The sequence below is a fragment of the Glycine max genome, chromosome 16 (assembly GCF_000004515.6).
Source record: "Glycine max cultivar Williams 82 chromosome 16, Glycine_max_v4.0, whole genome shotgun sequence".
In the NCBI taxonomy this organism is placed as follows: Eukaryota; Viridiplantae; Streptophyta; class Magnoliopsida; order Fabales; family Fabaceae; genus Glycine; species Glycine max.
The window spans coordinates 34,122,499-34,262,007 of record NC_038252.2 but is presented as its reverse complement, the minus strand read 5'-3'; the positions used below and the strand labels follow the sequence as shown (position 1 = coordinate 34,262,007).

The 139,509-nt window shown below is 31.8% G+C and overlaps 19 protein-coding genes across 30 annotated transcripts in view; 14 read left to right on the top strand and 5 right to left on the bottom strand.

Annotated features, from left to right (window-relative positions):
• Positions 1–5,410: 5,410 nt before the first annotated feature.
• Positions 5,411–7,691, top strand: LOC100788551 (scarecrow-like protein 8). Its single transcript, XM_003548116.5, has one exon. It carries the CDS (start codon positions 5,599–5,601, stop codon positions 7,570–7,572), a length of 1,974 nt encoding a protein of 657 aa, XP_003548164.1. The 5' UTR covers positions 5,411–5,598; the 3' UTR covers positions 7,573–7,691.
• A 10,366-nt stretch (positions 7,692–18,057) lies between these two features.
• LOC100788013 (proline--tRNA ligase, chloroplastic/mitochondrial) lies at positions 18,058–22,585 on the top strand. The gene is made up of 11 exons (XM_003548115.4): positions 18,058–18,469; positions 18,550–18,606; positions 19,446–19,556; positions 19,724–19,810; positions 19,890–20,003; positions 20,086–20,292; positions 20,410–20,547; positions 20,823–20,984; positions 21,106–21,305; positions 21,994–22,077; positions 22,213–22,585. The coding sequence occupies exons 1-11, from the start codon at positions 18,131–18,133 to the stop codon at positions 22,352–22,354; spliced, it is 1,641 nt and encodes a 546-aa protein (XP_003548163.1). The 5' UTR covers positions 18,058–18,130; the 3' UTR covers positions 22,355–22,585.
• Positions 22,586–25,414: 2,829 nt separating this feature from the next.
• Positions 25,415–28,546, bottom strand: LOC100804800 (probable RNA-binding protein 18). Its single transcript, XM_006599491.4, has 5 exons — positions 28,431–28,546; positions 27,553–27,616; positions 26,064–26,128; positions 25,837–25,963; positions 25,415–25,762 (listed from the first exon to the last, which is right to left on the bottom strand). Exons 2-5 carry the CDS (start codon positions 27,553–27,555, stop codon positions 25,487–25,489), a joined length of 471 nt encoding a protein of 156 aa, XP_006599554.1. The 5' UTR covers positions 27,556–27,616; positions 28,431–28,546; the 3' UTR covers positions 25,415–25,486.
• Positions 28,547–31,420: 2,874 nt separating this feature from the next.
• On the top strand, positions 31,421–34,370 carry LOC100787484 (probable receptor-like protein kinase At5g24010). Its single transcript, XM_041010572.1, has one exon. The coding sequence runs from the start codon at positions 31,672–31,674 to the stop codon at positions 34,168–34,170; it is 2,499 nt and encodes an 832-aa protein (XP_040866506.1). The 5' UTR covers positions 31,421–31,671; the 3' UTR covers positions 34,171–34,370.
• A 5,260-nt stretch (positions 34,371–39,630) lies between these two features.
• Positions 39,631–43,671, top strand: LOC100786944 (deSI-like protein At4g17486). 2 transcript variants are annotated; one of them, XM_014769088.3, is made up of 4 exons: positions 39,631–40,118; positions 41,762–42,023; positions 43,008–43,075; positions 43,221–43,671. In XM_014769088.3, exons 1-4 carry the CDS (start codon positions 39,984–39,986, stop codon positions 43,491–43,493), a joined length of 738 nt encoding a protein of 245 aa, XP_014624574.1. In that variant the 5' UTR covers positions 39,631–39,983; the 3' UTR covers positions 43,494–43,671. The 2 variants fall into 2 exon arrangements, with proteins under 2 accessions (XP_014624574.1, XP_040866511.1); XM_041010577.1 differs by having other exon boundaries at positions 39,633–41,148.
• Positions 43,672–45,439: 1,768 nt separating this feature from the next.
• Positions 45,440–47,691, bottom strand: LOC100804272 (pentatricopeptide repeat-containing protein At5g42450, mitochondrial). The gene has a single exon (XM_003548981.5). It carries the CDS (start codon positions 47,456–47,458, stop codon positions 45,854–45,856), a length of 1,605 nt encoding a protein of 534 aa, XP_003549029.2. The 5' UTR covers positions 47,459–47,691; the 3' UTR covers positions 45,440–45,853.
• Positions 47,692–49,702: 2,011 nt separating this feature from the next.
• LOC102660562 (uncharacterized) lies at positions 49,703–52,231 on the bottom strand. 4 transcript variants are annotated; one of them, XM_041010579.1, is made up of 2 exons: positions 52,001–52,231; positions 49,703–50,984 (listed from the first exon to the last, which is right to left on the bottom strand). In XM_041010579.1, exon 2 carries the CDS (start codon positions 50,517–50,519, stop codon positions 49,902–49,904), a length of 618 nt encoding a protein of 205 aa, XP_040866513.1. In that variant the 5' UTR covers positions 50,520–50,984; positions 52,001–52,231; the 3' UTR covers positions 49,703–49,901. The 4 variants fall into 4 exon arrangements, with proteins under 4 accessions (XP_040866513.1, XP_040866512.1, XP_040866514.1 ...); XM_041010578.1 differs by having other exon boundaries at positions 49,703–50,956; XM_041010580.1 differs by having other exon boundaries at positions 49,703–50,862; positions 52,001–52,219.
• A 5,647-nt stretch (positions 52,232–57,878) lies between these two features.
• On the top strand, positions 57,879–59,241 carry LOC100803741 (putative septum site-determining protein minD homolog, chloroplastic). The gene has a single exon (XM_003548980.5). It carries the CDS (start codon positions 58,053–58,055, stop codon positions 59,025–59,027), a length of 975 nt encoding a protein of 324 aa, XP_003549028.1. The 5' UTR covers positions 57,879–58,052; the 3' UTR covers positions 59,028–59,241.
• A 13,389-nt stretch (positions 59,242–72,630) lies between these two features.
• BCH2 (beta-carotene hydroxylase BCH2) lies at positions 72,631–75,343 on the top strand. The gene is made up of 7 exons (NM_001255480.2): positions 72,631–73,158; positions 73,497–73,556; positions 73,688–73,759; positions 74,202–74,336; positions 74,574–74,699; positions 74,952–75,008; positions 75,175–75,343. Exons 1-7 carry the CDS (start codon positions 72,754–72,756, stop codon positions 75,262–75,264), a joined length of 945 nt encoding a protein of 314 aa, NP_001242409.2. The 5' UTR covers positions 72,631–72,753; the 3' UTR covers positions 75,265–75,343.
• A 3,664-nt stretch (positions 75,344–79,007) lies between these two features.
• Positions 79,008–82,208, top strand: LOC100785005 (probable polygalacturonase-like). The gene is given in 6 exon segments (NM_001253286.2): positions 79,008–79,068; positions 79,427–79,759; positions 80,174–80,294; positions 80,395–80,569; positions 80,655–80,725; positions 81,379–82,208. Coding segments are annotated over 6 exon segments (1,434 nt in total). The 5' UTR covers positions 79,008–79,035; the 3' UTR covers positions 82,080–82,208.
• A 2,433-nt stretch (positions 82,209–84,641) lies between these two features.
• LOC100803206 (glutaminyl-peptide cyclotransferase) lies at positions 84,642–90,556 on the bottom strand. Of its 4 annotated transcripts, none has more exons than XM_003548979.5 (11): positions 90,111–90,556; positions 89,239–89,295; positions 88,618–88,653; positions 88,364–88,428; positions 87,504–87,567; positions 87,301–87,418; positions 87,049–87,146; positions 86,819–86,889; positions 86,560–86,587; positions 86,239–86,293; positions 84,642–85,348 (listed from the first exon to the last, which is right to left on the bottom strand). In XM_003548979.5, exons 1-11 carry the CDS (start codon positions 90,360–90,362, stop codon positions 85,233–85,235), a joined length of 960 nt encoding a protein of 319 aa, XP_003549027.1. In that variant the 5' UTR covers positions 90,363–90,556; the 3' UTR covers positions 84,642–85,232. The 4 variants fall into 4 exon arrangements, with proteins under 4 accessions (XP_003549027.1, XP_006599550.1, XP_006599551.1 ...); XM_006599487.4 differs by having other exon boundaries at positions 86,239–86,268; positions 90,111–90,513; XM_006599488.4 differs by lacking the exon at positions 86,239–86,293 and having other exon boundaries at positions 90,111–90,513.
• Positions 90,557–90,973: 417 nt separating this feature from the next.
• Positions 90,974–94,842, top strand: HSP90A2 (heat shock protein 90-A2). Its single transcript, XM_006599486.4, has 4 exons — positions 90,974–91,459; positions 92,111–92,252; positions 92,368–92,648; positions 93,062–94,842. The coding sequence occupies exons 1-4, from the start codon at positions 91,337–91,339 to the stop codon at positions 94,613–94,615; spliced, it is 2,100 nt and encodes a 699-aa protein (XP_006599549.1). The 5' UTR covers positions 90,974–91,336; the 3' UTR covers positions 94,616–94,842.
• Positions 94,843–96,262: 1,420 nt separating this feature from the next.
• Positions 96,263–103,287, bottom strand: LOC100783949 (transcription factor ASG4-like). The gene is given in 8 exon segments (NM_001253119.2): positions 96,263–96,731; positions 97,579–97,638; positions 97,829–97,938; positions 98,632–98,733; positions 98,897–99,064; positions 99,143–99,266; positions 100,917–100,974; positions 103,022–103,287. Coding segments are annotated over 8 exon segments (906 nt in total). The 5' UTR covers positions 103,243–103,287; the 3' UTR covers positions 96,263–96,668.
• A 3,429-nt stretch (positions 103,288–106,716) lies between these two features.
• LOC100802687 (glycoprotein-N-acetylgalactosamine 3-beta-galactosyltransferase 1) lies at positions 106,717–108,606 on the top strand. Its single transcript, XM_014768831.2, has 3 exons — positions 106,717–107,565; positions 107,790–108,335; positions 108,499–108,606. Exons 1-3 carry the CDS (start codon positions 106,717–106,719, stop codon positions 108,604–108,606), a joined length of 1,503 nt encoding a protein of 500 aa, XP_014624317.2.
• Positions 108,607–114,353: 5,747 nt separating this feature from the next.
• On the top strand, positions 114,354–115,385 carry LOC100783411 (heavy metal-associated isoprenylated plant protein 39). Its single transcript, XM_003548107.4, has 3 exons — positions 114,354–114,502; positions 114,665–114,740; positions 114,865–115,385. Exons 1-3 carry the CDS (start codon positions 114,497–114,499, stop codon positions 115,107–115,109), a joined length of 327 nt encoding a protein of 108 aa, XP_003548155.1. The 5' UTR covers positions 114,354–114,496; the 3' UTR covers positions 115,110–115,385.
• A 2,657-nt stretch (positions 115,386–118,042) lies between these two features.
• On the top strand, positions 118,043–119,067 carry LOC100802154 (heavy metal-associated isoprenylated plant protein 39). The gene is made up of 3 exons (XM_014768532.2): positions 118,043–118,128; positions 118,373–118,448; positions 118,582–119,067. The coding sequence occupies exons 1-3, from the start codon at positions 118,123–118,125 to the stop codon at positions 118,803–118,805; spliced, it is 306 nt and encodes a 101-aa protein (XP_014624018.2). The 5' UTR covers positions 118,043–118,122; the 3' UTR covers positions 118,806–119,067.
• Positions 119,068–121,618: 2,551 nt separating this feature from the next.
• Positions 121,619–124,173, top strand: LOC100801079 (heavy metal-associated isoprenylated plant protein 39). Of its 5 annotated transcripts, none has more exons than XM_041010568.1 (4): positions 122,050–122,483; positions 122,692–122,770; positions 122,898–123,173; positions 123,567–124,173. In XM_041010568.1, the coding sequence occupies exons 1-4, from the start codon at positions 122,478–122,480 to the stop codon at positions 123,569–123,571; spliced, it is 366 nt and encodes a 121-aa protein (XP_040866502.1). In that variant the 5' UTR covers positions 122,050–122,477; the 3' UTR covers positions 123,572–124,173. The 5 variants fall into 5 exon arrangements, with proteins under 5 accessions (XP_040866500.1, XP_040866502.1, XP_040866501.1 ...); XM_041010567.1 differs by having other exon boundaries at positions 123,564–124,173; XM_041010566.1 differs by lacking the exon at positions 122,050–122,483 and adding an exon at positions 121,619–121,672 and having other exon boundaries at positions 122,695–122,770; positions 122,898–124,172.
• Positions 124,174–136,084: 11,911 nt separating this feature from the next.
• Positions 136,085–137,283, top strand: LOC100800537 (heavy metal-associated isoprenylated plant protein 39). Its single transcript, XM_003548975.4, has 3 exons — positions 136,085–136,158; positions 136,320–136,395; positions 136,526–137,283. The coding sequence occupies exons 1-3, from the start codon at positions 136,153–136,155 to the stop codon at positions 136,813–136,815; spliced, it is 372 nt and encodes a 123-aa protein (XP_003549023.1). The 5' UTR covers positions 136,085–136,152; the 3' UTR covers positions 136,816–137,283.
• A 1,568-nt stretch (positions 137,284–138,851) lies between these two features.
• Positions 138,852–139,509, top strand: part of LOC100800008 (heavy metal-associated isoprenylated plant protein 39) — a 1,061-nt gene continuing 403 nt past the window's right edge. The window contains exons 1-3 of the mRNA XM_003548974.5: positions 138,852–139,010; positions 139,206–139,281; positions 139,416–139,509. The exon at positions 139,416–139,509 is cut by the window's right edge and continues 403 nt beyond it. Coding sequence (XP_003549022.1) covers positions 139,005–139,010; positions 139,206–139,281; positions 139,416–139,509 — 176 coding nt within the window. The 5' untranslated portion in view covers positions 138,852–139,004. The remainder of the gene's footprint in view (positions 139,011–139,205; positions 139,282–139,415) is intronic.

The following is a 139,509-nucleotide window of genomic DNA, read 5'->3' as shown; positions in this document are numbered from 1 at the left end:
GAAAAACGGCGTTAACTGTATACCGTTTTATGTTTTTTAAATCTGCAGAAGTTTGTGCGTAATTTAAGATGATTTGTTTTGTCTTGTGGGTTAGTTGCATGGATTAAAAAAAAAAGTCAAAAAATGACCTGGTAAATAGTTTTTATATTTTTATGAAATATTTTTTTTTATGATTTTTACATTTATGAATAACCTTTTTACATGAAACCCAACTAATATACAAATAAAAAAAGGGCTGAACATGGTTAAATTAAGTAAAAAACTGAGTTTCATGAATTTTTTTTTTAAAAATCACTTTTTCATTGTTGATTGGATTAGCTTTTTATTCAATCTTTATAGTTTATATTTTTTTCATTCAAACATTAGTTGGTTTATATATTTTTTTATTTAAGTAAATTTAATGAAATAATTTTTGCATCTTGAATTAGTAAAAACAAAAAAGTTCAAAATCACGTCCCAAAATTAATAAAAAAATACTCTTGTTTCAAAAAGATCATTTTAACTCATTTTAAAAACAAAATAAAACAGTAGCTTTTAAAATATAAAGGATTAAACTGAACAAAAATTAAAACATAAAGGACCAAACATGTTATTTAGTCTTGTTTATTTTTTTAAAATTTAAGCATGTTGGCCAACACAAAGAGTCAGACATATAGCTTATTGAGTGATAAGTTTATGTTTTATTCATGTAACCAAGTCTTACCTAGGGTTTACAAGACCTAACTCATAAGTATTCAAGTGAGACAAATGTAATTTGCTTTCTCCAAGTCATTGTTGATCTTTTTTTACTCATTCCACTTAATTTTGCAATGATAATTTTGAGATTAATTGCTCCATCAATAACCATCATTGACATCTTGAGATTTCTGAGTGTCCGTAACAATTATGCCTATCGTCGATCAATTACTATGGATGCATAAGGGCTTGATCCACATATGATTGGATGATTTGATACAGAAAACATTCGACAATCAATCGATAAGGTACACAAATCCTCATCCTCAAGTGTGTAGCATGAAGAGGTTTAAGTCACAGTAGAGAGACAATCAATCAATAAGGTACATAATATCTTAATTTTGAGTGTGTAATAGAAAAAGTCTTAAATCACAATAGAAAATCGGTCGATAATCAACCAATTAGGTACATGCTTTATTTAGAAGGCTTATTACAAAATAGGTTTTTTAACTAAATAATCATGAAGGTAATAAATTTATATCATGTTAACTTACATTAGCTTCAATGATACAAGGGAGTTATTTTTCTGTTGATTGTCTTGAAATATGCAAGCTTTCATTTAGAGACTTTCAAATGACAATCCATCCACAAAGTAACATGTTTGGATCCATGTGGTTTTTTCTTACCATATTCTCAAGTGTAGTGGAAGCAATTTCTTGTAGCTTTATGTCCGTATATAGAATGGATGTAGTTCTAAGTCTTATTAACATAAGCTCAAATACACAATATATGTTTTTAAGGTTAATTTTTTTCTCATTTTTTATGTAAAATAACTATTTTCAAGCTACTACTTACGTGGTTAATAATTTATATCTTTTTACTTGATTCAATTTTAAGTAAAAATGGTAGAAGTTTTTTTAATTATAATAAATGCAATCAAAATAAGATTTTTTTACCGTGTTATTAAAATAAGATTAGTAATTGATTGTATTGTTGGTACTTACTATATGTTTTAAAATCACCGGATGAACATGAAGAAAGTTATGTTTGTTTTTCATTTTTAAAGGGAAGTTAATTTAAACTTTTGCTCTAAGAGTTAAAGAGATTATACTAAGATGGTGTGATATGAATAAGAAATAACATTGAATCTTAAGTATATGATAAGAGATTTGAATTTATGCTTATTATAAAAAATATACAGAAAAAATTATTTGATTATTGGAAGAAAAAAAACTAATATACTTTTAATATTAAATCGGATCAACAAGGACAAAAATAAAATATCGGGTCAAATTGCGTAAAAGTAATAACTATGGATATGATCATTACTCTTCAACTGATTTATTTTATAACTAAATTATTCTATTTCACCTCTTAAAAAGAAAAAAAAAACTTAAATCAAAATATTTAATAGCATTAAAAGAAGTTAATCCCTCAAATCGATCTAAATACCTTGAAGCATTATTCATAGACTTCCCGTCAGAGAATATCCTAAATTCACCCTAAAAGAATTTAAAAGTTTACGAGGAGTTGATTTTTAAACTTATAAAACAATTTATAATTCTATAAGTTAGTTTTAACATATTTTAATATTTTTTTAATTTATCAAAATAAACTTTTTAACCTATTATTCTAATAAGTTTCGTACTCAAATTTATAATATAAATTCCCATATAATAAATTTTTATTAAATAAAAATTTAATTAATCTATTCACTAAATATAATCATTTTATTTGGTTAAAGATGGATGCAAACGATGTATTGTGAAAGGTATGGAATTTTTCTTTCATTAAATTTGTCTCGGAAAGGCAATTTAGTTGACTTTGGGGGTGAGAAAATGACAAAACATGCCAAAAGTAAATAGGATCAATACAGTGTTAATTCTAGTCCATATTTCGAACTAGGTGGAGTTTGAAAAGTTGATTTCACATAAACTTACTTTTGTAAAATTGATCTGTGTAAAAGGTTACAGTAAAAATCATTATGATTGTTCCAAAAAAAAAACAAACATTATGATAACTAGCATTGATAAAAAAACATTTTTGTATATAACTATATATGAATATGAATATATATTAAAGTGCTATTAAAGTAGTAAAAATCCATTTAGATTATAAAACTATTTTTATTAATATACATTTAATTGGAGTTTTATTACAAAATCAACAAATTATTGCATTTTATATTTGGGCAATTAAACTAGTTTTAATGTAAGGATTTCGCTATCACGTGTAATTTTGCTCATGTTAATTTTCATTAATAGTTTCAATTAAATAATCAAAATATTAATTTATTATTTTAGTATAACAATAACTATTTTTATTATCTTTTTTCTTTTTCCATTTTCCTATAATTTTTCACATCTTATATATTTTTATTAAGAGACCACTTTTATTTTTTACAAGAGACAACTCTGTTCACCTCAAATAAAATTAATTCTAAACATTTAAAGGTAGAAAAATTGAAGTGGAGGAAAATAAAAAAAAAACAATGGGAGTAAATTAATGTTTTTTTTAGTTTAGAGTAAATTAATGTCATTCAAAGGAAAAAGATAAATTATTTAACTTACTATTATGGGATTAGTTAACATGTGCATGCAACATGCACATGAGTTTTATTACACTCATAAGTTTAGAAATTTTATTATTTTTGTGTTAATTTTAATTTGATCTTTTTAATTTTAAAAAAATCTCATTTCATCATTTTTTCTATTGTCTTCTATTTTATTTTCATTTAAATCTTTTGTTATTATTACCGTCTTCATTATTGTTATCTCCCCTCCACCATCACTATTATTGTTGTGTTCGATACAATTAAAAAAAATTTCATCACCAACATCTCTTCTACTTCAATTATATTTACCTATTATTTTTTTTCTTAAAAAAAACTAATATCCTTTGTCACAACTATTTTCATTCTCTCTCTAATTATTGTTGTATCCTTCCCTCGGTGACAATAGTAATGATGAAGTTGACAATAATAATGATGATAGACAATAATGACGTGAGAATAAAGGTTCTAATGATGATGATGGTAGAATCGATGATAATAGTGGTGGTATCTACATTAATGATGATTTTTTTTATCAACAAATATTAATTCATTATTTATGTTAGAAATGTAAATATTATGTCAAACTTATATATATGCAACAATGATGATATATATATATATATATATATATATATATATATATATATATATATATATATATATATATATATATGCAACAATGATGATGGTGATAATGGTAGTAACAATGATATTTTTTAAATTGAAAAATGTTAATTATTTATTTTTGTTGGCATGAAGAATCAAATCTGTAATATTTTTCTCTTTCTTAACCCCCAAACTTATTTTATATTATAATGATAATAATAATAACAATGCTAACAACAATAAAGCTAGCAACAATAATATGTTAACGGATGACTTTTTTAAAATAGAAAATAATAAAGAGATATGATTGGAAATAAAAAATGATAAAAGAGATGATTTATTTATTTTTAAATTAAAAAGATTAAATTATTTTTTAAAATTAAAACAAAAATAATAAAATTCTTAAACTAACGAGTGTAATAAACGTATAAAGTTTATAATACATGCATTCATACCGATTATTTTATTTACACAAGATTTAATTCAATAGATTCATAATTTATTTTATTTTTGCAATATTTACAATTCATAAATTAATTAAAAGTTATTACGAACTTTTACAATAACAATATTAAAAACATCATCTATGTTAAAGCAATATCTAATATCACGTTTCAAAGCAAAACCAAATCAAATAATGTATAAATCCAACGGCACTTACAAATTGTTGTGATTTTAATATGTATTTCAAAATATTTTTTTAAAAGATTTAGTTAAAGAATATTATAAATTATTTATAATTTTATATGTTTTTATGTCAGGCTTTCTTTATATTGGTTTAATGCTCATCTGACTCATTCAAATTTTTAGTTAAAACGATGATCATGTACAATTTTGATGACTAACATAATATCATTTAGAATGTTAGGAATTTTGTTCTTCAACTTTGGAAAAAAGAATATTATTGATTATCTTTATTCTTGGGTTGTTTATTTTTGTCTGATCCCCTTGTATCGCTACGAGATTTCGCCTAGACATTCATATTGTATATTAGGAGATTTGTGTGAAACATTATCAATAAATCTTTTAGGTAAATAATTATCATACCTCAACAAGTTTAATGGCGTTGGTATTTTCAACTTCAGCTACAAAACAAATATCGAATATAAAAAATTAAAAAATAAAAAAGAGTGATTGATTAACGCAATCTCCATCTTAAAAAACACAACTAACGCTTTATCAGATGTTTCAATTTACATTGATTTTTTAGAAGTTTCACAACAACAACAATAACGCCACAATTCCAAATCCGCACTTTATCCGTTCTCACACGCGCCCCATAGGTAGCGTGTTCGCTAGTCTCACGCGCCGTGGATTGCCAACAATTCAAGTTCGTTATTAATTATAATAACAACACCACACACACCCTCTCTCTAATAACCGTCCATTCTTGCTGAATCTCGGAATTCAAACCAAATCAACGGCCCGATCTCAATGCGTACAGACTCTGATGCGAAACATTCCACACTCGTATTTTAAACCCCCAAAAGTAGGACTATTATTATAATAATAATTATAATAAAAAAAACCCTTTGCCATGCCATTCCCCGTTATATTCATAGGAATCATTTCAACCCCATAAGAACCACCACATCGCATAACCAAAACAAAACACTCTCTCTCTCTCTCTCTCTCTCTCTCTCTCTTTCTCTCTTTCTTTCTTTCTTTTTTTTCTCTGATGCGTTTCTACAAAAACACAACCTTTTAACTGTTTTTTCTTCTTCTTTGCTTGCTCCTTATTTCTTCCTTCGCCGAATCCTAGAATGTCCTCGTCGGGGTTCCCTGGCGGCGGTGGTGCGTCGGAGTTTTTCGCCGGGGTAGGTGGTTTCGGCGGCAGATCCATTCCGGCGACCAGCATGAACAACCCCAACGCCGCCGCCTCCGCCACCAACAACAACCTCCACCCTCTCTACCGAACCCAACAACAACAACAACAACAACAACAACAGAACCTCCCCGCAATGTTTCTAGATCCTTCCTCGCAGATCGCCCAACGGCAAACACCAACCCTAATCGGTAAACGTACCCTAACCGAATTCCAAGCCTACAACCAAACCAACAACAACCCAAACCACGTCCTCTCCAACCTCCTGCTTCGTACCGTTAAGCCCCGAACCACTTTCTCCCATAACCATATGGACTTTCCCGTTCCTGAATTGCAAAGCCAAAACCTTTATGCCAACCAAACGCAGCGTTTTGGTGTTCCGTTACTTCACCAGCTCCGCCCTCAGCCCATTAATCTCCCCAACAACGGGCCCGTGCCCATGACAGGCCCAAATTTTGGCTACCGGAACTCGAATTTGGGTTTTCCACCAAACCAGAACCGGGTTCGTGTTTCTCCTCCTGTTTCTGTTCCGGTTCAGGTTCAGTCATCTGAACCGGAAAAGAAGATCATGGACCACAGGCTTCTTGAATTGGAGAAGCAGCTTCTGGAAGATAACGACGAAGAAGGAGAAGCAGATGCTGCGTCTGTGATAACCACGAGCGAGTGGTCCGAGACTTATCAGAATTTAATCAGTCCCGGTCCGGTTCAGAAACCGGTTTTGACGACCACGTCGCCGACTTCGTCGACGACGTCATCCACGTCATCTTCTTCCTCCGTGGCTTCGCCTGCTTCCGGATGCTCCAAGCAAACTCTCATGGAAGCCGCATCTGCAATTGTTGAAGGAAAACATGATGTTGCAGCGGAGATCCTCAACCGGTTGAACGGTGTGAACCGGAGTGATAGGTTAACGGATTGCATGGTTTCGGCGTTGAAATCGAGGATGAATCCGGGGGAGCATCCTCCGCCGGTGGCGGAGCTTTTCAGAAAGGAGCACGCCGAGTCGTCTCAGCTGCTTTTGGATAACTCAGTGTGCTTCAAGGTAGGGTTCATGGCGGCGAATTACGCGATTCTGGAAGCCGCATTTGAGGAGAAAACGGAGAATAACAGGTTCTGCGTGGTGGATTTTGAGATTGGAAAGGGAAAGCAGTATTTGCACCTCCTCAACGCGCTCTCGGCGCGTGACCAGAACGCGGTGGTGAAGATCGCGGCTGTGGCGGAGAACGGCGGCGAGGAGAGAGTGCGCGCCGTGGGAGACATGCTGAGTCTACTCGCAGAGAAGCTGAGGATCAGGTTCGAGTTCAAGATCGTCGCGACTCAGAAAATCACCGAGTTGACTCGCGAGTCGCTGGGATGCGAAGTGGACGAGGTTCTCATGGTGAACTTCGCGTTCAACCTGAACAAGATTCCCGACGAGAGCGTCTCCACGGAGAATCCTCGGGACGAGCTCCTGCGGCGCGTGAAGCGTCTGGCGCCGCGCGTGGTGACAATTGTGGAGCAGGAGATAAACGCAAACACGGCGCCGTTTTTGGCGCGCGTGGCGGAGACGCTGTCGTATTACAGCGCGTTGTTGGAGTCCATTGAGGCCACCACTGCAGGGAGAGAAAATAACAATAACAACCTAGACCGAGTCAGACTCGAGGAGGGACTGAGTCGAAAATTGCATAACTCGGTGGCGTGCGAAGGAAGAGATCGCGTGGAACGGTGTGAAGTGTTTGGAAAATGGCGCGCGCGTATGAGCATGGCGGGGTTCGAGTTAAAACCACTGAGTCAAAGCATGGCCGAGTCAATAAAATCGCGACTCACCACGGCCAACAACCGAGTCAACTCGGGACTGACTGTAAAAGAAGAGAACGGAGGGATTTGCTTTGGTTGGATGGGAAGAACACTCACGGTCGCATCTGCTTGGCGTTAACTCGGCTCGCTTTTTTTCCTTTTTTTTTTTTAATTTGGTTCGGAATATTATTATATATCACATTGTTACTATATTTTAACGTCATCTAGAGATAATGGAAAGGCCATAGATTTGGAAAATGATTATTATTATTACTATTATTATTATTATTATTATAATTATATGATAAGAGGATGAAAAGAAAATCTCAAGGAAAGTCCCTTCTCTTGGTTCTACCAAACTAAAACCAATAAAGAAGTGTTTGGATTCCGAGAAGACTTATGTTACATTTATTGATGATTCGTCTATGTACTAGCTAATATGCTTCTTCTTTTTTATCATTATTTTTTTTTTGGTTTATCATCTTCACTTGGGTGTGTGAAATGAGTTGGTTTGTGTTTGGTAGATAGCTGACTTGTGTGTGATACAATGGATTGGTTTGCCCTCGCATTACCGACAAATGAGGGCTCCACTTCTAGGCTGCAGTTTTGGGGGTTTAGTTGGACTTGGAACTTCCCTGTTATCCAATTCTGCTTCTAAATATGTAAGGTGTTCTAAAATATTAAAGATGTTATTTGCAACAAGTGTTTTCTGTAAGCGATTTTCAGTGACGCGATTCTTCCTTCTACAATTCTTTGTTTCGTTTTGGAGTTCACGCTACAGATCTTGTGAGTCCCAAACTTGAAAAGGGAAAAAAAATGGATTCATATATAACGCGAAACGTTACGTTTTGTACCATGTATTAAAGATTTTGTTTCTACCGGAAAAAGCACCGAGATTATGATGGATACCGAAAAACATAAAGACTATGATGGATGCCCAATGAGCTATTAGGGTATTGGTTTGATCAATTGAGCTTTTTAAATTTTAATCATGTTACTGTTACTGTAATTAAGTGTCATGCTTTCTAAGTTTAATATGAGTTATATAATAATTTTGTATTTGAATTGAATTTTTTAGCATTTGAGTCAATAAACTTTAGACCCATCAATCCAATAAGAATCGAAAGAGTAAAGATCACCTATTTCATATTTGCCTGATGTACTTCAGGTTTTTATTATTATACATTTTAGTGTTACATATAGCGTTCTTGCAATGTTTGACTAAGCATAACTGTAAAAATGGATTGATGTGTATAAAAGGATGTTTTTTTTCCTTTCTTTCTAAGTATAAGATAGTTGGAAAGTGTATTTTATGGTTGGATATGTAGAGAGGGATTCGAAATTGAGATATCTCTTATGGTGTGTTTGATTTTATCTTGAGTAGAACTAAAATTATGTTAAATATAGACATGCAAAAATTTCTTGTGGTAACGTTTTATTTTCACGTTTATTACGCACGTCATTAAATTGCAAGTTGTAGATGATTTATTCCTCGTAAAATCACGCGTCATACATATGAGAGATTGTATGTTCGAATAATCGTAGTGAAAATATTATTACATGGACATATTTAACATCACTTTTAATATGCTATTAATCTTAAAAAGATTGGTCAAATAGAATAAGATAAAGTCTTTTATACATTAGAGATTGCATGTTGAAATAATCACTTCTCTACAAGTCTTATTTAAACTTAGCAGCTTTTCCTACCTTATACTAGCTAGGGAGTCTTCTTCTGTCCCTGAAATTTTGATTATGAAAAAAAATTGAGATATCACTTTATAAAAACGTCACTTTATAAAAACACCTGTGGGACTGGTTGTCCACATCTCGAGTATGTTTAAATAAATGTCTTTGAGATTTTATACTACTGTAAAAGAAAACTTTTATATATGAAAAAAACTAATCATTATCTGCCTTTTATGATTGGTTAAAAATTTCAGAAAAATGCGTAACAAATGAAAAAGGTGAATTACTATTTATAGAAATCGTTTATTGCACTTGGTGGTGAACTGAACAATGTCTCAGCTACTTTGTGTTCGATCAGTGTTCTTCACTAGTCATGTTGGTTCTACCTTTTTGTCGTATTAGTGAGCTAGCCCTAAGTCCTCACCTTATATTCTCACAATTGCTTTATGTAATTCACAATTTGTTTGTAGTATAAAAAGATAAACTTAATCAAAGGGAAAAAGAAAGGGAATTTTTTTTAGAAAGATAAAAAATGCAGAGTAAGAAAGGTATTACGCTGCATTAGATAAGATGGAATGTCACGAGCATAGGTTTGCTGATTCTGTAACAGTGCAACGTTAAATTTGTTTCCATTGATTTCGCTAGGTAAAATCACCACAAAATTTCGAGTTGCTGGTTCTTGCAATTTGTCAATGCATGATAGAGGGAGACTTACCAAAATAATAGTACTCTTTTAAAAACAAGTTAATAATAATAATAATAATAATAATAATAATAATAATAATAATAATAATAATAATGATGATGATGTTTTGAAATTTTTGTATCACATATGGATCGGATAGAAGGAATACCTATCATTGTGTCGTTGAAGGGTTTTTTATCGCGACAAAGGATTTTCTTTTCTTCCGTATCGAAGGATCTTCTTTCCATAGTTCCTTGTTTAAATCTTGGGTGCCTGATTGTCTGGAAAAATGATAAAGATACCTGTAAAAGATATTTCAATGCTTAAGTGAAAGTTCAACTTAGAGTTATTAAATGTATATAATGAGTATTTTAGAATGGATAAAAGACTTTATCTAGGATTTCACCCCTTTTTATACTGATCTTATTGGGCTTGGAGCCTATGGGCCTACACGTTTTGATTATCAATTGTGTAATATACTTCCTAATCATGTTTAGGTACTTCTAATTCAGTAATTACCCTTTAATAGGTTTATGGATGATAATCATGATTGAATGGTATCCGTTAGTCGCATCTATTACTATCAAGACATATTGTACCACATATGTGCATAATGGCCAAAGGGGGTATTCGGCGTGGGTGCATAGGGAGTATTCAATTTGGGTGTGTCAGGTATATCTCATCGACTTGACTAGATACCAGTATAGAAATATGTTACTAAAGTAGATTTGTGTTTTTGCAAAAAACATGCATTTTTGTTGTCCTTAACCCCTAGAAGTATATATAGCAGTTAAAATGATTTTCTGACCATTTACAAACATCAAAATAATTTGTAGCAGCTTGCAAAAATTGTTTTTGTCCCAAGTTCAATAGTATTTGTTTTATTTTATTTTGCTACAAGAGATAATCATATTGGAGATGCTATCACATAGTATTAAATATGATGTTCCTCTTAGAAAAAATTTAAATTTAAATTTATCTTATTATGGGATACTAGTTTCATTAGTACCTAATTTAACAGTGCATGTTTTAGAACAACATTATTTTAGTAATTTGATTTTAAAAATATATTATTTTAATAAATCTCCCGCATGATGATACCTTATTTATTTCTTTTAAATTTTTAATAAATCAATTTGTCACTCTTTTAAATGAAATAAATGTTATAGCATGATTTCTTACCTTATAACTATATCCTTATCATTTGACTGGAAATAACGAATGCACAACACCATATTTTTTTTGTTACGAACAGAGAATTTTATTTATTACTAATTATTGGTATCAAAATTTTATTTACCTTTAATCTAAATAGGAGAACACCTTTTTTCTCCCACTGGGATAGGAGAACACTTAAATGTAAAGAAATTTTGGCTTATCATTTTTCGATTGTTGTGAGTACGGTTTACTTTTGAAGTGGAAATACTCCAAAAGGGGTTCTGTTGAAAGTTGAAGCTTCAAAGTTCAAAGTCTTTCTTTAAAAAAAAATAAAAATGCATGGGTTCACCATTCAGACACATGAAAATTTATTAATTTTTTAATGTTGTAAAAGGGGAAAAATTTGTTGATCTTTCTAATCGTTTTTCAGGAATCAATTTTTTCTTAGACGTATCTTTTCAAAGGATTTTCAACCACGCATTATTACTGTGGGTCTAAAGTTTAAACTTTGTTGAAATTCGAAAAACATATTTCTTCTGGATAGGGGCTCAACTCTTTTAATTAACTGTTTAAACATTAAATAATTAACATCATATTAATATTAAATATCTTTTCTTTCACTTTGTACTTCATATATATGCATTTTATTTTATTTTTCAAAAAATTACAAAGAAAAAAAATTGATTTACTTTTATTTATAAAAAAACATTTCCCTTTAATATATAGTCTTTCTTCTCACACTGGCTATTGAATCCGTTATTATATTAGTGGAATTATGGTAATAAAACTCCAAGATTTCCAAATAAATGGTAGTATATTGAATATCATTTGTGAAAGACAATTCATTCATACAATTATTCTGAGAAGGACAATTTGGTTAAAGTGTAAATTAAATTTCCACTGCCATTGTATCTTTATACAACATGGCTATAAATGCAAAACGATACCGAGGAAGTAATAGTGGGCATAAACAATAATAGCTAAAGGTAAACAATAAATATCAAAAAACCTAAAATTTCAAGAGGGGGGGCAAATACCACACAATAATAAAAGCTGGCAAAGAAGTGGCGAAGGAGTATAAATATGACATTAATAACACTAGTTAAATGCATTTGATATGGTGGAGGAGAAAAATTGGGTACACTGTGGTGAAGAATAAGATTCGTTTTGATTGAGGTAATCACAAATTAATTAGCTAAAATTATGATGGTACTAGTAAGGTAGGAGCAATGATGGGAAAAAAAATGAGAAAAAAAAAATCAATGATGACCAAAGAATGTTGGATTTGATGGTCTGAAATGATAATGAGCAACATGTCACCCAAAAGCGGGGGAAGAAGCCTACCTGACTACCTCTGTCACTGAAAAAGGGAGGGGACTTCGAAGTTCGATGAGGCAGAAAAGTCAAAACCTTATAAAGATGATGAAATATTAGTATTAACCTACCTTCAACTTCTTTAATGATAATAAAGCTGCAAAGAGTTTTACTTCTCTCCACATAACTTTGTCGGTTTTTAAATGTGAATTTTCTACACATATATTATTATTTCTTACTTATATAATTTATTTGAGTATAATTTTTATTTGATGTGAAATTTTAATATATTCTATTTTTTTCTCATGACTCTTTTATAATTTGGAATTGATGTGAGATTTTAATATGTTCTATTTCTTTTTTTATGACTCTTTCATCATGTCATATGAGACTTTCACTACAATTTTTTTTATTTTATAGTTTATTTTTCATGAGAGATAATTGTATTTAAACTAAACAAATTTATTATAAATAATAATTACAAATTTAACACAATTTTATTAATAATTAATTTGGAGAGATTTGATTGATTAATTACGATTTATTTTTATGTTAAAAGTAAATTAAAGGTATTTTAAAATAGTTGTTGCACTTTACTCGGTGAACAAATTTTATATAGTTTTGACTATGAACCGTAGAAATTGTTTCGAAAAGCTGTTAACCTTACATGATCAACTTTCCGTCAGAAGAGTCATATTGTTGGGTCACTTCTAAAGACTTTTGATTCTTAGAAGGATTAATTCTAATTTTTATCAAACATCTGTCATATGTTGTTGTTCAGGACAAATTTATGGCTGGAACAACGGAATCTTCTTTTTTTTTAAAAAAAATCTTTACCAAACAAACAGTGGATAGTAAAACATAAAAGCATGGGAGAATAGGTGATGCTGATCAATAATAGAATTTTGGAAGAAAAAAAAACATAAAAAATGGCCATATTAGTCACTACCATGTTGCAACGAATAAAAAATATTATTTAAAGTCTGTGTTATACTCCATGTTTGTCTTGTGTTGTTTAAATTATTGATGGTGGCAACAAATAAAAAATATACCCTACACATGAAAGTGGTATAAAATATATTGAGCATATGAATAATTGGTAAACGTTATTCTAATTTAATAGTCTTAGAGTTTGAATTTTAAATATAATTAAAACTATATTAAATATTTAAGTAAAAAAATAAGATTATCTTTAATAAATAATACATGTGATGTGTAAAAAAAAATATTACATTTTTCTGATTTGTGTAGAGACACTGTCTGTTTATATACAATAGAGCAACATTTAACAAGAGTGATTTAACTGAAAATATAATTGTTTAAATTAAGATATAAGAATCTGCTATGAATAAATTTGTAGTTGGAACAATAAATGCCAACTTGTTTGCGTAAGAAATCTTGGAAGCGCAGAAGAGCGTGTGGTGGTGAAGATATCAACACTTTTCTTTTTATTATCATTGAAGATATTAACACTTTAGTCAGTAGAACACAGAGGAGATAGCTAGGGAACCCAAACATGGTGCCATCAGCAACATCATAAGTTGATAACGTACAAAGCCATAGTTAATCTATATGTGTTTTCTACAACCTTAAAAGGTATCATTATGAGAAATTTTTATTACCGTGTGTGTTTTAGAGTGGTTAATGCTTAAGAATAACATTAAAAATTATTTAATTGTGGCATAATTATTAAAGAATTCATGTATATTTTTTAATCTATTAAGAAATTAACAGTTTTATTACTGTTCTTGAGGTATGCTTTAATCCTGATAAATTTTTAAGCTGACTCAATTCATTTATTTATTTTTAGTTAAAAATATGAACATTCATAGTAAATATTTCTTATTTTGCATTCGTAATTTGACCTTATAGGAGGTTTATAATTGCCACCATAACTAATATATATCAAAATAATACAACCAGATGTGTTTATTGTTTTGGGGAAAAATACATCTATCATAAAATTAGAATATATTAAGTGCATGCATGTTTGGTTGCGATTGTCTAACATGTGTATACATACTTTTTCTGCATTCTGCAGAATAAACAAATTGCAATTTTTATTTAAATAAATTCATTTGATATGATTTTAAAGAGAGAGATGCGTAATACACGCACCGAAGCTGTAAGTTTTATTATTATTTTTCCCCACTATTGATATGATGTAAAGTGGTGTTGTTTAGGCTAGAAAGACATTTCATCTCCTGGGAAAGACAACCCATCTAAAGCTAAAGTAATAAACATGGATAAAATTTTATTATATATCAAATCTAAGCTAATTAATTTTACATAGACTTATGATTTTTTTATGATTAGAGTTTCTGAAACTCATATAAACAAGAAAAACTCTTTGATTTGACATCAATATAGAAGTAAAATTTAATATAATACGTGAGGATAAAATTTATAACATGTTTCAAAATATCTTAATGTTTGTAATTCAAAAATTAGAATTAGGTTTTTTTACAAGATTCTCCTACACATTTGAAATGTAAAGATTAATCTACATATGATTTATTTAGTTGCTGTGTTTTCCCTCAAACTCTGGCTACTTGTATAATAATATCCTAACTATAAATTTTAGTTTTAATATAATTATTTTAAAACAAAATAGTAGTGTTTTCTCTCAATCCATATTTTTATCTTTTTTTAACTTATTTTATTTTATTTGCAACCTCACATCTTTCAGGTGTAAGATTAATTCTTATATGGGATATGTCCTCCCAACAAAGAACTTTTTATTATCTTGATATTGACATATAGTTTGAAACACTTACGGTAAGATGACATATAGCCTAGATGTGGTACAGGACAACAAGAGAATTCACAGCTAGAGCAATTGTTTTTTCACACCCCTTTTTCAGTCATTTTTGTAGCTTTTTCATGATATGTTCATGAAACAAATTCTTAAATATATCAAAATAATTTACACTAGGTACTTAGTTAGTACGTAAAATCTACAATATAGTTCAATACACTACAATATATAGTCCATCTACATATTGTCACTTTGTATTATTATTATTATTATTATTATTATTATTCAATATATGCCCTCTCTTTTTCTGGTTCATAGGATTGGCCATGAACTACAGTTGATTAGCAGGACATGCAAGGGTATGAAGTTGATAGCTGCAAAAAGAATACTGTGAGCCTTTTCTCCTCAACTTAAGTTGGCTGGTTACTAACTACCAATTTATTTGAGGTAGAGTATGGTAATTAATCAAATCAATTAGAAATGTATTAGGCATATTCATTACGATCGACCATCTAATTATTTAAGCTTTTTTTCTTTTATAAAGAAAAATGAGGGAAAAAGTGATATATATTACAGTAACATCAGCCACATAGCTGGCACTGAGTTTTTTTTTTTTTTTTTTATTTCACCGTTAATTAGCCTGTCTCATAATGATCAATTTTCCATACAAAAGTATATGCATCTAATTAATCAAGTATGGCATATATAGTTAGACAGATAATTTTGTACTTTAAATAAAAGATCAGAAATTTAATTCTCAGCTTCATATATATGAATAAAACAAAAAATCAATCTCTTTAAGAGATATTCGAAGTTTACATAATAATAGTTGATTACATCATTTTTTTTTCAGATTTTTATTGAATTAAATTAATTTTATATGATTATATCACTTCTAAATTCTAATCTTAACCTTGGTTAGCATCTAACTTATTTTTTATATATATAAAAAAATACTTGGCCAACGTGGTCATGTAGGCTTTCAGCTACATAACCTTTCAAACTTTTGGGCTTTTCAACTATATGGGCCTTTACTCTAGATATTGGTCCCACTAAACCACAACCTAAACTCACAAGTGTGTTTTGAAAAGAAAAAACAAAACAGAACCTTTTATTGTTTTGTCCTCTCATTTGTGTGGCCATGTGGGATTTTGCTCTCTGCCCCTTTAATTTTTTTTTTCAAATTAATTCGTATTCTCATTTTTCTTGGATAATTTGTTTTTTTTTAAGTTTTTTATATTTACCGAAACTTATGACTTTCTACTAGTGATGTTTTATGTGTCATAACGGAATATCTTGTGTTCAGATATTTGTGATAAGGAGATATTGAAATAAGTTACATAATTTCTACTGAGTTAATTTTAATTTTTTTTGGTCTGTCACGTAATATAATATACGGTGATGCATTATTATAATTTATATGACACTTTTCTGTATGTGAATATTTGTAAAAAGATTTACTAAAAAGTGAATCCTTATATATAAAAGGAAGGAAGTGTTGCATAATCATTTTCCCGCCTAAAATGAGGATATGACAGAAAATTTATTATAATGGCTGATAATAAAAAAAATATTTTTTTAATGAAATCATTTAAGGTGCAAACATGTATTGAAATCAAGTACATTTATCTTCTCAATAACTTTGTGACTCTTCATTCTCCATGTTGCATTAATGATGATTGTTAATAACACCCCTAGGGAATGAAAGAAGGAAATAATATCTTTTTAATTCTCTTCTTTATATATATATATATATATATATATATATATATATATATATATATATATATATATATATATATATATATGGTGTAGGTATTGTTATTCATTGAGTATGTATTGGTAACCTTCATTCTGCTATGATTGTTTGCGTTCTACTTTTTTAAAAAATGTGTTCAATGGTAGGCATGAAAAATGTTATATATGTGACTTTTAATACACTTTGGAAAAGTGTCAAATGTTATAATTACATAAAGGAACCAGAAAGACTAATGAGTTGGGTAATAACGAAGAAAAAACAAAATTTTAATATACAATGGAATTTTAATTAAAAAAGTAAAATATATTATTAAAGGAGAAGGAAAAATTCTTGAATTTTAATGAGTAAATTTTATTATTAAATATATAAATATTATTATGTCTATTTATGTAACACATTAGTATGCATTTTCAAATATTTAAACTAAAATCACTATTTGATTAATTATTTTAAAATTATTAATTTATTAATTTATTAATGTGAGAAGTTAGTAATTCGTAATTATCCACATCAAAAAAGTAGTTCGTGAATTATAGAATTTTCTATTTTTTTTTCATCTCACAATAAATGTGTAACCTATTTAGAGATTAAGAGATAAGTAAATGTATAATTGATAAATGAGTAATTAATATAATATGGACTTTGTGAATAATAAATAAATATTTTTTTTTCAAAAATTCGACATTTATTTTATATTTTGGGATCTAGAGTAAGATGTAATCCTCTTAGACACTGCTTGATTCATTTCATGTTTGACTAAATTTGAGTGAAAATTTTTAAAATTTAGTGTGCATCACACACTTCTATATTTTATTTTAATTCAAATATTTTATTGTTTTTAATATCATTTCTTATCATTTCACCTCTACCAAAATCACCCTTAATATCTTATATTGAAAAAAAAATGATCAATTTAATATCACAATTTATGAATAACTAAACTAATTTATTCGTGTTATTATAATAAGAATAGGATAACCAGTACTTTATGGGAATAATTTATCGAGGAAATATGCATATTAAGATGATAGTCATTTTCAAGTTATTTTACATATAAATTAAAATATTAAATAGTCTTAAAGCAAGTGAAGCCCCTCTTATTTATTTATTTATGAGGTTTGCTAGCTTTTTCCTCTTATTTATCTATTTATGAGGTTTGTCAACATGCATTTTTTTTAGAAGTTAAGAATATGTATTTTAAGGAAATTTAGTTAGCAAATCCCTTTATTTATTTATTTATTTATTTTAATAATAATATTGTAAATAAAACCTCATGAAACCAAAACCTCATCTTGAGTCTCTCTTCTCTTTCGCACTCTGCTTCAAAGCCGCAAATGTTGTCTCTCAGGCTGACCTCTTTCACCCACCTCTTCTCCCCGCCCTCTTCCGCCGTCATCGCTCGCCGCTCCCCGGCGATTCTGAGGCGGCGCCACCACCCCCGTCCATGGCCACTCGCGGCGTCGTTCTCGGCCCAGAGCTCGGCGGCGGAGACCCAGGACCGAGTTGAGAACTCGAAGAACCGAGTCACCGAGCGAGTCATAACGCCAAGGTCACAGGACTTTAATGCGTGGTACCTCGATATCATAGCCAATGCTGAGTTGGCAGATTACGGTCCGGTTCGCGGTACCATGGTTATTCGTCCCTACGGTTACGCCATTTGGGAAGCCATTCAGGTTCCTTCTCAAATTCTCGCCACGTGTCCCTTTTCTGTTCAATTTGTGTAATTTTCATTTATTTGTTTCTGTGTGCGCAGGAGTATTTGAATGTGAAGTTCAAGGAGACCGGACATAGTAACATGTATTTTCCGCAGGTAAAAGTTAACAACCATAATTAATTAATGATTATTTATTGGATTAGGGTGTCTTTGGTTAAACAGTTTAATTAAGGACTTATTGATATAAGCTTATACAAGCTTCACTGCGTGAAGCTTATTGATACGAGCTTATGGAAAATGCGTATTTTTTAAAGAGCTGATGTGAACTTTTTGAAGTGGTTTATGACTTTCCTTAAAGCCCTTTTAAGCGTGAAAGGAGAAGGGAAGGGAGGGAGAGGTCATGGGTTCGAATTCCCCACCTACATCTAACAAACTAACATTTTCGGATAATTTTTTTTTCCAGAAAGAGTTATAAGAAAAGGTAAAATTAAGCTTTTTCCGTAAGTTAAAATTAACTTATGCATAATTTAAAACCAGCTTTTGGAGAACCTAAAGTGAGCGATTTTCTATAGAAGTATATAAGTTGATTTAAGACTTAGTTCATTTTACTTTCATATTTTCTTCTTCTATAAGTGCTTACTGAAAAATTTATCCTAACACTGCCTAAATTAAATTGTTTACCCCAACGTTTCCCCGTCCTATGCCACTTTCACGAGTCAAAATAAACTCAGTATAAGCTCTTTTAAATGTTTCCTTAGTGATATATTTGTCTAAAATTTATGCAAGTATTTCTATGGTATCATTAATAGTTGAGAGAATGATTGTGAAGGGGTTGGAGTTGGAATGTTTATTACCAGTGTGCCGATATTAAATTTGATGTCAAAAACTAATGGCTCTGCAAAGTGAAATCTTGATAATGGGGCATATAAGAATGTGTCCACAATATGAAATTATTGTACTATCATTTTGATGCTTTTTTTAAATCTGTTCTGCAGTTTATCCCATACTCATTTATAGAGAAAGAAGCAAGTCATGTTGAGGGTTTTAGTCCTGAGTTAGCACTAGTTACAATTGGGGGTGGAAAGGAACTTGAAGAGAAACTCGTGGTATGTATGCTCTTCAGTTGTTTGTTACAACTGCTTTCATGTGTGTTTTTCGGTGTTTGTTGTGATATATGAGATGAATTGAAGTGATTAATCATCTGTAATATTGATTGAAAAGCTGTGACCTAAGGTTTTGTCTTTGAATTTTGCACTTGTTGAGGCTGTGGCAGGTTCGGCCTACAAGTGAAACCATTGTGAATCATATGTTTACTCAATGGATCCATAGCTACCGTGATCTTCCTCTCATGATTAATCAGGTAATGCTGTTGAGAGTTTATTTGTGAGCAAGAACTTGCTTTGTTGAATGATGGGACAATTTTTCTAACTTGCTTTCAGTGGGCAAACGTGACAAGATGGGAGATGCGCACTAAACCATTTGTGAGAACTCTTGAATTTCTTTGGCAAGAAGGACATACTGCTCATGCAACTCCAGAAGAGGCAGAAAAAGAGGTCCACTTCTTTTCTGTCAAGATGATAAATCTTTACTAGTATAATTGCATAATCTTAGTGACGACATTCTGTTCAACTGCAGGCTATACAGATGATTGACATCTATACCAGATTTGCGTATGAGCAAGCTGCAATACCAGTTATTACAGGTCGAAAATCTAAAGTGGAAACATTTGCCGGTGCTTGCAAGACCTATACGATTGAGGCTATGATGGGTGATAAGAAAGCATTACAAGCAGGAACCAGTCATAACCTTGGGCAAAACTTTGCCCGTGCCTTTGGAACACAGGTCTGATGTACTTATATATATATATATATATATATATATATTTTTTTTTTTTTCTTTTAAATATTAATATAATCCTTTTAATGAGGATGCAGTTGATCAAAATGTGTTCTTGTGCAGTTCACAGATGAAAATGGGTTAAGGGAATATGTTTGGCAGACATCATGGGCAATTAGTACACGTTTTGTTGGTGGTATCATCATGACACATGGAGATGACGCAGGCCTAATGCTTCCCCCAAAGATTGCACCAATACAGGTACATTTGGATGCTATTGATGTCTTAACCTTGATGTGTAGACACCATTAGTTAAATTTTGCTGTTGAAAGTTGGAATACTTTGCTCCTTGGTCAGGCAAATATGAAAATAAAGGGAATGCTTACTTAAAATGAAAAAGACTCTTCTACTCCGAAGTCCAAACTCCTACATGCAGATACAGGATTATGTTCCATGCCTGTACTTTTATATTGTAATTTAAATAAATTATAAGTTTTTCATTTTTGACAAAATCATGGTGTGTGTTGCCTGGTTAGGTGGTAATTGTACCCATTTGGAAGAAGGATGATGAAAAAGAGGCAGTTCTAAATGCAGCATCATCTGTAAAAGATGTTCTTCAAAGATCTGGGATTAAAGTTAAACTTGACGACTCAGATCAAAGAACTCCTGGATGGAAATTCAATTTCTGGGAAATGAAGGTTTGTTTTTAAACTTGAATGGAAATTCAATTTCTGGGACCAAATAATGCGCATTGCTTTGGCTCATGCTGCAGGATCTTTGAGTGTTTGATTATATTTATATCATTTACTTCATATTTAGGGAGTTCCTCTTAGAATTGAAATTGGTCCTCGTGATGTGGCTAGTGGAAGTGTGGTGATATCCAGGAGAGATATCCCTGGGAAGCAAGGGAAAGTGTTTGGAATCTCTATGGAGCCTTTAAATTTGGAGGCTTATGTTAAAGACAAGTTGGATGAAATACAGTCATCTCTTTTGGAAAGGGCAATTGCATTTCGAGACAGGTTCATTCCTTTAATGCTACTTTTAGCCTGGAACTCCTTAACATAACCTTGTCTAACATGCGTTGAATTGATTTTTTCAAAATAATCTCATTTATTTATTGATAATAGTCACATTAATCATCTTTCCTGAATTGAAGAATGTTAATGGTAGCAAAATGCATAATCTTGGGTTCTGTCAAAACAATGTTGTACTTTGCTTGGATAATTTCCACTGGTATACTTTTGCCTTGATTTTGGCTTCAGTAACAAATATATGGTTTGAGTTTGGTATGGTTCTAGGCTTCTAGCCAAAGTTCAGATCTTACCTCTAAATAAGATATCTGCACCTTGTATTACTGTACTGACCAAACCAAGTCCCTCTACTAGAACTTCATCAAGAGCTGTTTCTAATGCTTTGGTGTTGACAATAACTATTCTAATCTCTTCTAAATCGGCTACCAATTGGAATGAGGGTTTCCTATATTTATTAAAATGTTCCACTTCCTACAAATGGTTTCCATAAAATCATAAATTATAGACTAATAAAAGGTTAATGCAGTCAAACTCAATGGCTTCTTGCCTTTCCTTAAGTTATTAAGGTTCATTTTTTTAAATTTTTTGTTTTCATGTTATGCTGATTCAATTGCACACATGTTCTTGGCTTCACTGGCAAACAGTCAAATTGACATGCATGGTTTTTCTCTTGCAGTAATATTGTAGATGTGAGCACATATGATGATCTTAAAGCAGCAATATCACAAGGCAAATGGGCAAGGGGCCCTTGGTCTGCAAGGTTGTCCCCCCCCCCCCCCTCTTAATTTTTTGCTATTAATATGTTTTGATGTTGAAAATGTACCTTCCAAGATGTTTAGACAAGGAACATAATTAATTCACAGCTCTGATATCAAAACTTTACACAATTTTACAGTGATGAAGATGAGTTAACAGTAAAAGAGGAGACTGGAGCAACAATTAGGTGTTTTCCTTTTGAACAGCCACAAGGGGTTAAAAGGTGCTTGATGACCGGCAATCCTGCTGAAGAAGTGGCTATTTTTGCCAAATCTTACTAAATCTGCAAGGTTTCTTATTCTTTGAAGTCCCGAATAATATGATCTGCAAAGCGGGTACTTGTACTTAATTTTTGTTTAAATTTTTACTTTTTTGAATAGTTAATTTCTTGTACTAACTTAGGCAAGTTAGTACAAAAAACACGTAATATATTGATTCAGAACTTCAATTTATCATTGTTTAGAAAAACAATTGAGATGATAAATGTTGAAGGATTTCTATTGCTGTAGTTTGATGAAATCTCTGTAATCTATGAATGCTTTGTTATAATTTATCTTATTTACTAGTAACTTTCTGCCTCCGTGAAAGAGTATCATCCGCTTATGTTCTTTCAATAAAACTTTAGCTTAATACCTTGACTTTTTGTTTTTAAATAATATCTATATTTTTTGTTGCTTTGTTAAAGGAAATCCACTAAAATGTTGCAAATGGATGGATATAGGCAACTCAGACTTTTCACTTTTGTATCATCCTCACCCTTGTAGCACTTGCATAGGCGTACTTGTTTGATGCAGATATTTTATTCTTGCTGTGATTATCGGGGCAGTCTTCATAACCTTTCATATACTTCCACTGGGTCCAATCACAACAAAATTATCTGGGAAACACATCTCATGTTAAATATAATAGGTCACATGATATTGAAATTTTCATAGTACCAATTTGAAAGTGGAAGTGTAGAACCATAGGTCATTTAAAATTATTTCAGAACGTAATATTTGGCCTATAGAAACTGCTTTCTAATACTATAATGTGATATGGACGAAAAGTAGGAAAGCATCCTCTACAAACATTGAACCAAAGAAATCAAGCTTTATTTAATAAATCAAGTGTTTCTTTAGAACAATGATCAGCCATTATGTAGATTCCATATTTTTTTGATTCAAAATTGTGCTGCAAGCATATTTCATGATAGCTACAGTCCTCATTTTACGCCATGCTGGAAAACAGGAAAGATATATTACTAAAATAGGGATGTGCTTGGAACCCATACTAAAAAAAATGTATTTCTTGATTTCAAAAGAATAGAACAAAGGAAATAGATCTCTCCTTCGAGGTTTTCCCTTATCAAAGTGTTTTTTTTTTATAATCATCATAGTTAAGATTTTTGACTTTCTGATGGAAAGGATTTTTTTTTTTCTAGTTTCTACAACTAGGTCACTGCAATTATCAAATGGTCCAAACCTCACCAACATAGAACCACTTGCTTTTCTTTTTCCTATCGGCACCTAAAGATTCCAGCTAAATTTTCTGCTTAATCACATTTAGTAGTTCACATTTTTTCCTCACATCATATTTATTAATTGAAGATAAATAAGCATTTTGTTTTTCCTTATAAAAAGCCATCACTCAACCACCAAATAATGGACAAGTAAACGACTTAGTTTTGTTTTTCATAAATGAAAAAATAAAACTTGAAATTTGTAATCGTATCTTTTTTCTTTTCCTTTTCAAACTATTCAAATCGTTGATAACTATTTTCACTCTGAAAACACATTTGGTTAAGCAACTTACTCAATAAGGTTTCACTAATTAGAACTTATGGATAAACTTTACAAAATGTTTTGAAATAATTTGAAAAACAAAAATAATAAGTTTCCTCGTGAAGCATATTAATATAAGTTTTTAAAAAGCTTACATAAAGGTTATAAGCTATTTTTATAAATTCAAATAAACTCTTCTAAATGCTTTCCTTGTCAAAGAAAACATATTCTATAAGGATATGCTATAAGACGCAATAAAATGTATGTACTCAACAGTTTTTATCTTAAGCCTCTAATATAAATTTTATTGAGACCTGGATTTTGTTTTTGACAGAGACCTATGTTTTCGTTTAGAGAACAAATAAATAAATAATAAGAGTGCATACAACTAAACACTACTATCACGTCCCTGATCTACCTTCATACTTAAGAATAAAATTTTATCAGGAGAATTCACTATAAAATTAATTAACTTACTCATAAAATGAAATTTCGTTGAAAAGAAACATTTTTAAAATAACTATACAGATGGATTTTATAATTAAACTTATAATTTAGTGTCTATGCAATGATAGTATTAAATAATTTTACACTATTATTCAATCACAAATTACCGTTTGAATAACTTTAAGTTAATTATTTTAAAAAATCAATAAACTTATCTTACATAATAAAGTATTATTAAATAACCGTGTAAAAAAATTATACGGCAGATTGTTACTTTAAACTTAAACGGCTAAAAGATATCCTAAAGAAAATACTAAAAGCTAACTCAATTGGCAATAGCAATGTTCAAGGGAGAAAGGCAACAAACTAACGTTTGCCAATTAAATTGCAATTGAGTTATCCCTTCTCACTTCAACATAAATTTATGAGTTTAATGTAGATGCATACAGACACTATAAAATAGATTTATATTATCATCCCGTCAATCATATTTTACATTTTAAATTATTTTAAGATAATTATTTTAAAAATTAATAAATTTATTATTCATATTGATTTGTAATTAGATAATTATATAAAACTTTTTATTATGTCAACATAACCTTTTTTCTCTAAATTTATTGTCCTGATCTTTTTTCTTTTTTTTAAACTTAATTTAAAAATGAAAAAAATATAGCCTTTCTCTCCTTTAAGACCTCATTCTTAAATATATCTTATTTTTTATTTGCAATTGACATTATTATTAATTATATAAATATTTTCTTTTTTAATGTGAGTTCTTATTTAAAGGGCTTTTAAAGAAAAAAATATCATTTTTTTCTTATTTTCATATTCGTCACAAAACATAAAAGAAAATATTCCAAAATTATTAATAAAAACATCAATTTAAAACGATCTCACACTCAGAATTTTTGAACTCACATAAAATGTTCTGATTCCATTCCATTTAAAATTAATATTCCATCTTAAGGATAAAAAACATACAGAATGTCAAATTAAATTTCAATTTGGAAAATTTCATATGGATAGTATGCCTCCGCAGTAACAATGGCTAATGGCCTAAATTATAAAATAAAATAAAATAAAGGGCTTAACTAAATATGTGAATTCCAATTTAATGGGGACAAACAATTGCAACACATTCAATTTATACGCCATTGAATTATCACTTGATTCTGCATATTATATACTTACAAAATTGACTCAAGAAATATTGTCACTTCGCTTTTGTTTCTTGGACCTAGAACTCTCCTCCTCTAAGGATTTCAATTTGTTTTTTATAGCAGCTATTTTGGCATGTCGACTTGTTTGTCCCATGGCACCACCACCACCAGTGAGATGCATCTTGTGCCCTTCACCAGCTGCTTTTGTAGAGTTATCAGCTGTTTCCAACATGAACTTTTCACCAGCAAGACGAACAAACAATGGCCGGCCGCAAGCTAACCTCCCATGCATCTTCTCCTTGGCTAATTCTGCTTCCTGCATTCTCACTTTAACTATGGAAATCAGAAATTGCTAGAAAGTGATGTAACTAATGTATGCAATCAACTTACCTCTTTTGTGCTGTACTGGATAAAAGCAAAACCACGTGGCTCCCCGCGTTTTGGGCCTCGTGTGTGCCATAAGAAGTCCTCGGAAATTATCTTTCCATAAGGAGAAAACATTTTAAGCAGAGCAGCTCTGGAAATTATTGAAAAGAAAAGAGTAAGTATGTCAGTATGTGCATGAAGCACAAAACAAAAATGAAGTTAACTCTTGGTGAGTAGTTAGCAAGTCTCACTCTGTAATTCTAAGATCAAGGTTACCAATATAGAGTCTACTTTCACCCCTATCATCATTGGGATCCTGCATTCAGCCATACATAAAATAAGTGCTAGAAAACAATGACAAGCAAAACATCAAAATCCAAACGACCAATTTTAGGAACTATCATATAAATATTAATTAAGTGGATTCTAAGGGGGGTGTATTCAATTAAGATATCGATGAATTTTAAAAGACTCTTTTATGATGAAAAAGTTAAGTGATATTCAATTAAGATTTTTAAATAATAAAAATAAGTCTTTTGGTATTTAATCAAGATTATTATGATTTTTTAAAGAGTACAATAAAATCGGTTGGTATTAAATTAAGATTTTTTACAACTCATAAAAAGTCTTTTAGTATTCAAAAGTATATAAATTTTAATGAATTGTTTTTTATAATAGATTTTGATGGATTTTAATTGACTTTTGAATACAAAATACTCATCAAACAATCTCATCTAAACTCTTGAAATTTTGTTAGACTCTTTCTTTCTTTTGATATCAAACTTTACTTTCTTATATTAATATAAAATTACTCGAGACATAGCCAAAATATGTCCTCACAATTCAATCTGTAGATGCATGTGCTCATGGTTTGGGAATTCAAGTCTTCCCATGCAAAACATTAACATCAATGGCTTTTTTTGGTAGGCAATATCAGATACCAATACCATTTTTTTACACCATGACAAAGAGGCCCTGAGTTATAGAAAGGAAAATAACCCGAGGGAATTCGTTTTCCAGCATAACTCAAGCCTATCCCATAATGAAAACCTTTGGCCACCAAAACTTCAAATGAAACAACTAGCCCATATATTTAAATCTTTCTACACAGCATCTTTAACAAGCTCACAACAACACAAGACCAGACAATATATAATCAAAGTTTCTTTCCACTGTAATTTTGAATATTTTCTAAAAATTGATGGAATTCTTTAAAATCTTGAAAATTCATAAAATTCTTTCAAATCTTATGAATTCATGTTATAAATCCATTAAAATCCAAACTATAAAATCTCAATCACAAAAGTCTTTTAAAAAAAATCTTAAAAGTCATTACGTTTCTATAAAGTCTTTAAAATCCACAAGATTTTTTTATTCTAAAAAAGTCTTTTAAAATCCTAATTCAATAAACCGCCCTAAGAATTCAATATTTGAATTTATTCCTGAATGTGGGATGGGATGTGCTCTTTTGCTGCTGTATTTTAAGGAGGATATCTTTAGTCCCTTTTGTAATACTTTTTTCCAGTTAAATAGATTTTCTTCTTTTATCTACATACTTACATCTTATTTAATTTCCCTTGCACACACACAAAAAAAAAATACATGTGATGCTTCGACAAGGAAAATCATATTGACAAATCGAGAACAATGCAAAACCTTGCCCCCTCAGACAAGCAATTATAACATGAGACATTTCTCCCTCAGACAGAATATAATTAAGTGATTAGACATTGAACATACCATGACAGCAAAGAATACAAGTGAAGGTTCAACCAAAACTCTGAATCATAGAATGTACATCACCCTGCACATGAACAATCCACCATAACATTAAGTTTAAACATTGTACTCAAAACAGCATGTTCTGACATATCATTGACATTATCAACTAATATGGGGTTACTTAGATCTAGTTCACTGAATGCAATTCCATGCTGTACAATCATGAATCATCACTTAGTCAACATAAGAGGCAATACTTTGCAGTGCAGTTACAAATTTGAAATTGAGTTTTAATTTTTATATATTGTCTGTGTAAAGATTTTTTACCCAAATTATCTCATAATATTTGACCAATTTACCACATCATCTTATTTATTAATATGACCCAGTGATAAGATATATTTCTATTAGATGCCAGTAGTGTATATAAATTAAACTCTTTGAAATAACAAGACTGAAAGAGGCAATAAGATAAACAACTCCCAAGTTTTATTAAATAACAACTTGCCACACCCTACACTTTTGAAATTACCCAGGTGCACATAATTTCAGTGGCATTTTCATCTAGCCAAAGGCGAAAAATGAATAATTTTTAACGGAATTCATCCATGCTACAAAAGCAAATTTGCAATTTTGCCAAATGGTTTCAAGAGCAAAATTATAGTCTAAATAAAAAAATTAAAAAAAAGGAAAAAGCAAAACCTTGAAAAATCCTCATTTGAATTACACAGGATGACTAACTACCCGATAAATCCACCAATTAATTTCTGTATCCAGCAATTAACAATCCATTTCATTATCCCCAAATTACACATCTAATGTACCTTTTTCCCCCTAACTTGTAGGTGCTAAAGGAATATTATGAAAGTAAAATACGAAGAAAGGGAGAGAGTTACCGTTTTATAAAAAATGGGGGTTTCGATTGTGGTAAATAGAATGAAAGCAACGAATTAGGGTTTTACTCTCTCTCTCTCTCTCTCTCTCTAAGGTGAAGAAGAAGAAACGAACAAGGTCGTGTTGCTTCACCATTCCACAGAACTGGGCTTGATGAAATGGGCTCAGGCCCATAATCCAATGTCCATTTCGTATTGTGCTTCACAATTTATTTATTTATTTCTACATGATTTTGTCTTAAAATTGATTATTAAGTTGAAAATTCCTATTTAAAATTAATTACAATTTACAAGATCACCATACCAATGTTTATCTAAATATAATGAAGTTTAAGATAAGTCATTTCTTAAATAATTTATGAAAATAGTTATAAGTTGATTTTTTTTAAAGCTAGTTATGATTTAATTTCAAATTATATTTTGAGTATTTTGGAATTAAAAATTACTTATTCAACTATTCAAAAAAAATTCTATTTAACCAAAATAGTTATAAGTTGATTTTTTTTAAAGCTAGTTATGATTTAATTTCAAATTATATTTTGAGTATTTTGGAATTAAAAATTACTTATTCAACTATTCAAAAAAAAAAATTCTATTTAACCATTATGTAATAAAGTTAGGTCACTTAATCTCTCTTGACATACTAATGATTTATTGATCTTAGGTGAATTCGAAAAAATTACGAGATTTTGGAACATTGTTAATTTGATTTAATGGATCATTTAGATTGGATAAAACAATAAAATTAATATTTTCAATATGAAAGCAAGAAAATAGAAGTTTTTGCCTCTTAAGATCCTATATAACACTATAGCTTACAATTAAATTCTTAGATATTTATCAATTATTATATACGGCTTCAAAAAATCAATTATTCTGTACAATATAAATGAATGTACCATTGCACATTTAATGAGTGTACATTTGCACATGCATGTTTTTATGCACATAAGGAGTAATTCTTAGCTGTGCTTTCGTCATGCATATGTCATTATACTCAAGTAGAAGCTACATAAGTTTATAATTGGGGATTGCTTTAAGCTTACTTTCCTAATTCAATAAAATTCTTGACTTCTATTTTCAAAATTTTGTTATATTATTTGGTTTAATATAATATATATTTATTTTTATTTAAAATGACACGGCCTCTACATCGCTATAGAAATACATTTTATGAATTAAGAGTACTAATAAATATTATATTAAGATTTAATTTCATTAAACATGTTATTAACTAACTTGTATGTTAATGTAATAGTGAAACGTCACACTAGCACACGTAGAAAAATATTTTATTTAATAAGAGCATTTATGTTTTATTTTTTTATGTATAAAATTTTCTTATATCAGTAAAATTAGTTATTGATTTAGTGATTGATTGAAAACACTCACAATCGCTAACTCAAGATAAAAGAAAATCATGTTATCAATTTTTATTATTATTTAATTAATCTTAAATTTTTTGGTGAATAAAAAAATTATGATAAAATATTTTAGATTATCTTATATAATCTCATGGATTTAAGAATAAAATAGCATGGATAAACATATTTAATGAAATTAAATCTTGATTGAATGCTTCATAATATCTATTTCTATGGTGATGGATATATGTTATGAAAAGGTAGATTGTATCATATTAAATAATAGACAGATATACGTCACACTAAATGAACTAAAATAACAAATTTATGAAAAGAATAGTTGGGAATTTTATTGAATTAGAAAAAGTAATATTAACTTATGCAGTGTGATGCATTTTTCCCCCCACTAAAATTTGTGAACAGTAGTGGAAGGAAGCCAAACCCCCATTACTTGAAATCAAAATTTCTATTAACTTTCTTTTCAACCAATTAAAGATGCCAACCAAACAAGACTCTGGGCCATTAATGATTGCTAAATAGACTAGAAGCAAATAAGCCCACCATACAACTTTCTGTCAATAAAGGTAATTGAATGAACATTCAGTACTATTACAGTGTGCTATTTATCCTTCTTGTAAAGCACTTTTAGCTTTCTAATTGATCGTTCACACTCAAATTGTTCCTACAATATGCCATCTGGAAGGTGATTACTATCCACACCGTCTGTTTGGAAATTAATAGTATTTACTTCCCATAAAATGTAATTAAACTCAAGAAGCAGCACATATTTTTTTTCCCATCTAAATTGTTTACATTTTAGCATATGGTAGCATGTCATCTGATAAAAAAATGGTAGCACGTCAGCGAAATTACACTTTAGAACTTCATGATTGTGTTATAAAAGTATTAAGTTTTATATTTGATTTACTTTATTTTCATTTCTCTTCTTAAAAACGTCAATTTTAAAAAAATAACATTTTTTAATAAACAAAAGCTTGAAAACAGAGTCTTTATAATTTTTTTTTTACTTTAATATAAAAGAAAGGGTTGAAAAATTAACAAAACATCGTTAACTACAAGTTTGTTTATATATATATATATAATATAATATAATATGGTGCAAAAGAGGATAAACTTATGATCTTATCAATCTACTAAATTTTTTACCACTAAACCAACCTATATAGGATTACCATTAACTTCAAGTGTATGCGTCTAATATATACTTTTTTGGCTTAAATATACATTTTTAAATCACACGTACCATTTATTTACTAACATTTCACTTATCTTTCTCCCAATTACTAAATTTTCCGGACTCTCATTTAAGACAAGATAATTACTACTTTACTATCCAATTTTTTTTATTAAACTATTAAAATCCTTCCCCTCCCCAAACAATTGAACAATATTTTAAGTATAACCATCCTTCCAATTCCAAAGGCGCACAAGTATCCAAATAAAAATTGGATTTTAGTTTGACAAAAACAAATGATCTCAGCATTTTTAATTACAAATAAACTATGTAATCGTTTCTTTGTTTCACACTTTCTCTTATATTTTATTACTTCATAAAGGACCTGCTAAATCTAAGGACCAGAAACCGAACCAAACAGAATCTAGTACAGTTGGTTTAGTCCAGCATCCAGTAAGAGAAGATACATTTTGTGTGAAGCATCCAAAAATGTTGCTTTTTAAACATAACCATTAAGAAAATGAATAGTTGTGGCAACCCTTTGACTTGATGAGTGACCAAAATTGATGTACATTAATTATCTGTCTCTTCTTTCTTTTTAAAGTCTTCACTGCAAATTTTTTCCCAGCTTCCAGTTCTTCCATGTGAGCTTCAAACTCCTCAAAGACCATATATTCCATCTTCCATGGAGACTCAAAAGCTAATTATACATTTCATTCTTCTTCTTCTTTTCATTTCTTGTTCATCCTCTTTCACTCCCATAGATAACTACCTTCTTAGCTGTGGATCACAGAACAATGCTTCCCTCTTCAACCGCATCTTCGTCAGTGATTCCACCAGCCATGGCTCAATTTTTCTCTCTGCTGACAAATCCATTTCCCTCACCTACCAAGACCCTCCTCCAAATTTGCCTACTTTGTACCACACTGCAAGAGTTTTCCCCATCACTGGGAGCTACAGGTTCAACATGAGGATAAATGGTACCCACTTGGTTCGTTTTCATTTTTCACCTTTTAAGGCTCAAGGATTTGATCTAAAATCTGCCAACTTTAGTGTCTTGGTTGATGGTAATTTGGTGCTGAGAAATTTCAAGCCAATTAATGGTGCACTGCTTAAGGAGTTTATTTTGAAGATAGAGTCAAATTTGCTTGAAATTTTATTTAGACCTGAAGGTAATTCAGGTTTTGGCTTTGTGAATGCTGTAGAGGTGTTTACTGCTCCTGCTGATTTTGTCATAGATTATGGAGCTAGGTTGGTTGGTCCTTCTGGTGTGGTAGAGTACAAGAACCTTTCATCTCAGGTTTTGGAAACTGTGCATAGGATTAATGTTGGGGGTGTGAAAGTAACTCCTTTTAATGACACCCTTTGGAGGACTTGGATTCCTGATGAGGAATTTCTGGTTCTTAAGGATGCTGCTAAGCGTGTGGGGAGCACTCACACACTAAATTACCAGAAGGGAGGCGCGACTCGAGAGATCGCTCCGGATAATGTTTATATGACTGCTCAGGAAATGAATAAGGATCACTCCATTATTGCTTCACAGTTCAACATAACCTGGGATTTTCCAGTGGCTCCAGGTGGTGTTCGGCACTTGGTTCGGCTGCATTTCTGTGATATTGTTAGTCCTGCTCTTAATTTGCTCTACTTTGATGTGTATATCAATGGGTATTATGCTTACAAGGATCTTGATTTGTCATCCCTTACTGTCCATGTGCTTGCATCTCCGTTCTATGTGGATTTTGTTGTAGATTCCAATGAATTGGGTGTTATTCAAATAAGTGTTGGCCCTTCTGAACTGAGTAGTTCTGCAAGGATGAATGCCATTTTGAATGGTGTAGAGATAATGAAGCTAGTGAATGTTGTGGACTCACATGTTGTTCCAAGGAAGAAGAGGTTGTGGGTGTTGGTGAGTTCAATTGTTGGAGGAATTGTTGTTTTGCTTTTTGTTATAGCTGCTTTGCTGCTTTCTCTCAAATGCAGGAAGAAGAAGAAAACGCCAAGACAAAGAACAATGGAAAGTGTAGGATGGACGCCTTTACGCGTGTACGGAGGGAGTTCACTTAGTAGAATGTCTGAAGGGACAGCTTTTCCCTCTCCTGGTTCTTATGGTTATTTTGGCTTGACAATCCCTTTTGCCGATATACAATCAGCAACAAACAATTTTGATAGAAGTCTAATTATAGGGTCTGGTGGGTTTGGTATGGTTTACAAAGGGGTGCTCAAAGACAACGTGAAGGTTGCAGTCAAGAGAGGCATGCCTGGATCCAGACAAGGGCTTCCAGAATTCCAGACCGAAATAACAATCTTTTCCAAAATTCGCCATCGCCATCTTGTTTCACTAGTTGGATATTGTGAAGAAAACTCAGAAATGATACTTGTCTATGAGTATGTGGAAAAAGGTCCACTCAAAAAGCATCTATATGGCTCAGCAGGACATGCACCTTTGTCTTGGAAGCAGCGGCTTGAGATATGCATTGGTGCAGCTAGAGGTCTCCACTATCTACACACTGGTTTCGTGCAAGGAATCATCCACCGTGACATTAAATCAACCAATATTTTGCTTGATGAAAACTATGTGGCCAAGGTTGCAGATTTTGGTCTTTCAAGATCTGGACCTTGTCTCAATGAAACCCATGTGAGCACTGGTGTGAAAGGTAGTTTTGGTTATCTTGATCCGGAGTATTTTCGAAGGCAGCAGCTTACAGATAAGTCAGATGTTTACTCATTTGGGGTGGTGCTTTTTGAGGTTCTTTGTGCCAGACCTGCTGTTGATCCACAACTTGATAGGGAACAGGTGAACTTAGCCGAATGGGGGCTTGAATGGCAGAAAAAGGGCATGCTGGAGCATATTATTGATCCCTATCTTGTTGGGAAGATAAAGCAAAGCTCTTTGAAGAAGTTTGGTGAAACAGCAGAAAAATGTCTGGCTGAATATGGTGTTGATAGGCCAACAATGGGTGCTGTATTGTGGAATTTGGAATATGCACTTCAGCTCCAAGAAAGTGAACAAGAAGGGGAGTCATATGATGATAGCAGTGCTCGGGAAACAGTGAATGTGACAACTACAATAATTCCTGGGAGTCCTTCTAGTAACGTAATAAGAGAGGGAGATAATGGTAATGGTTATTCAGACATAAGTGCTACCGAAGTTTTTTCTCAACTAATGAACAGTGAAGGCAGATAGAGATAGAAATATCCTGCAAATAGAGGCTATTCTTGCTGATGTATAAAAAGTTTCACATGGAAATAAAGGTATCAATCTTTACCTGTGCTTTGATAGTTATTTTCTTTATAATTTTTCTTTTGTTAAAGAAAATTGAACCAAAACCAATATTAACATTTACATATGGAAGGCAGTAATAGGCAAGGCTCATTTATAGTTTCTTACGGATGTTTGTATAATCTTTATTTTCATGATGTCTGACATTGGAGAGATGCAAATATTTATCATAGTATAACCTTATCCGTTTATGCTATGTTACCGCTCTGTATTTATCGAGAGAAGAATTGGTATAAGTTGCAAACTTTATAAGTTTGGTTCTATCATTAATTTCTATTTCTTACGTTTCTGCTTCAGTTGAAAGACCAAGTCTGTCTTCATGATATTGCATGAAGTAAAATAGTTCTCATAATAAATTTTTTTAAATTTTCTGTTATTTACTTGTTTTGGCCTGTTATGAATTCATTTGAGAAAATAATATGAACCATGATCTTCATCTATGGCTTTCACCATTGTGAGGTATGGGAAGGGATAGGTAGGCAATCTTGTCCCCATGAATGACAATGACAGCTTCCACAAGTAAAACCACAGATTGCCACGTCACAAGGCTGCAACTCTTTACCAAAGTCGCAGCTCATTGATAAACTAATGTCATATAACAATATGTAATACTATAATAGCTTTTTTTTAAATGTTTTCATGAGCAGCAAAGATGACTACTGTAGAAGATAGGTTAAATACTAGATACTAAATTTCTTTATTTACCTAATTCTCAAACCTATAATTTTCTACCATATAGGACATGCTAAATTCTTGAACTATTGCTATGGATAAACTCTTATTAACTGGTCCTTTTTAGTTAAAATGCATGCATTTGTATTAAGAGATTGTGATAAGCAAGAAAAAGACTCCCAAGTTGCAAATAATGCATTGGAGGATGATCAATAAATATACATTTCCAAGATCCAAGTTTGATGGATGACCTGAACTTGGTTCAAAGGAATCACTGGCCTGCATTACTTGCATTTTTTTAAGCTGATACCTGCCATAAATAATGAGAAATACTGTACCATTAGCCTAGGCACCATGGTTAGCTATCTCACCGTCCAACTTGCTTGATCAAATAGAAGCTTCTCCAGTGAAGATTTTTTTATCCTCTGATCAGGAGAATGCAAGAACATGAATGGTTTTTATATCTAACACACTCCCTCATGCGGTAGGACTTTGAGCTTGAAGCAGATACAATGCACAGATCCACCTAGTGTTGAAATTTAATTTTTATTTAGAAAAATGAGGGTAGCAAAGATCAATCTCTAAACCACCTGATCATATGCAGACTCTGAAATCATGTTATGAACTAATAACCCCAAAAGTTTAAGCTATTGAGTAGAAGCACTGAAATAGTTTTAAGAGTTTACTTTGCACTTTTACACAGACATTCAATAGGAATTCACTCATGTCCTATTAATTATAGGATAATGCGGCAATAGGGTGAATTCCTATTAGATATCTGTGTAAGGAAATTTTATTTCGGAAGTACGAATAAACTTATCTAATATAGAAACCCAATCTTGTGTTTTCGGATGAGTTATATCATAACTCAAGTAAGTTATTTGCTAAGAGATTTTGTAGGTTCTTCGGATCCGTCTCTTTCAAGACTATGCCAGGAATTTACACTTTGAAGCAGCTAACTGCATATACATTTCACGTGCTTTTGTGTCATTTCTTATTATTTTTTCCAAATATTTCTGAAGCAAGAACATATGAGAAGATCATTTACCATCTGTGAGCATGTTCACGTTTGTCTTGTCAATCGAACTCATTCAACAACCGCCTATAATATTTCTTTAGAAGAATATGTAAAAATTCCTTTTCAGCTGGTAAAAGGGTCAAAGAATACTTATTCAATTCTAGATTTTCTTGAAGTGATTGGCCTGCCCCATTTTTGCTCACTCCACTACTTAACAGAAAGAGAAGGCTCCTTTCAGATAAGATTGGAATTGAATAATGCATAGCAGAATTTACATAAACACGCACACAAATTACTATTACCCCGCAATCATAGGTCCAAGACCAACCTCTTAAAATATAAGATTCCTAATCAAGTAGGACCACATACATGAACAAAATGGGGATACTTAGGTAAGGTTGGTTTCCACCATTTTGCCTTTGCAACCCCTTTAAGAGGTTATTCTATGCATGGATTTCTAAGCTCTCAGTCAAAAAGGCTAATAAACTGCGCACAATCCTGCTAATTTTCGCATTGTGTGGGGGCAATAATAGTTTGTCCTCCGCTCCTCTTTCTGAGCTTCACAATATCAAACAAAAAACTTGTGAATGCTGTGGTCCACTTGTCTATTGAGACACTCTTCTCTATGCTCCCTACTGCTTCTTAGAGCAATAAATTTATTTGTCTGGTGGAACTCGTGTTTTTCTAAACATGCAAGTTAGACATTGTGGCTATGATAAAAAGACATAATCGCAGGCGGGCACATCACTGGAAGTCGTTGAAGAAAAAGTCATTTGTGTGATGTCTAAGCATGAGTTTGGTTACATTAGCCTGTTTGGTTTCACGTTTTGGATGTGATTTTTTTTTATATATTTCAAAATAGTGATTTTCAGTAGCTTTAACATTTTATGACATGTTTATATTTACCTTGCATTTATGTTGAGTGTAAAAGCTTGAGCACACACCTAAACGTGTTTTCTCTATTCGCAACATCTTTCCAAACATGGTAATAGGTTTGGGTGCACATCCAACCCATTATAGATGTGTATGCTACATGACTTCCCGAAGCTATTTGGGAAAAAAGATAATTCATTTATAAAGTTTAATTAAAATAAGTGGTTAAATCATATGTATCAACTACTAATACTTCAATAAAATTTGATGTTCTTGTTGGACAATATTGCTAAATGGGTCTTAGAAAACACATGAAATGTGTTAGACACATTGGTTCCAAAGATAAAAATCTTCAATTGAGAAAATGAGCTAAAAAGTAAGATGATCAAATTGAGATTATGAGAATGCTGACAGATTTCTCTAACACAATTGTATATTTTAGTTCCAGAAGAGCTAAGGTATTTGGAATTAGTGAAAATAAAGAGATCTCATATTTTGTTGTGAATGTAATATGATGAAACCGAAAAAGTCAATGTTGACAATGTATTTACATATAATATAGCGTTAAATGTAATAAATGATAATGATGACGAGGATCAAGAGTAAGTCTATAAAGGATTATAGACAAAGAAATGATTGACCAAAATAGAAAGACTCAAATGAGAAAATATTAGACTCACTTCCCAAAGCGAATAATTTTTGAACCTGTAGTCTATACACCTGAAGATGTAAAACACAACTATGTTTTTGGACATGAAGTCTATTCACCTGAAAATGAAAAACTAGTTCTTTGGACATGTAGTCTATATACTTGAAGACATAAAACTAGTTAGGTTTTTGGACTTGCAATCCATATATTTGAAGATGTAAAATATATTACATTTTTTGGATTCCTGGTTATTCACTTGAAGATGCTAAACCGGTTGGATTCAATAAATTTTTGTGCAAAAAGAAATGAGAACGGTGAAATTGAGAACATGACTTTGACATTAATTTTGAAGATACATATGCACCTGTAATGGATGTGAGTACTTTTCATACTTAATCACTCTAGTAGTACATGAATAACTTAATTTACATATAATGGATGTTGTTACAACTTACTTATATTGGTTATATGACTCTTTTGATAATGACATTTGCATGAAATTCTGTGAAGGATATAATTTGCCTAATAATGCATATTCTCTAGAAGAATACTCTCTATGGACTAAAGCAATCAAGTCGTATGAGGTATAATTGACTTAGTGAGTACTTGCTATGTATTTTTATGAAAATAACTTTTTCATAATTGTTATTTATGTAGGGCACATAAATATTATTGAAAATCTTGAAGAGCTTCCAAAAACTAAAGATTGATTAAAGAAATAATTTGAGATGAATGACCTAGGAAACACAAAATTCTGTTTGGGAAATTGAATATTTAAAGAATATAATTTTCATGTCCTAAAAAGCTTATACAACAAAGGTTCTTAAAAGGTTTTATATGAGAAATCACATTTGTTGTACATTCCAATGATTGAAGGTCTCTAAATGTGAACTGAGATTCTTCTAGATTTTAAGAAAATGATGAAGAAGTATTTGGTCTTGAAGTATCATGTTTTATTGTTGTTGAAATACTAATGTATCTTATTATGCATACACGACCTGATATATCATTTCTCATTAATTTGCTAGCAAAATATAATTCTTCACCAATACAAAGACATTTAAGCATGTAGATTGCTATTTTAGAGGTTATGTATTAGATCCTTATAATGATACATCATAAGTTTACATGAAGTGATACAACAATTCCATGACAATATGTGAAATAAGCCAAAATAGACACATAAGTTAATTATGCATAAATTTTAGCTCAACATGAGAAAAAATGATATCGATGATCACATATAAAGATAATGTTACATGTACTGTTCAATTGAAATAAGGATACATCAAAGGAGATACAACAAAATATATTTTACCAAAGTTCTTCTACATCCATGGTTTCTAAAAAAATGATGATATAAACGTTCAACAAATTTGTTAACGTGAGAATCTAGAAGATTTATTTACAAAGTCATTACTAAGGAAGACTTTTGAGTAACTACCTCACTAGATTGAAATTCGTTGTCTTAAAGATGATTGTTTACATTAGGGGAAGAAATAAATATAGCCTACACTTTTTTTTTCTTTCACCCTGGTTTTATCTCATTGAATTTTTCTAACAAGAATTTTAATGAGACAAAAGATTACGTATTCAAGAATGATATATTCTTTTTCCTTCACTATATTTTTATCTCATAGAATTTTTTTTAGTAAGATTTTAAGAAGGCACATTCTTAAATAATAAACATTTAAAAAGAAAATTATAAATAATTTATTTATGATTGTCCATGTCTTTTATTATCTTTTATAATCTTTTCTTATTTATATTTACTTTTTTACCTATAAATAAAGTACCCCTATTAAAAAAACATATACATAAATTTCTAAACTCTTATATCCTCTTCTTATTTGTTTTTCTTTTTCAAGTTATATCTTATTTAACAATTCAAAATTTATAATCAGAAAAAACAGAGGACTATCCTGTCATTGCAACTGGATAGCAGCCTGTCTTGTGACCGTTAATAATGAGCATGCGGAGCCCACATTTTCTAACTCCCACTTATCATTAGCCTAACAGGGTCTGAATAGTGGCAACCAGCTGTAAAGACAAGCATTTCTTGTAGTTTTCACAACTTGTGAGGGGCAAAAAAGTCTTTTGATAATCCATTTTTTCTTTTCTTTTCCGTTCTTTTCAATTTTTTCTTTTCTCAGCTTTGGTCTCTTTCTTACATACGCACATGACACAACACTCTCTCTCTCCTTGTTATGTTCCCTCCTCCTAGAATATAAATTCACGAGAGAAACACGAAAATCTTTCGATTCCGGCGAGAAAAAAACTTGGACGGTGAAATTGGAAGGTTTTCCGGGATCCCAAGGCCGAATCTTGGTTCAATTTACGAAAAGAGAAGAGAGAGGAACAACAACACCCGTTGTTGAATCTTCAAGCTGAATCAAATCATATAGAGAGAGAAAGAGAGAGACCCGGATAGGAAAATAGCGTTTAGAGAGAGAAAGGTGAAGTGAGGTTGTTTAAAGTTTGGGTCTTGGTGGGTGAAAGGGAAAGATGACGGATGTGGTACTGCATATATACGATGTGACGAATAGTGGATCCGAGAAAACCAACAACACCATTGTTCAGATCAACAAGATCTTCAAGGATGGGATTGGTCTTGGTGGCATTTTCCACAGCGCCGTGCAGGTCTTGTTCCTCTCTTAAAACTTTGTAGAAATCAATGTTTCTTGTTTGTTGTTGTTTGAGGATTGACACGGTTTATTGGATCTGGTTTTTCTTCCTGTTTTGTGGGGCACTTGATTGGGGGAGTGTAATTGTCCAATGTGTGACTCTACTGTTATATTTAGAGTTTCATTTATTTTACCTTGGTAATTTAGGGTTTTGATCTTTGTTTGGGTGTTGTTTGCATGAAGCGGTGTAATTGATTTTTACCTTGGTGTCTAAGTGATTGTTAGTTATGATGTGAGTTTCAGTTTTTCTGGTATATGTGTAGCTATAAATGTTCATTCATTATTTAGCATGTATGAATTACATGTATGCTGTTGGATTGGGAAGATGGTGAATTGTATGTCAGAGATTTACTAGATGCTGCTTCTAGTTGTTTCTATCTTTATTGAATGAAGTGGGGGTACCTTGGGTAATTATGCAAGAGAAGTGTTTGGGGTGGTTTTTAGGTCCTGTGGAGTGTGTGGTTGTAACTGGCCAACTGCTGTGGTGTGAAAAGTGATCATACTGAAATGAAGAGAGAAATTTGAGATATGGGCACTGGCTAGTAGAGTTTATTTATGATATGGCTGCAACTGACATGATTGGGTATGTGTTTCTGGGAAAAATTAGAATGGAAATCTTTAGTATCATTTGTTGACAATGAATTGACAGGCCTATCTACACCCAGAAAATTTAGGATTTGGCCTATCTACACCCAGAAAATTTAGGATTTGTTCCAGCGTTGAATTACGCTATTCTTCTCTGACTCGGTATGTGCTAGTCATTTGTTATGGCTGGCTTGATCCGGTCATGTGAAATCTTAATTCAGTTATTATGTAGTTTAATAGAAGTCAAATTGCATTACTCTCTGTCTTGCTTGTAAAGATGAATTGTTTGACCTAGAATACTCAAGAGGAATTTAGGACTTCGGAGGAGGTATGAACACATTTATTAGGCATGATTAATGCTCAAAGCAAGGGGACATGTGACAGGAGTAGTTACATATCAGGTTAGTATGCCTTGAAACGATAAATACTGTCTGACATTTTTCTATGAGCATAATTTTGTAAAATAAAACTCGAAGTTATTCTTAGACTTTTAATCTTCTTTATTCTGAGAAGCACAATAAACTAAGAGTGGTGTGAACCTTTGTTTCTGTGACTTGTACCCTTCTTAATTTGGGAATTTTGAATGGCAATTTTAACTCATTTACTTGAAGTACTAAGTGTAGGAAACTTTAAAAATGTGACTCTTTTCATTGTTTATCTGATTATATGTTAATTTGCCACTCCCAGACTCAGATGGCAGAAGGAACTTATCTTTTATTTTTACTGACTTCTGCTTGGTAAATATGCTGATGAAGTCCGTTTGTTTATTTATTTTTTCTCAAACGAAGGAAAAGTGAAGTATCAACATTTGCAGCTTCATTGATATTGTGGTCCTGCTTAAATAGAAACTGTTGCCTTCATAATATTACTTGTTTGTTGTTTATCTGGTCATATTGTATGCTTGCATATTTTGGGTCATTTTTTTTTCTATGACCCACTTCTGCTTCCTTGACATATGGTAGGCCTTCTGTTTTTTCTCGTGCTGACATATTCAAGATTGTTCTGCTGTGACAGGTTTTTGGAGATGATGAATGGTCATTTGGGTTCTGTGAGCAAGGTACTGGGGTTTTTAGTTGCCCTTCTGGAAAGAATCCAATGTATACATATCGTGAATCCATTGTTTTAGGGAAAACAAACTGTTCCATTTTCAAGGTAAATCAAATACTAAGAGAACTCAGTAGAGAGTGGCCAGGGAGTTCATATGATCTGCTGTCCAAAAACTGCAATCACTTTTGTGATGAATTCTGTGAAAGGCTTGGTGTACCAAAACTTCCAGGTAAACATGTAACTATGTTACTATAATGTTGCTTTTATGATGTTCATTGTTATTTTTTTGCTCGATGATGGCCTAGCGGTATATAGGGATGTATCATGTAAATTCTATGGTATGGGTAAGGCCCCAGGAGTTGGTTAGTCTTAGTCCAATCAAACTCAGTCATGTCATGGGCCTTTGGTTTGTAAGTCATATAGCAGAAGAAATAGAAGGGGGCAGGGGCAGGGGAGTGAAATGGGATGTAGAAGTGGAAATTAGAGATCCCATATGTATCTCTATAATATGAATTAGGAAGACAGGTAGTGGAGAGATGGGAGTTAGTTCTTGTGCTTTTCTATAAGTAGTGTGGAGTTGGACTTAGCTCTGTGGGTATTGCGGAATTCACCTCTGTAATACATAGTTCTTTCTGAATACAGTTTTTTCCATCTTTTACTGATTTCGGACAGCATGCTAGATTTTACCTGTAAAGTTTCTCTGTTTGAGATGTTGTTTCTCCCAGTCAACTAGATACTTATCTTTGACGAAACCCAATTCCAGTTAGATAGTTATATGTTCATTATCATACTGTAACCCAAGTTCCATTCTATTGGTTTTCTTACTAATTTTATATGGTAGAAAAAGAACGTATCTATTTAGATCAATATGCATTTTATTTTAAGAAAAAGAAATATTGTTGGCTTGGACTGCAAGTGTCATTTGAATATAGGGAGAGGAAGTTGTGAAATGATATAGTCAAGGCAATTAATGTTATAGGGCAGGGGGATAGATATGCTTATACACGAAGAATGAACTTGGTAGTTTCAGTAGTACTTGCACTCAATGTAATTGGGCTTTAGGGTAGATAAGATAATTTGCCTCTTCTCATTTTAAATTTATATGCTAACTTGCTTAGTGAAGGAGGTTAAAGCATTGATCCATCTTGTAAATTATTGTTTCTGTACAGTACTTTTTTGCTTCCACTGTATATTCTTACGGCTTCCATGACAGGCTGGGTGAATAGGTTTGCCAATGCTGGTGATACTGCCATGGAAGTGGCTGGAAATACAGCATTACGGGTAAGAATCAATTATAGAATTATCTCACCACAACCTGGCCGTTCTTGTACTTTTGGCTTGAACGCTTAAATTATGTAGTTATTAGTATTGCCATATTTTGAGAAACTCTATGATTGCACTGATGATCATACCCTGGTCACTGCAGTTCCGGCAAGCTAAAACTGAGATTGTATCAGCAAGCAAAGTAGCATACCGGTTCCTCTTAGGAGTTACCAATAATGTTACTAATAATGTTAAAAATGGTCCAGAGTCCCCTGACAATTCAAACAGAGGAGGGTCCCCTAGACTTCAAGCATCTTGGTTGAAAAATATTGTTACTAATGGTGCAAAACCGTCTACTAGTTCAGAAGCTGAGAATCAGAACGGAGTTATGCCTCTACCGCCAACACGAGATGACAAGGCATTGCTACATAGTTAATCTTCACATGATAGTTGAGGGATCTTTGTCAAATCTTAGTCATGCTGTGTATTGTAATTTTAAGTCACAAAAAGTATAACGGAATTTTACATGCTATTCATTTGTGTATCAAATGTATAATTTTTCGTTTGTTCAACTCAAATCTTATTGGTGCCTCGTGAGACTATGTTCTTTGAAAGGTAATTGTACTGTTTTTCTCTTTTCTTGTCTGAATCTGACTTGATCAAACTAGATTCACCCAATGGTTCGAGTAGGAGTATGATTTGTCTCAGTCCACTAACCTGTCACAATTCCACATTTTGATGAGTTTCAATTTTTAAAGTGGATTTGATGTATTTTGAAGAGCAGATTGTGTTATACTTCATATCATTCTAGTATGGTTTGAAGGAACAGAATTTCATCAAAACAATATTCACAAATAATATGCTTGTTTTTCAGCAAAATTAAGGCTTATGGTATTGCGATCAAACATACAAATGGCACAAATTGTAATGCGGCATATTTTTAAGATGATGTAGACAACCCTTGAGGTAGTGCTCACTGCTGAGTAATGTATGTTCATTTTTAGTTGTCCTTACTGTGATGCTGGTTTCATTTTTTACGATCTTGCTAACTTTTTTTTTATTCTCAGCAGTCTTAGAATTATTATTTCGCATAATAATAATAATAATAATAAATTCAATTGGGTCGAGTTTAATATGTAAATTTTATTATAATAAATAATTATTAAAAATTATAAAAATATTTATATTATATAATTAAAGTAAATATATATCAAATGACCTCAATAAATTTTAATAACTTTATCTGTCAAAGAACATTAAATATGAGCTCCAGTATAAGGTTTTAAATTTGGTGGCTGGTCCGGTGGACTAAAATTGAATTAGAAAATTTTCAGGGAGCTATGGAGAAAATTCCCTGTAAAATAAAGGTGCATATCAATGAGAAAAGGTTCATTTCTTTGAAGTTGATGATATTTTTTATATTGGAAATCAGAAGAAAAAAAAAATCCATTAACAGTGCACCCCTTCCCATTAAGAGCAGCAAAATGAGCCACTTAAGTAAAACTGCATAAATTAAGCAAAATCTTACCAGGTAAAAATTGCTACGCATATCTTGGGTTCACATAGATGAAACTACATTCAGCATGACCATTCCATATAATCCGTTATCAACAAAATTTTCAGCTACACAATACACAACCAGTGGTGAAACTGTAAAAGTCACCTGAGTAAGAGTTTTACCATGATAGCTGGATGCCAAATAAGATTTCAGAAGGCAGTTATGAGAAGCAACTTCTAGCATTGACATAAAATACTGAGAATTTCCAAATCTAAAATCTCAGTGCAGATTTTACAGCTAAACCCTGAGGAATTAAATGATGGTAAATATTTTTACTTAATAATTTAAAATTTGATTAAAATGTCTTATTTTCTCAGTCGGTTATCTAAAGATAAAAACTGGTACTACCCATTATCTTTTCTAATCCTTCTAATTCCTAATTTATTAGGAATGCTTTTTAACTTAGTCTTTGTTTTATTTATGTTAACAGCTATTTTGCATATTGAAGATTTTTTTGTTGCTTGCACGTTTTTGGCTTTGGTGTCCTTTATATATTTTGCTTCTTGCTGATAAACAAACGAGATACAGCACACAAAGTGAAACACATAAAGAAAATAATTTTTATTGCTACTATTAAAAACATTTTGGAGCATTGGTATTCATTTGTTCCGGAATCCTTCACTATATAGTATTGATCTAATGGGTTGATCTATCTTAAGAGAGCAGTGCATAATATCCTATTCTACCAGTGTGGTGAGTGTTTTCTCTCTAAGGATAGCACATTGCGTGTTTTAAGGTAGGCTATTCTAAACTTCTCCTATATTTGTCTTTTGTACTTGTTGATTATGATAAGTATGCATTGTTTGTAATTTCTTTCCTAGAAGAACTGTTGCTATTTTTCTTTATTTTTCTTCTACATTACTTTTTTATTCTATGTGAAACTATTGTATGTGTTTGTTGATACGGTTTTTCTAGTTTTTATCTAACAATAAAGAGCCAGGAAGCATGGCCTTAAATCACGTAAGTCAGCATGAGAGGTTGAAAATGAGCTTTTATGTACCAAGAAAGCCGTCATAAATCTCTGCCATCAGCCCAGCACTTAGCATTGGCTTCAGTTTTTGTTACTAACCTCTGAATTACTCAGCTAAAGTTTCTGTATTTCACAATTCACGGCAAGTAATGGCCAATCTCATCTTGGTCAAGAAATAGAATACTCTAGTCTAAAAGCAAATGATATTCAACCCTTTTTAAAATTCAGAAGGGCATATCCCTATATCAAACAGAACTGTTCCCATTAGTTATGAACTGAAATACCAATAAATGTTGAGCAAATCGGAATCCTCATTTTCCCTTAAATGCTCAAAGAAAAAATTTAAAAGCAAATAAATTTCATCCTTTTTATCATGATTCTGGTCTCCAGTAAGAAAGGCATGAACTTCACCTCTTACTTCAATCCAACTGCTACCTGGAATCCTCTTCATCCCTTTTTCCTTCATTTCTGTCCTTACGGTTGCCACATCTGACCACTTACCTGCTGCAGAATGAGCATTTGACAACATCACATATGACGATACATCATCAGGATCCAAATCCAAAATCTTTCTTGCTGCAAGCTCTCCCAACCTCATGTTAGAGTGGATTTGACACCCCGCAAGCAATGCCTTCCAAAATCCAAGTCCAGGGTCAAAAGGCACACTCTGAAGAAAATCCTCAGCTTCTGCAAACCGTCCAGAGCGAGCGAGCAAGTTAACCATACAAGCATAATGCTCAGACTTCAGCAAACCGGGGCTCTCAAGCCTGGCCCGATTGAAATATGAGTAGCCCTCATCAACAAGACCAGCATGATTACAAGCCCAGAGTAACCCAAGAAGGGTAACATAATTGGGTTTATAGCCTTCTGAACACATTCTTTCGAAAAAGCTTATTGCTTCAGCACCTCTTCCATTCTGTGCATAACCACATATCATCGCGTTCCATGAAACTATGTTCCTTTTAAAAAGCTTGTCAAACATTAGCAGGCTGTCTTCCATGCTTCCACATTTTGCATAAAAGCTAATAAGTGAATTACCAACAAACTGATCAACCTTGCCCAGAAACTTGATAGCACATGCATGAAAACTTTTCCCAATTCCAAGGGAAGCTATATTTGCAGCTGCACAAATCACACAAGGAAATGTAGATTCATTTGGTATAAATCCTTCTCTAAGCATGCCAATAAAAAAATTCACAGCTTCTTCATTATGGCCTGTTTGGCTGCACCCACCAACCATCGCATTCCATGAGACAACATTCCTCTCAGGCATCTCATGGAAAACCCGCAAAGCATCTTCAAATCTCCCTCTCTTCAAATACCCACAAATTAGAGTTGTATAAGACACCACATTAGGATGTTGAGTATCTCCGAAAGCCTTCTGGGCATCTTCTATAGTACTCTGCTTGAAATACAAATCAAGAAGGGAACTACCAACAAATACATGACAACTAAGGCCAATCTTCATTGCACAAGCATGAAGCTGCTTCCCAACAACAACATTTCCAAGTGCAGCGGAGGAGTTAATCAGAGTTCCAAATGTGAACTCATTGGGTCTAATTTTTGAGGCCAACATCTTGGAGAAAAGGTAGATAGCATCTTCATGGCAGTGCCGCTTAACAAAGCCCTGAATCATGGTCGTTGCCGATGCAACAGTTAGGTCAGACATTTCCTCAAAAAGTTGGCAAGCAACATGGAAAGTGGTTGAATCCAAATTATATGGGTTAATGTCTGAGTGTGCAACTGAGGCTTCATGCTTAGTGGCATTGGCATGATGGGTTTTAGTCATATAGCTAAAAGAAACAACCGGGGGTGTAATCCACGTGTGAGCAATGGAGAGTCTAGAAACTATGTTTCTCATGTGAATCTTCATTCGATGCTGGATTGAAGTTTTCACATTAATGTTGTTCTCTCACAAGTCACAACCTTATGTTGTACCCCAGGAAATGTGCTTTATTTTTCTCAAATCATCATTGTCTTTTCGTATATCTACGTGTTTTGCCATACACATGTAACCACGGTTGATGAATTTGACAAGGAGAAATAGTAACAAGCAAACAAACTCTTTTCCCCATGCACCTTACTATTTGACTGATTTATTAAAAGTTACAAAATTTATGTAGATCAATGAATCTCATTCATTCCTCTAAAAAAATGAATCTCATTCATTATTTCTTAAATTTCAATAAACGTTAATGGAATAATTATGTTTTTTTTTCTTAAACTTTTTACAACTTTCACTTCCAGTTTATAAACAATTTTTTAACGTTTTTATCGATTTACTTATTTTCTTCTGTTAACAACTTTAATCACGTTTTTAAATCTACAACGTTAACTAATCACGCTGACAAACCAACATATGATTTTTTTGATAAACTAACCTGAATTAACTAGTCTGATCTAAACAAATGATGAATTAAAAACATAATTTACTAAAAGTAATTGTACATGATTGTTCCTGTCAAATTATATAGTGATGAGTTACTGAATTTTAAATGTGATTATTATGTAATCAATTAACACTCTTACTTAACAATAGAGATTAAAACTATTTTTAAAAAAATATTTCCTGAAATTTTTGTTTAAGAACTAAAAGTTAAATTTGTAAAAAAAAAAACATAATTTACTCACTTTTAATTAATTTATTAAAAACGTGTTAAAGAATATGTTTTGTTAACCATCCTCATTTAATGAAATAGAAATTATGTCGTTTAAAAATTAAAAAGAAATAATGATAAACCCTCTTATAGAAAAAGGTTTTAAAGACTCAAATTGTTGAATAGTATTAAAAGAACGTTTCAATTCTGTTCTGTCATTTCCCTATAAATAATTTAGAAGATTGAAGATATAATATTCTAGTAATTTAAATAGAGTAATTTTATTTTCAGCTATTTTATTTCGAATAAAATATATTTAGATTTCCTAAGGTTTAACAAAATTATATTTGATATTTAATTTTTTATTCACGTGACTACATAAAAAACTAGAAGAAATCAATGCTATCAAAAAGATTTATAGTGCTGTTATAAATTGAGAGAATTTTATGCAAGGTTTAAAAATATATACATCAGGTATAGTTTTATCATATCTTAATGAATTATGACATAATTTGCCTTTTAATTAACTTACATTAGTGAGACTTTAAATTTTATTGTCGTACAACAAAGTTAAAGATACAAGCTGAAAAAAATAAAATTAAAATATTTATTTAAGTAATTGAAAATATCTAAGAGGATGCATTAAATGCTCTTTAGTTCTATAAGTATTTTAGGTTCTTTAAGTATTTTCCTGTGAAGGCAAAATCCTATACTTAAATGGAAATTAATTCTACAATTAAAAAGTATAAAGATATCTGATGAATGATGAAAGGACAAGCACTCATTTAAAAACTGCTCACTTGTCTGAAACCATGGGGCACTTACTAAGAAATTTCCTAAGAGAGGAATGACCACTAAACGAAACTACCAATGAATAGGGATTCCAATTCGAACAATAGTAAAAGTGACCCTAAAAAGACAAAAGAATGCATGCAATAGGAACAAACTACTTTATTTACACTTTAACGTGTCAATCTCTCCACAGTCCACTCATTAGCTTAGAGTTTCTTTGTAATTGAAAATAGAATTCAAAGGGTGACCCTTCACCAAACAACCCATGAATTATCCGATAATAACTAGTAATTAACAAATGTATTCTATTATTTTATAAACATGTTTTAATTCTTTCAAAAAAATTTTTTTTATCAAAACTAGCCTTAGCTTATATTGGCAAATTTCATCCCTCTTTATAAAACTTAAAATGCTAAAATAAGTGATGAAATAGACCAATTAAAAAAAATGAGAACCAAAATCATCTATTTTAACATATAAAGACTAAATTCAATTTTAACCAAAAAAAAATTAAGAAACACAGAACACATTTTGATGGACTTTCAGGGGGGGTCCATTATCAAATTGCCAATCCTCAAAGTGATGACATAATCCATGAGGCAACCATGATAGTAGTACAAAAATTCTGGGGGGTCCATTAGCTTTATATTATTGGAAATTAGCTGAAAAAGTCACTCAGCACAAGAAATTAGAAGCCTCACATTAACACACAGTTAAAAGATGATCAATAATAAAACATGGTCACACTATGTTACACGTTCAATCACAACTGGAGCAGAAAGTGTTTGACATGGACAAGACTCATAATTATAATTATAATATATATACACGCATATAAATCTTCAATAAAAATAGCAAAAGACTTCATCCAGTCACCACCACAAACAGTTATTCTTCTATCACCTCAGCATGCCCTTAATCAAAAACTTAAAAGAGAATCCTATCTTCATCTGCCTCCTCAGCAATCTGCAGTGATGAAACTGCTTGAGCTGCAATGAGATCAGCAGAGAAATTTGCAGGTCCCCATCCTGCACCTTCATATAATGGTCCATGCACATTCTTTTCAAAAGGCTCTGATGAGAATGACCATTCACCATTTTCAGCAGCACCCCACTTGCAACCATATCTGTATGCATCAGAGACCCAACCCACTCTTTCAAAAGACCATCTGCCACCATCTAGATGAGGGAAGCAAGCACTTTCTCCACCCAAGGAGATGCCGAGAGTTCGGTTGCAGTTCCAGGTCTTGCACCCACCGTCATCGATCACAACCTTACACGACTCGTCCGAGTCTTCCCCAAGTAGCACATGCAGAGCAACAGCCTCAGCAATAGCAGCGCCCTCTTCGTCGAGCCTCTGCTGCTCTTCTTTCTTTTTCTGTTTCTTTTTCTCCAGTTCAGAAATAATGGCGGCAGAAGTAGCCAGTGCTTTTTCCAAGCGCCTCTTTTTCTTCTCAGCCTGTTTAAGACGATCCAACTCGTCTTTCACCTGCTTCTTCTTCGCCTTTCTCACGGTTTGCCCTTTATTACATGCCATGGTATCCATAGAATTTACTACACCTAAATAGTAAATACTAAAGTGACGTCTTTGAGAATTCCTTCAAGTGAATTTCTTTAGAGTTGTATACATTTTTTTTTTCTGTAATTCTTTTCCTCTCTTTCCCTAATTGTAATGCTAAATATATTCTAATTAGTTGAAGTATCAAGACTAATACTACTGATATGTTCTGAACCACTACACCCACTCAGGTCTGTAGGAGTACCTCATTTTGCGAACTATGCAATCCCAAACAGAAACAACAGGAGCCAGCATCAGAGAAAATTCATACGCGCTCATATGACTTGGCCTCATTCTTCCTAACTTTCCACAACCCTTGCACTTGCCCATCCTGAAAAAGCCAACAGATCTACAAGACTATTAATAAATCTGTGCGCTGCAATTACACTCTTGTTCAAGTACACCCTTCCCAACTGCAGAGTAAGCTACATAGAGCATGCGAATCATCAAAATCTGAAAGTGCTCACGAAAACAAAAGAGACACGACTCATTTACAAATAGAGAATGACAACCAGGCCCAAACAAATAAATGAAAGAAACCAGAAGACCATAAAGAAACATGCAAATCATCAATTACATGAAAGTACACGTCTCGAGTACAAATCAAATTTTATAAACTTGACATCTGAAAACTAAGATTCACAGAAAGATAAGAACACATAATCATGAGCTCAGAAGATATGGAGAAATTTATATGTTCGTATCAAAATTGGAACAAATAATTTTGTATTTTGTCATATTAAACATGGCTGGACTAGAATATTCAGAAACAATGCATTTATATACAGTTTAAGACTAACAAACATCTAAATGTGTCGGTCTTGAATAAACAATAAACAAATTATTCAAAAGCCGGTAAACAGTAAACACACTGTCCTTATCACATAAATAAAAAATCAAACAGACATCCAGTGTCCACAGTGCTTTAGCCAAACATGCACTTAAGATATTGGCCAATTCTTTTAAATTTCATTTTCACCATCCTCCAATACCATACCCACCTAACAACCTAAATCCAACATTAAATAAGAATCACTAGAACTAATACATATATAATCTGGCTTGATCCGAACAAAAACATTCACCAAACTTGAACCAATATCTTCACTAGAACTAATACCCTATTTTAAATTTCCCTCAATTCTATTTGCAACCAACCCAAAACTAACAAATCCATTATCCCTCTATCGACCAGATCCACCCAATTAAGAAGCAACACATCAATGAACTAAATTCAAGTAGAATCCACAAACACTCCATCAACAAATACCACAAGATCTGCCCAAAACACCCTACTACAAAATCAACCACTCCACCAAAGAATTCAGACCCACATCCAAAATCCCTAAAAATTCTCAATACACACAATTCATCCAAAAAAAGAGAAGAAGAAGAAAACCCCCCACAATCAAAATTACAAGAACAACAATAAAAACGCAAACTTTGAGTCAGAAAACGAAGAATCAAACCTGCGGGAATGGCATAGAGAGCAAAGGAAGGGCTGAACCTTATCAGAGACACAGTTGAAGAGTGAGATAAAGCTGAATAGGCAAAAGGGGTGTTCCTGGTGACGATGGAATTGGTTGGATCTGAAGGAAACGTAGGGTAAGGAAAGAAAGTGAAAAGAAGTTTTGTGCTTTAAGAAAGAGAAAACGGAGGAAAAAGAGAGGAGAAACAGAGAGAGAAACAATAAAATAACCGATTACACGAGAAAGGAAAGGAGGCGGTCATGTGAAGGACGAATGAGAAAGCGACACGTGGCACATAATGCCCGAAAGGGAGCTCTAGATTATCTGACTTTTCTCATGGTGACACGTCAGGCTTGGGGAGGAGTCGTGTACATGGACTTTGGATCACGTGGCGCTATCATGTATGTCGTAGTCAAGTGTAGGTCCCTTGTAGTGGACAACTTGTAAAACTTTTGTTTTCTTTTTCTAGTAACTAGTACTAATAAATCATAATAAATATTATTAATGATGAATGTTTAATTTAATATTCATTAAATAATATTTTTTTAAAATTAAATCTATTTTAAGTTCTTATAAATATTAGCTTTTAGTTTTTACAAAAATAATAATTTTTTTTATTATGTTGACATAAAATATTTAATATTTACTAATTGAATCAATGATTAATTTCAGTTTGAGAACTGAACTTGTATTTTTATCTAAAAATTTATATCACATTTAATAATAATAATAATAATAATAATAATAATAATAATAATAATAATAATAATAATAATAATAATAATAATAATAATAATAATACATGTGATATATAGGTATTTTATTACTATATGTAGTATCTTGCTAAAACTTCAATTCCAATATTGAAAGCTTTTATAATTATATAACTATTTTTTTAGTTCACAATTATTATGTCTATTATTTTTCATACAAGGGGTGAATTGTAAATATTTTAAGTTACTTAAGAGCCCAACATTTATTATACAATCTAATAGGCCCGTTTTTGTTACTCATTAGTAATCTTAATTTCTTATCTTGTATTATATTTACACATAACATAGATACAGTTATCACACATTCTTATGATGTCCATCAATTTTTTCTTTTTTATCCAAAGTTCATTTTTTTTTGTTCATGTGTTCCTATCACATGTAAAATGTTTGATGCTACAAATTTCTTCTTCTTTTTTCTCTCTTTTTTTTTTGAGAGAATTTTTCTTCTCTTAGAAACTCTTATTTCTTCTTTCTTATTTTTTGTGTTACTTTTAAATTTGGTCACCAGGGTCATACCAATCTAATTCAACTTCTGTTTGATCTAATAACATCATCATCAATTTATGAGAATATCTTATTTGAATACTTGCCTTGATCGGTCCAAGGTCTAGTTCCCAATCAAATTGTTTGGATTGACCAGTCCGATATGAGTTTTAAATATTATTTCTCTTTTTTTTCTTCGGCATTGCATCATTTTTAACCTTTCTATCCTACATTATCTTCCTTATTTTGAAAGCAAAATCACAATGAGTTGTGATTAGATTCAATTAATGTAGCCATGACATATTTTTGTTGTGTAAAACAAACATTTTCTTTTTAAACAAAATCTTACAAAAAAAAATGAAAGTGATATAATTCATTTTCTTTTTAAAGAAAATGAAAAACATAAACATATAAGAGAAGAGATGAATTGACACACCACAAAAAAATGATTGGAAAGTCGATGAGGACTCACCACAATAATCCTAAGATCTTTGACAAGAATATGAAGTTCTATCTCATGAAGTAAAGGATCACAAACTTTCTCAAATTATGTAAAGCTTATAATTCATAATCATTCAAAAGTTTTTTTTCAAAGAGGCAGAACCAATTTATTTATAGTCTTAACTCTAATTAAAGGTCCTAAATATGTTTTTGAGTGTTTGAGTCTCTCTAAAATACAAAATAGGCCCTTTATTGGCTTTATTAAATTCAAAATATGAAAATTCGACTCAAAATGTGTAAATTCAACTTTGGTGTCAAGGACACTAGAGTTAAGCACATGTTAAGTCAAAAGACATTTGTACCTTAAGATGAATCAGAATCCTTAATTATTTTTATTAGAAGTAAACAAATACAAAGGTTAAAAGTTGAGTTTTGTGCACTATCAGAACATGCCTTGCAAAATTTACGTTTGATGTTTCAGACGATAGCCAAATAAAAGCATGATCAGATACAACATTAAAAGTGAAAGTTTAAACTTCATTTAATATTCTATGTCAGATATTTGTTTTGTAAAAACATTCTCCTAGGATCTGTCGAATCTTAGTCCTATGAAGAATAAATGAAATCAAGATTTGAAAGTTCTCAATCACCATCAAGAGAAGAGCTTTGTTGCACATACTTGCTCCAACGAAAAAGTTTCTTGTTGTAGTGTTCGATACGACAACGACAATGAGTGAACTCTCTACATGAAGAAAGGATGTGCATTTAATACAAGTAATAAATGTTTCAACAACCACATTCATCAAATGAAGAACAAGTGAAAAATTCTACTTGTTGTGACACTTGAAAATGAAGCCTATATATACCAAGACCTTTGAAAATATGAACAAAAACTTTTGCATGAAAACATTCATTATTCTTTTTGTAAAAAAAACATTTTTGTGTATTCTTGCAAAGTTAGAAAAAAAACTCTCAAAACACTTTGAACATATTGAGAGAAAATACTAAGTACTGATTGTAAATCCGTCTTTAAGACTATCATTGATTTAGACATTGTGCAACAACTAATAAATCTCCTCTGATTTGTTTAGAGCCAACAATGGTTTGGTACAAACAAAGAATATTTGGTGTTGATCAAGTTTGGGGTAAAGCTTGTTTTGTATAGCTAAAAGTAGTTATGACATAATACTTGTAACTTGTGAAGTTAGTGAAACTTGATCATTTGTCAAGAACTGGATGCTGACTCAGTGGTAGAGATAAACCAGCATAACTCCCTATGTCTGATCTTTATTTGTTTTCTTTTTGCTTTAACTGACCTAGGGTTTGAATTTTCTTTTAGACATTTGAAAATATCTTTTGCTTGGCAAAATTGTTTTTCATTGTTTGACCATGTTTTTGAAAATCTATTATCTATTTACAAAGCTTTTATTTCAAATAAAAACTTTGTTTGATTGCGAAAAGACTTTAAAAAATTTATAAAATCACAATTCAACCATCCTTTTTGTGATATTTGTCTTTATAGCACGAGACATCATTAGTTGAGTGTAAGAGCCCAAATCATGCATTGAGCGTGAATTCTCAAACAAAAATTGATGTTCATTGTAGTGAAAACATTGAGTTCCCAAAAGACTACACTAAGGGCCAACTTCTGGTTGTCTTAACTTCAATTTGGCTCAAATTGTGGCCTGTTTTGTTTTTCCTTCAACCTTGGTAAACATGAATAACCCCTATATTATCCTTTTTGTTCAATTCTTCTTTGATGCTTGCTTTATGCTCTAGTCATAGAGCCTTCCCATCCATGCAAGCTCTCCTTAATTCCCCAATCCATGGTCTCTTTAGATTGGTATTTATCAATTTGTGAAACATAAAAGGAAGAATGTGTCTAAAAAGTAAGAATATCTACAACAAAATACATAAAAGGAAGAATGATTATTCTTGAAATATGTTTCATGAAAATAGTATAGTGGGTGGGTGTGTAAGGACTGAACATGAGCACTAAGGCAAGCAAAAAAAAAGTGAAAGAGTTGAATGTAAGGTTGGTCCAAAGATTTCATGGGCCCTAAGTGAAACACTAAATAAAAGAAATATTATACTCTTAACATAAGCAAGGCCTACAATTCACAATGATTTATAAGTTCCTTAGGAAGAGGGAGTGTAATACCCCATGTGAATTACACCGAAATGTGAGGAATCCATATGCTATGTAGATATGAGACTGTATAATTGAGGATGCATTAAAAGAATTAATTTTTGTACTACCTATACCAGCAAGAGATATCTACTTTTCGATAATTCATCATTTAAGAATTTCATAGTTAAACGTTCTTAGCTTGGAGCAATTATAAGATGACTGACATTTTGGGAAGCTTCCTAGGAAGTGTGTAAGTAAAAACAAAACACATTGAAAAGTCTTATATTGTTTGTAGGGACATCCATTGATTCTGGAAGCAGTCTGCGAAAATTGTGGAGGTCTAGAAAAAGACTACTTATAAAGAATTCTGACCAACAAGGATGTTGAGTGAAATGTCATTGTATGAAACATCATAGAGTGTGAGTAATTGAGATGTCAATACTCAGGGGCATTACAAATAGTATCAGAACAAATCTTTCTCCTAATATGTTGTGGTTCGAGGAAAAATCGGGTGGCAAATGGTGGGCTTGTAACACCCCGTGTAAATCACATCAGAATGAGATGGTTCCAGAGGTTGTGTAGGTATGAGACTATACAATTGATGATGACTCAAAGGAATTAATTTGTACTACCTATACTAATAAGATGCATCTATTTCGGTAGCTCATTACTTAAGAACTCCAAGTTAAACGTGTTTAACTTGGAGCAATTATGAAATGAGTAATCTTTTGGAAAGTTTCCCAAGAAGTGTGTGAGTGAGGACAAAACATACTGAAAAGTCCCATGTTGATTTGTAGGGACAACCATTGGTCCTAGAAGTAGCTTGAGCAAATTGTTGAGGTCTTAGAAAGATTTCCTACGGAGGGTTCTGACCAACAAGGAAGTTGAGTGAAGTATCATCATATGAAGTGTTATAGAGTGCGAGATGTCAATACTCAAGGGCGTTACACCAAAAACCATGTTATTTATAGTCTTGACTCTAATTAAATGTCTTAAACATGTTTATGAGTGTTCGAGCCTCACTAAAACACAAATTTGGCCCATCATTAACTTTAATATATTCCAAACATGAAATCCTACTTCAAATGTGTAAATTCAACTTTATTGTTGGGGACATTGAAACTAAGAGTGAGAAATCTTGAGTTAAGCGCAAGAGTTGTGTTGAGCGTCGCTCATTCTGGATTGACCATAAATTCTTAAACATGATGCTTTTTGTAGTCTTAATGTTGAACACCTAAAAAATTGGGTTGAGTGCTAATTTTTAGCTATATCCTCTTTAATTTGGCTCATATTGACCTCTTTTGGTATACCTTTAATATTGATAAACATGAACTACTCCTAAATGATAATTTGTGTTCAATTTTTGTTTTTTTTTAAACACTTGCTCCTTGTTGTAGTCATAGAGCTTCCCATCCAATGCAAGCTCTTCTCAAGTCCCCGATGCATGATCTTTCTAGATAGATTTATATCAATTTGTGAAACATAAGAAAAATTGAATAATGTATCTAAATGTAAGAATATTTGCAGTAAAGTACATAAAAGGAAGAATGGTTGCTTTTGAAGTAAGTTTCACGAAAAATTAAAATTTATATCCTTAGTAAGTATATAAAGTATGAACAAGAACACTACAACATACAAGGAGGGACAAAGAGATAAAGTTAAAGTTGAATTATTCAAATAATATTTACGGAAATAATTCTTAGTTAAATATTACTTATTTTTTAATTAAATTTCAAATTAATTAGAGTCCACTTTCTTTAATAAATCAGATAATTAAGAGAAAAAAATATTCTTTTAACATTAGGTAAGTACATTGATTCTTAAAATCTATTAAAGATATGTAATAGAATATAAAACTAATAAAGAACCAAAATTACACAATCATTCAACTATAAAAAACAAAAATAAATTTAAGTCAAATTCTTAAATAGTTATTTTGGGTAAAGAAATTCCTAAATAATTTGGGAATTGTTTTGTTTTTTAAGGGATTATTTTGGGAATCGTTGATATATTAAACTTTGTAGCTCTTTTAAGGTACTTCCTACATTATTAAAAATGTTTATAAACTTGAAAGAAAAAAAAGAAAAAGCTACCCTCAAGCGGAAAGAATCAACCTTCTTCCCTTTCATTTCTCACTTTCAGTGTTCACTCACTCATCTCCACTGTGCTTCTTCTTCATCATCATTCATCTTCTTCTTCTCCCTCTCCCTCTCTTCCCTTCCCAATGTCCTCTCTCCACCTTCTTCCCGGCGCCACCACCGCCCCCAACTCCGCATTCCTCCTCCGCCCCCATTCTCCCCTCTTCCCCTCCAAAACCCTAACCCCCAAAAAACCCAAACCTCCCTCCGCCCTCCTCCAGTGGAATCGCAAGCCCGAGCTCTCCGGCTCCACCCCCCGCGTCGCCGTCATCACCTCCGGCAAGGGTGGCGTGGGCAAGACCACCACCACCGCCAACATCGGCCTCTCCCTCGCCCGTCTCGGCTTCTCCGTGGTCGCCATCGACGCCGACGTCGGCCTCCGCAACCTCGACCTCCTCCTCGGCCTCGAGAACCGCGTCAACTACACCGTGATCGAGGTCCTGAATGGCGAATGCCGCCTCGACCAAGCCCTCGTCCGCGACAAGCGCTGGTCCAACTTCGAACTCCTCTGCATCTCCAAACCCCGATCCAAACTCCCCCTCGGATTCGGCGGCAAGGCCCTCACCTGGCTCGTGGACGCGCTGAAAGCACGTTCACAGGGCTGCCCCGACTTCATCCTCATCGACTGCCCCGCCGGCATTGACGCCGGCTTCATCACCGCCATCACGCCCGCCAACGAGGCCGTCCTCATCACTACCCCCGACATCACCAGCCTCCGCGACGCCGACCGCGTCACCGGCCTCCTCGAATGCGACGGAATTCGGGACATCAAGATGATCGTCAACCGGGTTCGGACCGACATGATCAAAGGGGAGGACATGATGTCGGTGTTGGACGTGCAAGAGATGTTAGGGTTGCCTTTGCTCGGGGTTATTCCTGAGGATAGTGAGGTTATTAGAAGCACCAATAGAGGTTTCCCTCTTGTGCTCAACAAGCCTCCCACTTTGGCCGGATTGGCGTTCGAACAAGCCGCGTGGAGGCTCGTGGAGCAAGATAGCATGCAGGCCGTGGTGGTGGAAGAACAACCCAAACGTGGGTTTTTCTCCTTTTTTGGTGGGTAGGATTTAAACAAGGTTATGCGTAATGGTGTGTATAGTTAGTTGGTTGGGTTAGAGCATGTTTGGATGAGTGTTGACAAAATTGATTTTGAATTGAATTGATTTGATTTATGTTTGAATGGTTTTTATTATAAAATTAAGTTAGTGGAAAAACTTTGTATAAAATTTTGGATCTTGACGCAAAAGCTCCTTACTCAATCAAATTTGTTACAACCCAGAATCAATTCAGAATTATCCTCTAATGTGAAATCAAACATGTGAAAATTTATCCAAAATTAATTTTAGACTCAAAATCAATTCTCCACCGTAGAACCAAACACGCACTTAATTAGTTACGGTTGTTTGTTTTTGTTTAATTGATTGGTTGAGTAGTGACTAGTGAGTATATTTGTTTTGTTAGTGCCTATAATGGACGGTGTTTGAGTATTTTTTTTAATGCTGTTGATGGTTTTATGAGAATTGAGAGAGTTCTGACTAGTTTGTAGAGCCTGCTGTGGTTTTTGGAGGTGTTGGGATGTTGGAGCTCTGCTGGAATCAACGATTCTTTTGCTTTGTTGATGAGTGAAGTTATGATATGATAGTCGATGAATGAAAATGAACTTTGTTAAGTTATTTATAATAGAGGATATGTTGTGTGCTTCATGTGTTCCCTTTGGTTGTTGTTCTTGCATTTGTACACTCGATGATGATGATGATGATCCTTCTGTTTTGGGTTGGGTTCTGGGAACAAAATTTATATGCTGTTTCTTGAGTGTTTTCAGTTCTATTCTCTTATTAGAATTGAAGTTTCACCTTGCTAATCTTTGTTAATCTTCAGTGTCATCCTTTATTGGGATGATTATTGAGACAAAAATTGATTTCTGATTGAAAAATAACGCCAAAAACATCTGAAGGACAGAACTTAAGTTTTGTCTCCATTATAATTGGCAGGATAAAATCTGCTGCAATGAACAGTTTTTTTGCTAAGTTGAAGTTATACTATAGTAATATGCGAATGAAAATCAACTTTGTTAATTTGTTTATAGAGGATATACTGTGTTCTTGATGTTTGTTTTGGTTGTTGTTACTGTGGCTGTTCACCGAATGATCTTTTTGGGTTGGGTTAACTGCAACAAAACTTAGGTTGTATTGGTTATGTTTTGTAATCAGAATTTAAGCCTTATTTTTGTACCCTATGTTGACCTTTAATGCATAATTTTATTAAGGTGATTACCATATCAAAACTCCTATTCTCATTGTTCTTCCATTTAGATATTTCATGGCATGCCCTTGTATTTGTTTCACCGAATGATTATCTTTTTTTGGAATTGTTAACGGTAACAAAATTTAGATACAATTTCTTAGGTTCTTTTGTTGTTGTTCTTAATTAAAATTAGAGTTTTACCTCAGTGAGTTATGTTGATGTTTAATATAAACTTTTATTAGGATGATTGCCGAGATAAAACTCTAATTCTAATTGGAAAATAACTCTAAAAGCCTTTAGAGAACTACATCTATATTTTTGTTTTAATTATAAATATAGGATAAACTTGCAATAGTGTCTTGGGTTGTGGAAGTATTTCAGTTGCAAGTGCTTATTCTAGACGGAGGAGGAGGAAACTGTGTACAGTATGATTTTTAAGTTTCTTTTGCTATTTCCATTCATCATTGCTAGTAATTTTTTGAGATTAGATTAATGTCTGTACTCTGTATCGTTTGGTTGACACCAGTCAAAGTGAATTGCAGCCATCTAGGTTCATTTTTGTTGCAAATACAGCATTTAGTGATTGCATAGTTTTTCACCCTGCCTTGATTTTATAGTAAAAAGTAAAAGGTTGGACCTTTGTAGATCTTATGAAATTTACTGCTTCGAGTAAAGCTACACCATAAATTGACGGTAAGCTTTCATAAACGCAATTAGATTTTAGCTAGTTTTTGCTGACTTTGATTACTTCCCAAGGTTCCTTGTGAGATGGTGTGATTGGCAGGTCGATTTGAAGCATGCTGGACCTGTAACTTGGAGAGTTGGGGCTGCCCAATGGCCTAATCCGTAACAGATTTATTTGTTTCTCAAACTTGACTTAATCCAACCTAAAACCTGATTGTTGGGATCAATGCAGTTGAATTGGAAGCTAGTTTTGCAACTGTTGAGTTATTTCCAAATTTTAGTGTGTTTGGTTTCACTTTCACTTAAGAGAAGTATTAGAACTGATTTTGCCTTTTATCAAACGTTATTTTTTGAAGATACAAATGTATGGTCATTGTCAGGTAAGATTAATTTTGTCGCAAAACCCTGATTTAACTAAAAGTGATCAAAATATTTATTATTCTAGATTGCAATATACACTAAATTTTACAACCCAAAGGATATGAGTAATGATGTAAGGTCTTGATGTATAAATATGTTGGGAAACGATTTATGTTGTTGTAGATTGTGTTTAATTTTCTAAAATTTTCTCGAGAGTCAGTGACAATTATGTATCAGTGATATTAGTTTTTGATTGGATGGATTGGAAAATACTTAATTTCTGATTCTGGATTAAAAAAATATTATAAATTTTAAATCAAATTTGCTTTTAAGGTAAAAATATCTCACTTTTAAATTTTTTTTTTAATGAAATCAATTTTCATTCATGACTAAATTCAGAAATAATTTTACAAATTTGATAAGTATGTCCCTCCTCCAATTGACTATTGAGATTGTTTTGGTACCACTTTTTGAGAGGGATATCAAGGCTGGTATGAGAACAATTGAAGTTGGAACTATGGCACTGTCAAGCAACTAAAAAAGGAAACACGTACACCAAACAGTACAGTTTAATAAAAATGCAGAATGCAAAGACAAAATCTATTTGAATGGGAAGAAGGAAAAGACAATGATTGACATTTAATAAGTAGGAGTTTTGTTATATTTTTCAACTTTCATCTCCATTTTATTTTCATTAGAGTCATTTGGTTGAAGAGAAAAAATATTATTCAAAAAGAAATTTTTTAAAAAATAGTATGAGTCTCACATTTTTTTTTCTTTATTTTCATTAAAATATTTTTTCTCTAATTCTTTTTTATTTTTTTCTCTTTCACATAATTAATCAACCTCTTAATAAATTTGGATTGGTTTTGCACGTGAGACTTTTAGGGAGTTAGATGTCAACATACTTGACAGTTGACATGCATATGTAACCATATAACCACCATTCTTCTCTAAACACCACCTCCAACCTCCTAAAAGTATCCTTTAAGCTATCACCCTTCATCTACTTATCCATCCAAAATGCAAATTTTCGCCCATCCCCTACCTTTTTATATACTGAATTGTTAAATCAATCACTCACACAACCCTTTTCATCATCATCCACCCCCCATATTTGCTTCCACCAGCAAGATCCCCCTACTAGAATCACACAACTCACCCCTTTAAACACATTACAACCCCACCAAAACCTTACACCATAAACTTTCTTTCTCCACCAACATTCCTCACCTCCACTTGCCCAAAAGAGCTAGATTAAAGGCTCTCAAGTCTATAATACCTAAACCACCCTCTTCTTTTCTCCTACACACTTTTTTCCACTTCACCCAATTTACTTTCCTCCTCAGTCCCTCCCATCCCCATAAAAAGTTTTAAATAAAGATTCTACTGAAGAAATAATACATGCAGGAGCTTTGAAGAAAGAAATGTTGAATTCACATTTTATTATACTGTCATATAAATGATAAGGATGACAAAAAAAAGATATATGGGCGGGCTTATTTGCTAGTGTTTCAGTTATAAATCATAAAGCAAAGATAAGTCTAATATTTAAAATTTTTAACATATAAGAATTTAAAATTTTTGAATAAGGAATTATACTCAAAATAATAATTTTTTTTGTTGTAGATATCATTAATGTATCATAAAGTATAATAATTTTTAAGTTATTAATTACTATTTTGTAATATATATAGTTAGTTGAAGATCCAAATAATTATATTTAAAATAAAATATGTTGAAAATAAAATAAAAGAATTAAATTTTGATTTAATATTGCATATGTATAAAATTTTATATTAAAAAGTTAAATTTCGTTTCATACTATGTGTAATAAATGAACAATTTAATCTGAAAATAATTTAAAGGGAAATTTCATATTTAGGTCAAAATAAAAGGTCTATTTTAAACTAATATTTTTTAGAAAAGTTATCATAAAAATGCTATTAAATTATTTTCAATTTGGCAACATGTGTAATTATTAAATAAATAGAATGACAATAAATAAAATATTTAATATGAAAATAACTTTCAATATAAAATGGAGTAGGATTTTAAATGCTATTTTTATTATTTCCATAAACAAATAAGCATTCCATATTTGATTGATTTATTTCATATTTAATATCATTATGATTATTTCCATTTTAAAATGAATTATTAGTAAAAGTAAATTCCACATTCAAATATTTATATTTCAATGTATTTCCATGATGTTTATATAAATGCATTAATTATAAAAAATCATTAAAATAAATTGAAACTAAACATTTTTTTATATTTTTAATATTATAATATAAAATCTTGAATATATAAAAAATTATTAATTGATTTAATATAATAATTAACATGGGTAAATATTTACGGTCAATCATGTTTACGTGGATCAAATATTTTATTTGAGGTAATGAAAATTTCTCAATAATGGATCAAGAAAAAATGATGAAGATTGAAATATTACACGCGGGCCTGTGTACATATTTAGGTGTTAAATAAGGTAATTTATTTATTGATGTGATTAAAATTTTAACAATATTAAATTGTTTTTTTAATTTCAATTGTAATTTTCATTTCGATCAAGAGTTTGGCGCTAAGTTAATCTTTATGTGCAAAACCTTTTTTTAATGTACATTAATTAACGCAGAAGTTGTAATCAATAAGAATTCTTTTAGAATTTGCATGCAAAGTTTTCTAAACAAGGTAATTAAACGTGTAAATAGAAAAATATTATTGGAATGTATGTCATAATTTCATTCTTTTATAATAATCAAAATTTTAGAATTAATTACATTACAATATGTGTCATAATTACAAATTTTTAAAAGAATCTTGTTAACGAGTATTTTTAGAGCATTGAATAAGAAATTAAAAGGAAAAATTTATAATATAAAACATATGAGAATGTAAAAAAATTATGAAAATTATAATTTTATATGTTTCAATAATTTTTCTTTTAGTTTTTTAATCAATATCTAAAAGCATCAATTAACATTTACCTTTTTAAAATTAGTTACATTCAAATGTGTGTCATAATTACAAATTCCATAACATGTGTTATCATGTGGTGCTTAAATTCATAGTAATCATTGAAATGTGTATTATAATGACAAATTAAATTGATTTTTTTAAAAAAATCTTGTTAACCAACTAAAATTAAAAAGTATTTATTATGTACTCCTTCCTATTCATACCCACGCTTTATACAGTTACTTATATTTGGTTGTTATAGTAGAGATCGATGTGCTATCAGGTTTAGTTATATCTATTGGTGGGTTACAAGATTCTTTGAAGATGGTATCACTCTCGGCACCGTTAGAGTATCTAGAAGGGGTTGAATATGAACACCCTAATACAAGAACATCTATGGTATACATGTTATCTACTGACATCTTGTGGGATCTCCAACAATACTACAAGAAATCTCACAGGATTATCCTACCCACTTTAAAGACCATTGAGGTTCTGTTCAGCAAAAGATATTCCTTAATATGGAGACTCACACTCTAGCTTTTTGTGGTGCTGTTTTGGATTCTGTCATTTGAATTGATGGGATCAAAAATTTTATTGAGTTTTAACTTCCAATTTCCCCTTCTCTTCTTATTTCTTTTGGAGTTTTCCCTAACTCAAAAAAGACTTTTATCACAAATCATCATATCATCCCATTACTCTTGGATTTGACTTATCCCATTACTTTTGGATTTGACTTTTCTACTTTGGATTTGACTTATCCCATTACTTTTGGATTTGACTTTTCTACTGTCTTTTTCCATAGTGTCCATGTATTATTCCTTTAAAATCATACAATTTTCATGATTTTTAACATTGAATGTCATCATTAAATATTAACATAATTATTATACAGTGTTATTTTGATGAGACAACCCATAAATTAAATCCATTAATCCTAATAACTAAAGAGAAGTCAATCACTCTTAAATATGATGGTTTACGTGTTAATTAATCATGATCAATATCCCTAATTAATGTGTAAGTAGTAGTGACCTCACACATAATAAATAATTCTCACATATAAATATCAATTTTTTGTTTTCCGGTATCCTTTTCTTACCATATATAAAATTGTCCAATCCAAATGTGTTTTGACTTCAGCATTATAGTCTTTACAAATATAATCGTATAATTAGTTTTGGTTCATTGCACTTCATCAAAGTCGGTGCAGTAGAACTTCTGATGAACCTTCTATTTTGCGTGCGAGTCAAAATTTGTCAAATAAATATTATAAGAATAGGAATTAAAGAATTAAAAATAAATATATAATGACATAATTTAAGATATTATGTAAGCAATGGAGTGGCCACTTCCCATGTGTTTCTCAAAATTTGACAGGTGTGAATTACAAGGGGAACACCGCCAAACAATTTTAGGAAAAATTGTAATCTCAATCCATTTGAAACAATTGTCTTTTTCTTTCTTTGTCATTCCATTTGTAACAATTTTTCTTTAACTTTCTCGATCCATTTGTAACAATAGACCATTGAGAATGGTAAAGCGTATATGTTCCACTAATGTTGCTTTTCTTTATTGGAACAGAAAAAGCAACTGGAGAAACCAAATGAGTAACGCTATATATAGCTTGCACGTTTCTTGATTGAATAATCATACATAAATTATTTTTTATTTTAAACATTTTATTAATATCTCTTCCTTTTTATTTCTTTTTTTTATTATGTTATAAACTCTATTATATTTATATTTTTCTCTCTCTACCTATTAGATAACATTCGGGTGTTTGTCAAACTTTTTTCTTCTTAATTTGTGTGAAAGGGACCAAAAACAAAAATAAAAATTAGTGTCACTCTACTCTAACGCCCTAGCCCCTAGGAAACTTGGAATGACTTTGCTTGCTTGTGATTGAGTTTGACAGGCTTACAATATTTTGTTTTGATTCTAGCCTTCAAGGTGTATGAGATGCACCCCCTCCTCAATTACTAGATTTGTTTAGTTTTGAAAAATTATAAAACACATTTCAATACAAGGGTGATTTCAAGCTTGTTATATTTATCACGTATTATAATTTGGCAAATTTTTATAAAAGGGTTCAAATTTAATAGGTCGGTTATCAAGTTATCAACTAAAGGAATGGAACACACAAATTTATGCATATCGATTTCAATTAATTTGTTTCAATTTAACCCAATTATATCTGGGATACGTTAAGAGAGCTTTTCTCTTGAAAAAAAGATTAGAGAGCTTTTATAGTATCATTTATGTTATTTATCGATCAAAATTTCGGTAACTTATACTAATGCTTAATATTAACTTTTATTATACAAATTATTAAAATACAACTTCAATTTCTATCATAGAGCATCACTAAAACTAAATTAAAAAGCTACATCAAAATTTTATTTAATTACTCAGTTCGTCTTTTCGGAGTTCATTAATTCAGTCCAAACCAATAAAGTTTCCAAATTGATAGTATGAAACGGGCTAATCCATTAGTTTTGGGTGTTGACTTTCGAGCCCAGCTTAACTTTACGGAAAGTAAAAGAAAAACAAAATGATTAGTGTGCTGAAATATTATCAAATGAATATACACTTAAATTACTTTTTTTTTAAAATAATCAGAGATACCTTGATTCCTAAAAAGAAGGAGTTTAAAACCCAAAATTAGATTAATTTCAGATACCTAAGTTTGATTCCGGATAAATCAAGTTACCAATTTAATTGGTACACCTTAGTTAGCAATGATGCTAAAAGATTAGTGGGTGCAAAACCTTTATAGCGATTATGACGTTTTAAAGTGTAAACTGGAGGACCCATTTTTTCTAATTTCTTGCAGGTTAAACGGGGGAGTGTGACACATGGCTAGAATCGTTTGAGTGAAAGTGTGACCTAATTACTCAGTGCTTCCCCGTATATTAAAAAAGATTAAAAATACGAAAAAGGTGGGAGACACTAGTAGCACTAGCTAATGGCGTAGGGTCAAAGGCCAAGTGTCACATGCACACGTACGAATGTGGCACACGTGTCAGCTTGTAGGGTTCCCCAAGTGTTGGACCTATCACCTATTTTGTGTGAGGGACAAAGAAGGACATGGAAAAAGTGAAGTAGGGGATGTTGTTGGGAACTATTGAGGTAGGCATCGTGGATGCCTACGACATCGTTATTATCTAATAGTGGAATCCAAACCGCGTTGAATCATGTTCATGTCCATCACAACTACTATTAAATAAGGACACCCAATGAAGAGTGTCAATTATGCAAATTTATTATTATTACTATATTGTTTAGGTAACATTCACAAAATAATTGAATTCAAATATGTTTCACTTTTTAAAAAAATCTAGAAAACTATTTATCTGTGTAAACTATGAATTTAGGGATATTATTATTCATAGTCCAAAACTCTAATATACAGGAGTGAACTAGGTTGTAAAACGAAATGAAACATTATATCATAATTTTGAACCTGATTTTCGCCCTATTTTGTTTTTGCCAATGATTTATTAAAAATTTAGATAGTAATTATTTTTTAGTGGTTTGTGAAAGTCAAATGGTTAGATCTAAAACTTATTTTTGGACATACTACTTACAATTTATGTGAGTTCAATTTTTCTTTATTTCGTCCATGAAATTCAAAATTGATCGAGGACTCTCTCTTTTACATATGATGTACCTCTAACTCTAGAAAATCAGAGCAAAACATTTTCTTGGATTGAAAAATTCTTTTGGGGCGGTTTTCATTATAGGTTATAAAATGGCTTTTCGAAAGTATGAGATTTCTGTCCATAAACAACTGACATACCTATTTTGTCCATAAAACGTAGTATTGAGCGGATCTAATTTGGTTGAACAGTGTGTATAAATTATTATAATTTTTTTTATATTTGTATTCAATTTCTGTAGATGAGAAAAATATCATACACATTATGAAATGTTTTATGACAATTAATCCGAAAATGAATTGTATTTTTAATAATATACTTTGGATTTTGAGTTTGAAACTTTGTATGGACATTCCTTGATTTGTTGGAATGCCTTGTTGTATTTACTTTTTTTCTTCTTTTTATCTATAGGAACAGAAGACAAATATTAAGAGATTGATAATACTCATATCATCATGCTTAATCAACTCAATTAGATTTTTATTAAGGTTTAAATTCTTTTTAAGGTTTGAACTTTTGATGGAGACTAAACATATATATGTTGAATAGTCACTTTAATTTTGAAGGACATTAGTGATATTTCAAGTTTTCTTAGACATCTAGGTTTATTATAGGTCATGCGACATTCTTAGACTCATAAAGAAATATATTGAAAAGGTTCTCAAATAATTTAATACACATTCTCATTCTCTATGTCATGCCTGCTTATAAAGGTGGAAAACTCTTTAAATCTCAATGTCCTCAAATTGATTTAAAAAAAGAAGGTAATTGAAAGGTATGATGTCCCAAAAGCCCATGTTATCAATAATTTGATGCGTTAGGAAGTAACTTAATTTTTGGTCTTGAGAAAGCCATGAAATAATTGCAGGGTAGTAAGAATTATATGTTAACCTATACGAAGTTTGATCAACTTAAGGAATATTTGATACCGGAGAAATTTTCATTTTTCTAGCAATTCTAATTTGGAAAATTTAGTTTTCCAGGTTTAGTACTATTTTTAAATAATATATTTTTAAGAAATTATGATTTTTGGAATCGTTTTTAACTCACATTCTTACAAAATAATATTCTGGTGGTGGGAGATGAGAATTCTACTTTCCTAATAAGTTTAAATTTTGTTTTATAAAAACGTTATGTTACTTTTCTTAAATTATTTAATATGTGATAAATAGTTAAAATTATGGGTAAAAATATAACATAACTCTTTTTTTTCTTTCTAAAAAAGTCATCTAAAAATTTTCAATAGAGAACTAAACAACTTTTTTTCATTATCAGGAAACATGATTCTTAATATTTATGATTCTCAAACATGAATTTCTTTTCCATACCAAACGTCATTGGTCTTAAGAATTAAGATGACCTTTTATAGAGGAATGGAATTTTTTTTAGATAATATATAAGGACTAAACATTATGCATTTTAAAAAATTAAAAGGATAAAAAATGAACAATTTTTTTAAAAAACGACTAAGGGTGTGTTTGGAACATATGAAATTTAAGGGGTGAAAGTGAAAATGCAATCAAATGAGATAAAAGTTGCAATGAAATGAGATGAAAGTTTTTGATTATATGTGGGCTCCACCTGTAATATTTTTACCTTAAAATGAGATGAAAGTGATCGATGATGTAAGAGCACCCGCATCGGCACCCAAAAAAGCAATTTTGGAGGAAGAAGCACGTTGCTTCTGAAGTAACCCCCAGTGCAACCTAGCCAAAATTATTGCTTCCAAGGCAACAGTTGCCTTCTAAAGTAACGTTCCTAGGCAATAAAAAAGTAAAGAAAAAAGAGTGCAATGTAACAAAAAAAAAAAAAAACTAAAGAAAAAAGAGTGCAGTGTAATTTTAGCTATTAGAAAAAGTTCTAGAGAACTCAAAATATATGTTACCCAATTCCTAATTACTAGACAAATTAAAGAATAGTTTTTTTCTCACTCCTTACAACTTTGAATGAAAAACGCAGACACACAAACAGATATGATTAAAATTTCTCACTTGACACACGCATTTTGAAACAATTTTTCAATTAAGTTATGTGACAAGAACGTATTAATTAGACCCTTATATCACTACGTGACCAAACTTTACAGTATGATGTTAAAAAGTGTATGCGGTAGGGTTGATATGCAGTTAATGAATTGAATGGTCGACAATTTGGTATTCAACGTCATATTCGTATACTTTGGCGGAATTTTAGTTATGAACCACTTGATTTTCCATCCTTCGCACGAGCATGTTACGAAATGCAGCCACATCTCAGCTTTCAATCCTTTAATTCTTCACTCTTTCTTGAAACAAAAGACAAAAAAAAAATGGTACCCAAAAGCCAGCCAGATACCTGTTGTTTTCCTTTGGATCTTCTATACCCTTTTAGATCTGCATGGGGTGGTAAAGTTGTGTGGCCTTCACTGTTCTGACTTCTGCACCTCTTGAATTGGGACTGCATTCCTAGCTAGTGGAAGCTAGGTTCGATGAATATTTACTTGACTTATATAGCATGTTTGTATTTTGGATGTATATCCTTTAAATTTATGGAAACTATTTCAAAATTACAGTGTTATCATGATTTTTTTAAAGTAACTATACCTTGTTTTATATTCATCTTGATTTCACAATTAATTTTGGTTCACCTCTTAGTCATTCCAAACATGTATGCTATTAGTTAACAAGGATAATGTATAAATTAAAGTCTATTTTTAATTCAGCCAACAAAATGTGAAAAATATATGGGGGGAGATGTTATAGTTTTTTTTTCTCTCTTTCTTTTATGGTATCATTGATTTAAAGTATGTATTGACTTTGTTAATAATTAATTTTATTAGAAAACTTAATTAAACATCTTAAGTGGAATTTTTCTTTTTATTTTATGGATTTTATTTTATTATTTACAAGATTCTAATATGAGTTTCATTTATGAGATATTAGTTAAATTCACTTGAACCAATAATGCTGCTAGAAATGTCAGTTTTTTAAATGAACTACTGTACAAGGGCCATTATGTTACAGAAGAGAATTCTTTAAGTTTAATCGAATAAAATAAACATTTATCCAATACATTACATATACTAACGATATTATATCACGATGTTGCCCCGTCCATCCAAATTTTTTAGATTTACAGGTTATTTTGTGAAGAAGGCTTTCATGCAGATTCAATTTCTGCATAATAGCAACGTCTAAAGATGAAACTCTCTAAAAATGCAACATGCATGGTGGCGTTGAAAGTACTCATTTTCCTCACCTCGTTTCTTGGATTGCTATACTCTCGTTGATTAATTTAATTTATTTGGCTTACGAAAGCGAGTCATGAAGTTATAAAATAGTCAACTTACAAATATGATTACATTACAAATTTGACTACATCCACTGATAAAGATGGCACACGGATCATTTTAATATATTATCGTTAACTGAAATTTATTAATATATTAAATGAAATATCATCTCTATATAAATATCAAATTTAGTAAATAAAAATTCACACTCGTTTTATTTAGTAAAATTTGTATAATTTTTTTTATCAATTATATATATATATATATATATATATATATATATTAATAACATTCTTCTTAAATTAAATGAACAAAATAAGTCGACAGAATATTTTAATGTGACTCATTAATGTATGACCTACAAATAGATGATTAATGTGAATTAAGTTTGAGTATTGTAAATAAAAAATGATTAAGGGAGAATATTTTACTAATAATAGTTAGTCAGATTTTTTTAATAAAGATTAATTACCAATAAAAATTATAAATATTTTACATCAATGTTATAGTGAAAAAAATATTATTAAATATTTTTTAATATATATATATATATATATATTGATATTTATATATTATTAATAAAATAAATTATATATTGTACAATTTTCCTTCATATATCAAATGAACACTTTGACTTGGTGATATGGTAGTGTAGTTTGGGTGAACTGGTGGGGTGTTTATCCCTCATCATCAATCCCAACATCATTTGTGAGCGTTACATTGGTAGAATTTGTTAAATATACAATGGTACTTAGAAAAATCGAAGCAAAATTAACCATACATTTTACATATTTTAAATTAGTCACACCAATGTATATTATTTGTTTTCATTTTTTATAACTTAAACAACTATACTCTCTAATATAGTATATCATTTCTTACTTTTAACATAAATGGAAGAATATTGAGCCATATTTAGATTTGTAAAATTTTGAAAAAGTAAACACATAAATTCTCTTGTAGAAAAAAAAACAATTTTTTCACAGAAATGAAAGAATATCAAACCATATTAATATGTGTGTAATTTTTAAAAGAGAAGTCTTAGACTCTTCACTTAACACACCTTATGCCATTAAAATTTATAGAAAATTTAACTAATTTTATTATTATTATTTAATGATATTGTTATAAAATATCATTTATTTATTTTTAATAACTCTATTTTATTTATGATATTAAATTTAAATAAAAACCATTTTAAAAATAACTTTATTTTATTTAAAATTAATAAAATTTAATAATTTCAACTATATTTTTTAATAAGTGTTAAAGTGATTATTTTTGCATTTTTCATTTCTCTGTTATAGCTGAAAATGACTCCTATAGTGTGGTAATGTTCCACGAGGTTTTTCATTTTGTGTTCACAGTGGCCCCACATAAAAAAACCACCGAAAGAAACAAATTCCACACATAACAAAAAAGTTGTGGTCTCTGTTCATCTCCCTTTTTAAACCTCCACACTTCAAACCTTTCCTCTTCACACAAACATCTCTCTCTCTCTCTCTCTCTCTCATCTCTCTCTCTCTCTCTCTCTAAGACACACAAACACTACACATCACAATCTCACATTGTTCTCAAGTTTCAACACTTTCTAGTTCTACCATGGCGGTAGGACTCTCCGCCGCCATAACCATGAAGTCCCTCCTCCGTTTCCACCAACCTCACCTGAACCTCCCCAAATCAATCCCAACAACACTCCCTTTCTCCCCCATGAGAATTTTCCACCACACAGCATCACCAAGAACCCAAAAAGTTTCAACTTTCACCGTTTGTGTCCTCATGCAGGACCCAAAACAAGGCACCCACATGGAAATTGAGCCACAAGAACAACCTCCTCCTCCTCCTCCTCCTCCCGCTCAACAAGTTCTGTCACCAAAGTTGGCTGAGAAATTGGCCAGAAAAGAGTCTGAGAGGTTCACTTACCTTGTTGCTGCTGTCATGTCTAGCTTCGGCATCACATCCATGGCAGTGTTCGCTGTTTATTGCAGATTCTCGTGGCAAATGGAGGTAGGTGGTGCCTTAAAATTGATTCTTTCTTTTTTCTTCTTATTTTTATGCAAGTTTTTTAAAAAAACGGCTCTGGTCGTGGTTTTGTCGCGGTTATAAACAAATGCTGCTGATACGACCACAGTTGTGATCTTGGATATCATAGAAAATTATAAACAAACGCTGGTGATGCGGCCACAATTGGAATGACAGACACCACAAAGACTTGACTTTTATTTTGCGGATCGTTTTTTAAAACCTTATTTTTTATGTCCTGACATTGGTGTCATGCATGATTGATTGATGATGATTTGCATATGAAGATAATTTTATAATGAAATTGGGTTTGGTTGGTGTAGGGTGGAGAAGTGCCTTGGTCTGAAATGTTTGGCACATTTGCTCTATCAGTGGGAGCTGCTGTGAGTTATCCTTTAAACTAATTATGATTCCAATTGGGTTTTGAATGGTTTTTGAGTTCAGAATTGGGTGAGTTGTTTGTGAATTTTGAGTGTTAGATTCAAGTATTCAACTGGGTATGTCTGATTTTCAGGTGGGTATGGAATTTTGGGCTAGATGGGCTCATAGGGCTCTCTGGCATGCTTCGCTGTGGCACATGCATGAGGTATGCTTTCAGTTGGTTCATCTTTCCTCTGAATCCTGTCTCTTAACCGCTGTTTATGTCAATTTTGTTTTAGATTGTTTTTTTTTTCTCTTGTTAAAATGTGTTATGGTCCCCAATTTTTGGTGGAAAATTTTCTTAGTCTGTAGTATATTTTAAAACTAATAATTGTAGTATGCCTAGTTTTTTTTTTATTTAAAACAATAGGAGACTTTCATAGGCCATCTTTTTTAAGGTATAAAGACTAAGATCAATTTTAATGGAAAACGAACAATCTAAAACACATTTATTTTAATTGTCTAAAGCCACAGTGTCAGAGTCCAAGACCCACTAGAAAAAACTGTTTGGTTTTGGTTAATCCTTGTGATGTCTCAGCAACCAATCACCAGAAACTATTGGATCCTTGCAACACCACAAACTAACAAATTTTTAACTTCAATTGCAGTCCCACCATCGACCAAGAGAAGGACCCTTCGAGCTTAACGATGTATTTGCAATAATCAACGCTGTCCCTGCCATCGCTCTCCTTTCCTATGGTTTCTTTAACAAGGGACTGGTCCCTGGCCTTTGCTTTGGTGCGGTGCGTGTATTCTCAAAAATCCTAATTACAATTAATCTTTTTGTTATTCTATCTCTCTCTCTCTTAATTAAGAGTTTGATTGGGGTGAGATTCTTAATTACCAGTTTCATTGGCAACTCTCACGGTAGAGGGTTACCAAATACCAATAAAAATAATAATTATTACTTAGACTTTAATGACATTGATCTTGATTGAACACTTTTACTAAGATAGATAGATACCTTCAACTATGAACAGGGTCTTGGAATTACGGTCTTTGGGATGGCCTACATGTTTGTACACGATGGATTGGTTCATAAGAGATTCCCGGTGGGCCCCATTGCAAACGTGCCCTATCTCAGAAGGGTGGCCTCTGCTCACCAAGTAATTTTCATTATTATCATCATTGGGAATTTAGGATAACATTATGCAACAAAATTAAATTTTTTTATTGGAAAATGTTCTCACTTTCTAATGTATGTTTAACGTGACACTAATCAGCAATACTCATTACATTATTATTCATTTTCATTTTCTAGAAGAAGCCAAAAAAAGGGAAATTTATTTCTGTTCATTTTATTTTAATTTATTTTCATTGTTCTGATACCCGTGATACTGGTGTTGTCTTTATGTCAGCTTCACCATTCGGAAAAATTCAATGGAGTGCCATATGGGCTGTTTTTGGGACCCAAGGTCAGTTGCATTTTCGTTTCTGTATCTTGTTATTATTTAATTGAATATTTTTTTAGGTATTGTTTTTCTTCTTCTTGGATACTTATTAATATTTAGTTGATTGGCTCAAGCTTTTATACATAATTTTTTGTTTGTCACTATAAATAATTAAATATATGGCTTGCAGGAAATTGAAGAGGTGGGAGGGCTAGAAGAGCTGGAGAAAGAGATAAGTAGGAGAGCAAGATCATACAAAATAGCTAATGAGAACAACTAATACAAATCAAGAATGTTTCGAAGAATTATCAGTGTAAATCAGAAATATGAAATAAAATGATCCAAAAATTTTGCTTGCATATATAATAATTATTTACAGCGATATATCATATAAAATATGGATATGAAATAAGACAAATGATAGTTAGATGACGGTTAAGAAAGTAAAAAAGAACAATATTTTGTAAAAATGTGCAAAAATACGCTTACTTAGGACTTTTAAATGTACACACATAATTTTTTTATAATTTCTTAGTTGTGTTATGAAACAAAAGTAAAAAATAGAAGGGGGTGGTGTAACAAATTATTGATGCCTAAAATTTTGATTTTGGCTTGGGAGAGAGAGATAGAGGAAATGAACAATTTTGTTTCCTCCCAGCCCCTAGTGGGATGGGGGTTGTCAGCTACATTCCATTTAGTAATAAGTTGGTTGGTTCCCTTATGTGGGGCATTGAGCTTTGTATGCCACTCAAATGGGGTTTGGCACCATTAGTTAAAGATACCTGAAAGGGTAGGGTGAGGTTTACTAGACTCAAAGATGGCACACAATCTCACTGTGGATAACATTATCAGATTTTTTTTAATGCATAAATCGTAAACATAATCAGATTTGAGGTTTAGTAGACTCAAAGTTGGCACACAATCTCAAGGATTGGCAGAGTGTGTCTAAGCAAGTATTCTCAGATGCCTTGGTTATCTGGGATAAAAACTATATTGTCTAGGTAAACTACTTTATATATTTTTATAAATGCGACAAGTTAAAAGGGAAAACAATCTTTTTTTTTTTGTTTAAAAAAGGAATTAACATTCGCTTTTTGTGATGTCTCATTAATTGACATATACACCTTCACTTTTTTAAATGAATATTGACCTACTAATATATTTGCTTTTGGACTCATACAAGAAGTAAAAAATATTACATACATAAGTAAAAAAAATAATTTTATATCTTCGACTTAAATATAATTAAATTTAATTAATTTTTATCTTATTTAGTGTTATTATTTTTAAAATATTTTTTATTTAATTTTAATTTTATTTGATTGACTCTTTTTTATTCATGATAATAAGTTTCAATGAAAAATATTTTAGAAATAAGTTTTTTTTTTTTTTACTTCATGGGACAATTAAATGATGTCAATTAATTTTCTTAATTAGTGTGAAATTAGTTATTTTTGTTTGGACATGAGTCTAGAGGGAATACATATCATTAATTCAAGTGAAATTAAGTTTAAATTTTGTGGATGAAAAAAATATAATTAAAAAGAAGATTTTATTAAAAGTGATCAATCGAAATTTTTAGTAAAAATTAATCATTAACAAAACACTAATATCATCATGATAATCCAAACATAAAGACTAATATCATAATGATCCAAACCTAAACACTGATATTTGTTTGTTTCTTTTAAGTGACACAATTTTAATAAGATAACATCCTTTTTCTTTTGCTACGAGAAATGTATTTGTTGACCTAGCTAGGAGTGGTATTATAAAACATAAAGGTTAGTGGACCCTTAATTCTTTGGCCTAGTATAACAATTTCTAAACCTTCTTGCGAATTTACCTAAGACACCATTTGCACTAATTCCTGAAAGAAAAGGGAGAATATTTAACGGACAAAACACTTGTTAAATAGGCTTGATTGGCTCATAGACACCAATTTGACTATTACTAAAGTTCACTTGGATTAGATAATTAAAGAAGAACAGAAGAGGAAAAAAAATATTTTAATTTCTTCTATTAATAAAAAATAACATTCTAACAAACTAACATATTGATAAAAATAAATAAAAAACTAAAGCTCACTAAACTACTTTGAGCTATGCTAATCTTCAATACCATGTTCTCTAGCATGAACCTATAAGAAAAAAAAATCAACAACAAACACAGATGGCTATCACACTAAAAACAAAATACCCAAATATTATAGCTAACACACATTTTTCTTTCTTTCTAATCATATATATATATATATATATATATATATATATATATATATATATATATAATAAATTAAACTATATCGATATATACATTATTCTATAACTTTTAACCGTATAATATTTTTTTAAAATTCATCGTTGGATCAAAAGTTCCTTTCACATATGAAAAGTTTCATGTTAATTCAAAATCATTTATTATCTTATTCATATAAATTAAAATCGATGCAATAGAAACATTTTTAAATATAAATTATTTGATTACTTTTTTATTGTTCTTTAATTTTACCAAAATTTGACACAAACAATATTAATAACACGTAGATGTAATTCAACAGTTAGATCAATAAAAAATCATATCTTATATTAAGTTATATAAATGAAATAATAATTGTCAATAATATAATTTGATTTTTTCTCATATATATATATATATACCATACTTACACCAAATCTCAACAGTTGATCAACTAAAAAAATCTAAAGGATTGATTCAGTTAATTTTTTTTTTCTAAAATGTTAATTGATACTTGGTATATCATGTGATAAGATTTTGCTATATCTCATTAAGAGAGTTCCTCCAATAATTTTAAGGGTTGTGATACTTTTACGTTTTTAACCAATCAAATTACATGTCATATTTTTATTAATTTTTTTTTAAAATTAGTCCTTGATTATTATTTTTTTAAATTGTAACTTTTTTAAATTAGAAAATATGATTAAAGATAACTTTAGAAGTCTGAATCTTAAAATCTTTTTAATTAATTTGAACGCTTTTTATAATAGATCTATGCTTAAAAAGCGATCATAAGAAATATTTAAACCCTAAACCCCAAAAGTTTTTTTTTGTAAAAAGTGCTGAAAATAACTAAATTTTTTTAAGGTTCAGACTTCTAAAGTTATCTTTAATCATATTTTTAAATTTATAAAGTTATAATTTTAAAAAGTAATAATCAAGGATTAATTTGAAAAAATAAAAAATAATTAAAATATAAAAAAAATTACATATAATTTGATTAGTTAATAAACTAACACTGTCAAAATCCCCCAACTTATTGGAAGCATTGCAGAACTCTCATCTCATAAATTGAGTAACTGAGATTTGGTGTAAGTCTCAATAATTTTTTTTTATAAATCGCAAACATTTTCTAATTGAACTGGATAAGATTATTAGGAATAACAAGACTCTCCCTTAGCGTATTAATGTTCATTAATCAACGCATAAGTTCTTTTGTATAATTCCTTTCATGACTCTTATTCTGTTATAGACACAATTAAGAGTACGTTGAGTAACGCTACCCAAAAATTAACCTTTCTGAATAATATACTAACTTACAAATTATAATTATGCTATGTCATGATATGAGTTATGTTCTTATTAGAGTCGTGCAGTACTCTTAACACTAATAGTAGATAACGTACGCCTTCTTGAAAAAAAGTGTTAACAATCAAGCAAAATTTCTATTACTATTATTATTAATTGTTTCACGAAAAACTGTTCAAATAGTCCAAGAAAGGAAAAAAAATCTTTTTAAAAATGGCAAGACGTCATGGCACATTCTCATGCACGTAACATTTTTTCCTGTTACTGCCATCCCATGTACCATACTGTGGTTTCCTAACACGTAACTGCATACTTAATATTCCATAATATAGCATTGAAAATCATCACGATCGTGAAATTCTCCGATAATCTCTCCCTAGATTATATATAATCTCCTACAAACTCTTTAGTCTACCATATACTATGCATTAGTAATAATTCTCTTTAAATATATGACTCCTTTGTCTTCTGTGACAGAAACAAACCTCACAGTCACACTTAAACTATGAAGCCGTGTCCAAAACTCAGTAACTCCTGTGTAATGTATTTTTTCTTTTCTTTGTGTGTGTTCATTGAGCTTTTTAAACATGCAAACAATGTTCTGTTCTATTTTTCTTAGTATGTTTCAATGTTTTTATCATTTTGGTTTTTGTGCTTGTTCATAGACCCCTCTTTTGCTTTATTCATTTGTATAAATTGATTACCTACCAAGGTTTTAAAATAGCTAGCGGTTAACGTTCTCTAGTAAATCGCATAAAATGTTGGTAATGTGATCGATGCAGCTGCAGTTGCAGTATTGGAAACCTACAAAAATGCAATAATTTGAGTTTTAGGACAGGGAAACTTGTCCTTTGTTGTGTTTTGGTGTTCGATATAAACTATGATTTCTTCTACAGGTTGTGGGGGTTATCTACACAGTTTTGTTATTGGGATTACAAGGAGTGAGGGTTGTTGAATGCAGAGTGGCCAATGGATTGGACTGTTTTGAGTACCCTGCTATCAGCTGCAGAAAACACAGTGCAGTTTTGACTGATTTTGGTGGTGTTGGTGATGGAAAAACATCTAACACAAAGGCCTTTCAATATGCAATTAGCAATCTCAGCCATTATGCATCTGATGGTGGAGCTCTCCTTGTTGTGCCACCAGGGAAATGGTTAACAGGAAGTTTCAATCTCACCAGCCATTTCACACTTTTTCTCCAAAAGGAAGCTACCATTCTTGGATCTCAGGTATTTTAGTCCCTCACCCCTCCTCATTTTTTTAGATTATCAGACTACTTTCATGGTTTCACGTTGTAGCACGTGGTCAATTATGTTATGTTTATGTGAGATGTGACACAATCTTAGAAAATTGGATTCATGTATAAGGAAATATATAATAAGATATCTTTTAGGCATGACACATGTGCACTCTATTATAGTGTAAAAATATATTAATCAAAGATACGTAGGAGTTATTTCTTGTTACAGTACATTATTAGAATTTGGTCACCTAACATCAAGTCACTAGCCTTTCTTTTCGCCTTTTTGCCTAACTGTGATTTCTTGGCAGTTAGTTCAGCTGCATTTGACATCATAATCTATAGTTTTTCATTTTAATTTATTTTATGTTGATGTTTTTTGACCATGGACCCACATAAACAGGATGAATCAGAGTGGCCCACACTTCCTGTGCTACCATCATATGGCAGAGGAAGGGATGCTCCTGATGGAAGGTTTAGTAGTCTCATTTTTGGAACTAACCTCACTGATGTAATAATCACTGGTAACTACTAGACCCATCACTAAACATCTATTAGAGGTTGTTAAGGTCATGTCTCATTGGAAATAATTTTTAATGTCTCTTTTTATTTTTATTTCATTAGGTTACAATGGGACAATTGATGGACAAGGGTGTTATTGGTGGGACAAGTTCCACAAGGGTGAATTGAAACTCACCAGGCCTTACATGATTGAGATTATGTTCTCTGATCACATCCAGATATCTAATCTCACTTTGATCAATTCTCCATCTTGGTTTGTCCATCCAATTTACACAAGGTTTGACAAGAATTTTCATTTGCCTTGATGATTAATCTTAATGCCCAGTATTTTCTTTTATTCTCATTATCCCCTATCTCTGCAGTGACATTATAATTCAAGGGCTGACCATTCTTGCTCCAGTTGACTCTCCAAACACTGATGGAATAGATCCAGGTAAATTATTATTATTATTATTATTTCCACTGGCTTTCAGAGGAAAACATTAGATAAAAAGAAAAAAGGGAAAGAGACCGGTTTGAGAGAAAACGAATGATATTCTGCACTTGTCTGTAATAAGAAATAAAAGTTAGTTCGAATACGTACACCAATAATGTAAATGCTATTTGGATTCGGCACCTCTAAAAGTTAGGGGTACACTTTGGAGGGTAAAATACAACAAAAACCATCAATTCGAAAAATAATGGTGAGATTTGTGATAAAATCTAAAATTACTTATAATATCAACAATTGATTTTTGAATTAACGATTATTGTTCCACTTCTCTAAACTGCTCACAATTAATTGATTTTTGAATTAGTTATAATAACCATTAATTTGAGTTGGATTTATATCGTCACAATCATTACTTCAGAAGTCATTCTAAAGTGATTTCCACATAATCTGTATACAATCTATCAAAATTAAACTCCAAAAAATGTGTTTATTTTCCCCATATTTTGAACTTCTCATCTTAATAATGTGTTTTCAATGAGAAGTAACGGACAAGCTTTATTACAAATTTTCAATTATTAATAAATAATAATACATAGTAAACTAAATTGGTCCAAAATTTAGCCACTGTCTAATTGTTTCCTCCCTTTTTACAGATTCTTGTTCCAACATTAGGATTGAAGATTGCTACATAGTCTCCGGTGATGATTGTGTAGCAATAAAAAGTGGTTGGGATGAGTATGGAATCAAATTTGGAATGCCAAGCCAACACATAATCATTAGAAGGCTTGAATGTGTATCCCCAGATAGTGCTATGATTGCTTTAGGCAGTGAAATGTCTGGTGGAATCCAAGATGTTAGAGCTGAAGACCTCACAGCCATCAACACTCAATCAGCAGTTAGAATCAAAACTGCAGTTGGCAGAGGAGCATATGTGAGAGACATATTTATCAAAGGAATGAACTTAAACACCATGAAGTATGTGTTTTGGATGACAGGTTCTTATAGCTCACACCCTGACAATGGCTTTGATCCAAAAACACTTCCCAACATTACTGGAATAAACTATAGAGATGTCATTGCAGAGAATGTCACATATTCAGCAAGACTTGAAGGAATTGCTAATGATCCTTTTACAGGAATCTGTATTTCTAATGTGACTATCCATAGTGGAAAAAAGAAATTGCAATGGAATTGCACTGACATTGAGGGGGTTACAAGCAATGTCTATCCTAAGCCTTGTGAGTTGCTGCCTTTGAAGCAAGAGAAAATTGAGTGTCCTTATCCAGATGACAAAGTTTCCATTGAAAGTGTGCAGCTGAAGACTTGTTCCTTTAAAAGTGTCTCATTCTTCTGAGAGAATGAGTGTATACGAAATGAAATCAAATCGAAACTATATAATAAATGGTCTGTTTTTCTTAATACCAAAATGATTTTAGTATTCAATAATAGGTATCAAAGCATGTTTTCATTAGCCCACATTGAACCTATTTGTTTCGATCAACATTGTTTTTTGTGAAAAATACATTTGGACTCAAACCAAAAAATCCAAATTTTTGTTAAATTGATTATGGAGTTGCATTAGTCACTGCGATGTTGATGTCAATTCAACCAAAAAAACCCCAAATTTTTGTTAAGTAGATTATTGAATTGCATTGGTCACTCCGAAGTTGATGTCAATTCAATGCATGATTCTGTTACACGGTTACTGAACAATTGTTATACTTTAATTAATAAGGTTATGTTGGATAAAATATTTTAATTAATTTTTAATTTTTTTATTAGTTGAAAAATTTATTTGATGGTTCAATAAATATTTTTTTAGTAGCTTTTAGTGTTTTTTAAATGTTACTTAAAAACAATAATTTTTAATTTTTTTATACTTTTTAACATTTACTTTTACCAAAAACTTACAATTTAATATGATAATCTTTCAACCAGCTAATTTTATTAAAGATAGCCAAAATCATACAATTAAGGAGAATAGGCATGGAATGTATGACTACTTAACCACCATTTAATTTATGTTTAAGGAACAAAAAGTAGTAGTACAGTCTGGTCGTACTTTAAATTTACGGTTTCCTACAAATATATTATTAATGTGTGGTTTAGTATAAATACACATGATTAGGAGCAAAAAATGGTTGATATATCTGTAATTTAATTTCTCACTCGCACATGTCTTCATCAGAGGATGAATAGTCGCTTTGCTTAAATCTGTGGTTAGGAAGAATTTTTTTTCAGATCTTATTACAACAACATTTGACTCTTATGGATAAAGCAAATACTAAAAAATTCTGTCAATTTGGTGTGCCAATAGACTTTAGGAACTATTTTGTTATTTTTTTGCCACTTTCTGATAGCATTTGCTGCTGCTTATTCTTGTATTCCTCTTGGTATCAACTAATTTTGCTGATTTTGTGGAGAGTGATTGTGTTCATAAGTCTCCATGCCAATTTGACGTTCCTTCAGTAAATGAGGAAGAGGGAATTAAAAACAGGTCCAAAGTAGGATTATTTCAAAACAAAATAAATATGCTTTTCATCCCTAAATATATTTTGCTTTAGTCCCAATAATTTTGTTAAGGACTATAAAAGAATGAAACTACGAATTAAAACAAAAAAAATCATCATCTTAATGTTTTCATGACTAAAAACATATTTTACCCAAGAAGGGAGAAATAGTTGTTATTACCTCAAAAAGAAGTAGGTTAGTCTCAAGCATGTAAACCACATCTCTCCCATTATGAGTCTAGGATTCACATCAGGATCTACACATCGTAAAGCAACCCGTTTAAGTACCTTGGAAGCAGGCATTTCAAGCAATTTTGGATCCACCACATTCTCAATTTTTCCATTGGAAATCATTGATTTGAACCAGTCCACTATATAAATGACCCTGCAATTTGGAGTCATGTTAAATTCATTATCTGAAAGACAATAAAGCAGGAATGAAAACCAACAACTGATGAATCCAACATTGGTAGTGTTACCTGTGGCTGACTCTGATATGAAGGAATCCTTCCTGATACAATCTCCATGATAAGTAATCCAAAATCATAAATGTCATTACCCTCAGTTAAGGTACTGCTGGAATGACAATCTGGAGCTTCATAACTGTAGCATGTGAAAATAAAAATTAATTTGAAAATTGATTATTAGTTGTATCAAATAAAAATTTAATTTTGAATGTACTAATACTATAAATATTTTACAAGATCATCCAATCATAATTTGTCCAATCATAAATTGTAAATAATTAATAAAAAAATATTTTAAATACTTTTATAGTACATTGAAAATTTATTTTTATTTGATGATAATTTTCCTTTTGGTTAGCCACAAGTTTTTTCTTTCAGTTTTGGTTAAAAATGGATATTAATGTTATTAATACAATTTTTCACTCTCTGAGATGTGGAAACCTATTGACACCATGTATACTATGACACGAGATATAACTTTCCTGTATTGTGTTGGAGACAAGTTGGGTCATTTTTTTCATATTGAAAACAAAGATAATTCCACAACAAGAAACTATGAGACTTCAAAGAAGTAAAAATATGTTAAGAGACAACTTTTCTTCCCACAAATGTTACTTTATTTGAATAATTAAGAATTGAAATCTTTTAAAAAGTTCAAGATACTAGCCACCGGTGTCACACCATTACACATATTGGGCCACTTTGAAACCAATTTGTTAAATAGTGTTTTACTTGTATTTTTCTTTCATCATCATTAATATTAAAACATGGTCAAGAATAAACAACTATCTTTATATTACGTATGCAGGCAATTTTATAAATTAAGACGAAAAGATATTGACATAATTTTTTCTTGGAGCTGCTAAATTGATTGTTAATATTATTAAAAACGACTATGAGAATAAATCAAGCATATGAGAATAAAAAGAAATGACCGTCTTCTGAAAAGAATCTTAAGCGGGAAAATATTTATATTCAATACACATTAAACAGCCGAAAAAGGTGAAGAACATCTCTAGAAAACACTTAATCAATCTATTAAACTTTGAATGTTTATATCCTTTCCTAACTACGCCACCATCTTAAATACATAATACAGTGTACTCAATATAGTATCTACAAATCTCTGTCTGGTGAACCAATTCTTAACTTGTGATGACACCTCAAATTGAACCACTAAAGCCATCCATACTTTCTTTTTGTTTTGCTTGTATTTCCATTCTTTTGCAACACATAACATCTCAAATTGCCTTTTCCATTGCACTTTCCAGTTACTTACAAAATCAACCCTATCATACTGAAAGATTATTGACCTCTCCCTTACTTTAATTAAAAATCTTGACCTGCTACGGAAGAATGATACTATAATGGGTAGGGCATAATAGATGCCCAAACAATGAAAGAGGCAGCATTCTCCCAACAGAATATCTCTTCAAAATGACCATGTCATAATACTATTCCCAAAACTCAGTTCAGCTCGCATTCTCCCAAGTGGGTTTCAAAAATTAGAGCAGAAACAGAAAAAATCAATCATGTAAATTTGAAAGGGCTACGCAAGCAAAGCTTCTCAATGATCCCTTCTTCAATTGGTTTGTTTACAGGAGAAACCTTGATTTCATATAGCTCTGGCCACAGTTTTCCAGTCACTGAAAGCAAAACATATTTTTTTGATCATTAAGCAAAACATATGTTGCATAAACTTATTTGAAATGTAAAAGGAAAAGGGGACAAAGCAAGAACGTTAACTTTATTTGTTGATGCACACTAGGGAATTCCTAGATGGAAAGAAGCAGAACATTTAGCCTATTAACTAGAATATCACTTTTGCATTGCATGGTAAAATTAAATTAAAAATAACTAAAAATATTAAATGTCTAATTATTTATTTTAATTTAAAGGAAAATTCTTATAAAAAACATGAAACACAAAATATAAACAATCGTATAATGAAATAATAATTTGTCTACAAATAGATATAAAATGTTAAGATAAAGTGTAAGGGTATTAATAATTAATAATTATAACACAATTAATAAAAAATTATAATTATTAATTTTGAATGAATATTTTATACCATCTTTGTACATGAAAATTTATAACATGATCTTTTAAACTCTTGTCCTAAATAAAAAACTATAGAGACAATTTATTGACAACTTTTTTATCTTATACATAAAATGTATAGGACAAGTAATAAATGAAAATATATTATTTTGAAAAGTTAAATATTTATTATTTACTATTTAATTAATTAAAATATTTATATTTTATAATGTATTTAATGCCCTTTAATTTATGCACTAAATACATGGGTTAAAAAAGTGTTTGGAACGTTTTTCAACTGAAATGCAAACACACTAATAGTTGGATTTTGCAGTAAAATCACTTCCATTTTGACCCCTATTATCAGCAGATGTCATGCCTAATAGAAACCTAAAAGGGGAAAGGAAAATCACGAACGGGTGGAATGGAAATAATATGCTTAAATAACAAAATTCAAGTTAATAATTTAATAAATTAGAAGCCTGAATCTTACCAAATATCCGCTTTTGCTCACCATCCCATGCTATCCCATTCAAAACATTAATATTCTAAAATATAAAAGATTTAAACATAAGTGCAACAACTACTGATAATGACTAATTGATGTCGAAACAGGAATTAAAGATGATTCACAGTTTAAAGCAGCTTGTTTTTATCCTGTTTTTAAATTACAGCTTCGCTATAAAAATGCAACATATATATATATATATATATATATATATATATATATATATATATATATATATATATATATATATATATATATAAAGACAAAAATCTTATCTCTAGATATCAAAAAGTTTAGGCTCCTTACATTATTCCCAGCTTCGATAAGTTCTTTCCTGCACATGATAGATAAAATGCAACTTTAAGCAAAAAATGAACTAAGATGCTTATTAGAGTAAACCCCTGATTTGCTCCTCAAAATTTTATTAATCAACGTGTTCCTCGAATGATAACTTTTTTCATTTACTAGCATCATCAAATTGATGCCATGCAATGAACGAAAATCATCAAGGATCAATTTGATGTCTACTAATGTTTTCATATGGAGATGGAAAAAAAAGTCAGACCTTAAATTTTGGAGGAGAATCCATCCTAGAACATTGCCATCATGGGGAGAGATTCTTACAATGCAGTCAGTCTACACAAAGAAATATCAAGTTATCAACCTCAAACAAAATCCAGCCTAACAGAGAACCTTGGGCCATAGTCATCATGCATACATGGCTAAAATTAGAATTTTAGGGAAGAAAAGATGCTTTCTCGAACTAAAATCATAATTGATCACAAAAAGACATACCATAAAAACATTTGCCCAGACTTCACCATTTATGTATTCCAATTCATTGAGATTGTGTACTTGATGACCCTTATAGTAGACAACTTGTTTTGATACAACTACAGGAAAGAGGGCAATGTTAAGTTCCATGAAAATGCAAAGCAAACACTAAGTATTGTCAAGTTTGAAAGCTGGACACAAAAAGGTTTAGGAATGAGGTTTTGCACATAAATGGTGAAAGGAAAGGAATAGAACTTCATTGGACAGACAAACCTTTAAACGTTTGAGGATCAATTTGATACAATGTTGAACTGCCATCACTTCCAAACAACAATGTTCCATCAGTTGCCAGACCCCAACCATCTTTCATATCATGATTAAATGTCCCAATCTACAGAAATTGTAAAAGTAAGCTTTTGAGATCTGGCTAGCTATGTTAACAGGCACTTTGGGGCATAGGAGGGTAAAGCAAAAACCTTTCTTAAATTTTTCGGGTTGTATATGAAACCAGCTTTCTGCAACCAAGTTACTTGGAACAGCCTACAAAAAGTGCAATGGATAAATGTATTAGACTAAATCCAAACACCAAATGTCAGAGTGAAAATAACTCAATCAATAATGTCTCAATCACAAGTGATTGGAGCCAAAAGGAATACATTATATATGGATAGAATTAAATTAAACATCCCCTACAACATCCAAAAGAAATGACAAAAAATTGCTACACTGCAGAAATGAGAAAACGAGGTAGTCACTTTGCAGGTTTCATGTCTAACTCAAAATACATGGTGGTTTAGAAGTATTACTGATTACTTTCAAAATCAATAGAAACTAAAAGATAGAAAGTCACTTGTTCAGTAATTCATTTATTATCACAAAAAACAACATGAAAGCTCAGCACAGCCACATTCTCTTCTACTCCTGCAGGGGCCCAATACTAATGAGAATGCCATCAGCATTTCACATTTAGTAGCAAGCAATATGAAACTGTATTTTTCAGCCCTTAATTTCAACATAATTTAATATGTGGCTCCAAAAAATTGTAAATTCCGAAGTGGTCTATAGAAATTGTACAATCCTTTTATTCTATGTTTCTATTGATGCAGTAGAAGCTATTTAGAAGGTAGAAGGAATGTCAAAATATTAAAGACAGTCCTGTCTTTCTAAAGGAAACAAAAGATTATATTCACATGGAAACAATTCTTAAGATATGTGGGCATTTTCCCCCTCTTTTCCATCCCCTAATTAATTGGCAACAGGACCATCGTTTATGTTTAGTAATCTACATAAAAAAATTAAAAAAATAAAATATAATGCAACATAATTTGCCTCACACCTATTATTGAGGAGAGTTAAACCTTCCCCAAATAATGAACTATCCATCTTCTGCACATCCTCAAGCTGCATGTAGCACAAATAACAAATATATAAAATTTACAATTATTTCCAATACTATAAGAAACATAATGAACATGCTACATTGATATGGACAAAAACATATATATTTATAATGTAGAGTAATTAGAGATCCAAATAAACTAAGTACTACAACAGTTCTTGGAACAGTTGAAGAAACAGGTCTATATGTACCTTCCCAGTATGAAGAGCAACTTTACGGACAGAGGACTGAAACAACAAATAACTAAAAGGTTAAATGCAATACTTCACATTAAAACAATATTAGTTAAAATAAATCATGATTTATACAAATTTTATAATAAACAAAACTTGAAAGTTGAAAACACTTTGGTCTTATCCATTAGATGACAACTATACTGTACTGGTCTTATCCCAATGAAAACTCACTGCAAGAAGAGATAGCCATGGTTTCTAATGTAAAACATCACATTTTACAAATAATGGGAGACCACTGTTAGGGATGTGGATGGGTGTCTCTTAGGATCAGATGTGCAAAGCCTTCTCCCGGCAGCAAGAAGTTTATTTCTTCTGTGGAAACCCGTGATTACCGGGTCACAATGGAGCAAACTATAGCAGTGCATCAAGATTAACCCTCAAGTAAATTTTATAATTATTTTTTTAACAAATTGAGGTAAATGATAGCAGGTGACTGATGATTTACAATTCAAAAATGCACAAAATTTCTCATCCAACTCCAACTGTGTAATGGAAAAATGGAATGCACAAAGCTAATGAAAATCATTTAAAATAACAGAAAAAAAAGGCAATGGAGGAAAAGATGAGTAATATTACCTTCCCATAAAGACCAGTTGACTCAAATAAGGTGTCATTTCCATTGTAAACAAGGCCCTGAAATCAAAACAAGAGACAGAGCCATTTTTCTTCTCCATAAGCGACAAATCAAATAATACCCAAATCAACATCTTGCATTTCATCAATAAAGCAGTGCACACTTCAATAATTTCACAATCTCTCTCTCTCTCTCTCTTAGCATAAAGCTCAATATTCACAATATCCAGGAAGACTATGTGCTACTTGTTCTTGATCATCCAAGAAAGTTCTTGAATCCAACACTGAATTTAGTCTTGCTTTTATATCATTTCTTATCTTCGTTTTGTGCAGAAGCCAACAACTTCTGTCAAATTCAACTGAAAATCCACTAGACTTACAAGTAGCCCATTAATTTCTAATAAAATCTTACAACTTACTATTTTATAAAATCTTACAATTTACTATTTTCCGTATCCTTACGGCTTTTTTCAAGAGGTCTCATATACAATTCGATCCTAGTGTGTTGCTTTTGTAACTAAAAGTGGGGCATCTATGCAGATCAGTTTCATTAGAATTTAGTTCGAATACACAGTGTACACTGTAATCCAATCATAGATTGTCATGTATAATAAAATCATGGAATTTCTTAACAATTGCTTCAAAAGTAATATCTAGACTATAGATTGATTTCTAATTGACCAACAGTATAACAATTTTCACACAATCAGTGTATCAAAATTAAACTCATCGGTTTAAATTATCAAGTTCATCTCTCAAAGAACTAATTTGCATAGACAAAATCGATCAGGTACTAAAGCTACACAAACAAAAGTCAACACTTTCACGGATTAAACTGTAAATTAACTCAAACAACGAAGAAAAAAAAGGTTGACCTGGGTGAAGGCTTCTGGGTCGTGAGGGAACACGTTGACGACGGTGATCGTCTCGTACGAAACACGGCGTTGGAACGCGCGAAACTTGTTCGAAGAAAGGACCAAGGGAGCGATGACGGAGACAACGAGAAAAGCGGAGAGAACTACGGATGCCTTGGCGTAAGAGAGAGGCTTGCGCCGCGGAGGATCCGCGGCGGCCATGGGAGGGTTCTGGGACTCACGAGCTCTCCGTTTCAGTGATTTGGTTCCCATGGAAGCAATGGTTCTTCATGGTCGTGGCAGGTCAGCGATGGTGCTAGCATGCGCCAGAAGCGTGCTTGTCTCTTTCACATGACAGTGACAGACTGACAAGTTACTTGGGTGAATAGGGTGCCATTTGTCGCACAAAATTTTATGTTTCCATCTTTTAAAGGATCTAAATATTAACACCTTATAAATTCAAGAATAAAATCGGATATTTTATCCTAATATTTAACTTACAAATACTACATTTTATTGTATTTTTTACTAAAAAAATATTTACTCATTAATTAATTAGCCAATATATATATATTGGTATTTACATCAGCTGTTACAATACCAGATATGAAATCCGAGCAGCCATAAAAAATTATAGTCTCTCTTGAGAGGGATAAACCAAACTTAGCCATCCAAAATTTCTAATATAATTTATATATTATATGTATAATAATTCTTACAATAATTCATATAATATTATTTTTGTGTTTATTTTATTTGTTGTATTATTTATTACATTTACAAATTTTTTCTTTTTCTCTTATTTTTTTTTCCGTTTTTTATTTTTTTTAAGATTTGTTGTATAACTTGTTAAACAAGTATGATTTCTCTGTGTGAAATTGAACCGTTGTTGTTGGTGTGCGTTATTCTCGTCAGTGGGAGAGAGAGAAGGAACATTCTAGAGCGCAAAACCCACAACCGTCTTCATGGAAAGTTCGCGATACTCCGCCGCGAAACTAAAAAAGCAAAACGACGCCGTTTGTTCCCAAGTCACGCGCTTCATTCAAAAAAAGAAAACATAATGCAGAGAGAGGTAGAAGAATCCAGAACCCGTTGTTTGTCTCCCATTCCCGTTCCTATATAAAGCTCCTTCTTTCACAACCTTCACCAACTTCAACTCTCTACAATTCGCTCTGTGCAGTTTCCTCGCTCTCTTTTCTGCAATTTTCTTTTTTGTTCCTTCTCTGCGGTTATCTTTTTGAGCTTCAATGGCGGACGCTGAAACCTTCGCTTTCCAGGCTGAGATCAACCAGCTTCTCAGCCTCATCATCAACACCTTCTACAGCAACAAGGAGATTTTCTTGCGTGAACTCATCAGCAACGCTTCTGATGTAAGCCTCTTTTATTATCCCTCACTCACTCTTCCTAGTCTCTGTTTTTTTTTTATGATTCGAATTAAAAAGAAATCACCAGTTTTATAGCACATGAAATCATTCAATCAATCACGTGTTTTTTTAATGAATGTGACACTGGTTGTACTGTGTTGTTTTTGTTCGAGCATTATTGCTTTGGTCTATTAGATTCTCGAACCATGAATTGATTTGATTGATGGAGTACACGATTAACAAAAATTGAAGTTTCTTTCTCATATTATATGTGACCATTAGAATAAGCTTTTATCAGGTGATAGTTGAATTTTGATTAGAGAACAACACAAAAAAACTAATTCTTTAAAATTGTGCCTTTCAAGGTTTAATACTAGATAGTACATTATTTAATATCGTCTCTTGAAATAATTGTACCAATATTGCTTAAAATAAGGGTCTTCTTAACTAGAATTCTTAAGACGTTAGTTAAAGGAATTACATTGATAGAATTTACTATATAAATTATAGGAGAGCATAAAAAATTTCTGCATTTTTATTTCTAAGTTTCTTAACCAATGTCTTTTGGGCATGTTTAACATTTGTCTTTCAAATAATTCAACGTGTTCTTTATTTTTCTAACAGTGTTTGGAATTGTTTTTATTTGGCTTCATGTAGGCTTTGGATAAGATTCGATTTGAGAGTTTAACCGACAAGAGCAAGCTCGATGCTCAGCCAGAGCTCTTCATTCGTCTTGTGCCCGACAAGGCCAACAAGACTCTTTCCGTTATTGACAGCGGCATTGGAATGACCAAAGCAGGTAATTCTTCGTTACATTATACGAGCATGTGTTCGGAATTTCGAATGATGATTTGGATTGAATGTGTTTTATTATGTTATGTTTCTGTGACTGAATATTGTGTGTTGTGTTGTAGATTTGGTGAACAACTTGGGTACCATTGCGAGGTCCGGGACCAAGGAGTTCATGGAGGCATTGCAGGCTGGTGCTGATGTAAGCATGATTGGGCAGTTCGGTGTGGGGTTCTACTCTGCTTACCTCGTTGCAGAGAAGGTCATTGTTACCACCAAGCACAATGATGATGAACAGTACATTTGGGAGTCTCAGGCCGGTGGCTCTTTCACTGTTACTAGGGACACCGATGGCGAGCAACTCGGAAGGGGAACCAAGATGACCCTCTTCCTCAAGGAAGATCAGGTAGTCTTGAATGATAAACTGAAACCCCAATTTGTTGTTTTGTGATTAATTGAATACGTTGTTGTTGTTTTGTTGAGAAATTGGATTTTTTTTATTTGTCCACCCATGTTTTGTTGAAAAATTAGCTTTTAATGCAAGTCGCTAATGTTGGTTGTTGGAAATTTTGGTTAGTTGAAAAAATTGTGTTTTTTTTTTTTTTTTTACTTGACCTTTTTGGGGGGAAATTGGATTTATTAACCTGGCCTGTTTTGTTAGTTATATACTTATATTGAACCTTAGTTTGCTTTTTTATTTTTTTTATCGAAAAAACGTGATTCATTATCGTATTTTGTTGAAGTAATTGATTTTTTTTTACTTAACCATGTTTTGTTGTTTTTAAATTTACTAATGTCCATGTCTTGGATTGTGAACAGTTGGAGTACTTGGAGGAGAGAAGGATCAAAGATCTGGTGAAGAAGCACTCTGAATTCATTAGCTATCCTATTTACCTATGGACTGAGAAGACCACCGAGAAAGAAATCAGCGATGATGAAGATGATGAGCCAAAGAAGGAGGAAGAAGGGGACGTTGAGGATGTTGACGAGGACAAGGAGAAGGATTCCAAGAAAAAGAAGAAGATCAAGGAGGTGTCTCATGAGTGGCAACTCATCAACAAGCAGAAACCAATTTGGCTGCGAAAGCCAGAAGAGATCACCAAGGATGAATACGCTTCTTTCTACAAGAGCCTCACCAATGACTGGGAAGAACACTTGGCTGTGAAACATTTCTCTGTTGAGGGCCAGCTTGAGTTCAAGGCCATTCTCTTTGTGCCAAAGAGGGCACCCTTTGATTTGTTTGACACCAGGAAGAAGATGAACAACATCAAACTTTATGTCAGGAGGGTGTTCATCATGGACAACTGTGAGGAGCTCATTCCCGAGTACCTCGGATTTGTGAAGGGTGTTGTCGACTCCGATGACTTGCCCCTCAACATTTCTCGTGAGCTGCTGCAGCAGAACAAGATCCTGAAGGTGATCAGGAAGAATCTTGTGAAGAAGTGCATTGAGATGTTCAATGAAATTGCGGAGAACAAGGAAGACTACAACAAGTTCTATGATGCTTTTTCGAAGAATTTGAAGTTGGGTATCCACGAGGATAGCCAGAACAGGTCCAAGTTGGCTGATTTGCTCAGATACCACTCAACAAAGAGTGGAGACGAATTGACAAGCTTGAAGGACTATGTTACACGAATGAAGGAGGGCCAGAAGGACATTTACTACATTACAGGAGAGAGCAAGAAGGCAGTGGAGAACTCTCCTTTCTTGGAGAGACTCAAGAAGAAGGGCTATGAAGTTCTCTTCATGGTGGATGCAATTGATGAGTATGCAGTTGGGCAACTCAAGGAATACGATGGCAAGAAATTGGTTTCAGCCACAAAGGAAGGGTTGAAGCTGGATGATGAGACTGAGGAGGAGAAAAAGAAGAAAGAGGATAAGAAGAAGTCATTTGATGAGCTCTGCAAGGTCATCAAGGAAATTCTGGGAGACAAAGTGGAGAAGGTTGTTGTCTCTGACAGAATTGTTGACTCTCCTTGCTGTTTGGTGACTGGTGAATACGGATGGAGTGCAAACATGGAGAGGATCATGAAGGCTCAGGCTCTGAGAGACAGCAGCATGAGTGGCTACATGTCTAGCAAGAAGACAATGGAGATCAACCCTGACAATGGTATCATGGAGGAGTTGAGGAAGAGGGCTGAAGCTGACAAGAATGATAAGTCTGTGAAGGATCTTGTGTTGCTTCTCTTTGAGACTGCCCTTTTGACTTCAGGTTTCAGCCTTGATGATCCCAACACATTTGCTTCGAGGATTCACAGGATGTTGAAGTTGGGTCTTAGCATTGATGAGGATGACAATGGTGGAGACGATGTTGATATGCCCCCATTGGAAGAGGACGGTGCTGAGGAGAGCAAGATGGAGGAAGTGGACTAAATGCCAAAGGTCTCGTGTTAAATGAATTGTGGTTCGTGTCTGTTAAATGGTGGTGGATGCAGAAGTCTTTTAGTTTTATCTTTCTTTTTGTTTTGTTTTTTTGAGATATATAGGGTTTTTACTTTTTAAGTTTTTGTGATGTGAAAAAAATGTGTCTGTCAGTCTGTGTGTTGCATCTACCTACTTTTGTCAGTAATTGTTCTGGATATAACATCTTTTGTCAGTAATTGTTCTGGATATAACATCAATGAAGGAGAACAAGTATTACTTCCTCTGACTTTGCCTCTTATACCTTCCTTCTAATGTACCATTGAAAATATGGTTCAAATACATTATGGTTCACCTAAGTGTTTTTTTTTTTGCCTTTGTCTAAGATGTGTTTATTTTATTTTTTTTATATTTTTATTTTTTGTATTTAATATGTAGATAATATTTTGAATAATAAAAAATATTATTTAACACATTTTAAAAATAAGAAAAAATATATTTTACAAGAATTAAAACAAAAAATAAAATTGTAAGAATAAAATTTAAAAAAATTCTAAATTATAGGAATAATTTTTTTATTTAAAATAAATATAAATTTATTTCCTTTGCATGCACCGAAATTATGCAATGATACCATGTCAAAGCCAAAATCCATATTCGACTGAGTAAAACAGAGTGGAGTATTGTTCCCTGCTGCAATTAATTGAGTTGAACCTACTACACGATGCTGCAATAGTTAGATACGTGTAAAAAGAACATAAAAGCAAGAGTTGCTTCAAATGTAGTTTTACAACTCCCTAACCAAACATTTTCTAAAGAATCCAAGACAATCTTTTGGAAAACATAGTTTACCAGAATCACGGTTAGAAAGTCACTCTTCGATTTTTAGGTACTCTTTACCAACTTTTAGTTACTGAATCAATCAAGCCGTTGTTGGATTTCAATTCTGAAGCTTGTTTACCCTCTTTGATTAAGACCCCGTTCAGTTGACAGATGCATTTGTTGCGTTCTGCTACGCTTCCTTGCTAGTATTTAGTTTTGATCATTTTGCAATGCCACGTGATTTTTGTCTTTCTTTGATTTGGATTTCTCACTTTTTTGTGATTATTCCCTTCCGAGCTGTGCGTGTTAATTAACAATTACAAGGCTAGCGTGACATCTCCAAGGATTGCTTAATTTTAATTCCCATTGGTAATCATCGGATTCAATAAAAAAAACTTACCTAACCGCTACATTACCACCAAACCTCTGGTTGGATAGAGCCATTTAAAGATTTCGAGAAATTTGAAAAGCAACGAAATTTAATTCTTCAAGTGAGTTCCACTTGGGAAAACTTCTCAAATACAAATATGCTCAAGACTCCCTCTTTTTTACCAGCTTAAGAGAGCCTAAGCTAATTTCACGTTTCTTTTTTTGGCAAATCACCGGTTGATTAAATCAGAACTCTTGACTAAAAGGAAAAGTGCTCCAATTGTTCCTCAAGTTTAGTAGTTTATGTTCTTAACTCGTTATGATTCATTTCCATATCCAGTGCCCACCCAAAACATTTAAACTGGGTAAATTCAATAAGATGTCTACAGACTAGGAATATAGCATTCTTGCTTCAACTATTTGATGCTTGGTTGAATTTAACACACAAATCTAGGTGCTGTACAGACCTACACAAATCTAGAATATATTCCGTTCAAATATTTGTGTTTGCTGAATTTAGTACACAATTATGAGGTTCTGTGCAGACCTACAAAGAACTAGGAAAATAACTATACAATCTCAGATTATTATTTTCTTTTTAATAGGCTGATTCATATATACATGACATAATAATGAATGATGACAATTATGATTTGCATAGCTAAGATGACGAGCAACAGCAATAAAAATCTAGAGCAGAATAAAAATTAGCTGTGACTCAAACGTCTTCAGTTTGTTGCCTTGCCATGACCATCAGTATCTTTATCACATCATGGAAAATAATAGCACCCTGACTGCATCCAATCGGTGGAAAATGAAGCCATTTTCTGCCTCCATCCCATTAGCACTCTTCAACTGCTCATCGTGCATGGGTCTATCCGCGTTGATAGTTATCATCTCTCTCTGGTTCAACTTCATATGATGAAAGCAGCTTTCTCTGCATAAATTATGATGCATGTACATCAGAAAAGAGGATGATCATCATATTATATCAAGTCCCTTATTATTTTTTCTTTCCTCTTAGAGATTTAATTGGGGTGTCTTTTCAGCCAATTAACTCCACAACACAAGTCATACTAGTCACAAATTTTTTAAACACCAAAATAAATTAATATACGATCTGAACATAGATTTTGTGAAATGCGTCTGTTTTAAACAGTAATGATAGCAAACAAATGCATCCATCAAACAAAAAAACCTTGAAGTCAAAACCTTCAGATGTAATAGCAAATATAAGATTCAGTTGAAGTATGGAGGGAAAAAATATGCTGAGTATGAGTCAAATAATAATTAATAGTAGCCTCTGAATTTGATGTTTCTTGATGGATCCCAGCTCAAGGGCAAAATGAATAAGAGTACTATAGGACATTGGTAGTAGGATGAGAAATGAAATGCTATATAACAGGCACTCGACATGCCTTGTATTTCACAAGTACAATGTTGACAGCAACAAAACATTGGAGTTAACCAGTAACTGCTACTGATAATTGTTTTTTTTTTTGTTTTTGCTGATGATAATTGCTTCTAAATACTCTTTTGTTTCCTTTGCTGAGATGATAAAGGAAATTCAATAATAGGAGAGAAGAAAAAAAAATATAGGATAGAAGAAAAGATGTCTTGCAACAGCAACCATGAAAATCTTACTCCAAATGATATGGGCACTAAAAAATGAAATAAAAAGATAGGCACTTTACCAAAATGAACTCTTATGGTGCTTATACAGCATGACAATATGACATGCTAGACATTTATAGCAATCTAAAGATCAGTGCATTAATACTTACATGATCCTCAAAATCTGGGCTAGTTAAATTGATGGACAGGTTTCTCATTAACAGTAGCACCTAAAAACAGCCAAGGACATTTTGTAAGTACTTTTGAACAAGCATAAAGTCATTTATACAATTGTAGTAGACACTAGTCAATAAGTCAGGTTCAAATAAAGCTTTAATGTCAACTTAAGGAGTATCTATAACAGAATCCAATCTAGCTGAGCAGAATAGCAAATATTGGAGTGGAGGAACATAGACATACCGTCTCAACATCTATGCGGTCCATCTTTTTTAGTTTCTGCAGATGCTCAGTTGCATTTGGGTCAAATACACTGCCAATGAAGCCATATACCTGAGTAAAATCTGGAAGAACTGCATTAAGAAAAAAACATTTAACTATTAATTAAAAAATCAAGACAATAATTAATATAAAAGAATCAATAATACTAATATACTATAAAAAGGAAACTTGGATGACAAGAAAAAAATGATTTTTTATAAGGAGTTTTGCAAGTCTGTCTGTAAGTGGGTCAAAGTGGGAGTTTGTAGAAAGCTACTCAAACAACTTTCAAGACATGATGAATATTTAGATGAAATGAGTCACAAAAAAATTACACTCAGCTTTTCATCCATGAAGCACATAAATTTTAAAATGATATGTCTTGGACACAGGATTCCATCAAATGTAATAATAAATAAATTGAAGATACCAAATGAGAAAATATCAGCAATATACAATTTTTCAGCATTATTTAGAGTACCGTTGAATTCAAATAAAAGCTGGCAGCTTATAATTTTGAGCATTTCAGTTATATCATAATTCAAGTGAAAATTTTGGTGCATAAGACAATCATCCATGTCCAAGATTGAAAATTAAGTTAATTCAACCCCACATAGTGTAGGGTTTATTATACAACTGTCATAAAGTACACACTGAGTATACATTATATGCCACATTCAGCACAACCTATATTTATAACAACACTCCATAAAAATGCCATGCATGCATGTAATCAACAAAGAAAATCAATTTGAAACTACTAAGGAAAACCACTAAAACCTTGCCTCTCAATGGATGGATTTTATTCCCTTGACAATTAGATTCACCAACTGGCCACACTTTAGGAGTGCTTTCACCGCTACTGCAAGGATTATTCACTTTTGTCACTGGAATAAACATTTAATGTTGCAAACACAAGAAAGTAGTTAGTATCTTTTAATTTTTTTTGGCAACAAGTATATTCAATAACCCATGTTTACTTTTCATGAACAAAATTACAGGATCAATATAAGCAAAATTTAAGGTAAAGAAAACTGTAGCATTTAATACCAGGAGATAAATTGGCAGTTTGCAAGGTGTTGTTCGACCAGGACGACGCAACAGTGTTCATAATAGGAGTTTTAAGCATTGGTGGGGCATCATTCTTCAAGATATATCCAGGTTCAAGCAAAGCAGATGAAGACTGAAAACGTCCGGATACTTGTGAGAGTACTGGAGCTGCCAGATGTCAATTATAAATAATTAGATATAAATGCACTTAAGTTGTCTAAAAAATAAATGGTGAAAGATTATGACCATTTTTGGAAGCTTTTTGAGGATATGGATGGGCAGCTTTTCTTTTAGGCCGGGGTGGTGGAAGATGTTCACTTGTCCCACTCTTCTGAACTTTTAGAAAGTATTTCTGTGCATGGCTACGTATCTACAAAGTCAGTAGAAATTATCATTAGTCCTTAAACTAAATTACAGTGTGTTTGGGTGAGGAATTCAAAGAGGCATTCAATTATTAAGCAGATTTAAAATTCCACATATCAATATGACTTATTTGGATATCAAATGCAGAGAATGTTAATGATGGAAATTTTAAAGGGGATTTTTTTGAAGTAAAGTGAAGGGATTTCTACTAACACCTAAAATAAAAGAATTTGGAAATTTCTCTTCTCTGCCATAGTGTCACTGTAAACTCTCTCACCTCCGAATTTTAGTGCATGCTCTGTCTGTGATGCACCTGTCTCACCCTTCTCTTTCTCTTTTGCACCTCTCTTCCTCTCTATCCCTTTTTTAAGCCTCCCTCTATTCCACACCTCTTTTCTCACCTCTCTCCCTCACTCCCCCCTCTCTCTCTTCCACACCTCTGTATATCCAAAGCCATTAGCAAATATGTATTGCTATAGTAATATAAGATACAAATTCACACTTTTATTGTTATTAAATGGTTATCAATATTGACTTTTTTTTCTTCTGGTTAAACAATATTTTCATAATTACAAATTATGTTGAAATCAGAATACCAAGTACTTAATATTTGATTTTGAAGTTATTATGTATGAAAAAAATAGTATAGTTAACCATTTAAAATTTTGCAAATTTTCTAATTTATAAACTATTTAAATTTTTTATTATTTAAAAATTGGCTAATGTTTCTACCTTAAGGCATGGACATTATATCGAAACTTCAACCATTAAAACAACTCATATATTCAGATTTTCAAGCCAGCTCAGCTCCAGACACTTGTCTCAATCAAAACAAACAACCAAGCATTTTCCCACTAAATGGGATTGGAGGCATGGATCAAATTACATTATAATATTCTTTCATAAATAATGTCTAACATAAAATACAGCTCCCTGTTAACACTTTTTCGGTTAATCAAAAGGATCAGCATGTCATCAAAAGCATTTTGCATTATTTTCTTGCCAGAAGCAAAACCATTCCTTACTCTGTACCTAAAAGTATAAAATTTTAGTGCAGTAGATTCTTTATAAAACTTTTATCATGCTTTGCCCATTTTCTGCTCTCACATGCAGAGGCATGTTAAAGATTACAAAAACCATTCCTGGATCTGCATTTAACAGCTACACTTTTAGTATAGTTGGTTGGGTCACATTTTTTCCAAGAATAACAAAGTATGATATAAACAATGGTTATAAACATCTAATAATAGTTTAATAATAAAAGATTAAGTGTCAAATGGTGGGCTAAAATGGGCATTAGCCTATTAGGTTTATTTTTTCTCATAAAAGATACAACCTTTTTATTAATGGACCAGGAAATCGACAAATCACAAATCATCCCTACCAGAAGACCCATCTTTTGACATTTCATTTCCAGCAAGATATAGTGGCAAAATTTGAAAACAGCATAACCAATTAACCACATTTAATTAGTGAATACCCCTTTTCTTGCCATGGCTCTGTTGACTTCCCTCCCAAAACATTGAGAATAAAAACAATTTTAACAAGAAAATGAGAATGGATACTTTCTAGGTGCAGATCTAGACTCAAATTGAGAAAGATTAAAGATAATTCTACACTTCAGGCAAAGAAAGTTTTTTTGTTCAATGAGAATTACCTGTATAACACTCTTTGATCCAACAAATGCTTCAATCTTTTTCCAATCACGATCAAACCTGAAAACAGAAATGAAGGGGAAAAAAAGTGAGGATAGTGGCAAATGGCGACCCCAAGATAAAGAAAGGGGAGAAACAAACACTAGCTTTAATTTGAAACACCAAATTCCTTGTAAGGGATAGGAATTAAGTCTTGACCTTTCAATGGAGCTCTCCACCATAATAATGCGATGATTTACAGCATTCTCAAGTTATTACCAAAATTTTATATAAAAAGCATGATGATTTGAAGAGTATTTTGGCTAAAGAAAACTGCCCAAATTTCCAAGGGTGTCTCTCAACCTTTAAATTTTGTTGTAAATTTTGTTTATGATTTCTCTCTGGTGACCTAATAGATGTTTCAAGGGAAGTTCCATTATGAAAGGCAAAAAGCTTACATAGCTTTGCATTTTTAGTCACTTTGGCTCACTAGCTCCTTCTCCTTTTTTTAAGAAAAAAAAGTGGAGCTCTTGTCTTTCACCTAGATATATTTCCTATTTCTACTTACTATAATATTTTCTTCTACAAAGAGAGGTAATAACTTTCCTAATATGATCATATCAAATAAAACTAAGAGGAATCTACACTAACCTGGCTTTAGGTCATTTTGTGTCATATCATGACTATGTTACTACAATCCCAAGGAGAGAAACATATTGTCAAAATACAGGCATTATTGGTGTAGGAAATCTTATTAACATACTAAATGCTCTTTAGATTAATTAGTCCAATAATTGTTTTCTTTTTTCAGGTCTATTTTTTTTTCCAGTTGTGATTGCCAATGTCTTTGGGCCTATATGCACCTATTCTTCCCAATTTATTTATTATTGTAAGGAAAAAGAAGTTTTAAATTGTGGAAGGATCAGAATGAAAATAGTAAATAGTTCAAACAGCTTAATCCAATTAGTCCGGCTGGTCATATTTGGGAGCCAGGCCTGGTCAGAAGGGAAGCAGAAAGCCATCTTCAACTGCTTAAACCGACAACCACAATTGTATTTGAAGAAATCAAAGGATTAAAATTTATGTGGAATAGAATTTCCCAGTTGAACCAACTTAGTTTTTAGTGCAATTCTGGTTCTGCTGTTCTAGTATTGAAATTATTGAGCATTGTCCTAATGTCCCCAATCCCCATTCTCTCTCCTCAATAATGGACATTCCAACCATGTTTAAGAATTAAGATTCTCACTCTACTATCACTTATCCAATTGATACCTCAAACTCAACTCCTTCAACGTGGCTTGTAAGCCATGCAGGGTTTGAACCAATAGTCCAATAGTGATAATTTGACACCATAAAGAAGAAATAAATAATATCAATTCCAGCTTCTAACAAAAACAATCTAAAATGAATAAGAAACTAGCTCTCAAGATCATTTCTGATATTCTCTCTATCAAAGCATCTCATCACAATCTTTCATACTTTCTAAATTCTAACAAGAAAGCATGCTAAAATAAGCAAAGGGACACTTATGGGCCAGTTCAATTTTTTTAAAAAAATGTTTTCTTTTAATTTCATGTTTTTAACTAATAACTACCATTGGTAAAAAAAAAAAAAAAAACTAACTATCGAAGTACCACTTGTTTTCACTTTGTTTTCTATTTTTCTCCTATTTTCATTAACAATTACACTTTATTTTCACTTGATTTATATTTATTTATTTATTTATTTTCTAGCATTTGTATTTCGTACATAAATGGAAAAGAAAAAAAAGAAAACATTGAAAATGGAAAGCAAAAAGACAAAACATTTTATCACACCAAACACGCCCTCAATTCACCATTGCATTTACTGTGTTAACTCGGCATATAAAATCAAGCTTTACCCTATCCATTAACCATTTCCATTCTAACACATTGACCCTAATAAAAAAACAAATCCCAATTCATCCCCAAAACCCTAAATCTCGCACCCTCACACACAATTCAGCTCGTGCAACTCAGAGAACCGCCACCGAGCACTAAAATTCAACTAACCAAAGCTTCAATCGAACTCTTAACCTCAACCACTGAATTCTCAGAAGCAAACCAAAATTAAAAAGAAAAATAAAAAAAGGAGCGAACATGATTACAGTTGAATTGCTTCGAGGAACTTGTCGTGTTCGGGTTCGGTCCAGTTCTCCCGCGACTTGGTGATGGTGTAGGGCTTGCGGATCTTCTTGGCGGCGTCCTCCGGCGAGTTCGCAGCGGTTGCGGCGGAGACGGAGGCGAAGGGAGGCATCCCAGGAAGAGGCATGCCACCACTGGGATCCAAGTAGAATCCCTCGGGCGGGTTCGGGTTTTTGGATACCATTTTCAAAGATTTTAGAGAGAAAGAGAAAGGGAGAGAGTTAAATGCGGGATTTGTGGCGAAACGTATACCAAATTTATGTGACAACAAATGTTAGGTGCATTGTGCGGAACTGACGCTAAATATAGAGAAATATTCAAATTTAAAAATATAGTACATTTTAATACAGCACTTCAAAATAAATATATATATAAAAAGCAGAATAAAAAAGGTTATAATTTGTATTTTTCGTCAATTTAAAAATCAGTAGTTAACTGTCATATCTGACGGAAGAGATTAAAAACGTTGATGATATAAAAGTTTAAGGACCGATTAAATTTCTGTTTAAAGACTAAAAATATAATTTTTTTTATTACATTAAAGAGACTTTTATTAATCATCAAAATACCGATAGTCAACTATTAAAATAACCCAGTCAATATATGCTAAAAATCAAAATTATCAATTTTTAAAAATTTAGGAACTAAAGTTGTAGAAAAAAATGGGAGAACAAAATTACGAATTATTAATTATTGGAAATTAATATGACAATTTATCCGATATATGTTTGGTTTCAGTTGAAAAACAATGATTTAGAATTTAAATTTGATTTTAAATATATTTTTACACATTTGGTTTTATGTTAGAGAAAAATTTATAATTAATTAAGGAATGAAGTAATTTAGTAATTTCCGTTGAATATAAAATTTTGTACTCAATTATATCCATAACTTGATTTTATAATTAAAACATTCAAATATAAATACATTACTTCAATATCAATTTTACAAAATCAATTTTATTAACGTTCTTTCAAACACACTTAAAAAAAATATGTGGTCCTTATATACAAGTGTGAAAAGCCAATTTGATAAAAAAAAACGAACTGAATCAGTTCTAAATTGTTTTAACTAGTTTAATTTTAAATTCAAATAATAAAACTATTTTTAAAAAAAATCAGCTTTTAACTAAATTAGTTTTAAAATGATTTTAAGAATGAAACTGATTTCAAACTAAATTTTGAATTTTTTTTTATAAAAATATCGGATTTGGGTGAAAAATGTTTTGGTTAACTAACGAATTTTATAAAAATAATTTGATTAATCGAATCACTTTTATACAACTTTTCATATTTTGTTCAATCCGATATGATTACAAACCGATCCAGTCCAAATCATTTTATTAAAAAATATGACAATTTAAAAACAATTTTTACATAATTTAATCACAAATAATAAATTATCTCTCAGCCTTCCCTCAAATTTATAAGTAATCTACCTTGATTTCTCTCCTTCTCAGCCCAATAAACTAACAGATAATAACACTAAGTCACTCACTTTCTCATTATCTAACATTAACAACTGAGAAAACTAACATAGTGATAAGTTTGAAATTCATTTAATTTGAACAGTTAACAACTAGATATTGGAAATTGAAAACTAAGAAAGACAGACAACATAGTCCTACGAATTTTTAGACATGTTTATATTATGATCAATATATTGAGATGATCATAATAATCTAAATATATTATAGTTTTTTTTATAAGAAATATGAATTTATATTATAATAAAAGGAGCACTAGGAGTATTCCAACCCATTACAAGAATGTCTCAGATGAGATAGTTTTAAACTTTACTACATAGAAAAGGTGAATTCCACCAATCTGAAATATTCGATCCACCTATCCCTCCTACCTTTCCCATGAACCAGGCCCAACATATGTGCTTAATTTGATTGATAGTCTTGGGAATGTCTTTTTCCTCCTCATTGAAGATGCTATTATTGCGCACTTGCCAAATGATCCACAAAGTAGCCAACCAAAACATAAAGGGCACCTTGTTTCTGCTAGTGTTGTATTTGAGGAGCCTATCATATTCCCAAAAATGTTGAACTCCCCCCACTGCTATAACATCGACAATCCCAATCCAGCTCAAAATTTCTTTCCAAATACATTTAGAAAAATCATAGTGAAAGAATAAGTGTACAACATTTTCATCACAAGAATCACATAGAGAGCACCTACTATTATTAATGACCACATTCCTTCTAATTAAATTATCCTTGGTTGGCAATCGATCCAATAGTAACTGCCAGTAAAACAAAACTACTTTGGATGGCACAGGAACTTTCCAAACTATAGATAGTATATCCAGTATATCGCTATTCATTTGTGTTTGATTTACCAAAGACATGGCAAAAGAATAGCAAGAACTTACAATGAATAATTTGGAGTTGTGTAAGGACCACTTCCACCTGTCATGAGATTCTGCCACTAGATGCACATCAACCAGAATGGTCTCCAAAGAGTGAAGTGACTCTTCCTCATTCGGATTTAACTGTCTCTTCCAAGTCAAGCCCCACGTCCATTGGTCTCTCCTCCATGAACCTGTGTTTCCTACAGACACCAACTGCTGAGATGAAATTGCAAACAGCTCCGGAAAAGCATCCTTCAACGGCTCGGACCCTAACCATTTAACTAATTACTGGTAATTATTTCCATAAATAAATTTCATTAAAAATTATTTATTTTAAAATAAATTTTATATAATTTTAAAATGATTATATGAATTTTTTTCTTAATATTAATATCAACTAAATAATATTTTTTGTGCCCTCTAAAGATGGGACTCAGAACCGTCGCTCGCCTCAATTGTGTCCAGGACCACCATTGATTAATTACTACATAATAATATATTATAATATTATTCTTAATAATTATTATATATGAAATAACCATGTTAATATATATAATATGATTTCATTATAATAACCAAAGTCAATTAATATATACTTCCATAAATTATGATATGACATTTTTCAATATAATATTATTATTCAATGTTAGTATAATGTCATTTTTAATATATGATTATATATCATAATTATAATTAATATCGTTAAAGGATATATTAAAAATAATATTCCATTGAATAATAATGATAGGATAAACCATCAGCTGGTAAAAGCTATTATTATAATCTTTCCAATTTGTGATTTGAATTATATCATATTGTAAGTCTCTTAACATATATCCATATAAATAATTAATTTATATATCATAATATTTAATTAAATTCATATTTTTTTTATTTGTATATTCTCTCTATTTAAGTTTGTAACAAATTATATTAGTGATATATGTTATATTTGCACAATGTTATCATATATCCTATTACAACAAATTTTTCACCATTGATTGAAACATATATAGTGTCCATATGAATCGCATTTAACTTCGCTACGTGTCACAACAAATTTCGCTTAGAACCACAGACACCAAAAGAAACACAAAGTAGTAATACCTTCTTATTCTCTCCTTCAGGGTGATCCGAATAAATCTGAGTTTGAATCTCTTTTTCATGATTTCCTTTCTCCATTCCAACACTTGTGAGTAAAAAATAGTGTAACAACAATCTGAGGGATTGAAGAATCTGAAACAACAACCAAATGTACTATTCTTCCAAGCAACGCATCATCACTTGGTTGATCTTAATCATGATTGTTCTCTACATCCTTTATTCTTCAAATTTTCTTCTCTTAACCAAGGTCAAGAAGGATTGTTCTACCTCCATTCATTTAGATGAAGCCACCCAAGAACATCTTGAGATGAGTGGTAATATATCCTCAACTACAAAAACCATTGAAAGATCAAATGTTGAAGAGGGCAACAATGAAAAGGAGGAGGAAGAAGAAGAAGAAGAAGAAGAAGAAGAAGAAGTATCCCTTGACCAGTTATCTCAAAGACAAGACACGAAGCTCAAACACATTGTTTTTGGGATAGCTGCTTCATCCAATTTGTGGGACATAAGAAAAGAATACATAAAAGTGTGGTGGAAGCCTAATCAAACAAGAGGGGTGGTGTGGTTAGATAGCAAAGTGAGGACTCAAGCAAATGAGGGGTTACCAGAGATTCGAATTTCTGGGGACACCTCTAAATTTAAATATACAAATACACAAGGGCAAAGATCTGCTTTGAGGATTTCAAGGGTGGTAACAGAGACATTGAAGCTTGGAATGGAAGACGTGAGATGGTTCATGATGGGAGATGATGATACAATATTTATTGTGGATAATGTGGTTAGAATTCTTTCTAAGTATGACCACACTCAATTCTATTATGTTGGGAGCTCATCTGAGAGCCACGTTCAAAACATTCATTTCTCTTATGCTATGGCATATGGTGGGGGAGGATTTGCTATAAGCTATCCATTAGCCAAGGAGCTCGCAAAAATGCAAGATCGTTGCATTCAACGCTACCCTGCTCTATATGGAAGTGATGATAGAATGCAAGCTTGCATGGCGGAGCTAGGAGTTCCATTAACTAAGGAACCTGGGTTTCACCAGGTAATTAATTATTCACCTAAATATGTTTTTAGTTTCTCTAAGTTTATTATTTTATTAGTTTTGGTTTCAGTATGAAAAATAAATTTAAGCCTTAATTATTTAATTTTATTGTATGTCAAGTAATAATATCATTATTAGGAGTGCTTGGTGATTTGATTCTTTATTTATTGAAGAATCTGAAATTTGCATCATCATGTATATTTCTTCCTTAATTGCTTATGCAGTATGATGTGTATGGGGACCTTTTAGGCCTTCTGGGGGCGCATCCTGTGGCTCCACTAGTGACATTGCACCATCTTGATGTGGTGCAACCAATATTCCCAATGATGAATCGAGTGCAATCCTTACAACAACTAATGAAATCTGTTAAGCAAGACTCAGGTAGCGTAATGCAACAATCAATTTGCTATGACAAGAAGAGATATTGGACCATCTCTATTTCATGGGGCTATGTGGTTCAAGTTTTGAGGGGAGTATTATCTCCTAGAGAGTTGGAGATGCCAACACGAACCTTTCTAAATTGGTATAAAAGAGCTGATTACACTGCATACTCATTCAACACAAGACCTGTGACAAATAAAAACCCTTGTCAGAAAGCTTTCCTTTTCTACATGAACAGAACACGATATGATCCAGTTAGGAAGCAAATTATTGGTACATACTATCGTTTCAAATCTAGACCTCCTTACTGCACTTGGAAAATGGAGTCACCAGAGAAAATCAATTCCATTATAATTTCAAAAAGACCAAATCCTCTTCGTTGGCAAATGGTAAGAATGTTTTGAAACTTGCACTATTATAATGAGATATCACCAACATCTCTTGTTTATTTTCATTATACGTATTAAAAAGTGTATACTTTACTAATTTATCAACATATATATTGAAATTAATGAATCCTCTTGTTAACTGAACGTAAATTTGTTTTTGCAGTCACCAAGGAGGGATTGTTGTAGAGTTTTACCATCACGAAAGAACTCAACTATGTATATATGGGTGGGCAAGTGTCAGCAGGGAGAAGTTAGTGAATTGAGTCTTTAAGGTGGAACTGAGATTCCAAACTCCAATTATTATTTATAGCTAGATATAGACGAGCTATAGAGGCATCTTTGTTTTTTTAAATAAAAAAATAATAGTAACAGAATGTACTAAGAAGTATAAAGTTATATAAATACTTGTTTTAAATTTAGAATTTTGTTATACATTTAATTTTATTCGTTATTTAGATTTTTGGTTAGGATCATTTTACTTGAATTTGGTACATACAATTCCAACATTTTTTCTTAATTTTCACTATATGTAAATTTGCCTCTTATAAGTATGCAAGAATGTGCCGATAACTCAACAAATTAAACCCTTATGAATCTTATTTGGTTCAAGCCAATCCAATGTGTTCTAACATTGTGAATAATAAATTTAAAAAAGTCAAAACTTCTCCAATAATATCGAGATGCACTAAGAATAGAAAACAATATCGTATTAGTCTTTTATCATTATTTTAATTGTTAAATCTCATATGATAAAAAAATATTATTTTCAAACATGTAATACATGTGAAAAAATAGAACAAATTACACAATAATTAGAAGTCCAAAATACGATTTTGAAATGCATTATAATCAACATAGTCATTTTATGATAAAGGTCTAGTACATTGATGATTAAGAATTGAAATATATGCACTTGACCCTTTATTAAGTCAAAGAAACTCATTTCTTGTAATTTAAATTCATAGAAATCTCATCATTTCTTAATTTTTATGATTAGATTTTGCAAAATATTAATTCTGTATGTGTCTTTCTTATGACATTACTGACAATAATGTATTTTTGAAAGGATGTAGCTATTTTGTTTGTCTTATAGAATAAGTTGACACATTTTATTGATGTTTTGGATATATTTAAATATGAAATAATATGAAGAGTATGACATTCATTTAACATTACAAAAAATCGAAATTTAACGTCAGTTAAACATGTCACTTACCGGGAGGTTTTGACTAAATTTTTGTAATACACTTAATGACTGTATTAATAACCGACGTTAGTAAACTACTGTTAAGTAGCGATTTTTTTTGTATGTAAACTTATACGCAAGTGTTACTCAATAGACATGGAAAAGAGATAGATTAAAGACAATTGTATATACGATAACAACTTATCCAAAATATTAGAATGAATTAAGAACTGAGATTTCATGCAATTTTAAAAAAACGCAGAAGATCTTTTTGCAATTATGAAACAAATGTCCTATAAAATGTTAAATTAATAAACTAATGTACAATAAATATAACAGACTATATTTCACTAAAAAAAATAACGGACTATACAGTTATATATGTTTTAAAGGAAAATAAAAATTTAAATTATAAACTCACATTAAAAAAAGAACTATTTTAAATTTTTAAGAAATCATTATATGCTTTTGTCAAAAAAAAAAGAAGAAGAAGAAATCATTATATGCTATCTATTAACTGTGCAATAAATGCAGCTCAATAGTTTATTCCACTAATATGTAAGTTAAGTTACCAAACAACACTTATTTTGAGCGAAAAAATAGTATGCAATATTTATTAAGTAGAAAAATATATATTAAAAAAAGCCTATAAAAAATGGTCCATGAAATCAAATCAAGGTTTGGGAGTAGGTTACGTGTAATGATGGTGTTATCACCTTATAAGGTAACTACCTCATTGGTTATACAAATAATAACCTATAATTAAATGTACAATATAAGATAACTTAAAAATATATATTTTACTCCTTTTAAATACATAATTTTTTTCAAGTAAATGAATAATATTTATTTACAATGAAAATTAAATTATGAAAAAATAAATTTAGTCTGAACTTGGTTCTTGCTTCTATGTATCTTCTAATGTAATCAGAAACCCAAGGTCACATAGTTTGTTTTGGATTTGGATCCTCTCCTTTTTCACTTTTAACAGAAGAATCCTATTAGTAAATCTCACACACTCATAATCATAATTTATAAAGTATCGTATAGGGTTGAAAGAAAAACCCGCAAAAACTTGTGATGCTGGTCGGTGCATGCCGCTATAATTTGGTGGTGCCTCAACTATATATCGCTGTAATTCCCTAAACGCAGTGCAATGGCAATGCAACACATATAAGAGTACAAATGGAGACGAAGAAGAAAGAATAAGATCTCAACAGAACTACAACGGCGATGTTACCCTTGGGCCAACACGCTGACGGTGATGGTACATGTTCACACAATGTCATTTGCCTCTCTATGATGAAAGTTTTATTTTCTCATAATATATCTTAATTTTTATCTTAATTCAATCATTTTCTTCTGATGATTGATTTAACCTCTAATTAAAAAGATATATTTTAAATTTATTTTATCCCTTCAACAAGTTTAATAATGAACATAAGATTCCATTGTTCCGATGGAGAGAAGAATCATTGGTTTTTCTGCAAATTTCCAAATGAACAATTGACAATACTAAAAGAAGGGAAAATGAGTTTTTGCTAGTTTTTATTTCAACAGTAGAATAAACTTTTTTTTAATACTCGCAAAAACCCAATTTATGTAATTAATTTTATCATACTTTATTACCTACCTACATGTAACTCAATATCAATCATGAACAAAAGGTTAGTTTAAAAAAAAAAGAGTGATCCATGGATCGATAATTGATAATTGTTTGGTTCGCAACCTATCAAGGGCTAGTCTAAACAAAATTTCAGTTCACTATTAAATTAGATAACCCAATTCAACCACAACAACAAAATGTTGATCCGTGATTGATTAGCTCAATAAATCGAACTAGTGCGAATCAACAACTCTAGGTTCCCGTCACGTTTCAGTTGCGACAACCGCATTAAAAAATGAGATGAATTATAAACACTACTTTTGAGTTGTGACAAAATGACAATGACTTAGAAAAGAGAGTACAGAAAGACCACGCTTCCTCGATAGACTTTAATTTGCCACAGAATGGATAAACATTGAAGTACCATATATTATCCATTAAATGATAAAAAAAGAAGACAATCTCTACTTAATTTCTTAAATCAAGCCAACCACTGAGCAAAATACAAATCATATATGTGCATGCAGCATCAAGGTGAATCAATGATTTATTGAAAAAAAATTGTGTATTTGTTATTTATTTTGCAGGAATTGAATCAATTTCTGTTGACGTTAAAGACATGAAATTGGTCTTATTGGGTGAGATTGATCCAGTGAGTGCAGTGTCAAAGCTAAGAAAGTGGAGAAGAAAAAGGACCCTGCAGAAGTGCATGTTCCTCTCTACGAAGCGTATCCCCTTTACTATCACATGCCACCACCACTCTATCTGTATAGTTAAAATTACTTTTATCTGCTAAAGTTTAGAATATTAGAAAGATTGATAAAAAAAAAGACATCGTAGTAATTTGTGTTGGTTTTATTTCTTTGATGCAAGGTCTATTAGAATATATATTGAAGGTGATCGTGTGTCCAAGGGAGTAAATAAACATGTATGTAGTACTGTAATAGTTAGTAGTGTATGATTGGACTTTGTTTGTCATATTGTAAATGTTGACAAAATTTTGTTGGGTTATTCACGAGTAATAACAAATGATTTGAGTGGAGAACACATTCGAATCTTAATACTTTAATTTTTTCCATTACTTTGAAATTTAAAATCATCTATAGTTATTCGATTTATTACTATTAATATAATAATTAAAATTTATTTCACCTGAATAATTATATTATTAAAAATGGATATTGTTCCAATTCACGAAGACTCGAAAATTAATAAAGAATTGTCTAAGTCATATAAGGAGTATCAAATACCCTCTCAAGCTTTATTTGTTGTTTTCTTTTTGCTGGAATGCTTTATTTATTGTTTTGGAGTTATAAGGTTGATTATTGGTTGAATAAGAAGAGTGATAGCGGTGTTTATGGGTCCAAATAATTTGTGTACCCAATCCAACCTAAATAATTGGGGTTTGGGTCAAAATTGATGTGACCTAATTAGATTTATTCATATATAGGATGAATAACAAATTGTATATTTTTTACTCATGACCCAATCCAATAATAATAATAATATGAGAAAATTATAAATTTCTTTGTGCAACAAATTTAACATTGTATGTAATTTTATTGTAAATTTTTATAAAAAAAATTCTAAAAAATATGAGAAAAATATGCTTTTGAATTTTAAATTTTACAAAATAATTTTTTTTAAATATTATGACTCATTGATCCAACCGTTCATGATCAGATTAATTTTAGCTGTGGTTTGAAGTTAAATTTCTCAAAGTCAACTTATCCTAAAATTCTTTGATTGGATTAAGTGATAAATTTAGTTAAATATGATCAGTATACACCTAAAAGGGGAGGGGGTAGAGGGAGGAAGATGGTATAGGTGTATAGGTCATAAGTTCGAATTCATCCCACTAACAAAAATTAACAAATTAATAATTAATAGCATTTGACAATAAAATTAAAATATCATCTAAAGCTTTAGATTGAGGATGATATATGAATTTTGCTGGATAATTGAACATCAAGAATGAATAGACTTTGATATCATGTTAAAAATAAGAAAAAGGTGAACACAAAAAAGATGAATTAACAAAATAATGAGATATTTCTAAATAAAAAAATAACAAAAATGACTAGAGGGTTTTCTTACCGTTTGTATTCCTTGAATAAAAAATAACATGGAAGACTAAGCCAAACTTAATTTAGCTCGCGAAGTTTTTTAAGGAGATTTTGATATAAAAGAAAATGTCAAATAAGTTGAGGAATAACACTTTGGTCCTTATATTTAACAACAAAAGAGATATTCAGATTTATGTTAATCACAAAGATATAAAAGTGATGAGCGTTATCCTTTTCTTTTAGGATAAATAACAAAATTTATTTATCAAAGTGTGATATGATGATAAATTAATTGATTCTTAAAAGATAAAAAATATAAATTTAATTTCTAAATGTATAAAAAGTGAGATAAATTAATTCTATCGTTAAATTTATAAAATTATTTTATCATTAAATTATAATAATTAAGCTATTGAAACCAATAATCCAGAGCGGAAGATTGTTAGGTAGTTCTTCACAAGGACTATCTTTAAATAGATATCATATGCATACATAGCACTTCCAAAGCGCTATCAATTTTTTTAAAAAAATTCTCTCTTTTTAAACTAGAGGTTGATAGAATGCATCGAAGCAAAGAAAAAGACTTACTCATATGGCTTTTGTGTTTGAGTTCCAAGAGAAGGGTTGTTGTGGACTTTGGAAAAGAAAGTTAATAGCTAGAAATAATTTATATTCAGGCTATACAAAACTTGTATGAGGGAATAATTACTAGCTAGTGGGAGAGCACTAAGACGGAGACTAATTAAATATTTTCCTATAGTTGAGAACACTAAGAAGGGATAACTTTCGAAGTCAATTCATTGCCAGCTACCAAAACAATTAATCTCCAAAATTTCCCAACTGCATCATCATTATTAATATTTTGAGAATATAACCACGAAGCAAGATGAACTATCATTTTCCATCAGAACCCAAAATATGAAAAATGCCTTCAATGATTACAGTTTTTATAATATATGACTGGTTCACTTTCCGTGAAGGAACTATATATGTAGGGCAGGCGCAAAACTTGATGACACGGTTTCTGTTATTAAAAAAAAAATGACACGGTTTCTGCCGCGTGAATTACTATAATGTATTTTGAAGACTATACTATTTGAGTTGACTTGGGTTTGACTTGTTGACTTGACCATGTCTCATAACATGCTACTATAGTACTATAAATATAGCTCAATCTCAGCCATGCTTATCACAACTACATTTGCAAAACAAAAGCCATAGTTTGTTACTTCTCTTCGCCTTTTGCTTTGCAATTGTCACCAAACAATTCTTGCTTAGCTCTCACAAGCAAGCATTATCAACAATGAAGGTCAGAACTAGACTCATATTTTCCTCTCCTTCCCCTAAGCAATGCATGAATCACATTCTTGAGTTTTCTGAGCTTTGTATTAACTGTTTTCTTTCATGTTTTAGATGTAGAAGCAATTAATTATTGGATCTTAACAGCTCTTCGATATTTGTTGTGTAACAGAAAATTGTGTTAAAGGTGGACTTACATGATGACAGGATCAAGCGAAAAGCTATGAAGACAGCATCTGGCCTTTCGGGTAAATCAAAATTTTCAACCCTACTACAACTTTGCTTTGTTTCAAGAAGCCAAATACATATCATGCTGCAGCATCAAGGAATCAATGATTTCATAACAAAATTATGTTTGTAATTATCTTGCAGGGGTTCAATCAGTTTCTGTTGACATTAATGACAAGAAAATGACCTTATTGGGGGATGTTGATCCAGTGAGTGCAGTGTCAAAGCTACGAAAGTGGTGTCACACTGAAATAGTCTCAGTTGGACCAGCAAAAGAGGAAAAGGAGAAAGAGAAAGTGGAGCCAGCAAAAGAACCTGTTCCTCTCAAGCTCTATGATGCCTATCCCTTTTATTATCATATGACACCACCACTGTATCTGTATAGTTAAAATTAATAGGTTAGATGTTTTGAAGAGAATCTTATATAGTGGCTGTGTCATCTACTAAATTTTAGAATATTATTAGGATTATTATTCGCAGAGGGTGGTGTAACTTTTTTGATAAATTCAGACAAGTTTCTAGCTACTTGGGTTTTTGATATATAGTATAATGTATACCTTTGTAATTTCATTGGCTTTTCCAGCAACACACATCTTGTTAGTATAGTTTGTTGGAAGTAAGAGCATATTAAGGAATGTGAATGAGTATGACACAAGTTTAATCTACTTCTAGCTGCCATCACGTTTTATAATACTTTTTTTTTCCTGTTAAATACTACAATAATATAATTATTGTAGTCTTAGGAACTAGTTTATTCTCGCAGGTTATTATCCATAAAAGTTACAGTAGTTATAAAATAGAGAATTTCAAGATAAATTAATACTTTTATAATGTTAACTTCTCTTTAAAAAAAGAGAAAAAATGTTTATATGCACGTCAGGCAGCCATGATAAAAAAGAAAAAGAAAAAAGAAAAAAAATAGGTAGTTACTTTAAAATAAGGGTAATACAATAAATGAAAAGTTGTAATTTATTGTGTTCCGTTCTCTTTCGAAATGATAAAACGGAATATTTGTTCCATTCTTTTGTAAATTATTCAACCAATAAAATGATATTTTTAATTCATTTCAATTCATTCCACTCCATTATCCATTCGGTTGTTTACCATCAATACACAGACAGAGCCTTTGAAAAGAGGTTGTGCGACCCTGTCTGCTGTTCTCAAACAAAGGGCAAGTTACTTTTATCTCCTCACCACCTAACTGATTATTTTCTATAGCATCAAATCAGCAAAATATATGGTTATTTTTATGAAATCAGATTCTTAAGAAACCGAAATTGAAATAAAACAATTGTTGATAAAACAATAAAACCATAATAGTTTTTACTTTTGGCAATTCAATAAATTAGACATTGTTAAATCAAGACACAAACATCAAATGATTGACTGTATTTGGAAGTTAAGTTAAAAAATATATTTCTTAGACAACCTTGAGTTATCTATAACTTGAAAGAAAAAAAATATAAATAATTGATTTGATTGATGATGTAATGTGATAGGAAGAGAAATAAAAAAAAGAATTATTAATTAAATGTTTAAAATTTTGAATTGTCAAAATATAATCAGTCAATTAAAAAACTTTAGATTGTCGACTAATAAATTATCGATGCCTATTGTCATAGGCAAGGGACTTAAAAACTATTTAAGTTTCTTATCATTAAAGAAGATAGATGTGCAGAAAAATCAGAGCCTAATACCTAATAGGATACTTTAAATCTCATCACCCCATTGTCAAATATGACAATTCATATGACCGTATAGCATATTCCTAAGAGAGAAACAAGTATTTGATATATATCAACAGAGATTTTTCATGTCTATATCAGAAAACCTACCAATCTGAAAACAATTTATAGAAGGATGATAAATCAAAGATATATCCTATAATTGACAATTAATTATAAAACTTAAAAATCTTTTATTTCTTGCCAATCGTATCGGATTCTATTGGACGGATGCCTTCTTGCATCACTGGGAACTTGAAGAACAATTCTGCCAATTTTTTTCTTTGGCCAACTTGGAAAGCTTGTTATCCAATTCTTTGCGCATTTAATATATATATATATATATATACAATTAAAAATTATTTAAAATGGTGTAACCTACGAGTTTCTCCGAAATTAATAATACCCGATAGAAATGATAATGGATATTGAAATTCTAAATTTGTCACTTTTAAATCTAAACCCCAATCTGTTCCACTTTTGCGATAGAGAGAACTAGATCCCTACTTGATCCGTCCCATTGTAATGCCCAAATTTTATTTTTCGGGGGTATAACCACAAAGCAAGATGAATGATTATTTTCTCAGTCGGACCCCAAAATATATAAGAAAAGCCTTCAATGATTACACTTATTATTAGATTTCATTATTGGTTCACTTTCCGTAAAGATAATAACACTACAATAGATTTTTACCGCGTGAATTATTGTAAACAAATAATTAAATTTATCAAACTTAAAAGTTTATGTAGACTTGTGAAAGTTTATGAAACTCGATTTGTATACTCAACTTGTAAATTCGTAAAAATTTATTTTACATAAAAATAATAATAAAATATTTATAAATAACATATTAATTAAACATTTCAATAATATAATAAAATAAAGTAGTAAATCATAAAGTTTAGAATATTTAAATAACTAAGTCTATTAATAATACATCACTAGTAGACAATAACTTGTAGAGACCATAGTAATGGTAGATCATTTTTATCGAGGGTTTGATATTATTAAAGGTGGGAATTTTGTATTTGAGAATAACACAAATACATGTTGAATGCTAAACACACACAAAATAATAAAAAATGACTTACATTTTGATTTATTTTTTTTAATTTGCTAACTCATTGACTCGATGGTAAATTCGATAATCTACCGAATTTACTTTTTATAGAATTTATCCAGATTATAGTAAAAAAATAGTTTACTTAAGAGTCAACACGCAGAGGACAAATAGACCCGTAAAAATTAGTGAGTCAACTTGAGTTTGAAAACCATGCAAACAATTGTATTAGCGGATGCATGATTAAAAAGAAATAAGAAAGCCTTAAAGGATTACACTTTTTTATAAAGTTTGGTTGATTCACTTTCTATAAAGGATCTGTAGGATAGTTAGAGAGTGCAACATTTAAAGATCACACGGTTTCCGCGTTAGAGCGTGCAACATTTAAATATCACACGGTTTCCGGCGCGAGTAAACCATATAAACAAACAAAATTGTACTAAAGTTTTGAAGACCCTATACTATATGTTGAATTGGGTTGACTTGACTTGACTATGTCTCCCACGACATGCTACTATAAATGTTGCTCAATCTCAGCCACACTTATCACAACTTCATTTGCAAATTGTCACACCAAAAAATTCTTGCTTAGCTCTCACAAACAATCTTTAACAACAATGAAGGTCAGAATAACTAGACTCTCATGGGATGAAACCCATCTCTTTTATAATATTTCCTCTTCTTCCCCCAATCAATGCATGCATACACGAATTGCATTCATGAGTTTTCTCAGAGCTTTACTCTGTCTAGCTTGTTTCCACTAGCTAGGACTTGTATTTAACTATTTCCTAATTTCATGTTTTAGATGTAGAAGTAATTTTTGAGTCTAAATTAATTAACAGCTCTTTGATATTTGTTCTGTTACAGAAAGTAGTATTAAAGGTGGACTTAAATAATGATAGAATCAAGAAAAAAGCTATGAAGACAGCATCTGGCCTTTCAGGTAAATAAATTTTTTCACTCTAGCTACTATATACAACTTGCTTTAATTAGTTTCAAGAAACAAAATCCATATCACAAAGCGTGAATGATTCATTTGATTTCTGAACAAAATTGCATTTCTAATTATTTTGCAGGGGTTGAATCGATTTCTGTTGACGTTAAGGACATGAAACTAGTCTTATTGGGTGAGATTGATCCAGTGAGTGCAGTGTCAAAGCTACGAAAGTGGTGTCACACTGAACTAATTTCATTTGGACCAGCAAAAGAGGAGAAGGAGAAGGACCCCGCTATTCCTCTCTACGAAGCCTATCCCCTTTATTATCACATGACACCAACATTGTATGGTTCAAATTACTAGGTTAGAGGTTTTGAAGAGAGTCTTAGGGCTGCGTGATCATCTGCTAAATTCTAGAATATTAGAAAGTTTGATAAAAAAAAGACTTCATAGTCATTTTTGTTGGTTTTAGTTATATTTTTCATTATCTAGTTGAAGACCATTGTGTGCCCAATTAAGGGAGTAAACATGCTTCTTGTATATATAGACAAACGTACTTGGTGTATTTGTTTTAGCATCTTGATTTAGGCTTTTTTTGTATTAAGGAGACTTTTATTTTTTTCTAGCTGCGGATATGTCCTGTTTATTGTTGTATCATTTTCGATTTAATATAATTTACATTTTTCAAAATAAAAGAAGGGAGTAAACATGCATTAGACTGGAGTGTTGGACTGATTGTCATTTTGTAATAAAATATACGCATACAACAATTTTTGTTGATTAGGGTGGACTCATTATTATGGGAAGAGTTGTTTAAGGAAATGGAAGTGGTGCTGTTCATTTTATCAGCAAAATTTTTTTATATATCGGTACCAAAAGTACCATAATTTTGTTACATCAATGTATGGTCCAACAAAAATCTCTCCACACCCAACCTGCAAATATGCAAATATAGGGGATAATAATGATTACAAATTAATGCACACCACAATTTGCTCCCATAATTTCTCAAAATCATATCAACAATAGCAAAGTAAATTAATAACCACCTCCCTAGACAACGACTCCCACAATAAAAGTCTCAATTTTCAAGCGACAAATACAATGATCCCCTATTCCACCTGCCATAGTTTTCAAGACCAAACCTGTTAAGCTATTGCAACCAATAATCCACAGCGGGAGATTGTTAGGTGGTTCTTCACAAGGACTATCTTTAAATAGATATCATATGCATACATAGCACTTCCAAAGCGCCATCAATTTTTTTAAAAAAAATTCTATCTATCTTTTTTAACTAGAGGTTGATAGAATGCATCGAAGCAAAGAAAAAGACTTACTCATATGACTTTTGTGTTTGAGTTGCAAGAGAAGTGTTTTTTTGTGGACTTTGGAAAAGAAAGTTAATAGCTAGAAATAATTTATATTCAGGCTATACAAAACATGTATGAGGGAATAATTACTAGCTAGTGGGAGAGCACTAAGACGGAGACTAATTAAATATTTTCCTATAGTTGAGAACACTAAGAAGGGATAACTTTCAAAAGTCAATTCATTGCCAGCTACCAAAACAATTAATCTCCAAAATTTCCCAACTGCATCATCATTATTAATATTTTCAGAACCCAAAATATGAAAATTGCCTTCAATGATTACAGTTTTTGTAATATATCACTGGTTCACTTTCCGTGAAGGAACTATGTAGGGCAGACGCAAAACTTGATGACACGGTTTCTGTTATTAAAAAAAAAAATGACACGGTTTCTGCCGCGTGAATTACTATAATGTATTTTGAAGACTATACTATTTGAGTTGACTTGGGTTTGACTTGTTGACTTGACCATGTCTCATAACATGCTACTATAGTACTATAAATATAGCTCAATCTCAGCCAAGCATATCACAAGTACTACATTTGCAAAACAAAAGCCATAGGTTGTTACTTCTCTTCGCCTTTTGCTTTGCAATTGTCACCAAACAATTCTTGCTTAGCTCTCCCAGGCAAGCATTAACAACAATGAAGGTCAGAACTAGACTCTCATATATTTTCTCAGTCGGACCCCAAAATATACAAGAAAAGCGTTCAATGATTACACTTATTATTAGATTTCACTATTGGTTCACTTTCCGTAAAGATAATAACACTACAATATGTTTCTATCGCGTGAATTATTGTAAACAAATAATTAAGATTATCAACCTCGAGAATTTAGGCAGACTTGTGAGAGTTTATAAACTCGACTCGTAGACTCAACTCGTAAACTCGTAAAAATTTACTTCATATAAAAATAATAACAAAATATCTATAAATAACATGCTAATTAAATATTTCAATAATATAATAAAACAAAGTAGTAAATCATAAAGTTTAGAATATTTAAATAACCAAGTCTAGTAATAATACATCAGTAGTAGACAATAATTTGTAGATGTTATACTAATGGTAGATCATTCTCATCGAGAGTTTGATGTTATTAGAGAATAAGAGTTTGATATTATTAAAGGTGAAAATTTTGTATTTGAGAATAACATACTAAATGAAGATATGCTGAATACTAACACACATAAAACAATAAAAAATGACTTACATTTAGATCTAATTTTTTTAATTTGTTAACTCGTTGACTCAGTGGTAAACTCGAAAGTCTACCGAATTTACTTAAAGTTTATAGAATTTACCCAGAGTATATTGAAAAAAAAATTTATTCAAGAATTAATTTACAGATGACAAATGGATTTGTAAATTCGTAAGAATTGACAAATTAACTCGAGAATTTGATAAGCATGTAAACAATTGAATTAATGTTTTGAAGACCTCATTTTACTATCATTTTTTCCCTACCGGACGCATGATTAAAAAGAAATAAGAAAGCCTTAAAGGATTACACTTTTTTATAAAGTTTGGTTGATTCACTTTCTACAAAGGAACTGTAGGATAGTTAGAGAGTGCAACATTTAAAGATCACACAGTTTCCGCGTTAGAGCGTGCAACATTTAAATATCACACGGTTTCCGGCGCGCGTAAACTATATAAACAAACAAAATTGTACTAAAGTTTTGAGGACCATATACTATATGTTGAATTGGGTTGACTTGACTTGACTATGTCTCCCACGACATGCTACTATAAATGTTGCTCAATCTCAGCCACACTTATCACAACTTCATTTGCAAATTGTCACACCAAGCAATTCTTGCTTAGCTCTCACAAACAATCTTTAACAACAATGAAGGTCAGAATAACTAGACAATGTTTGGTTGGTTCAAGAGATTCAAATAATTGAGCTAATAAAAACAAGTTAGTAGTGAATGGTTTAATAGATTTAGAATAGAAATAACTTTAAAATTAAGGATTTTATTATATAATTTTTTATTTATTCTTATTTATCATTTTTTTTCAACATTTCTCACTCTTTAATTTAGTTTCACTTTATCTATTTCTGCTTATTATTATTATTATTATTATCTTTTCTATTTTTGTCCTTTCTACCGAAAAAAACATAAATAAAGATGATCAGTTACACATTACACATAATAAATGTTTATTTTATATAACTATAATTTATAATATATAATAAATAACTATTTCTAAATATATAATTAAATTCTAAAATAAATAAATACTTTTTAACGTATAATTTTAAATTCAAGTTAGAATTAATTAAAGTTATTGAAAATTCGTGATAGATTGAAAAAAATAAAAAATAATGTTAAACCATTCTTAATATTGAAAGCATAATAGAGTATAATGCAAATCGTGAGAATAAAGTTCACCGCTTTACTAGATGAAAGTACTCAAATTAGAGGAAAGTATAAGAATGGAGACCTGAAAAAATAGATATATAGTCCTAGACACACATGTATTCTCATCTTAATTTTATTTATTATGGCTAATTGGCTATAACTTCTACTTTATTCTCTCTATCTTTATCTTTTGTCTATAAATATTGCTCAATCTCAGCTATATCTATTACAACTTCATTTGCAATTGTCACCAAACAATTATTCCTTGGCTCTCTCAAGCAAGCTTTAATTGCAATGAAGGTCAGAACTAGATTCTCATGGGATGAAATGAATCTCTTTTATTTCCTCTACTTAATTACCTCTTCAACTAATCAATGCATGGATCCCATTTCTTGAGTTTTCTCTACACTGTTCAGTTTCCACTAGGGCTTGCATTTAACTATTCGTTGCATGTTTTAGACGAACAAGTAATTGTTGGTTCTTAACAGCTCTTTGGTCTGTTGTGTAGCAGAAAGTAGTGTTAAAGGTGGATTTACATGACGATAGGATGAAGAAAAAAGCTATGAAGATAGCATCTGGCGTTACAGGTATATATCAAAATCTTCACTCTACTACAACTATGCGTTAATTGTTCCAAGAAACAAAATCCATAGCATACACATAGTCAAGGATTCAATGTTTTTCTAACAAAATTGTATTTGAAATTATTTTCAGGTGTTGAATTAGTTTCTGTTAAAGTGAAAGACAAAAAAATGATTTTATTGGGGGACATTGATCCGGTGAGTGTAGTGTCCAAGCTACGAAAGTGGTGTCATACTGAAATAGTTTCAGTTGGACCAGCAACAGTGGACAACAAGAAGGTTGAGCCAGAAAAAGAGGACAAGAAGATCGAGTCACCAAAAGTAACTTTTCCTCTCGAGCTGATCTCTGAAGGCTATCCCCTTTATAATCAGATGACACCACCTAAGTATAGTTATCAACATTACTATGGTACAAGTTTCGAAGAGGATCATAATGGCTGTGTCATCTGCTAAATTTGTGAATTTTTAGAATGTGTTTGATCAAAAGACATCCTAGTCATTTTGTTGTTTTTGTTTTGTATTTTCCATGATCTAGTATATTGAAGACCACACACACACATATATATATATATATATGTGTGTGTGTGTATATAGTGGGTCCAAGGGAGTGAATATGCTTAATTTACTGCATGTAGTGTGGTGCATGATTAATTGACTTTGACATTTTGTTGGTTTTGTTTGTATTTTTCATGTTCTAGTAGATGGAAGACTATAGTGTGTACAATGGAGTAAATATGGTGTTCTGTGAGTTTGACTTTATCATTTTGTTGGTTTTGTTTGTATTTTTCGTATGCTCTAGTAGATTGAAGACTATATATATAAAGTGTGTCCAAGTGTTAGCCCATATTTTCGACGAGCTAAAATATGTTCTAAGTATGCATTGGATGTCGTCTCGAGGTTCGGAGCGTATTACAGAGCAAGAGTCTGGCCAGGACCTGCTCGAATCGAAAAGAGAGGAGAGTCTTTAAGAAGGAATTCCCAGGTTCAAAGGAGTATTTACGAAGTACAAAGCTAAGACAAGAAAGAGGACTTCGAGTTATTGGGCAATTCGAACTGGTGTATGGACGAGTCGAAGTCGAGGCAGCAAGAGTTCTGGACTTAGCATAATTTCTGAACAAATCTTCACTAAACCAGTTCGACTTCGAGCAAGATGGATAACCGTTCTAAGGAGCAGTTATGTGCATGTAAGATGTACGTGGCAGGACACTTGGCATTCGGATAATGTTCGACCGTTAGGGCAGTTTATTTTCGAATGTCTATATATAGCAGTTTTAGTTAGTTTTTGAGGGTCGCAAATCATTTCTACAGAATCCTTATACACTCAAAGTATCCAGCGCAGAGAGAAACGAGTACACAAGGAGAATGTATGTTTGTTTGTGAACCATTTTAAGTTTTTGTAAACTTTACATTTCGAATGCAATTTACGTTTCGTTTTATAATTCCTGCATTTTAAATGGTTCATTCGATTGAATGAACTCGCTGAGCCTTTACATTCTGCAATTTTCCTTTCCTTGCCTAGTTATTTCCAGCCTTTCGATTTCTGTTAAACAATTTTACTTTCTGCAAATTTCGAACCAGTAAGTGTTTGTTGCAACGATGAACATTCAAAAGCTTTACATTTAAACGCAAAATACACAAGTGACATGCTCCTGAGATTCACTAGTTGATCTCGCAAGCAATTAACTTAGACTAGCGGTTGTTTACCAAATTCCAGTGTAAACAAATTGGCACGCCCAGTGGGACCGGTCAATTGTGTGTTTTGGTTTTAAATTATTTTTAAAGTTTTGTTTGTTGCAGTTGGTTTATTGCCTTCTTAATTGTTTTGATTTTGTATGCATTTAAGAAGTGGGAAATCTGTTCCACACTTAACAGAATTCAAAACTCGTACAAGGATGGCTAGACCACCCCCAAGCAATCGAAACAATGACCTTCCAAATATGGAGGGGCAACCAACGCAAACATCTGTCAGTAATGCCAATATAAATTCTGGTATAGGAGCAATTCCTGACCAAACTGTTGGCACAATTAGTTCAACCGCTTCGACGGTTATGAATCAGACAGGGGTAACCTCTCCCATGACCAACATGACGTTGGCAAGTTCGACCACGTCAGCGTCTGCTTTTGCCCCTTGGAACAATCCTAGTTTAGGGAATCCCAGTGGAAGTCCCTTTCGACCGCCTCAAAATCCTCTATATGGCATGCCTACATCTTTGATGGTAGGGTTGCAAAATTCTCAACCAAACATAGAGAATCTTAATATGGCCTCTCCATCAGGATCTGTAGCGGGCAATCAAGGTAGGGTAATTCCGCAACATTTAACTAATACATCCGTTTTGTCACTCAGACAACAAATGGATGAAAGTAACCATGATATGGTTAACATGTTAACACAACAAATAGGAACTGTTATTAACCCTTTAATTCAAAATACAAATGACAGTTACCAAACGTTAACAAATCAAATAAGTCGAATTGCTGACTTTTTTGGGGCACCACCCATACAGCAACCACCGATTCGACAGATCCAAATACAGGCGCCTGTCCAAGAGATACAGATGCCTAATAACCCCGGGATGCAAATGGCTCAAGCACCACAACCAGCGGCACGCATAGAGCCACCAGTCCAACAGGTCGAACCAAACCCTGGTATAGTATTGGTAAATAGGAACCAAAATGCTGATGAAGTAATAGGGAATATTCAACAAAACCGTTTCGATATGCAGAATAACCTAGCCCAAATGGTCGAAACGATTTTGGTGCAGAATGGTTTGAACTTAGGCTTACATAGGCCTAATTTTGTGTCTCCATTATCTGAGTATGTGTTACAGACAGAATTACCAAGGGGTGTGAAAATCCCTAAGTTTACCAAGTTTGCGGGAGAGACAAATGAGTCCACTGTCGAACACGTTGCTAGATATTTGGTCGAAGCAGGGGATTTGGCTAATAATGAAAATTTAAGAATGAAATTTTTCCCTAGTTCCTTGACTAAAAATGCTTTTACATGGTTTACAACCCTTCCTCCTCATTCCATACATAATTGGAACCAATTGGAAAGGATTTTCCATGAGCAATTTTATATGGGACAGTCTAAGATCAGCCTTAAAGAGTTAGCCAGCGTTCGACGCAAGGCACTTGAATCAATTGATGATTATTTGAACAGATTCAGACTCTTAAAGGCAAGGTGTTTCACCCAAGTCCCTGAACATGAATTAGTCGAAATGGCTGCTGGTGGCCTAGACTATTCGATTAGAAAGAAATTAGATACCCAGTATTTAAGGGATATGGCTCAATTGGCTGATAGAGTTCGACAACTCGAACGGTTGAAGGCCGAAAAGGCTAGAAATTCTAAATTCCACAAGAAGGAAAAGGTTGCATATGTCGAAACCAATGACAGTGACCAGGAGTTCGATATTATTTATGAAGATATCGAAGACAGTGAGGTTGATTTAGCAGAATTAAAACCTGGACCTCCTTATGTTTGTAAACTCCTTAGACCTTCCAATGGAAAAAACCCTGTTGAACCTAAAAATGATAAATTTGTGTCTAAAACTTATACATTTGACATAACTAAATGTGATGAAATATTTGATTTATTAGTCACAGATGGCCAGATTGTTGTTCCTAAGGGCTTGAAAGTACCCCCAATCGAACAACAGAAAAAAAGGGGTTATTGTAAATTTCATAATTTCCTTGGCCATAAAACCTCACGTTGTGTTCTTTTCAGGGATTTGGTTCAAAAGGCTCTTGACGAAGGAAGGCTAAAATTTGGTGAGAAACCAAAGGTTGTTCAGGCAAATGCTGAAACATCCAAAGCTGCCGAAACTCTCTATGCGGAGCCCCAAGAAATAATGATGGTCGAAACAATGGAGGTGTCCCATGTGCAAGTTCAGGATGTATCTGAAGAGGATTACAACGAACAGATGAAGGTTGTTTATCCTCAAGCTGAGGAGGAGTTAATTGATTTCTTGAACAGATGCAAACTCGAAAACAAGATTGTGATGCTCTGCCCTCGCTGCAGTGCAGTATGTGATAAGGAGGCTACTGAGGGCCTCAAGAAATACCAAGTTGTTAACAAGGGGGCAAGGCAGAACCAACGTTTCGATAAAGGCAAAAGAGTTATGGTGCAGTCGAATACTAATCAGAAGTCAGGTCGAAGGAATACTTTCGCTCCTCCTGGTTCAGTGCCGGTCGAAAAATGGATGCACCAGGGACTCATAAGGTTCAACAAAGGGATTATGGAAGTAGGTGGTTCGAGTGGAACGAAGCAAATTGGCCCACAGGAGGCCAATAGGTACTCGTATAGGAACAATTACAAAGGAAAGAATCCTATGACGAGGACCCAATGGCGTAGGTTCCAGCGTCAGAAGAAATTGGCCCAGCAGAACCCGCAAATGGGCCAATATAAAGAAGTATCTAGGAGGCCAGTAAAGGAGAGACTCCTGCCTCCGGTGGATGAAGATAAGATGGAGGATGAGGATCTACTGGATTCTGAGCCAGATTTCGATGTCATCTGTGTGGTATCTATCTTGCCATCTGAATATGATGTCCAATCTGAAGTTACTGAGATCGAAAGTGAGTTCGATCATTTTGATATGGCTGACCCAAAGCCAGTATGTTACTATGTTATGAATAATGGCTGTGTGGAAGAGCAAGTAGCTTATTTCGAAAAGCCAGATTTTCAGATGAAAAGTCATCTCAAACCTCTTTTCATCAGAGCAAAAGTTGAGAATGTTGGAATCAACAAAGTGCTCATTGATGGAGGAGCGGCTGTCAACTTAATGCCTCGATCTATGCTCTACAAGATCGGGAAACATGACACTGATCTATCTGCCCACAACATTGTGCTTTCGAATTATGAGGGTAAAACTGGCTATTCTTTGGGAGCCATTCAAGTAGATGTTGCTGTAGGCAGTATAGTTCGACCAACTCTTTTCCTGGTGATACAGTCTAAGGCTAATTTTAACTTGCTATTAGGAAGGGAGTGGATTCATGGAGTTGGAGCTGTGCCATCTACCCTTCACCAGAAGCTCATTATCTGGAGGGAAGATGGGATTGTGGAAAATATAGAGGCGGATCAAAGCTTCTATAAGTCAGAGGTCGATAATGTTACTGCACAAACCTTTGACAAAAAGTTGGCTAACATAGCGCCTTGTGGTGACAAGGAGGCTGTTGTCGAATCGAGTGACAATGTTGTCCACTCTGTCAAACTCCATCCTACTTATGGGTTTATATGGGAGAGGGAGGAAATTAATGATGTTCCCTCTGAAGATGGAGTCATTCCACCAACTGGGTGGAATATATATGAAGATTAATATGACTGAGGCCGCTGCATGGGCCAGAATTACGGCTTATATGGCCGAAAATAGACTAAATACGGCCTTCGAGGCTGAGTCTCAACAAAATATGGCAGTTGAAGCCAAGATCGAAGATCATGAGAATAAAGAAACAAAGGATCGAAGACTGGATTGCATATATGACGATGAGCCGCTGGGTTTCGAGAAAAATCCCGTAAGTGAGGTGCCAAAGATGCAGGCTCAAGATCCTTTGGAAGAGGTCGATATGGGAGATGGCTCGATTAAAAGGCCAACTTATATCAGTGCCAATATCACCTCAAGTTTAAAAGAAAAGCTGGTGCCTCTTCTTAGAGAGTTTAAAGACTGTTTTGCTTGGGATTACCACGAAATGCCTGGGTTAAGCAGAGAATTGGTCGAAATGAAGTTACCTATCAAGGAGGGAAAAAGACCAGTAAAACAACTACCAAGAAGATTTGCACCAGAAATCATGTCCAAGATCAAGGAAGAAGAAGGGTTTTGGAAGAAGCTGAAGGGGTTTTATCTGTAGTTCTGGCGCTATTTATGGGGTTTCACTTTAAAAAAGGGAAAATAATATAATAAGAATCAAGGGTCAGAAATCAATCACATCAGATTTCCCTTTTTACTCCCCAGCGTGACACGTGTCCCACTCAGCCTAGAAAGGTGGAATTAATGATGGGTAATGGAGATCGAGGCGACGGTTACACAGTGAACGTGCGATCGTGACGTCGTTTCAGGAAAGCTGGTAGAAGAAGAGAAAAAATGTCAACTTCTCATCTTCCTTCGATCTCGAATCGAAGCAGACATTTTTTGGGGGCAATTTGTTAGCCCATATTTTCGACGAGCTAAAATATGTTCTAAGTATGCATTGGATGTCGTCTCGAGGTTCGGAGCGTATTACAGAGCAAGAGTCTGGCCAGGACCTGCTCGAATCGAAAAGAGAGGAGAGTCTTTAAGAAGGAATTCCCAGGTTCAAAGGAGTATTTACGAAGTACAAAGCTAAGACAAGAAAGAGGACTTCGAGTTATTGGGCAATTCGAACTGGTGTATGGACGAGTCGAAGTCGAGGCAGCAAGAGTTCTGGACTTAGCATAATTTCTGAACAAATCTTCACTAAACCAGTTCGACTTCGAGCAAGATGGATAACCGTTCTAAGGAGCAGTTATGTGCATGTAAGATGTACGTGGCAGGACACTTGGCATTCGGATAATGTTCGACCGTTAGGGCAGTTTATTTTCGAATGTCTATATATAGCAGTTTTAGTTAGTTTTTGAGGGTCGCAAATCATTTCTACAGAATCCTTATACACTCAAAGTATCCAGCGCAGAGAGAAACGAGTACACAAGGAGAATGTATGTTTGTTTGTGAACCATTTTAAGTTTTTGTAAACTTTACATTTCGAATGCAATTTACGTTTCGTTTTATAATTCCTGCATTTTAAATGGTTCATTCGATCGAATGAACTCGCTGAGCCTTTACATTCTGCAATTTTCCTTTCCTTGCCTAGTTATTTCCAGCCTTTCGATTTCTGTTAAACAATTTTACTTTCTGCAAATTTCGAACCAGTAAGTGTTTGTTGCAACGATGAACATTCAAAAGCTTTACATTTAAACGCAAAATACACAAGTGACATGCTCCTGAGATTCACTAGTTGATCTCGCAAGCAATTAACTTAGACTAGCGGTTGTTTACCAAATTCCAGTGTAAACACCAAGAGAGTAAATAAGCTGTACTGAAATTAGTGTGGTGTATGATTTGACTTTGTCATTTTGTTGGTATTCTTCATGAAGACTAGTGTGCCCAAGGGAGTAAATATGCTGTACTGTAATTAGTGTGGTATGTGTACTATGACTAGTTAATCTTGTACCTTTTGTATTAAATATTGTAGACAATAAAATGATGGCTGATTCACAAGTAATATAGCAACCAAGATTTGAGAGGAGAATTTTCTCTTCTTAATACTTCTTCCTATCATTGAAAAATTAAAATTATCCATAATTTATCAATTTATTAATATTTATCTATATTATAATTAATTTAAAATTTATTTCACTTTAACAATAATATTATTAGGAATGGATTGATCTAACTCAAGGAAGGATGATATATCGCCTAAGGTTTATAATTTTTTTTAACAACCCTCAAGCTTAAGATTAGACATTTGATGTATGAATTTTGCAGGAATATATACTTTAATTATGTAGATATGCTATGATGCCCTATCAAAAACAATAAAGGTAAAAAAAAATATGAAACTTAAAAAATGAATTAAAACAATAATAAAAGTCATATTTTTAAAAGAAAAATGTTAAAAAATGGCATAGATATAATTTTTTTAAAAGTTTTCATTTAAATTAATGAGATAAAAACTAAAAATATTTACCTTTGTAATTCAATATTAACCTGTTCATGTTTTTCTCTATAGATGATAATAATTTTTACCATGAAAACTTCACATCTTTGCATCTTGTGTATTTTCAATCCCTCGAATTCAAATATATAAGCATTCATTCATCTAAAATTTTCATCATATTATGTATAATTTATATACTTATATTAATTATAATTTTCTCTCTGTCGTATATATATGTTCATTTATCTATTTGATTTAGATAGTAATAATACACTTTTCCTGTAAATTACATGTGTTTATTTGGTCCTTTTCAAATTCTTTGTGCCACCTAAATCCTTGAGCTAGCCATTAAAAAATCTCTAATCATATAAACCTGATGTTAAATTTTAATTATTTAACCATGAAATTTTTAATCTTTAATGTCATATAGGTAATTTGACTATGGTGAATCACTGAATTGTGTTAAGTGTGGTTGATATATGGATATATAAATTAATCAGATGAGAATATGGGTAACCTTAACTTTGTAGGACCTAGCAAGTTTAATTGGGTTAGCCATACTTTAAGAGAAGTGTACGTAATGCGCTTGTTGACTGGAATCTTGCACACTCATTAATTTGCTTATGGTGATTCCCTATCCTCCCCTCCTTTGGGTTGTATACCTTTATTATGGCATGATATAGTGCGTTAGCTTTGAACGTAGAACTTTAGCCTAGTGGCCTTTGGACCTCCCTCAAGGAAAAAAAAATTAAAAATAAAAAGAAGAAAAAAAATGATTATCAAGTGATGAATATATATATATATATATATATATATATAGAGAGAGAGAGAGAGAGAGAGAGAGAGAGAGAGAGAGGATAATTAAGTATAAATAAGTAATATAACTATGTTTATAATTATAAGATAGATAAATAAAAAATGAATTTCATTTAAATAATTATAAATATTTTATGATAAAACCCATATCTATTATTTGATTTTTATTTTTTTTAATTAATCTGTTACGCACCATACAATTATTTATGTTTTTCATAATATGAACATGTTATTGTTTCTGATTTTTAAGATAATGAGATTTTAGGGGCTTTATGATTGAGATTATTTTTATATTTTTATCATCTTCAGAATATTAAAAATTAAAAAAAATTATATTTTTAGTTTATTAACTTATTAAATTATATTTATAATAATTTCTTTTTGATAGTTAATAAACTTTTATAGAGAGAGAGAGAGATCGAGAGAGAGAGTTGTACCAAAAAATGTACACAGAGAGAGGCCGGGCAAGAAATTATACTGCATTCAATGTAGATAGATTCATATATTTAAACAGATTTGGCTCTTTACTTGAAGCTAAAATACAAGATAATTAATAATTTATTAGATCATGTGAACAAGGCTAATCGACCAAATAGATGTGAACAAAGCATAGCATAAACCTTTCTCGTAAATTAGATCATGTGATTAAGGATTATGTTAGTATCAGTTCTTTGAGCTGATTTTAACTAAATAAAAGTAGAATTTATCAAAAGAATAAAATGTTGATTATATTTTAAAATGTAAAAAGGTATTCTTTTCCTTTTTAATATAAAAAAAAATAATTTCCAGTTTACCTAAAACAATTCACTTTCAATTTCTAAAAATCTACCTTTAAATGATGTTGACAAAACCGTTACGACGAATTCTTTTAATGGTTGGCGTGGAGATATTAGAAAGAAAACCATATTATCTATTATAGAATGAGATTCACCACTAGGTTGAAGCAGGTCATGGTTTCAAAAGAAGTAAAGGAAGAAAAAATTTGTGCACATGGGGAAAGAAAAGTTTAATTAGTACGAATGTAGGACGGTAGGGTCTTCAGTGAAAGAAAGTTTCATATCAGTGATGGTCTTTATAACATTTTGGGGTCTTAGATCAAAAAGTGGTGTGAGTTTCTACGTTCAAATCTTTATACGCACATCCACACACAAAAAAATTATACATATGTAGCAGTAGCATATATCATATAGTGCAAAACATATTCTCACTTATTTCTTATAAAAAGGATCAAAGGTAGTATAATCTTTTGGGGATGTAATTAACCATGAAACACCATCAATTTACTATCATTTTCGAAACGGGACCCCTCTACGTTATGCACTTAACGCGTAATTTGGCTTACTACAAATCAATACAATTGTCCGTCTCTCAATCGTCGCTAGCATCATGTTCTCTTGTTTGTAAATATAAAGTTGATTAAGTGATTAAGAAAGAAGGAGAAAAAATCACAAGTTTGATTCCTTCACCCAATAAAAACTAACAAGCTAATAATTAAAACTTATTAAGAAAAAAAATTGTGCACTTAGCTTTAAAAAGATAAAAGAAAGTAGGCAAACCTGAATAGACGGAAAGTATACCGAGTAAACAAATTAAAGCAAAATCCCATCTGACTGAACTAAAAAGCTGGATGAGAAGAGAGCCTATTGGCAAACGGGCTTAAAAGATCGATCTTCTAGTACTGTCCAAGTTAGTGGAGCGACTCAAGTTTTACACTCTATAATAAGATTTAAATATATTGTTTCACTTTAATTTCTGTGAAGGAACTGTAGCTAGGGTAGTTAGAGGATGCTAATTTAAAAGATGACACGGTTTCTACTTTCCACTACACCGTGTGTAGCCAAACACATCTAATTGTGTAAAGTTTTGAAGACCATAGACTTGACTTGACTTGACTGTGTCTCACGTACGTGTGCATGTGTTGTTTTTAAGAGACGATTTATCTGAGATTCAATAAAATATTAAATGTGGATATTTCACTTAATATAGAATTATACTTTAGTTCGTTTTGTTATAAGAAACTAAGCTTTTCTGCCAGACACAATCTTTATTGTTAACAACATGCATGTTATTATAAGTATTAATTGCTCAATCTAAGCCATGCTTAAAACTCCTATCTCCAAATAATATTAGGTTACATCATCGATTTACCTAGCTAGTAGCTCCTATTTGCCTTTCTTAGCAATTGTCCTCAAACAATTCTTGATTATCTCTCAAATTTTAATTAAATTAGAATTTTAAAAGATTTTTGTTGTAATAAAATGCTTTTGTAGTATTAATAAAAAAATTAAATTAATAATATAAATAATTTTTATGATATTCAATTAAGATATTTCAAATTCTGATGAGTTTAACCGAAAATTATTACAACATACAAACTGAAATTAAAAAAAAAAATAATTTTTTATGGATTATTTTGTAATTAAGATGAATTTTAATATGATTTTTTTGTGAATTTTTAGTAAAATAGTAAGATGTATAAATTTTATAACATCCAACCATTGGATCCAAACCCTTAAAATTTGCTAGACTTTTCTTTTTGCCATCATATATAATTTCTTCTCTTTTTGTTACCAATATATTGATACAGTACTTGATTATTTTTTCCCTATCATACACTCCTTCTCTCCAATTAGGTAAAAGATATTTTTACTTTTTATTTTTGTCTTTAATCAACTTATTTGGATGAATTCATCGTGTATATCACCAAAAAGAATATGTCAAAAATGCATAAAGATACTTGGCTTTTTTTTTTTTTTTTTTCTGTGCTCAGTTAAAAAGCATGCATAAAAACCATCTACTTTATAGGGGTGTATTGTGAATAGATTCTATTTTAGAAACATTGATGCTATTGCGTCTTTATTTGACAGTTACATTGATGTGGATAACCATCCATTTTTCATGCCTTTTTTGTTCTTATTTAATAGATTAGAAATTAAATTTGTGTTGATTTTACGATCTTTGTCTAAACTTTATTATTATTATTATTATTATTTTATCTTTTTATTAATGACTCTTGTAAGTTTGAATGTTAAAAAAAATCAATGGTTACTTTTAATTTAAATCTTATAAATTTATAAAAAAATTAAATTTTATAAATTCTTATGAAATAAATAAGTTTATTAAAATTTAAACTAAAAAATATGATTACATTCCTGCATATACAATCTTTTAAATTCTCTGTAATAATATTTTTATGTCAAAATAATTTTTTAAAATTTTAATCCATACACCTTGAAAACAATATTGAAGCTCAGAACTAGACTACCAATCCCATGGGGATGAAACCAATATATATCTTTTGCGACTGTTTTGCAGGGGTGCGAATCCGTCTCTGTTGACATGAAAGACAAGAAATTGATCTTATCGGTGGAAGTTGATCCAGTGAGTAGTGCAGTGTCCAAGCCACGAAAAGTGATGTCTCACTGTATTAGTTTCAGTTGGACTTGAACCAGCAAAAGAGGATAATGATCAGAGAAGGACCCAACATAAGTACCCTTATCGCATGGCACACACCAACACAGTCTAATTAAAATTACTATATTAGTAGTATTGATCATTGAAGAGATTCCTAGAGAGGCTTCTAAATTTGAGAGTATTACAAAGTTTGATAAAAGACATAATTAATTTGGTTGGTTTTATTTATGTCATTTTCTAGTAGATTGAAGACTGTATGCAATACTGTAATTAGTGGTGTATGACTAGAAATTGTCATTTTGCATGTAAAATCTAGACAAAAATTTGATGGGTTAATGATAAGTAATAACTACCAAGATTTGAGTGGAGAAGGTTCTCTTAATATATATACTTATTTAGATCATTCGAAATTTAAAATCATCTGTATTTTATTACCAATCTATCTATGTAATAATTAGTAATAATGTAAAATTTCTTCCACCTCAATAATTGATTATAAGAAATGGATTGGTGTAACTTATCAGTCCAAAAAGGCCTGAGGGGACGAACATGTGGTAATGTTCCATGTAGACGTCAATGCCAGCCACCAAAACAATCTTTAAAATTTCTCAACAATGTCCATCGTTATTTAACTTTTCTGGATATATATAACCACAAAGCAAAATGTGCAATCCTTTTTCCGAACCGGACCCCTATGTTATTGAAAAGAGAAGAAAAGCCTTCAGTGATTACACCTTTTTTTTTTATAAGATTTCGTTGGTGATCACTTTCCATGAAGAAACTCTCTAGGGTAGGTAAAGATGACACGGTTTGATCCAAAAGATATGACAAATTAAAGTAACAAGTAGTTTGGACCTTTAAACATATTATTGAAAAAAATATAAGTCTCACGTTAACTAAAAATACAGTTAAATTAGAATATATAAATGAGGAACAATTCTCACCCCTTAAGTTAATTTTTAGGGTAATTGAGTTAGGTCTATACTCACCTTCTAAGATGATATCAAAACAAATTTAAGATTAATCCAAAGGGTCACCTACCATTTATTGTTGGAGTAACCCTCACCCCTTAAACTAGCTTTTAAGATTGAGTTAGACCTAAATTTACATTTTTAAGATTCTAAGACATATATCAAGAGTTTGATTTTGCCTATGTGAATAGAACAATTAAGGAGAGGAAATTTTCTTGTTATTCTATTATCGAGAGATTAGTCTTAATTATGACATTAATCGTGAGAATAGCTTGTTATAAAAAAAATTATTTGTACTGAAGTATCGAGAATTACTGTAACGTAAACAAAAATAATTGTAATAGTACTAAAGTTTTGAAGACCATACTATATGATTTGACTTGGGTTGACTCCACTGTGTCTCCCACGCTATGCTACTATATATTGCTCAATCCCAGCCATATTTCTCACAACTTCATTTGCAAAACAAAAAACATCTTCAAATACTCTTGCTTAGCTCTCAAAAGCCAAGCTTTGATAAAGATGAAGGTCAGAACAATACTCTCATGAGATGAAACACTGTTTCTTGAGTTTTCTCAGAGCTTTATACTGTTATGGTTCCACTAGGGCTTGTATTTAACCTTTTCCCTTTCATGTTTAGAAGTAATCGTAGTTGGGTCTTAACAGCTCTTTGATTTGTTGTGTAACAGGAAATAGTGCTAAAGGTGGAGTTGCACGATGATAGAATCAAGCAAAAGGCTATGAAAACAGCCTCTAGCCTTTCAGGTATATCATAATTTTTACCCTACCACCACAAATTCGCTTTTGTTTCAAATAACAAAATACATGTCATGCATCGTCAAGGATTCAATGATTTTTTAACAAACTAAATTGCATGTTGTAATTATTTTTGCAGGGGTTGAATCAGTTTCTGTTGACCTGAAAGACAGGAAAATGATCATATTGGGAAACATTGATCCAGTGAGTGCAGTATCGAAGCTACGAAGGTGTTGTCACACTGAAATAGTTACAGTTGGACCAGCAAAAAAGGAGAAAGAGAAGGAGAAGGTGAAGCCAGCAGAAGTGCCTGTTCCTCTCCATCAAGCCTATCCCTTAATTTATTATCAGATGACACCACCACCATATCCTCAAATTTACTATGTTAAAAGTTACGATGAGAATCCTTGTGGCTGTGTCATATGCTAAATTTAGAAAGTTTGATGAAAAAAGACAAAAACCGAGTTTGATAAAAAAAAAAAAAAAGACAAAGTAGGATCTATTAGATTGAAGATGTCCTTTGATACTTATAAAAATATATTTTTAGAAAAAGATGAAAACATTTGAATATGACAACTAATTGAGCCTCAGGTCGTGGAAGATTAATCACATGATCAACTCAAAAGAACTAAAGTTTAATTATGAGATTCTTCGTCATCCTTTCCAATTCAGAGAGCTAAAGGTTGTTAAAAAAATAGATTGAAGATTATGGTGTTGTCCAAGGTAGTAAATATGCACTCTGCAATTAGTGGTATATATGTTGGTTTGTCATGTTGTAAAATGTAGACAAAAACTTGATGCGTTGTATTTAAGTAATAACTATCAAGATTTGAGTGGAGAATGTTCTCTTAATACTTCCTTCCATCATTCAAATATTAAAGTCACTTCTACATCGTTCTCTTTAAATTAAGTGTGTTTTAAGGTTATTATGTAAAAATCAATAAATCAACAATTTTTTTAAAATTTATGTGAAAGAAAATTTGCACGAAATATACGAATGGACACGTGCAAACATTTTTAAAAAACAGCAAGTGATTATTTGCATTTGACGGTACATCACTCATGTCAAATTAATCTATCAAACACATATATTCGTTTCATTTCGTCCTACAAAACTTGTGCTACGCAATTGAGTATTTTCCTTTAACATAACATACTATTCGTCTAAATAATATAGGGCAATAAAATAGTAATTAATTTTTTTTATTTGATTGACATTTTATAAATTTGGTCTAATTTCTAAAATCTTTTAATTTAATTCTTGGATTATATAATTTTATGTTTTACAAAAATTTAATCGCCTGTGTCGATTAATCTTATCTCTTATTAGGCTTAAATTATTTTTTGATTCATATAAAATATTATTTTTTATTTTGGTCTTTTAATTTTTTTTAATCCTTTAAGATTTTTTTTTTTTTGTCAAATGATAACATTAACCGATACTATAATAATAATATTGATAGTTCATTCACTTGTCATGTTAGCAAACAACCAAAAGTTATTTAAACCTCTAATTTATTAGTTTGACATTATCAAGGCACTACTTTAAATAAATGAAAATTTAAAAACAATAAATTTTTTTTACATAATTGCTTTGTTAGGATGCCGTATGCACTAAACCAATGAATTATCACTAAATTATTATATCTTCATTCAACGTCATTACTTAATATGAAATCCATATCATATATATTATTAAAAATGCATTTCTTTACTTAACTCCCAAAAGGTATTTCAAAGATAAAAAATTGTAGAAGTCTTATTATAAGCAGTGTTTAAACGAACTTGTAATGATAAGCCATGTTGACGTCATACACCAAAACTTATTGCCATGTGCATCAACCATTATTTAATATTAATCTTTTCTAGTTTTTCACTTTTGCTTATGTGGGACTTCAGCTCCTCCATCTTACTCGGATGAGTAGGTTATCAAGTCGAATTATCGACTATAATATCAATTGTTGAACAATTTAAAAGGAGTAAATATTAAGATAAATTTACACTGGTAGATCATTAATCATCATATAAGGGAACTTGACATTACATTTTAATTCAAAATATTAAGGTTCAGGTTTATGAATTTTCTCGTCACTTATATAATGCTCAACTTTTTCACTTTTGCGGATATGAGATTTCATCTCACACTTATAACCCAACAGTATCATTTTACCAAGTAGACTCGTGCGTGATGCTTTTGAAAAATAAAAATTAAAAAAGCCTTTAATGATTGCACTCTTTGTAAGATATGAAGATTTAATTGATTAATTCACTTTCTCTGAAGGAACTGTAGCTAGGGTAGTTAGAGGATGCAAAATTTAAAGATGACACGGTTTCCACTTTCCACTACACCGTGTGTAGCCAAACAAATTGTTTAAGTTTAATTTGAAGACCATATACAATGCGATTTGACTTGGGTTGACTCCACTTGACTTTGTCTCTCACCATATATATACTACTATAAATATTGCTCAATCTATCTTAGCTATATACTTGTCACAACTTCATTTCCAAAATAAAAACCATCTCCTAATTAATATTCCAACAACCCAAGTTACCTGTTGACCCTCCTCAGCCAAACAATTCTTGTTTCTAGCTTTCACAAGCAAGCTCTAACAACAATGAAGGTTAGAAATAAACACTCATGTGATGAGACAAATATCATTTATTAATTTCCCCTCCTTCCATAATCAATGTTTCTTGAATTTCTCAGAGCTTTAAACTTTTTTTGTTTCCACTAGACCTTGTAGTTAACTTTTATCCCTTTCATGTTTAGAAGTAATCGTTGGATCTTAACAGCTCTTTGGTTTGTTCTTTAACAGAAAGTAGTGTTAAAGGTGGACTTACATGGTGATAGAACCAAGCAAAAAGCTATGAAGACAGCATCTGGCCTTTCAGGTAAATCAAAACTTTCACTGCACTGCAACTTTGCTAATTTTGTTTCAAAAGAAATAAAATCCATACCATTAAGTGTCAAGGATTTAATTCAATGATTTTTAACAAATTAAATTGCATTTGTAACTATTTTGCAGGGGTTGAATCAGTTTCTGTGGACATGAAAGATATGAAAATGATCGTAGTGGGGGACATTGATCCAGTGAGTGCAGTGTCCAAGCTACGAAAGTG

Excerpts from the sequence above, each read along its gene's own strand:
- HSP90A2 (XM_006599486.4), top strand. The coding sequence starts at position 91,337 with ATGGCGGACGCTGAAACCTTCGCTTTCCAGGCTGAGATCAACCAGCTT. Across the intron at positions 91,460-92,110 it reads TCATCAGCAACGCTTCTGAT|GCTTTGGATAAGATTCGATT; the intron begins GTAAGCCTCTTT and ends GGCTTCATGTAG. Across the intron at positions 92,253-92,367 it reads CATTGGAATGACCAAAGCAG|ATTTGGTGAACAACTTGGGT; the intron begins GTAATTCTTCGT and ends GTTGTGTTGTAG.
- LOC100788551 (XM_003548116.5), top strand. The coding sequence starts at position 5,599 with ATGTCCTCGTCGGGGTTCCCTGGCGGCGGTGGTGCGTCGGAGTTTTTC.
- LOC102660562 (XM_041010579.1), bottom strand. The coding sequence starts at position 50,519 with ATGGATACCATGGCATGTAATAAAGGGCAAACCGTGAGAAAGGCGAAG.
- LOC100788013 (XM_003548115.4), top strand. The coding sequence starts at position 18,131 with ATGTTGTCTCTCAGGCTGACCTCTTTCACCCACCTCTTCTCCCCGCCC. Across the intron at positions 18,607-19,445 it reads GTAACATGTATTTTCCGCAG|TTTATCCCATACTCATTTAT; the intron begins GTAAAAGTTAAC and ends TCTGTTCTGCAG. Across the intron at positions 19,811-19,889 it reads TTCCTCTCATGATTAATCAG|TGGGCAAACGTGACAAGATG; the intron begins GTAATGCTGTTG and ends ACTTGCTTTCAG.
- LOC100803741 (XM_003548980.5), top strand. The coding sequence starts at position 58,053 with ATGTCCTCTCTCCACCTTCTTCCCGGCGCCACCACCGCCCCCAACTCC.
- LOC100783411 (XM_003548107.4), top strand. Across the intron at positions 114,741-114,864 it reads GACAGCATCTGGCCTTTCGG|GGGTTCAATCAGTTTCTGTT; the intron begins GTAAATCAAAAT and ends ATTATCTTGCAG.
- LOC100787484 (XM_041010572.1), top strand. The coding sequence starts at position 31,672 with ATGGAGACTCAAAAGCTAATTATACATTTCATTCTTCTTCTTCTTTTC.
- LOC100800537 (XM_003548975.4), top strand. Across the intron at positions 136,396-136,525 it reads AACAGCCTCTAGCCTTTCAG|GGGTTGAATCAGTTTCTGTT; the intron begins GTATATCATAAT and ends TTATTTTTGCAG.
- LOC100804272 (XM_003548981.5), bottom strand. The coding sequence starts at position 47,458 with ATGAAGATTCACATGAGAAACATAGTTTCTAGACTCTCCATTGCTCAC.
- LOC100802154 (XM_014768532.2), top strand. Across the intron at positions 118,449-118,581 it reads GACAGCATCTGGCCTTTCAG|GGGTTGAATCGATTTCTGTT; the intron begins GTAAATAAATTT and ends ATTATTTTGCAG.
- LOC100801079 (XM_006599484.4), top strand. Across the intron at positions 122,771-122,897 it reads GATAGCATCTGGCGTTACAG|GTGTTGAATTAGTTTCTGTT; the intron begins GTATATATCAAA and ends AATTATTTTCAG.
- BCH2 (NM_001255480.2), top strand. The coding sequence starts at position 72,754 with ATGGCGGTAGGACTCTCCGCCGCCATAACCATGAAGTCCCTCCTCCGT. Across the intron at positions 74,700-74,951 it reads GGGTGGCCTCTGCTCACCAA|CTTCACCATTCGGAAAAATT; the intron begins GTAATTTTCATT and ends TCTTTATGTCAG. Across the intron at positions 75,009-75,174 it reads GGCTGTTTTTGGGACCCAAG|GAAATTGAAGAGGTGGGAGG; the intron begins GTCAGTTGCATT and ends TATGGCTTGCAG.
- LOC100804800 (XM_006599491.4), bottom strand. Across the intron at positions 25,964-26,063 it reads CTTGATCTTAGAATTACAGA|AGCTGCTCTGCTTAAAATGT; the intron begins GTGAGACTTGCT and ends AATAATTTCCAG. Across the intron at positions 25,763-25,836 it reads TCCAGTACAGCACAAAAGAG|GAAGCAGAATTAGCCAAGGA; the intron begins GTAAGTTGATTG and ends GTGAGAATGCAG.
- LOC100786944 (XM_014769088.3), top strand. The coding sequence starts at position 39,984 with ATGACGGATGTGGTACTGCATATATACGATGTGACGAATAGTGGATCC. Across the intron at positions 40,119-41,761 it reads TTTTCCACAGCGCCGTGCAG|GTTTTTGGAGATGATGAATG; the intron begins GTCTTGTTCCTC and ends CTGCTGTGACAG. Across the intron at positions 42,024-43,007 it reads TGGTGTACCAAAACTTCCAG|GCTGGGTGAATAGGTTTGCC; the intron begins GTAAACATGTAA and ends CTTCCATGACAG.
- LOC100803206 (XM_003548979.5), bottom strand. The coding sequence starts at position 90,362 with ATGGGAACCAAATCACTGAAACGGAGAGCTCGTGAGTCCCAGAACCCT. Across the intron at positions 88,429-88,617 it reads TTGCTCTTCATACTGGGAAG|CTTGAGGATGTGCAGAAGAT; the intron begins GTACATATAGAC and ends TGCTACATGCAG. Across the intron at positions 86,294-86,559 it reads TTATCGAAGCTGGGAATAAT|AATATTAATGTTTTGAATGG; the intron begins GTAAGGAGCCTA and ends TTTATATTTTAG.
- LOC100802687 (XM_014768831.2), top strand. The coding sequence starts at position 106,717 with ATGATTGTTCTCTACATCCTTTATTCTTCAAATTTTCTTCTCTTAACC. Across the intron at positions 107,566-107,789 it reads AGGAACCTGGGTTTCACCAG|TATGATGTGTATGGGGACCT; the intron begins GTAATTAATTAT and ends TTGCTTATGCAG. Across the intron at positions 108,336-108,498 it reads ATCCTCTTCGTTGGCAAATG|TCACCAAGGAGGGATTGTTG; the intron begins GTAAGAATGTTT and ends TTGTTTTTGCAG.